The sequence below is a fragment of the Erpetoichthys calabaricus genome, chromosome 5 (assembly GCF_900747795.2).
Source record: "Erpetoichthys calabaricus chromosome 5, fErpCal1.3, whole genome shotgun sequence".
Classification (NCBI taxonomy): Eukaryota; Metazoa; Chordata; class Cladistia; order Polypteriformes; family Polypteridae; genus Erpetoichthys; species Erpetoichthys calabaricus.
This window is the reverse complement of record NC_041398.2, coordinates 250,744,090-250,888,268: the sequence shown is the minus strand read 5'-3', so window position 1 is coordinate 250,888,268 and position 144,179 is coordinate 250,744,090. Positions and strand designations below refer to the sequence as shown.

General features: G+C 45.8%; 4 protein-coding genes across 9 annotated transcripts in view; 2 read left to right on the top strand and 2 right to left on the bottom strand.

Annotated features, from left to right (window-relative positions):
• LOC114642177 (uncharacterized) overlaps positions 1 to 2,774 on the bottom strand; it is a 15,672-nt gene extending 12,898 nt beyond the window's left edge. The window contains exons 1-3 of the mRNA XM_028791161.2: positions 2,660 to 2,774; positions 1,495 to 1,536; positions 52 to 99 (exon numbers count right to left, since the gene is read on the bottom strand). Coding sequence (XP_028646994.2) covers positions 52 to 99; positions 1,495 to 1,536; positions 2,660 to 2,713 — 144 coding nt within the window. The 5' untranslated portion in view covers positions 2,714 to 2,774. The remainder of the gene's footprint in view (positions 1 to 51; positions 100 to 1,494; positions 1,537 to 2,659) is intronic.
• A 16,474-nt stretch (positions 2,775 to 19,248) lies between these two features.
• LOC114642155 (filaggrin-like) lies at positions 19,249 to 26,041 on the bottom strand. Of its 2 annotated transcripts, XM_051928620.1 has the most exons (5): positions 25,775 to 26,041; positions 21,059 to 21,818; positions 20,671 to 21,022; positions 20,389 to 20,634; positions 19,249 to 20,130 (listed from the first exon to the last, which is right to left on the bottom strand). In XM_051928620.1, the coding sequence occupies exons 1-5, from the start codon at positions 26,006 to 26,008 to the stop codon at positions 19,632 to 19,634; spliced, it is 2,091 nt and encodes a 696-aa protein (XP_051784580.1). In that variant the 5' UTR covers positions 26,009 to 26,041; the 3' UTR covers positions 19,249 to 19,631. The 2 variants fall into 2 exon arrangements, with proteins under 2 accessions (XP_051784580.1, XP_051784579.1); XM_051928619.1 differs by having other exon boundaries at positions 20,671 to 21,818.
• Positions 26,042 to 63,630: 37,589 nt separating this feature from the next.
• sparcl1 (SPARC-like 1) lies at positions 63,631 to 96,262 on the top strand. 5 transcript variants are annotated; one of them, XM_051928622.1, is made up of 12 exons: positions 63,631 to 63,757; positions 72,798 to 72,903; positions 75,444 to 75,508; positions 78,399 to 78,461; positions 82,605 to 83,348; positions 85,889 to 85,976; positions 87,834 to 87,955; positions 88,078 to 88,198; positions 91,908 to 92,044; positions 93,925 to 94,082; positions 95,726 to 95,874; positions 96,013 to 96,262. In XM_051928622.1, exons 3-12 carry the CDS (start codon positions 75,455 to 75,457, stop codon positions 96,039 to 96,041), a joined length of 1,665 nt encoding a protein of 554 aa, XP_051784582.1. In that variant the 5' UTR covers positions 63,631 to 63,757; positions 72,798 to 72,903; positions 75,444 to 75,454; the 3' UTR covers positions 96,042 to 96,262. The 5 variants fall into 5 exon arrangements, with proteins under 5 accessions (XP_051784582.1, XP_051784583.1, XP_051784581.1 ...); XM_051928623.1 differs by having other exon boundaries at positions 72,768 to 72,903; positions 75,447 to 75,508; XM_051928621.1 differs by having other exon boundaries at positions 72,768 to 72,903.
• Positions 96,263 to 99,176: 2,914 nt separating this feature from the next.
• Positions 99,177 to 114,437, top strand: LOC114642165 (claw keratin-like). The gene is made up of 9 exons (XM_028791150.2): positions 99,177 to 99,284; positions 101,265 to 101,360; positions 101,609 to 101,641; positions 104,241 to 104,282; positions 105,978 to 106,010; positions 108,013 to 108,180; positions 112,794 to 112,838; positions 114,108 to 114,152; positions 114,231 to 114,437. The coding sequence occupies exons 2-9, from the start codon at positions 101,295 to 101,297 to the stop codon at positions 114,243 to 114,245; spliced, it is 447 nt and encodes a 148-aa protein (XP_028646983.2). The 5' UTR covers positions 99,177 to 99,284; positions 101,265 to 101,294; the 3' UTR covers positions 114,246 to 114,437.
• The last annotated feature ends 29,742 nt before the right edge of the window (positions 114,438 to 144,179 follow it).

Sequence of the window (144,179 nt, the reverse complement as noted above, 5' to 3'; positions counted from 1 at the left end):
CGCATATGTTGGCACAGCAGTCCACCATCATACAATAAGGATTCACATTACCTTGTTCTCTACAGGGTTCACCATTTCTTCAGATGTACTGTTGACTTCCTACAATGTAAAGGGAGAAGCCGTTAGACACACTGGCACATGGGCACATGGGCACACTTGTTTTGGCATCTCTGGCTTTCCCTGCAGCAGCATCAGAGTACATGAAGTGTGTAAGTGGTGGGCAGGTGAGGCCTCGGCTGGCAGAGGGCATTCAGATGTTTACCTGATTTTTTAAATTGCATTGCAGGAGCCACCAGCATTGGGTGCTGACGTCAAGGACAAGTGGATCACGTGGGGGCACAGGACAGTGACATTTAAAATGGCTGTTGCTTGAACCCCCCCATCCACCCCACCCCACTGTGACCATGAACTGCATTAGTGCGTCTGAGCGGGTATTCCTGTCGTGCCACTTCACTTCTCATCTCTTCTCCCTACTCAGCCCCCTCTGGTCGGTTGTGTGCCTGCCATTCCCCTCCCCTTGCCCACTCAGCTGCCCACGCTGCTTATTACGGGCTTTCCTCTGCTGTTTTCGCCTTTCCTAATGACTGTTTATGTCACTCGAAGCTGAGAAGGCACTTTGTGCCGCCCTGCACTCCTGAAGTCAGTCATCTCAGACTTCTTTCGACATGTTTGGTACAAAGAGCTCAAGGGCCGATGCCTCCGAAATACCCGTAAGACCCTGGCACAGTCAGTACTAAACGGGTGGGCTGCTTGAAGTCTATTGTCCCCAATGTGCCTAACGCCCTAACACATCAAGCTGGTGCAGCAAAGGCACACATGAGCCTGGCACCACACCTTGGTGGTACTGCCCCCCGCCCCACAAATAGAAAAAGCAGGCTACTCAGCTTGGGGGGACTCAGTTGGGTGACCCCCTTTCAATTGAAGGCAATCTTGAGAAGGCCTTGACTGGAGTCACATGACCAGAGACCCTTCAAACTCTGTGTGATGCTCCCCCATAGTGAGCAAGCCTATAAAGCTGTGGACGAGTCCGACCATCGAGGAAGATGAGCCTTGAACCTGAGTCATCCTCAGTGCTTTGAGGTAAACTCTGAGGAATTGTAAAGTGGAATTAGCTGGAATCAGGGTGTGAAAGGCGCTATATACACAGAACAGATGGGCAGTGGGGGCAAATGACAAGCACTTAAGACAGGCAATGGAAGGATTGAGTGGAAGAGGGGGCTTCATGGCTGGGGGTCCGTGACTTGTAGACAGCATCCGTCTTCTGTACTCTCACATTAAAAAGGCTGAGGATAATAAGAGCAGCCTGGGAGCATCTGAGACGTGAGCAACAAACAAGATGTGGGGACAAAGCGGAGGAGGCAGGTGGTACACGATTGTAAAAAAGGACCCCCACACGGGCATCTCCATGGCACACAGAGATGGGCAGAAGCCACAGAGTTCACATTAACCCACCCTCAATAAGAAGAGGAAAGATGGCAGCCATTAAACACTTACCGTGTAGCTCTCGGGGCTGTGCATGTCGCCATTCTGGAAGAGCTGCAGGGAGAAGGAAGAGAAGATGAAGAGAAGGGCAGAGCAACATGGAAGGCGCTATATGGGGCAGAGTCAGAGAGATCTGAGAGGCGCTATATCAGAGATGGGGAGCTATCTAAAGAAAAGCAGTACATGATAGCTAAGAGTAAAATGCAATATATCAATGGATATGAAAGGCACTATATAATATTTTGATTAATAGATGAAAAGCACTATATGACAGAGTGAAAGAGATTAGATTTGAAAGGCACTATATGAAAGGAAAACCAAAAATACCACTACATGATAAATAATTTGCTAGGAAAGGCACTATATATAAAAGACAGAAAGGTAATAAATACACTATATTAAACAGATATGTCATTACACATATACAGTATATATATATATATATATATATATATACATACAGAAAAAAGAACTGCATGATAGATTTTTTTTAAAAAAGCACAATATCAAATAGATATGGAAGGCACTATAAAACACAGATATCAAAAGCACTTTATGATAGGTAAATGGCTGTGTTATACACAAAGCATATGAATGGTATTATACTGTACACTTGAGGGACAGATATTTTTAAAAGGCACTGTTTAAGCAAGGCATAGATACTGTGAATAGTGCTACTATATTACAAGTGAATTTCCCCTTGGGATTAATAAAGTATCTATCTATCTATCTATCTATCTATCTATCTATCTATCTATCTATCTATCTATCTATCTATCTATCTATCTATCTATCTATCTATCTATCTATCTATCTATCTACATGTGAAAGGCACTATATAACAGATCTGACAATAGACAAATAGGGACAACACATTATAATAGTTGCAATATTATGCATCGGTAGGCACTACTGTATAATAAAGAGATAGATAAGTCAATAGAAGCACTCCATGATCAATATAGTAAATAGCTGGAGAAGGCGCTATATTACAGACAGAAAGCTGAGAAATGCACCATGTAAGACTGGCACTTTATAATAAAGAGATGTGAAAGGCAGTAAGTAGTTTAAACTGATCAACGTGTAAGGCACTATAAGCATGATGAGCATTTAGAGAAGGAAATCACGAAACAAAGAAAGAGAGCTTGAGGTGTGAAAGGTCAGATGAGCTGCTCACCGGCACCGTGTAGACCGCACTCAGCAGGCACAAAGTAATCAGAGCCGCCTTCATGTTTTCTGCTTCGGTCTGAAAGAAAAGCAAAAGATGCGGTCAGCCATCCACAATGAAAGGCGCTATAAACAGTCGTGAGCAGGCAGAGGTCAAGTGCTGAAGACGCAGCCCCCTGTAGGTGATGCTTGGCAGTGCCTGCTGCGCCACGTCAGCTCAACCCAATTCTTTTCTATTCTTCTTTCTTTTCTTAATGTCACTCCACACTTCACGCACGTCTCACTTCTCATTTTCTGAAGCCCTGACTGAAGCTCAGGACTCGGTGGCCCTGCAGGCCTCTTCTGGACCCCCGTTATTCCAAATCTGATGGACAGCAGGGCCATTGGCTAACTAGGCAGGCCTGGTGGCTTGAGGGGACTCCCCTCGTCCGTTAAATTTCTTGTGATTAGAATTTGTGAGGGTGGCATGGTGGCGCAGTGGGTAGCGCTGCTGCCTCGCAGTTGGGAGACCTGGAGACCTGGGTTCGCTTCCCGGGTCCTCCCTGCATGGAGTTTGCATGTTCTCCCCGTGTCTGTGTGGGTTTCCTCCGGGCGCTCCGGTTTCCTCCCACAGTCCAAAGACATGCTGGTTAGGTGGATTGGCAATTCTAAATTGGCCCTAGTGTGTGTGTGTGTGTGTGTGTCCTGCGGTGGGTTGGCACCCTGCCCGGGATTAGTTCCTGCCTTGTGCCCTGTGTTGGCTGGGATTGGCTCCAGCAGACCCCCGTGACCCTGTGTTCGGATTCAGCGGGTTGGAAAATGGATGGATGGATAGAATTTGTGACAATTGGAGCCTAACCTGGCAGCACCAGGCTTAAGGCAGGATATCGTTACACACCCGGGCCACCATCTGTCACAGTGAAGCCAGCAATGAGCCTAACCTGACATGAACAAGGGGAACATGTGTCCTGCACATGGGCTCAGACTTGGACTTCAGTTTGAACCCAGGTCTGTGACAGAGCCAGCCGGTGTTCCACCTAAACATTAATTGGATTCATCTTTACTTTACACAGCACATTTCAAAGACCCTCTGGACTTAAACATCTCGCAGTGTCTTTCATGGACCCTCTGCTTTTTTAGTCTCCCCCTTTTGAAGGATGTGTCCCCGGGTGGAGTGACAGCCATTTGCTGGAGGTGCTGCACCGTCAGAGGTCCTGCTTCCAGACACCTCCTGGACTGTTGGGGATACCACTTTTGTCACCCTGATGGCAAGTGAGCTGCTTAAGGGCTAAAGGGGTCTCAGGGACACAACACTAAGGAGCACAACACCACCTAACATACCATGACATAAAGTGACATAAAATCACAACATGACAGCCAGCCATCCACTTTCAGAACTGCCAGTGTCCTGAGCAGCATCACAAAGAAGGTGGCATCAATGTCAGCCAGCATCGGGCACAGGACAGGAATAAAAAAGCTGGACAGGACGGGCACACAGACACACCTTAACATCATGAAACATTCTACACAAAATAACACGACAACATGACACATATGGATTAAGGGCAAGGTAGGGGAAATGCCCCGCTCCACAACTCCAGCAGATGGCGCTGATGTGCAAAATTAGCTAAGCAGTAAATTCAGGTCAGGAATTTAACATCATAAAAATGTTTACAGCAAATTCAGCTTATTGTCATAATCCAGTTATTTAAAATATAAATTTGTGAATTTCCCCTTGGGATTAATAAAGTATCTATCTATCTATCTATCTATCTATCTATCTATCTATCTATCTATCTATCTATCTATCAGTTCTCTCTGATATAGCGCCTTTCACTGGGCAGCAGTGCCCGTGTCCACTCCTGTAACACATTAAATGCTCAATCAATTTCCTTACATGGAAAAAATAGAAAGAACCTTAATGCTTAGCATCAATAATTCATAAAGTTTCATGAAAATGGAGATCTGACCAGACGATGACCAAAGAGAGCAAAAGAGAAAACTCCAGCTGAAAGTCACCCTGTGGGGGAGTCCAGATGAGCTCAGGGGTAATGCAGAAAAGTCACCGAGGGTGGGCGTCCCTCAGCAGTGTCTCTGGTTGCCTGTGGGGTCAGTGGACACCGGGAGGGTCTCAGAATTAAAGACAGCTGGGTCACTGCCCCCATCCCCCAGCAGGTGGCGCTATTTCTAAATTAAATCAGGTCAGTGGTAATCTCGGCGCACTTACGTAACGTGTTGTTAAAATGCTTTTAGAAAACTGAAGTGAGTCGTGGTTCCCTCAAACTGTGCCCACTGCCCACACATTTAAGCCACCCACTGTGCCTCACACCAGTCACTTGTGGTCCCCTCATCAACGTCACCAACTCTATAAGCTGAGCCGGGCCAGGTCAGCAGATTTAAATATCTGAGTGCGTATGTGAGCGCGGCGCTCTAAGCCCCCAATCATCTCTCTCTCACACACACACACACACACTGTGCAAGGCTTCACAAGGTGCCTCCACCTCCTCTGACAATGCACTGCCAGATGAGGCGCATTTGGAGCTCTAGGTGGATGGGGGGCTGGCGACACCCTTAGGGGGGGTAATCAGAATTAGACTTCAAGGACGGGACGCACGCAACTTCAGTTACATACCTGGCGACCTTTTGTGTACGTAACGTGGACATTACAGAATCACACACCTGGATCGCCATTCTGAAGTCTTTTGGTGCTCACACACCCCCCCCCCCCCCCCCTCCTTACCACCCACTTGCAAGATACCACCTTCGAGGGTTGCCCATGTCGCCCATACCAAAACCCACCACAGTGACTGCGTCTGTCTCTCCCAGCAGAGATTTCACACCAAAAGCACCGCTGAGTGTAACATATAATTCAAGATTCTCAAACCTGCGGTCGTGGTCGGCGGAGCTCATCCCGGCAGCATCAGGCGTAAAGCAGGAATCAGGCCGGTGGGCGCGCTACTTCTTGGCACAGTCCACTTACACAGAGCCGATGCGGCACATAATGAGACCGACACCCCATCTGAGTTGACGTCTCGTTCGTTACTGACATGACCGCGCACTTTCCTGCGCATGGGAAAGGCGCTATATAAATAAAACGCATTATTATTATTATTAATTTTATTATTAGACATTTTAACACTCCCAGACGGTGCAACCCTTTCGCTAAACGCCCCGTTCATTCTGATCAGTGACGTCCGCGCCACCTGTAAGTGTCGCAAGTGTCCCGAATTGGCGCTGCCATTCAGAAGAACGAGGCGGTCGCCTAGGGCGGCAGGATTTTTTGGAGGGGAGAGGCAGATGGTGGGGGGCGACAGTTTTTTAATAATACAGACTCACGAACACATGGATTCAGTACAACTGTCCGATTTTTTGTTTTCTATTATTTTCGCATACGAGGGTGTTTGGTCTTAACGTCTTGGAACTACCTAGACAGTCTAACAATAACACAAACAAAAATAATAATAATAATCCATCCATTATCAGCGCGTCCCACTGCGCCACCGTGCCGCCCTAATAATAATAATAATAATCCTGAAACTGTAGCGTAGGAGGCACAGACGTGGTAAAATAAAATCAAACAATCCAAACGGCACCAGGATTGCAAGCTCTTGAACGAAGGCATTTCTGAAGGCTGACGTAATTCAAATTACAGTCGTCTCCCAAATGGGCTTACAGTAAAACTTGTGTTAAAACTTGCCAGTTGTCGTTCTCTGTCTGTTCTCCATCATCTACTAAATTCGTTCTTGGCACGTTAAAGCAGATCTCCATAGTGCGTCTCTAACGGGGAAAACTCCGTAGAAGTCGTGCAGTGATTGGATAGTTCTGCTGCCTTATTTGCATAAACGAAGATGTAGGAAATCAAAATCGTAAACAAAGATTCCTATTTAAAGATTATTATTAGACTTCAGCTTTATTACATTTCTTAATTAGGGTATGTTTTTTAAGTTATTATATTAATTTAAATGATATGTATATGTTATAGAATAAAATTATAAAGAAAAAGATCACCATCATCATAAAGTGTGTGCTACTGTAGAGGTTTAAATAGAGAACTACAACTACACAGAAGGTGGGTGTTTTTGTAATATAGATGCCGAGCGTGTGTTTTTCTTTATAAAACCGTTAAATACAATCGAAGTAAGTAAACAGGTGAAGCCTGTCATCACCACAGCCTGCGTGTTTTCTTACACATCACCCCTCAAGAGCGGACTATAACACTCGAAACCAAAGATCTGGCGGGACGCCATTTACAACTTCGCCGAGAGCAACAAAACTTGCGCTTTCTCTACCGGCGTCATTCACATCGTGCCGTCTTTAGAGCCTACGGGTGTCTCCAAGTTGAACTTTTCCTCCGCTGCGGTCTGCTTCCTTCTTTCCCGGTCGTGTCACACTCTCTCTCTTCTCGTTCACTTCAAGCCGCCGGCGAGTGTTAAGAGTGAGACGCGGACGACCACCCAGCGGAGCCGAGCCTGTCCCAGCCACTTACCTATCAGTTCGCGTGTTGCTCCGCTCGGTTCACCGGTGGTTGCTTTGCTGCTCCTTGTCGCTGTCCGCTGTGCTCTTGAGTCCCGGCAGGTGCACGAGCGGCTTTTACTGTCGCTGACCTCCCACACGTCCTTCGCTCTGTTTATTCTCAGCTCGTCTTGCGGTTTTGCTGATGGTTCCTGTCCTTTCCTCTTCCACGACTCTTTTATCAAAGGTTTCTAAATTTGACCGATTATTATAGCGTCTGCTGTGAGGCAACAACCTCTTAGAGATTTCGCCCACAAGACATTCTGAGCTTCATAATGAGGAGCGCTTCCGGCAGCCAAATTGTTAGTTTGGAGTTTCTTTATTTTAAGCCTCGCTCAGTCCATTTTGTAATCGGATTGTTTTAAGCGCAAAGCTTTTGGGATATTCTGGGAGGAAGTGACAAGGCAGCCCGGGGTGAAGGGCGACACGACACTCTTGGCACACGGCCGCCTGGCGAGGGACTCCGAGATGGCACAGACGCACGCGCCGCTGGCACTCGGACGGGACACTAAAGAAAGAAGGAGAGCAACTGAAGTGACAGTCGGGCTAGCGTCACACAGGGGCTCAAACAGCTGAATGTGCAGACTGCCACACGATGCCTTCCATTTTATTGTCAGGCTCTGCCAAGTGAAGTGACCAACACAACACTGCGCAGAGAGTCCAGGGGCAAGGGTTCAAATCACCAGAGAGTGCCTGGCTTTGTGCAGTTGGCACATTCTTCCTCTGTTCAAGTGTTTTAACCTTCTTAGAGTTTTCCCTAAACACATGTGTGTGTGTCCAAACTGGCAAGGTGCTGCCCTGTCCAGGGCTGACTGGCACCTGTTTTAGGCCTCATGTTGGTCTTGGTTTACTGTCATCACTAGGGGGAGACACTCAAGTAAGAACTTCACTGAAGGGCACACACGTGACAAGCAGCTTGAACCCACAGAAAGTGAGGGCGCGTGGCACAGCAGTTAACTCTGACAGCTCAGGGGACCACCGTTCAGATGACAGCCCCTTCATAACCTCAGTCAGGTGTACATGTTCTCTGATGGCACTCTTGTGTTTTCTCCTGTCATTCTATTATATAGTGCCTTCATATTTACCTGCTTATTATAATGTTTGTCACACACGGTGAGGTGTGATTGGCATGACAGTAAGAATGTCACTCTATTCTGTGCCAATAACTACCACATACACCTATATAGTGCCTTTCACTTCTATCTATCGATAGACAGATAGATAGATAGATAGATAGATAGATAGATAGATAGATAGATAGATAGACTGAAAGGCACTATCTATCTATTATAGATAGATAGATCTATAGATAGATAGATAGATCGATCGATCGATCGATCGATCGATAGATAGATCTGCGGTGGGTTGGCACCCTGCCCAGGATTGGTTCCTGCCTTGTGCCCTGTGTTGGCTGGGATTGGCTCCAGCAGACCCCCGTGACCCTGTGTTCGGATTCAGCGGGTTGGAAAATGGATGGATGGATGGATGGATAGATAGATAGATAGATAGACACTTTATTAAAGTCCCATACTCCAGCAGCAGCATACTGATAATAACAATATTAAATTAAAGAGTAATAACAATGCAGGTATACAAACAGACAATAACTGAAGAGTCACATAGTGTGGTGGAGGAACAATCTCCTCAGTCTGTCAGAGAGCAGGACGGTGACAGCAGTCTGTCGCTGAAGCTGCTCCTCTGTCTGGAGATGATCCTGTTCAGTGGATTCTCCATGATTGACAGGAGTCTGCTCAGCGCCCGTCGCTCTGCCACAGATGTCAAACTGTCCAGCTCCGTGCCCACAATAGAGCCTGTTTTCCTCACCAGTTTGTCCAGGCGTGAAGCGTCCCTCTTCTTTATGCTGCCTCCCCAGCACACCACCGCATAGAAGAGGGCGCTCGTCACAACCATCTGATAGAACATCTGCAGCATCTTATTGCAGATGTTGAAGGACGCCAGCCTTCTAAGGAAGTATACTCGGCTCTGTCCTCTCTTGCACAGACCATCAGTATTGGCAGTCCAGTCTAGTTTATCATCCAGCTGCACTCCCAGGTATTTATAGGTCTGCACCCTCTGCACACAGTCACCTCTGATGATCACTGGGTCCATGAGGGGCCTGGTCCTCCTAAAATCCACCACCAGCTCCTTGGTTTTGCTGGTGTTCAGGTGTAGGTGGTTTGAGTCGCACCATTTAACAAAGTCCTTGATGAGGTCCCTATACTCCTCCTCCTGCCCACTCCTGATGCAGCCCACCATTGCAGTGTCATCAGTGAACTTTTGCACGTGGCAGGACTCTGAGTTGTATTGGAAGACCAATGGCTGAACAGGATCGGAGAAAGTCCAGTCCCCTGTGGCGCTCCTGTGTTGCTGACCACAATGTCAGACGTGCAGTTCCCAAGACGCACATACTGAGGTCTGTCTGTAAGATAGTCCACGATCCATGCCACTAGGTATGAGTCTACTCCCATCTCTGCCAGCTTATCACTAAGGACCAGAGGTTGGATGGTGTTGAAGGCGCTAGAGAAGCCCAGAAACATAATTCTTACAGCACCACTGCCTCTGTCCAAGTGAGAGAGGGATCGGTGTAGCATGTAGTTGATGGCCTCCTCCGCTCCCACCTTCTCCTGATATGCAACTGCAGAGGGTCGAGGGCGTGTTGAACCTGTGACCTCAGGTGGTGAAGCAGCAGCCTCTCCATGGTCTTCATCACATGTGATGTCAGAGCATCAGGCCGGAAGTCATTCAGCTCACTAGGACGTGATACCTTTGGGACTGGGGTGATGCAAGATGTTTTCCAAAGCCTCAGGACTCTCCCCTGTTCCAGGCTCAGGTTGAAGATGCGCTGTAGAGGACTCCCCGGCTCCAACGCACAGACCTTCAGCAGTCGTGGCGATACTCCATCTGGACCTGCTGCTTTGCTGGCACGAAGTCTCCTCAGCTCTCTGCTTACCTGGGCTGTTGTAATTATGGGTGGGGATGTCTCTCCTATGCTGGTATCAGCAGAAGGATGTGTGGAGAGTGCAGTACTCTGAGGTGAGAGTGGGTTAGGGTGGTCAAACCTGTTAAAGAAGTTGTTCATTTGGTTTGCTCTCTTCACGTCTCTCTCAATGGTGGTACCCCGCTTCGAGCTGCAGCCAGTGATGATCTTCATCCCATCCCACACTTCCTTCATGCTGTTATTCTGCAACTTCTGCTCCAGCTTTCTCCTGTACTGCTCCTTCGCTGCCCTGAGCTGGACTCGGAGTTCCTTCTGCACACTCTTGAGCTCATGCTGATCACCGTCTTTAAAAGCCCTTTTCTTCTGGTTCAGACGGCCCTTGATGTCACTTGTAATCCATGGCTTGTTGTCAGCATAGCAGCGTACAGTTCTTACTGGATCTACAATGTCCATACAGAAGTTGATGTAGTCAGTAGTGCAGTCAACAACCTCCTCAATGTTCTCACTATGAGATCCCTGCAGGATATCCCAGTCTGTAGTTCCAGTCTCTCAGAGCCTGCTGAGCCTCAGGGGACCACTTCCTGAATGAGCGTGTGGTTACAGGTAGGACCCTCACTTTTGGTTTGTAGTGAGGCTGAAGCAGAACCAGGTTATCATCTGCTTTCCCAAGCACAGGCAGAGGGGTGGCACTGTATGCGTCTTTAACGTTTGCATACAGTAAGTCAATAGTCTTATTTCACCAGGTGTTACAGTCCACATACTGGGATAATGCAGGTAATGTTTTGTCCAGCGTCACATGGTTAAAGTCTCCAGCGATTAGCACAAGCTCCTCAGGGTGCTGCGTTTGTAACTTAGCAACAGCGGAATGAATGATGTCACTTGCTGACTCCATGTCCACCCGAGGAGGAATATACACGATGACAACAATGACGTGTCCAAACTCTCTGGGCAAGTAATAGGGACACAGACTTATGGCCAACAGTTCAATGTCCCTGCAGCAAGTGGAGACTTTGACGTTAACATGTCCAGAGTTACACCACCGTGTATTAACATAGAGAGCGAGTCCTCCTCCTTTGTGCTTCCACAGGTACCTGCATCTCTGTCTGCTCTGACTGTGCTAAACCTGGGTAGCTCCACGTTAGCATTTATCTATCTATCTATCTATCTATCTATCTATCTATCTATCTATCTATCTATCTATCTATCTATCTATCTATCTATCTATCTATCTATCTATCTATCTATCTATCTATCTATCTATCTATCTAATAGATAAATACACATAGACAGAAAACAAACTATAACAGAAACATTAGAAAGGAATGACACTATGTGATATATACATTAACATGAAAGGCACTATATAGTAGACAGATACATAGACAAACAGATAGGAAAGACACTGATAGATAGTGATAGATGAAAGGCACTATATAATTACTAGATAGATAGATAGATAGATAGATAGATAGATAGATAGATAGATAGATAGATAGATAGATAGATAGATAGATGTGAAAGGCACTATAAAATACATAGATAAACATCAATACAATATCGTGTTAACTGAACACCAAGAAGCGCTCCAGGTCTATTGAAGTGAGGGATATGTCAGTGGGGGGGGGGGGGGGGGGGTCAGAGAACAGCTCTGTCGCACTTTGGAGACACAGAGAGCAGGAGGTGGCATTCTCCTACACTGAGTATTGTGTCTTCCATGTCAAGTCCTTTTCTTCCTGTGTGCCTTTCACACTTTCGAGGCACAAACCCACCCCCCACCTCCCCCCCCCCCCAAGGCCTGACGTCGTCTGATTGTTTCCTTCCTCAGACTCGTAGTCAGGTGATGGAGGCCGTGTCTCAACACGACAAGATGAATCACCTGGGACCTCCAGCCGGAGCTCAATGAGCGGCTGAGTAATTACTGAGGAGACATAATTACTGAAAAGGAAGACGAGTCGAGTAAAGTAGCTGAGAATAGACAGGAGGGGGAGTTTGTGGGGGGTGCATTGGTCATCAACAGGGCACAAAATGGTCAAAGTGTAAGGGAGTGGGTCACATGTTAGATGGACATGGCGCTCAGCATTTTCCAAAATCCATCCATCTCCAGGAAGAAGCCCACACTGGATGAGACACCAGTCACGCCCGACTCGCTCACTCACTCGTATTTCAATTCTATTTTTCTAACATTTTGTTCTTGTCAGGTGATGTCAGGTGAGTGACTGGCCTGCTAGCTTTATGGGGTTCAATTTCAAGGGGACACAAGAAGTGCATGTGATCTGAGCCAGTAGTGTGACCTGTCTGTCACAGTCACTGACCTGCAAGGAGACATGTGACCTCAACCTGACTCAGCACACTGGCACACACTGGCACATACTGGCACAGTCTTATAAAGGACCAGAAGGCTGCAGGGATCGCAGACACCTGAAATAATAAAGGTGCAGCTGGCAGCGGGTTTTCCCCTTTACAAATAAATGAGACCCCCCAGTTCTCCACCCTGTCCTGTGCTGCTTTCCTTTACAGAATTTGCTGCTTCTCAGACACAGACAAGTAGGTCTGAAAAATGGGTGGGCAGAAAGACTGGGGGTCTCTTTACCGGGTTAATTATTTAAAGAATATACACATTTGGACTCTTTTTTTTCAAATTCATGGGCACAGAGAATCAGAGCCTATCCCAGCAACACCAACTGAAAGGCAGGAAGCACAAATTAAAGAAGGATACCGAAGGAGCTGCACGGAAACTCAAAAAGAAACAAACCCACCGAGACAGCAAAGAGGCTGCCAGCTAGATAGATAGATAGATAGATAGATAGATAGATAGATAGATAGATAGATAGATAGATAGATAGATAGATAGATAAGGCACTATATAATCGATAGATAGATAGATAGATAGATAGATAGATAGATAGATAGATAGATAGATAGATAGATAGATAGATAGATAGATGTGAAAGGCGCTATATAATAGATAGGCGGGCGCTGGGCATCATCCTGAAGTGTGACAGGGTAAGCAGACAGTGTTATGGACAGTGTGTCCTCTCATCATGTGGTGGTACTGCTTACTTTGCCATTGCACAATGAAGACCCCCAGGTGGTCATGTATGACGCTGATTAACCCCCCAGACATCATATGTAGAAATGAAACAGACACTCTCAGGCACAGCACCAACGAGGGCTCTGTAACCAGGGGGTCTCTTCACCAACAGTGACCACAGGAGGGTCTTTACGTTGATGTTTTTATCGTTGATGTCTTTTCTCTTCTGTTTATAATTATGCACCATCTGTTGAAATGTGAATGTGTTCGTTGTTCTCTGTGGGTGGAGCCCCAGGAGGTGGGGCCACCTGTCAATCTGCGTTCAGGATCTGCCCACAGCCCTAAAAAGGTGGCGGAGGCGGGCACCTGAGTGGGTGTCATTCCTGTTTTTTAGTGGCGTCTGTGTGTGTTGTGCTTTTGTTTTTGGAGTTTTGGCTTTTCTCGATTATTTTCATTTTTAGTTACTTGTGATTTGGGGATTTGTTGGCTGTGGGTTGCCTTTTAAGTAACTCCTTGTGGCTTTGTTCCGTTCTTCAGAGCTTTTCCATTTATTTTTGATTGTTTTTCTTTTTATAAAGATCTTTGCTTATCCTTCTTATGTAAGCTGAGGTTTACGGTTATCCTTCTCTTGTGAGGCCAACATCCCTTTTAGGCCTGTGAAGCCTCAGGCAGGCTGGCAGGCGGGCCACTGGAGTGAGAAGTATGCCCATCAGAGTGAGGCTCATTTCAGGCTGGCATAGGAGGCCCGCTCTGGCCAGTGAACCCTCTTGGAGGCCTCAGGCCCTGTGTGTGTTCAAGGAGGCTCCACATCATGACAGCTGGATAAGCAGGACGTGTGTGATGGTGACCTTTACACTTTGACCTGGTGATGTCATGCACACCTCAGCTCTGGTTAACATCGCCAAGCAACAGAATGGAAACTGTCAATGACAAAGTCCCAAAATGGCGGTGACCATTAAAAAAAAAAAAAGCCGCCTGTCATGTGTCATCCAGCCTTCCTCCCCAAGCTGGGGTTCAAACCCATGTTTTCAGTTTCTTTTCTTCGTTTTTCATTCTTTGACCAATTTTAATTATGTGCCTTATTCTTTGATTTGATGTCCTTTACGTATCTAAGCTGCCTGAGTTATGTTCCAGGTGTTTTGTGGGTGGTCCCCCAGGAGGCGGGGTCACCTGCTCATCACTACCAGGGACCGCCCTCCTTCCAGAAGAATCAGAGGGTCCCCCACCATTCCTGGGAGTGACGAGTTTACCAGCGTGTTCTGTGCTCCACTTGTGCCTTTGGATGTTTGCCTCGTGACTCCCTTTCTGGATCGTTTGTCTTAAATTTGGACAATTCCTTGGCTTCTTGTTATTAAAGTGAATTTTGAGAATAAACGTTTTATTTTATGAAGATTCAGTGCTTGTCCGTATTACTAGCCAGGGTTTGACGGTGACATCCCCCTCTAGTGGGCATTCTTCAGAAGAGCTTTTGGAACTTATTGGAACCAATGGGACGCAGAGTCCATGAGAGCACTGCAGGAAAACGCAAGAAAACGATGAAGACGCAGGTAACATAAACACATTGAAACAAAAAAAAATGAATGGACGATACTGGGGGTCTCAATCCCCCCCCCTCCCCAAAAAATGACTGTCAAATCACGACATCGGTTTGTGGTCTGCACTCTGAGGCTATTGAGTCTCCATCTACGACCATGTGAACCTCTAAAGAGTGTGTGGCTGCCAGTCACGGCCTCCAAATCCTGAGGGTCTCCCACAGCTCCTGGCTGTTCCTCGTGAATGTGCTCCGGAGTTGGTGAGTTCTCTTGTGTTTTGCTGTACGCCAGCTGTGCGATTTACTGGATTTTTGGACCCCCACTGGGGACCCTATTTGCTCTGCATTGCCATTTTTGTTCCTTTTGTGCAACACGGCAGTCGGAGAGAAACAATCTCTGAATTTGTAAGGGTGATGTGTGTGCTCTCACTCTGCTCCCTCTAGTGGTCATTTTGGGAAGTGTCTTTGGGACTCCTAGTCCATGACGTTTAGGCTCCGCCCCCAGGACTTTTTAAGGACAGGTCCTCAGAGGGTTACCTCGCCGTTGCTGGTGTTGCTTTATCGACATTCTCTCTCTAGTTAAGGTGCTGCCTTTGGGGTTCTGGACTTTATTTTTGTTAGTTGCTTCCATTTTGTTGTACAGGTTTCTCTATTTTTGCTGATTAATTTTGACTTATTGAAGGATTATTGTTCGTACTTTTTTGGGTCAGAGGTCGTTCGTCTTTTAGTTTTTCCCTTTCTGAGTATTTTGACTTTAAAGCTTTGCAGCACCACTGGGCCCGTGAAGGCCATAAGCCTGCGTCTGGAGTTTGAGGCCAGGATGATTCAGATAGGAAAGGCCTGAAGTTGTAGCCTCTCTGTACCCAAACTGGCAGGCTCTTTCTAAACATATTAGTGCCCCCTGCAGGCCTCTGCTTACCCACAACTTGCTAAAAGGCTTACTGCCACCGGGGGGGGGGGGGGGGGGGGGGTCTCCCTTTACCCCTAATGGCCAGCCTGGCTCTTCATTGACATTGACATTGATTGGCTTAGCAGACCCTTTCATCCAAAGCAACTCCTAAAGGAGGTCCACATAACGGAGTAAACGTCAGTCCGGGAGGCCATTTAGGAACAAGTGTGACAGAACAATGGAGTCACCACAAGAGAAGAGCTCAGAAGAAGATGCCCACTCGTTACACAGGACAGAAATGTAGTAAGCCCGAGAGTCTTCAGACGCTTCCTAAACACACTGCAGGAGTCAGAAGATCAGATGAAGGTGGGCAACTCACCCCACCATCTAGGAAGACTAGGTACCATACAGAGGTGGCATCACCACACATCATTCATTAGTGGGCTCCAGTGGGCGCAGAACTTCACAAGTGTCTCCATATGCACAGCAGGGATCTGAGCTTAACCAAGAGTGCCCACCTCGACTTACTGAACCTCATTCTGGGTGACACAAGATGGTCCTCCTGCCAGCCGAGAGCTGCCATGACAAGAGGAAATGCTAGTCCAGTAGGCGCGGACTCCATCAGATGTGGCAGGGAAGAAATCTGCAAGGCTGGTAGACCCTTACAGACTGGACAGCTGGCCCTTAGTCACCACCCCAAGGCTGGCGGGTATTAGAAAGTGTGAGCTGAGCTGAATGGAGATGGGGCGCTGTACAGACAGACAAGAAGGCTGAGCTGGAACATTACTGCCCCCTGGTGGTCTCTACCCACCTATAGTGGCCAGTCTGGCTATCCAGTCAATGATTACTGCTCTTGGGTGGCATCTCTGTACCCAAAGTGGCCAACTCTTCCTAAAAAGATAACTGGCCAGCTCCTTGTAAACGAGTGAATGCCCCCTGGTGGTCTGTTTAGCCACAACTTATTGAAAGTTTTACTGCCCCCTGGTGGTCTCTTTTTACCCCTAATGGCTCGTCTCAGGTTAACTCTAATTTACCCACAATAACAAGCTCTTTAATCCAGGGATCACTGCCTGTCACACTCAGTGACAACTATTGTACCCACGACAGGCAACAGTTTGTAAAAAGATTACTGCCCACTGGTGGCCTCTTTATTACCCATAATTACTAATTCTACAATTTAAGAATTACAGCCCCCCCACCCACCAGTGGCAGGCTCCCTGTAAATGGGTGAGAGCCCCCTGGTGACTCTCTGTTTGCCCACAACTTGCTAAAAGGACTCCTGCCCCTGGTTGGTCTCTACCCACCTATGGTGGCCAGTCTGGCTATTCAGTCAACGATTACTGCTCTTGGGTGGCATCTCTGTACCCAAAGAGGCCAACTCTTCCTAAAAAGACAACCAGCTGGCTCCTTCTAAATGGATGAGTCCCCTCTGGTTGTCTGTTTATTCGCAACTTCTTGAAAGGATTACTGCCCCCTGGTGGTCTCTTTTTACCCACAACGGCTGGCCTGGCTCTTCAGTAAAGGATTGCTGCCCCCTGGTGGCCTCTCTGTCTTTCCCCACAATGGCAGGCTCTTCATATAAAGTTCCCATCAAGCTCTTTCCCATCTTGGTGCCCCTTTATGGCTTTGGTACTCCAAGTCCCTCACAAGAACTGATAAAATTTTTTTCCATATATGACCTCACAGATGAAAAGACAAAATATTTCCCTTAAAAGCGCAAAGAATAAACCTTAAACGGTAAATAATAAAACCTGCAGGAATGAACTGCCCACATTTCCCAGAGCATCAATCATTGGCAGTACATCATTTTATTCGTATTCAATTAGTTAAAATGGATTAAACACACACATCATAAAGCCCAGAAGCACTGGCACAGCTGGCAGCCGTCCCTCCCTTGAAGACAAATCGGCTAACGCTGGGGGTCTTCAGGTCACGGCAGTCGAGGGGGACCCGCTCATCAGAGGACCACGGCGGTGTGCAAATTACTGAATGACATCCACTCACACCTATGAAGTCTCGCACCGTCTTAATGATCTCCATGTGGTCGAGTTACGGCCATGTGAATAAGTAAGTGCACCCCTTTTGACAGACAATCATTAGATCTTCATGTAGACAGTGCCTACAGGCAAAGGTGATCTACTCAAACAAATGACATGTCAGATTGACATGGTGGATTCATCATCATCTTCATCATCATCATCTAAATGAACAAAAATGCAGATTGGTCACATTCAGATTGGCCCACGTCTCCATTTATTGCCACTTCAAGTCCATCCAATAAGAATCAGGTGTTAAAGATGAGGTGCCAATGATGAGAACCTCCTTAGGGAACCTGCAGGTGGGTCTGGTGTCAGGTGTCGAGGGTCTGGCACTCACTTTCCTATTGACGCGTGTGGTCTCATCATGTCGAGATCCACAGAGCACACCACGGCCCTTCAGAAAGAAGGCTGTGGATGCCTGGGATCCCGGAAAGGGTTTTCAAAAGTTCTCCAAATTCTTTGAAATCCATCATTCCACTGGCATAGATTTCAAATGACTGCTCATTAGTCCAGGATTGGCCAGCCCAGCAAAATTCAACCCAAGAAATGACCATCTGATACTTGAAGAAGTCCCCAGCAACCCGAAAATGTCATGGCAGGATCTGCACACACCTCTTGTAAAAAGTTGTTGCTAAACAGCAGGCATCACCAATCAGAAAGAAATGGCACAGATGTGACCTGAACGGGAGGTCTGCCAGAAGAAAGAATATCGGAGCAAGACTAGAGTTTGGCATTGAACATCAAAGCAAAGACCAGGCCTACTGGACCAATGGGCTCCGGAGTTGCTGGAATCGTTTGGCCACAGTAGCAGTAGACATGTCTGGTGGCACCTCAGGACAAGAACCTCACGCCAGCTGTGAAGCATGGAGGTGGTAAAGTTCTGATTTGGGGTTGCATTGCTTCTTCACAGCCTGGGCAGCTTGAAGCCATCGAGTCAGCTATGAATTCTGCGTTCTGTCAAAGTGGGCTTGAGGAGAGTGTGAGACCACCTGGGCAGAAGTTGAAGTTGATCCTGACACAGCAATGATTTAAAGCACACTAAGGAATGGCTCAAAAAGAAGACATTGAGGGGTACGGACTGATCGTGTCAAGGCCCTGATTTGAATCCCATTGAAATGCTGGGGGTGGGTGGGGGGGTCATTGAAGCTAGCAGAACACGCAAGAAAACGTTTGTCCACTGAAGAAATGCTGCATGGATAGGTGGTCCAAAATGTCAGAGATTGGTGGTCAGTTTTGCAAATCATTTACAAGACGTTATTTCTAGTGAAGGGGGCAACACCAGCTTCTGAGGCTAAGGGTGGTCTTCCTTCTTTCCCCAGTAGACCACTCCATCTATTGAGATTTTTCTCAAACAAATGATTGACAAGTTAAGTCTATGAACTTCATCTGTAGGTTCTGTTTGCACGAAGGTCTTCTGTTCCATGGGGTGCACTTACTTTTGCACACGACGGTATGGTGGCCTGCACTCCACAGTCGCTCCATGACTGCAGTTGTCAGTTTTATGAAGCACTTCGTGGACTCTGAATCAGTGCCCAGTGGCGCCCCCCACTGCTTTAAAGCGTCTCTGCTGGTTTCCTACACTTGGGGTCATCGACAGTGCTGCTGTCTCATAGCTCCACAGTTCAAATCTGCTCTCCACGGACCCCCTTTGTGTTTGACTTTCTCCAGGTACCTCCCCCCCCACACACACATTTCCTTCCATATCCCAGTGCCCTGCATTGTGGGTGAATGGACTGGCATCCCATCCAGAGCTGGCACTTGTCTTGCACCCATTGTTGCTGGCGTAGCTTCTCATTGGTAAGATGGATGACTGGCATTAGGTCTTTCTCTCCTGTCCACCCCTCTTGGGACTTTAGTCATTTGCTTGTTCTGCTCTGGCAGGATGTGATGGTCAGCTTCAGATGGTCAGTGCAACCGGACTTGTGCCTTTGGTCATTTCAGATAATAAAGTTAGAAAGTCAAGAAACTAAACAAAGAAAAGGGGGCCAGTCCTGTGGTCCAGCAGTGTGCCCCCCACTTTAGGCTACACGGATTCATAAGTGACCCCCGGACCCTTTGGCACCTCACTCTTGACCCTGGGATCCGTCACCTTTCTCTGGGCCTCTTTGTGCCGCTCTTGCACTTTGATCCTCTTCACTGCTGGAGCCTTCCTCTCGGCCATGGAGACCACTAGGACCCAACTTGTCTTTGTGACCACAACTGGTGACCCTCATCTGAGGCTCTTCACTACTCGAACTGCTGGAGCTGCTGTCGCCCAACACAGAATCTGCTTCTCCTTCAGATGTTTGGCGACTCAATGCTCTTGTCTTTGCTGCTATGTTGCTGGAGCTAAACCCAGACTTCTTGTTTGCTCCATCAAAAGGATGTGCTGGCCTTCTGGGCCTCGAGGTGCTCATGCTGTCCTCCTGATTGATGGACCTCCAGTCACTCTTCAGATCTTTCTCACTGAGGGATCTTGAAACACCATGTTGATCTTCTTCACTGCTGGACCTCAAATGGCTCTTCATGTGCTCTTCACTCCCGGATTTCGGATGCCCATTTTGGTCTTCTACACTGTTGGGCCTCAAACTACCGTTCTGATCATCACTGATGGATTTTGAGCCACCTCGTTTATCTTGTTCACTGCTGGATCTTGAGCTTCTCCTCCAAAGTTCTTCACTGCTAGATCTTGACCGATCGATTTTGGATCTTGAACCCATCTTCCTATCTTCATCACTGAGGGATATCGAACCACCTTGTTGATCTTCTTCACTGCTGGACCTCAAATGGCTCTTCATGTGCTCTTTGCTCATGGATCTTTGATCTTCAACACTGTTGGGCCTCAAACTACCCTTCTGATCATCACCACCTCTTTTGGATTTTGATCCTCTGTTGTACTCTTCACTGACGAGTCCTGAACTCCTCTTCTGATCTTCTCTGCCTGATCCTGAACCCCTGGCTTTATCTTCTTCACTGCTGGATTTTGAGCTTCTGTACTGATCTTCACTTTTGGATCTTGACCAACTCTTCCTCTTTTCATCACTGAGGGATCTTGAACCACTCTGCTGATCTTCTTCACTGCTGGAACTTGAGCTGCTCTTCCAGTCCTCTTCACTGATGGACCTCAAGCTGCTCTTCTCATCTTCTCCACGGTTAGGCCTTGAACTTTTTCTCCCATCTTCACTGTTTGATCTTAATTTGCTGTCCTCACTGCTGGAAATGGCGACTCTGTGCTGATCTCCTCCGTTGGACCCTGACCTGCTCTTCTTGTCTTCTCCACTGTTGGATACTTCACTGCTCTGATGCTCTTTCATACTGTGGGACCTCAAACTGCCCTTCCAGTGGTCTTCACTACTGGATCTTGAACCACCATTCTGACCCTTCCCACTGTGGGTTCTTGAACCTGTGCTCTTCCAGTCTTCACTGTCAAATCTTGAACCTGTGCTCTTGTCTTCCTCGCTCTTGGATCTTGAACCTCTGTGCTGATCTTCTTCATTGCTGGATGCTGAACCTCTGTACCGATCATCTCTCTTGGACCTTGAAGAACTCCTCTGATCTTCTTCACTGCTGACCAAGTCCCCGTGTTGATCTTCTCTGCCCCTCTGAACTTTCCTATTGGCCCTCCAGCCTCCATTCTGATCTTCTTCACTGCTGGAGCTGCTGCCACTTGATGCTGACGTCTTATCTTCCTGACTAACTGAATGGCTGGCCAGGGGCCAACTCCGGACCTCTGTGTCCTCCCTGCTCTGGTGATTTCCATTTGTTCCCAGGGTCTTCACTTGGGGTTTGCTGTCTTGTGTCTGACGTGTCCCATTTCTACTGCTGTCCCTCTTGTGCTGGCCTTCTGCTTGTCCGCTTTCAGGGTGTCTGCTTTTCTTTCCCTTGACTCCATTTCCCTGGTCTCCTCTGTCACCATTACCATCATCATCATCATCATCATCACTGTTGTCTCTGTTCCTCAGTTTTCTTTCTTGACATTCTGTATTACAGCCATGTTTTCTGTTCTTCTCAGCTCTGCCACCTTCCTGTTGAACACTTTGACCTCCTCCATTCTGAAGGGCGTCTTCATCTTCCTCCTCTTCATCATCGCTGTTGTCCCGATCTCCAGCTCCACCTGACTGGCTTGTGTCTTTGGATTTACCATTTTCATCACCAGACCTCGCACTCTGCCCACTGCTTCTGTTCTCCTCACCCCCAGCGTGGCACTCATGTTGATTTTCTGCATTACTTCTATTCAAAGTGCTGGCTGTGCCTTCATCGTCCCTGTCACCCTGTAATGACAAAGGCCTTGGTTGTCAGTCCGTTTTACTCATCGTGTGCCACCTTTGCTGTGTGGACAAGAGGGGGCGCTCCTGTAATGTCTGCCCATGTCAGAGCAACCCTAAGAGGTGACAGTAAATTAGACAGGAAGTGGGGGACCCAGGGTCACATGACATTGTTGGCATCAATGAACGGTAAAGCGGGGCCACCACCTCTGCACCTTCCTACCCTCAGAAAACATAATGATGGATACAGAGAGCTGAGCCCAGAGAAATGCAAAACTGGAACTGTGAAATTTACAATGGCAGCCACGCCGAGTCCATCCCAGTGGACATTTAGAAACAGGGTCTGTCACTTCAGAGTTTGTCACTTACTTCACTAGAGTGAAGGGCCATGGGGGCACAGAGATGGCACAGAGGGTCCTCCCCCCAAAAAAAAGTAAAGTTGGATGGTCAACCAATCCTGGATGAATTCCCACGAAAAGTCAGAATGTCAAAAGCGGGACCACGGTTACTACTGGCTACTAAGGATACGGTGACACCTCAGCCTAAGGTGACTCGATTCTGGTTCGTGTGTCATTTACGATTTCTTTCTTTGGCGGTTCACATTCATTTTGCCAGCCACTCAAACCCGATACGCCTGTTGACTGACAGACGACGACCACAAGCGACAGGACAAAAAGGTTCTTCCTGGCTTCAGTGTCAGATGCAGTTCCTCTGAGCCTCCACCAGGTGTCCTCGAGTAGCCGCAGTAGACTTACAGCGCAGGACGAATCTGAGGGCTCAGTGGGGCTTCAGGTGGAATCAGCATTGATGGACCAACACTTAGAAACACCAGAGAGGAGTCACTCGGCACGACAGGAAAATACGAGAGTTTCAGGGAATGCGTGGGAAGTTGGTCGTGTCGGCAGGCTCTCCTTCATTTTCACATTTCACTTTTTATAGAAATGAGTGATAAATGAGTTATTATTTAACAGCAACACAAAGTGGATTTACTGTTTAACCTGCCAGTCTCAAAGGTGTCAAAGCTTAAGGTGATGGTGACAATGCAATCACAAGGACATAAGAAATCAGTCCGTGCGTCACCTGTTGGTTTAGCTGTCCTGATATCTCATCGAGGGGCTTCTCGAAGGTCGTCAACGTTTCTGCTTCCCCTCCACGTCTCCCACAGCCCTTTGTCTAAAGAAGGTCCTTCCTGGCCTCAGTTTCAGATGCACTTCCTCTGAGCCTCCACCAGGTGTCCTCGACTAGCTGCGTCACCAGGCACTCCAGAGAGTTGATCTTCGGTGACGCCTCTGAGGATTCGGAAGCTCTGGATGAGGTCTCTGCTCAGACAAAGCAGTCCCATGATGCACCTGGTGGCGCTCCTCTGCACAGCTTCAGGTGTTGCTGTGTCGTTCTTGAAGTGTGGCGACCAGAACTGCACACGGGACTCCAGGTGAGGGCTCACAGGGGGGTCTTCCTTGATTTCCATTCAATACTCTTTATGGTGTCATCTACCATTTTATTGGTATTTTTAATCGCTTCTGCATTTTACTTAGATGATGTAAACGCGGTGTCACCGCAAACCCCTAAATCCTTGTCAGAGACCCCTTGATAGAACTCATTGTCACCCATTTTGTATTTCTAACTGACATTCCAGTTGCCCTCACGCAGCACTTTGCACTTTTTTGACATTAAATTCCGTTGTCCGAGTGGCCTGTCCAGCAATTCTGGAATTCTGTCTGCTGCCACCTCAGTGTCTGCCATCCCTCCGACTTTAGTGTCGTCTGAAAACGTCACATGTTGACCAACTGCAGTGGCCTCCGTGTCATTGAAATAAATCAGAAAAAGTGACGGAGGGTCCGAGGACAGACCCCCTGAGGGGCTCCACTGAAGCCCTCCAGTGTTCCTCTTCTCCGCGCTCTTAGCCACCCTGAGCTCTGCGTTTTAGGGCTCATCCTCGGAGTGGGACGACGTTGTCTTTGTGGAAGTCCAGGGGTGTCCTGCCGTATACTTTGTGCTTTTCAGCCGCTCTGGTCGCCAATTCAAATTCAATTCAATTCTTGTCCTAAACCCGCGCCAGCTGGGATTTTCATACTCGTCCTTTTCTAATTCATTATAGTTTCCATAACTCATGGCACAGAAGTAAATGTTATCTTACGATGTAGCCCCTTAATAATAATAATAATAATACATTTTATTATTAAATGATTTGATTGAATTTGACTCCTCTGTGTGTCTGTTTGTCTCGGTCAAATCTGGCAGCTGATTTTAAACCCACTTTTGGCGAAGCGAATTTCTTCAAATTTTGCATACGTGCTCAGCATCGATGGCAATACAATAATCTGTCAAACCGACACAGTCACGTAACAGAATTCGCCGTAATGAATGGTTATGCGATTCCGATGAACGCACACACAACAATAATGACGGAGAGAGAATCGAGTGAGAGACGTCGCGGATTGTCCCCCACGGGCCTCTTGCAGTGACTGCAGTTCTACGCGCGCCGACAGGTTTACTCGTGCGACGGAGTAGCCGCGATGATCACCTTGAGGACGAAATGCCGTAAGCTCGCCAAACAAGCCAAACCGTAATTAAAAAAAAAACTCAAGTCCATTAAAACGAATTCAAAAGAAGTGAATTAGCAGCAAAAACAGGTCACTAATTAAGAAAAGGCTTAGAATGAAAACCTGCCGCCACTGCGGCCCTCCAGAACTGGAGCTGGGGACCACCTAGTCTAGAGCGCCTCCTTCTCTCGCACGATTTGGCTCAAAAACTAAACAGCACATCGCCATCTCATAACAGGCTGAAGTTTCAGGTTTGGGATTTTACATACAGCCATTTTAGCTCAAGACCGTCCTCAAGAAACGGTGACACACAGACGGACACACACCTGTCACCGAGATATCAAGGGACCCGAAAACGTCGAAAAGCGGAGATCGGAATATTTGACAAATCTAAAGTTGTTGCTCCTCCCCCATAGATAATAGGGGGGGGAGTGAAAGGCACTATATAATGGATAGATAGATAGATAGATAGATAGATAGATAGATAGATAGATAGATAGATAGATAGATAGATAGAGTGAAAGGCACTATATAATAGATAGATAGATAGATAGATAGATAGATAGATAGATAGATAGATAGATAGATAGATAGATAGATAGATAGAAAGGCACTATATAAGATAGATAGATAGATAGATAGATAGATAGATAGATAGATAGATAGATAGATAGATAGATAGATAGATAGATAGAAAGGCACTATATAATAGATAGATAGATAGATAGATAGATAGATAGATAGATAGATAGATAGATAGAGTGAAAGGCACTATATAATAGATAGATAGATAGATAGATAGATAGATAGATAGATAGATAGATAGATAGATAGAAAGGCACTATATAATAGATAGATAGATAGATAGATAGATAGATAGATAGATAGATAGATAGATAGATAGATAGATAGATAGATAGATAGATAGAGTGAAAGGCACTATATAATAGATAGATAGATAGATAGATAGATAGATAGATAGATAGATAGATAGATAGATAGATAGATAGATAGAGTGAAAGGCACTATATAATAGATAGATAGATAGATAGAAATGAAAGGTGCTATATAATACATAGATGTGACTTGACTGAGTGAAGCTGATGACTTTTTCTTTTTTTTTTTTGCACAGTCACTGGTGGTCTTTGCCCCCCCACCTGGCCCTCCACAATGTCATGCAGCTGGTTGGCCTCCCCCGTCCACGTACTAAATGTCCACCCTTGGGTTGTGTCACCAAACTGGAATATCCGCAGACAGTGAACCCCCCATCCACATCTTGTACCTGTCAGGTTACTCCAGGGGTCCATCATGTCAAGTGACTCTCGACTGTTTTTTGTAACCGTGAGTGACACGAAGCACCATTGTGCGGTTGGCCTCACCGTCTTCACACACAGAACGGTTAAATGGCTCTTGACGTACCTGCATGTCGTCTTCTCTTGGTTCGCCCATCTTGTGTTTCCCTTTAATGTCACCCGCTATCTTTCTCTTTCTTCCTCTCCTGTCCTCTATGTCGTCTGGTGGGATGTCACCTTCTGCCTCCTCTTCCATTGTATAATCTCCTCTGGTGCCCCCCATTGTTTCCTGGATGCCATTTGTACCCCTGCCCCCCTCACCACTTCTTCTGTCATCCTCATCGACTCTTCCTCTTGTCATTTCTTCACCAGGGGGCTGCCAGCTTTTGCCATCTTTGCTGCCATCTCCTCTTTTGCTTTTGGTGATTGCTCTGCCGTGTCCTTCTTCGCCGTCTCTGTTGTCTCGCCGATTGTCTTTTGAGATTTTATTGAAATTCTTCACCACTAAAGACTCGACCTGTTGAGTCAAAAAGAACGTCAGGTTTTATCAGACATCCAGAAAAGTCCCATTGATTCTATAAAGGATTCAGGGAGTTTGATGAATGGTTGGAGATGAAATGAGGAGGAGGATACCTGAACTGAATCGCCTCCATTTTCATTGGAAGAGTCGTTCACGTCCTGTGATAAAAACACAAAGTGACATTTCTACGGTAAATGAGTTTCAAAATTCCTTGAAGGATAAATAAAATTTATTTTGATGTAATTATTTGAAACATCGGCAGTGCAAGCAGTCATCAGTCTCGTAGGTCACTGGGGAGCTGCGCCTTATGTATCATCATTGGCGTAGTCCCAAATTTGTGGACCTCAGTTTTTTCCCTCGAGACCCCAATTTCTTGGCTACGCCACTAAGCAGCTTCTTACTGTTTTATAAAACGCACAAATATTTCGTCTGTTTCGTGATGGTTTGACAAGCTTGCTCCTGGGGGTCCAGAGGCCCCCTGGTGGTGGCGTCACTGTATGTCACGCCATCCTCACGAGGTTAATTTCTGACAGAATGCAACAGCACATGCGCAGTACTGCTTCATTCGCGAACTCTCGAGCTGCGCGGTGATGTCACAAATCCGCAGGAGGTGGGATCGCCCTGTTAATAAAGGGCGTGTCTATGACATTTCTCAATTGGCGCCTCGTATCTCACAGCCAATGAGCGCTGCGCAAATCATCCTGCCGCGCTGCATCTGCCGCGAGTGACGCCTTAATGGTTGTATGAGAGGCGCCATTGATTATCAATTATTAATGAAAAAAATGAAGGGGCCTTAGCTGCCTCGAAAGTTTGCATTTGTAATCTATTTAGTTAGCCAATAAAAGGTGTCATTTCACCCTACTTGTTCCTGTTGAATAAAAAAACAGAAACCAGACCTAACTTAACAACTCTTGAAAGAAAAGCGTCAGAATGGTGGGGTGGAAATAAAGTTCATGTTCAAGTTTACTTGATGAGCGGTCAGTTCGCCGATTTAACAAACCGCACCCCCCTAACCCGACTCACCGTGTGCCCCCAAGAAATGAGTGGCAACAGTCGGGCAGCACAGAGCGGCTACAAAAACGATAAAACTGTTGGATTTTATAAAAGGTGGAGCTCAGCAATACGCGAGAACCTCAAACTAAAACGTCTGCCCCTCCGGATCGAGAGCGGCCCGTTAACGCTCATTAAATCACTGACGATGAACCTCCCAGAACTCCCAGTGAGCCCATTGGGTACCTGTTATGGGAATGATGGAAAAAGGGAAGGAGTGAACAGCAGAGCGGGCACAAGCTGATCGGAAGAGTTTTAAGAGCGCTGAGGTCAATTAAAGCAGAATTTAGGAAAAGGCAAAGAGCCGCCAACTCACCGCGTCCTCCTCGGAGCTGCTGGTCTCGATTTGGAGTTTGATTTGGAATTTCTGGTAAAAGTAGACAAGTGACATTAACATTAAAAATGAAACACGACATCAAAACGGCATCCATTGTACTGTAGCACCGTCAGTAAATGAACAGAAGGGAGAACGTTAGCTCTGAATTAGCGGGGGGGGGGGGGAGGGGGGGGGCTGGATAGGAAAAGAGTGGGACAATAAATAGACAGACAGACGAGGAAGAGTTAGTGAAAGACAGACAGAAACCAAAGGCATTCGGGACAGACACATATGAAAGGCGCTATATAATAAGTAGGATGAAAAAGGCTATGTAACACATTGGCAGAAGGAGATATAAATGTGAAAGGCACTATATGATTGATAGATAGATAGATAGATAGATAGATAGATAGATAGATAGATAGATAGATAGTGTGAAAGGCACTACATAAATGATAGATAGATAGATAGATAGATAGATAGATAGATAGATAGATAGATAGATAGATAGATAGATAGATGTGAAAGGCACTATATATTAGATAGATAGATAGATAGATAGATAGATAGATAGATAGATAGATAGATAGATAGATGTGAAAGGCACTATATATTAGATAGATAGATAGATAGATAGATAGATAGATAGATAGATAGATAGATAGATAGATAGATGTGAAAGGCACTATATATTAGATAGATAGATAGATAGATATGTGAAAGGCACTATATAAATGATAGATAGATAGTTAGACAGATAGATAGATAGATATGTGAAAGGCACTATATAAATGATAGATAGATAGATAGATAGATAGATAGATAGATAGATAGATAGATAGATAGATATGTGAAAGGCACTATATAAATGATAGATAGATAGATAGATAGATTTAATCCAGAAATAGATATGAATATCCCTATACATTCTAAAAGGTATTTTCTTTCTTTCTTTCTTTCTTTCTTTCTTTCTTTCTTTCTTTCTTTCTTTCTTCCCAAAGCCCATCAGAGGTCATCACTTACTGGGAAGGCAGACGTCAGAGTGGCGATGCCCACCAGCAGGAGTGCCGTCCTCATGTTCTTCTCCGCTCTCCTTTAAATATTAATGCACAGTGTTATTTACACACATCTCTTTCTCTTTGTCTCCGTCGCACTCTGACTTCATCATTTATTTATTTATTTTTTTTTTCCATGTTTTGATGTGTTGGTGATGTCACTTTAACCCATTCGTGTCAGTTTATTTGTGCCCCCCCCGTCTCCCCCCGTGACCACTTGAACTAAACAGAGAAGTCAGACGACACAGTGTAAATAGCAATGGCAGTTCATTGTGAGTGTGAAATTCTCGTTCTGCCAGCTGTTTGTTGTGCCCACTTATTTGTGCCAGTCTTAGCAGCAACAGGCCTAAGAAGAGAACGTGTCTGTCCTGGGGTGGTGGTCCATCACGTGGCATGCTGACTCCACCTGAGACTGGCCAGCTGTGTTAGCTGCAGTTGTCAGGACCATGGAAGGACACTCAATGTGCCACATTCAGGCCTGGGTTTGTGGGGTCCTCATTGTCCTGTGTATGCAGTGCAATGAAAGTCCACACATTGCCACCATCTGGTGCCATCATTAGTGAGTATTATTAACCTCAAAAGAGTCCACCTGGTGGTCCATATGTGCTGGTGGCTCTCCTGACCACACCCTTCAGTGTCCATTTGTTTTTACCGTTAATCGCAGACTCAAACTTCAGTGTCGCCACCTGGTGGACAAAGTATTAGAATGTAAAACACAGCACTGCAGGCTCAGAGCTCTACTGCCCCAATTATGCCCACCCTAAAGGGGTCACTTTGGCAGCTGATTGTCACACTGCCCACATATGGCTGTCATTGCTCTTTCTCTGTTAAGTTACCCTTTACATGCTGGGCACTGAAGCTGAGGGCAGTGAGCTCCATTTCCAGCCCTGACCTTCTGCATGACCATCTCGTAAAAGAATGACTGGAGCCCGACTTTCTGCCCGTCTGTTTTGTGATGTGATGTGTGCCTAATGCAGTTCAGTGGTGTGAAGGCGAGGCCAGTCCTGGAGGGCTCACTCATGCAGGGCTAGCTGAGAGTTGCCTGTAAACCCAAATCTGCACATCTTTAATATGTGGAAAAAAAATGTGAACATCTTAGTAAAGGAATCCACGTGGGTAGTGGGCACTCTGCTCTACAGACACGAGGAATGATGGTCTAGGAGATGATGTGATTATCAAGAACTGCAGGGGTCAAATCTGGGAATCAAACAATCAGAGGACCTTGTTGGCACAAACATTGTGAGAATGAGTGTGAGGCCCCCTAAAGTCCCACAGAGCAGGGCAGGACCCCCACCCAACTGCCCCGGCCAGCCAGCCCACTCCTGACCTCCACAGACGGCCGTCAGTCTCCTCAAGCCTAAAATGTTGCCCCGGCTTTTAAAGTTCAAAATATACCCTTAAAAAAAAAGTCCCAAGAGGGAGGGGAAGCATAAAACTCTGGCTTGAATACTGAAATCTTCATAAATAAAGAAAAAAAATTATTAGCAAAACAAAAATGGCAAACAAATCCTAAAAGAGACCCAAAACTTGAGACCCAAAGGCAGGGCCATCCAGAAACCCCAAAAGCAACGCACTCTGAGAGTCAGTAAATCACCGAAGGAGCAACTCGTGAGCCGGAGGATATCAAGGAGGAGGGCGGTCCTTCAGTGGTGACATCAGCGTGGCTCCGCCTCCTGTGGTGGTTCCACCCACAGACATTTAAAGAGACAGCAGACAAACACTAAACAAGAGAGGAGCCTTCAGAAAATACTTCACAAAGAGCAAAACCCAATGAAGTCTTCGGAGCCTTCGGTTTTCCACACCTTGATGTGTTGCAGACGTCTCCTGACATTTCAATTCATTTCTTTCTTCAAGCACCTCTATGCCCCCACATCCCATAATAACAAAGCAATGTGTAGACACAGTGGCACAGTTATTCAAAATTGAAGTAATGGAAGGTGACGTTGCCCCGAGTGGTCGGACCCTTTACTTTAGCTCAGGTGCATCCCGTTCTCTGGACCCTCATGGAGATGTCAGGAGTCCACTGGTGGTCATTTCAGTTGGCCGGACTGGTCAGGAAAGGCGCACACACATCTGTCTGTAGATGGTCCAGCCGTGAGGTCCACGGAGACGGGACAGTGTTGAGGCGCAGGGCACACTGACTGCCACTACTGCCAAGTGGGAGATGTTTAGAACAACCAAGACCCTCCTAGAGGTGCCCACCTGGTTAAAATGATCAGTCATGAGATGGGGGACTTTGGAAAGAGAAGAGACCATGAACCATGTGGTCACTCTGGCTGAGCTCTGCTGTGTGTGCAGATGGGAGAAACTTCCAGAAGAACGGCCATCACTTTACAAAAGAGCGGACAGAAAGAAGCCCCTCTATCAGTCAAAGCCCACTCGGAGTTTGATAAAAGGCACGTAGGGGACACTCGGAGTGTGACAAAGCAGATCCTCTAATCTGATAAAGCAAAGATTTAGGGTCACCTCCCCAATGTCATTCCAATGGTGAAGATGGGTGGTGGCAACATCAGGGACAGGGAGAGCGGACAGGGCTGAGGGACAGCAAAGTCCAGAGACCACCTCAGAGGGCTCAAACGGCTCAAAGACACAGGAGTGGCTGAATGTCCTGGAGCTGCCCAGACCTGAACATCTCACAGGAGACCTGAAAGGAGTGGTCCGCCATCCAACCTGACAGAACCTGAGATGATCTGCTGAGAAGAATGGCAGAAGACCCCCAAATGCAGGTGTGTGGAGTTTGACGCGTCAGACCCAAGAAGGCCCCCCAAAGCGGTGGCTCTGAGGCTAAGGGTCTGCTCTGGTATCCGGAAGGCTGCTGGTTCAAATGCCTGTTACTGCCAAAGGGGATCCTACTCTGTTGGGCCCTTGAGCAAGACCCTTAACACATCTGTAGGGGGGGGTATCTACCAAGTGATACATTCTTACTACCAGAAATTGTATAAGGTGAAATAAAGAACAAAAAAAGGAGGGGGGGCTTCAATGAAGTACGGAGTGAGGGGTCTTAACATTTGTGTCCATCTAAGATCTCAGTTTGTCATCCTGGGGTGTTGAGTGTTGCTTGATGAGCGACAAAAATGGATTGAAGTGATTGTCTGTAAATCAATGAAATATGACAACCGTGAAGACCCTCTGAAGAGCCCACCTGTAACACAACACAACCGAAAATCAGAGCCCTAAAACCGAAACAAGAGCTTTGATACCCAAAGACTTCAAACTGGGAAGGTTTAGAAAGCATCCGCAATCTCGGATGCTGATCCTTGTGTGACATCCCACCAGTGTGACTTTCCGGTGGCCGTGTTTTTGAAATGGAGACCCGTATGTTGGCAATGGGTCACCAAACGGGCATACAGAATAGCGCCATAAAATAAAGAGAAAATGAAGCACAAATGAGCAGCATTCAAAATCCCAGGAAAAAAAATGAAGAAAAATTCCAATGGCTCAGGAAAACTGAAACCCAATCTATTAGGTGACACAGGTAGCTGCCAAAGTGGGCACCTTCATCCATGAGAGGCTCCCCCTCCCTCTCCCACACTAACGGCTGCCATTTTGGTAACTCAAGGGACACGTGCTGCAGATGCTGAGGTGGGCACAACTGGTCCTCGAAGTTTAGTAATACTGAATGGGCACGGTGGGCACTAAGGGGCGCTGTTTATATAACTCAAGTGACGCACACTCATGAACTATGAGACTCCCACCAAAGTCCAAGTCCGTGCTATAGACACTGAGGGGTACCCCCCCCCCCCCCAAATGCCCTGAGCCTGGGGATTCATGTGGGCGACGACCACCAATTTACTAACCAAATCATAATACTGAGAGACAAAGATAGGCAGCTGAGCAAGGACATCGGAGGATCTGTGCCAGCCTCTGAGCCAGCATGCCGTCCCTTGGGTTAAACCAATGAAAATGAAGGTAGCTTTTAATTGTGTAGAATACAGCAGAGCTTAGTGACCTTAAGGTGCCAAGCAGCCAGCTGTGACGGTGCGGGTTGGTGCCACGCTCCCACTCTTGAACCCGAGACCGTCGATAACATCACTGTGCAGGAGCTTGGCAGATGAGGACGAAACACACACACAGCAAGGGGATGGTGAAAAGGAAATCAAAAGTCCAAAAGTGATGGAGGGCATCAAATGTCCAATAAAGAAATAAACCCTAAACACAGGTGAGATGTGGGTGTTAAAAATCAGTCAAATCAGGGAGCGGTCGTCAAAAACTGAAAACTGCCGTCTCCTTCACTTCACCCAGATGGGTTCTTGCAGCCAAGGAGGTGCCCACCCTTCAGTGCTGCCCCTAGGCCCTGTCTGGGTCCAGGCAGGGCACCCCATCGAGCCTCTGACTCCCGCTGCCAGGCTTTCGTCCCTGTGGCCCATGGTGACACCCATAGAACCCCTCTCTCCGGCGAGTCGCTATAACTAAGTAGAGCTTTGGCCAATCGTTTCGCGGACCCGCTATGCCATACCAGCTGGTACAGGTGCTATAGTGCCCACTGTGCAGGGTGCCACATAACTACAGCTAAATGGAGGGCAATGCTATTGCTGCCCTCTACTGGTCACTTCATTCATCCATCCTTCATTCTCTAACTCAGCTTCATCCAGTTCAGGGTGACAGGGTGGCACAGGGGCACCTATTGCTAGCTTTGAGTCCCTAAATAGCACCCGGTCACGGGAGAAACAGCCCCAGAGACTTGCGTAGGACATGCAAACTCCATGCCAGGCACTTTCTCCCCCTTTACTTAAACGGATCTCGTCACTAAAGACGTTCAGCGCTTACCTCAGTGGTGTCCGTCGACCTCTCCGTGTCTGCGTTTTCGACTCTCATTCCCTGAGCCATTTAAGTCGTGTCGTGCCCAAGGCAGCCAATGGGTGACGGCGTGAGGTGACACCTTGACTCTATTAGCCGCCTACACGTTTTCTGTCATCGAGATTTTTGTAAAAATAAACAAGCTGAGCACATGTGGCCTTTGCAAGAAGTGGCCGGCCGTTCCACATAATTGCTGCTCAATTGCGCTCTTCCTGTCCCGAGCCCATTCCCAGATTGGCCAGCCTGCCTGCCCACTTTCACCCCAGCAGGCCGTTTCCATCTTTTGCTGGAGCTGCACAATTGCTCTCCACAAAATCTGCTTGCCACACGTCACCTCCTACATGTTGGCAGGGGTCTGTGTGTTTCACATAACTAGTTGGCACGGTGGTAAGCGCTGCTGCCTCACAGCTCCAGGGCACTGGGTTCAAATAACGACCTGGTCGCTCTCTGTCTGAGATGCCCTTATCTTCAGAGGGGTCATTTGGAGATGATTAGCCTGGCATATGCTATGACAGACTGGCATCTTGTCCAGGCCTGCACTTATCCTGCCAGGGTGTTTGGGTGCCCCTCAGAGCCCAGCTGTCTGGAGGTCCAAGTTAACCACCCCACACCTGAAACTCTCGATTGAATCACAGAGAGCCCAATCTTGCCTTGGGATGGTATGTGTGCCCAGTGCCCAGGTAACCTGCCTAGCCTGGACAGACTCAACCAATAAAAACTGGGAGGAACATTACATTTGGTTCTGATGTTCCTGCATATGGCAGTGGAGCAGCTGAAGGAAGAACTCAGGAAACTCAGGAAAGGCAAAGCCAGCGGACCTGAGGGTGAGGGGCTTAAGGGCCTGAAAGAGCACACTGGGTGGTCCGAGTCTGTATGACAAATGTCTGGTGTGGTCCCCGTCCAGAGGCCCAAAGTCTACTGACCGGTGGACTCTCTGGACCATGGGAAGGCTGATATTGGCTCACATGTACCCCCTGGTCAGCGCAGCCCTGGACCCTCAGCAGTGTGCCTACCAGGAGCACTTAAGGGTCATCTCTGCGCTGAACAGAGCCCACTGCTGACATCCGGAGAAACAGGACCGCAGGGCGAGGGTCTTGTTTGCAGACTTCATCCTGAACTGCTGGGGGCAACACCAAGTGTCCTGGATCATGGACTCGTGGACCACAGTTTGTGCAGCTGAAGAGCAGAGTATTTAGCAGGCATCCACAAGGACATGAAGGTTTACACTGTAGACCCCTGGTTTCTACAGAAAGTTCCAGAAGACACGGCCACAGTGGGAAGGAGAACGAAAACTGGACACTTGTGGAGGACATTGATGAACGGTGCAAACTGAACCCCCGGCACCTCAACGCCAGTAAGACAAGACAGGGGAAGGTCAAGTGCCCAGGTCTCACTGGGGGGGTGAAGATGAGGAGGTGCTGAGGGCATAGCAGGACCTTGGGGTGCCACTGAACAACAAGCTTGAGTGACATGGCAACATGGAGACCGCCTGGGCACAAGAAAAGGTCCTGAGGAGGCCATTTGGGTATCAGTCTGTATTGGCCAGTGCCATCTTAAATGTGGTAGCATGCTGGGGAAGTGGCATTAGTGCAGGAGATGCCAACAGACTAAACATCCATCCATTATCCAACCCGTTATATCCTAACTACAGGGTCACGGGGGTCTGCTGGAGCCAATCCCAGGCAACACAGGGCGCAAGGCAGGAACAAACCCAGGGCAGGATGCCAGCCCTCCGCAGGGCACACACACATTAGGGACAATTTAGGATAACCAATGCACCTAATCTGCATGTCTTTGGACCGCGTGAGGAAACCCATGCAGACACGGCATTGGATATGAATAATAAAAGACTAAATTAAAAGTAAGTCCAAAATATGCAAAGCATTAAAATAGAATCAAAGACAATAAACCAGAAAAAAAAAATACATAAATACAATGAGAAAATCCTGAAGAAACAACTTCATTTGTTACACAAAATCAAATCACTCTGAGGAGCGGAACAGACGGACAGTCAGGCAGACAGACAGTTCATCGAATGAGCTTCAAGTTGTGGTTTTTCGAAGAGTCAATGGAGTCCTCTGATCTCTTTAAATTACGGAGGTTGTTCCAAAGTCAGGGCGCTATAAAGATGACAAACCAAATGAGAAGAAAAAAAGAAGTCACGAAGATGAGGCATTGAGAAGAAGACCGCAAACTGCACAGACAGAATGAAGAAATGCAAATCTCCACAAAGAGATCCACCTACGAGAAGGAACGAACTTTACAGAAGAGAAAACGAGGAGGCCAGCATCTCCTAAGGTAGACGGGGCCAAATCCAAACATGAGAGTCTTCTTGGGATACAAACCTGGTGAAGAAGAGCAAGCCGTTAAATCCAGTAAACATTCGCGACATTAACTGTGTATTCTCACAGTAAGAAAACTGGAACGTAACAGTTAGATGATGACATTAAATGGATTTACATTTAAGACGTGTTTTAGTTGTCAACGTCACTGCATTGTCTCAATGTGCAGGACTGTGTTACGAATATTTGCTGCATTGCCGGGCGGAGCACACTTTTTAATTTGCATAAAGTTAGCTTATTTGCATAAGTAACGCCCCTTTGCTGCACAGCCTCACGTTCTTCCACTTAACCCTTTTAGTTCTGCACCCGGAGAAACGACTTTAATTAGCGTTTGCAAATTTGCAATAATTTGGTCCGAGTGTTCTGAATGTTTCTTGCGGTTATGGACGATGATTTATGCGGAGTCCATTTAAACACGTTGCCGAATTGTGTATCGTCGGAATATGTGAAAAATGACATCACTGAACTATTTAGCTCGAGCTGTTTTGATTCGACATAATTGTGTGATGAAAATTGTGAAGTTGTGAAAAAAAATGTTTTTTTTTCAAAAAGAATGGTTTTGTTATACAGTGTATAGAAATATGCAATATCGGAAATTGTAATTCGTTTAATGGAATTGGTGTACGAGCAAGAAAATGGTGCTGCGTGAATTGTATTTTGTGCTCTATAAATAATATTTATTTTCATATTACTAAAAAGATACAATTTTAAAAGCAGAATAAACCCGTTCCATTTAATATTAATGATGATATTATATATAATATTAACTGTAATTGTCGACTGCATTCATTTAAGTGAAACGAACCGCACTCTGCCCTCTCTGCTCATGACGGGTTTTGACGTTTAAATGGTTAGCAGCTCGGCTTTTAAACAAGAAACTTAAAAAGTATAAGTGAACGGCCTAAATAGTTTAGGGCTGCAGAATTTAAAAAAAAAAAGGTTACAAAAACTCATAAAATATTAGGTTTTATTGTCATGACTTATACGATTTAACATAATAATTAACATGAAGAAAATTCCACTTATTTCCATAAAAATGTTATGTTGCTTCAGACTACATTGATGAGGTATATTAAGCAAAGTTTTTGATAAAAAACAAATTTTATTATTTATAACCAATGTGTATATTATATTATGTATGTATTTACTTCTTTATTTATGAACCTACTGTGCCATTTTTTCAGTGCTACATTTGCTGGCTTAACCTCACAAGTTACCGGCAGCAGCAGACATTCCGGGCCCGACTCTCTTTGGGTCCTTCAGTTAACACAAATAAATAAATAAATACGTTTAGTTCTTTATGTGCCGCGAAGTAAATGACATCCATTCCCAGCCTGAGCCCCGGCGTACGAACTTTATCAGCCGCACCACCAACGCATTTTGTTAATATCCTTACCAAATCCGAGATTAATTCAATTCAAACTTAACGGATCCTTTATCAGTAAACTTGGGTGGCGGCATTGAACGCAGCGCGCTCTTTTCTGATTGGCTGTGTGATTACCGGCGCACCGGCCACCGCGTTTGCTTCTCGCTTTGTACCCAATGCCGCTGCGATCATCCGTTGGACCCCCGTGAGACACTAAACTGGGCTGATTACGCGTAACCCTCAGCACAAGCAGGTATTAATCTGGACCTGCATGTGACTTTTGTTCGCTTCTTGTCACTTGAGAGCAGGTTGTGCACGTCCTTGATTTGCTCCTCGCAAGACATCAGAGGACGTTCAGGCCTTCGTGCACGATGATAACCGACAATGGCCGGCAAAGATCTTTCATGAAATCACGAACTTTTTTGAGGGAGGCAACGGTCACCGTCACTTCAGAACGTTACACTGAAATGCTAGAGAACGGGGAGAAATGGATGTGGTGGAGCAAAAGCTCATACGGCCTGCGCGGAGATCCATGCAAGTTTTGCGGGAGATGTTTCCTGCAGGGAAGCTGATCTCCCTGCACGGTGATGTTGGGTGGTCTTCACGTTCGCCTGGTCTCACTCTGTGCGACTTCTTCTCAAGCTGAAGGTATAAACACACCGATCTCAAAACCTTGAAGCCTTCAAGGACGCCTTTGAAGTGACCGAACGAGTCATTGGAGCGTTCAAAGATCGTCTCGAAGAGCGTATCGCTAATGATGACCACCACCGTGAAGACATCATTTTTAAAACACAGTGAAAACAAATCTGTTTTGTATACCCGTTCTTGTGTCGTAATGAAATTGTTTTCATCTTGTAGCGTTTTTGTAGAATAAACGTTTGAAATGTGGTACTTCTTTTTGGCTCACTCACAGTGTATTACTTTTACGGTTACGAGGAAAATCTTGCATATACATATCTATAAATGCATACATACGCATATATAGGGTGGTCCAGATCTAATTATGCAACTTTTAATAATGCAGCAAAACAATGCAAGACAAAAGAATTGTTCGAAATATCTTATCATTAACGAATGCAGGGCAGGTGCTGCCATCTATCGGCAACAAAAATATTTTTTGTGAATTCCATCCATCCATCCATTCTCCAACCCGCTGAACACAGGGTCACGGGGGTCTGCTGGAGCCAATCCCAGCCAACACAGGGCACAAGGCAGGAACCAATCCCGGGCAGGGTGCCAACCCACCGCAGGACACACACAAACACACCCACACACCAAGCACACACTAGGGCCAATTTAGAATCGTCAATCCACCTAACCTGCATGTCTTGGGACTGTGGGAGGAAACCGGAGCGCCCGGAGGAAACCCACGCAGACACGGGGAGAACATGCAAACTCCACGCAGGGAGGACCCGGGAAGCGTAGTTATAGCGTAATGATAATTGCATAATTCGATCTGGACCACCCTCTACTGTATATGCAAGACAGGAAAGCACGCAGGGACTTAATCTGGAAATGCAGGAAAAGGAAACGGGCGAGCTGAGGAGAAGCGGCGCTCAGCGTTTACACCAACAGCAGCATCACGTGCGGCTCCGGAGTTCTCGGTTTTTCAGTTTGGCCAAATCAGAAGCAGTGACGTGCGGTGAAGTTCATGGCTGGTGAGGCACTGACTCTTCAGAGTCACATTTACAAATATATGAACCCCAAGGAGTAGCTTATTCACTGTTCGGATAGCAGCATTCGCATTGACTACTGGTTATGTTTCATATCTCATTCTTTACACACACTGGCAGGTAAGGCGCATATTTGGCGGAGAGAGCGGACAGCGCGCCTTTGCTCCTCACCCTTCACGTGTTCTCAGTTTGCCGTTGCAATTCCACAATTCACACTCATTTAATACAAATGAAAGTATAGAAAGGTGTACAAAAAACGGATTTCAATGTAGACATTAATTGAAATATTTAGTTGTTTTATATAAAGGATTATAATGCTGATGTTTTAATCAATTTTAATACCAACGGTTCAACAAAAGGATAACAAGAAAAGCAAAAGAATATTTTATTTCAGGTCAAAGTTTAGTTTTTAAATCTTGGATTGTTTTTTTTTTTCTTAGTCTGATCAATTTTTTTTTTTGTAAGACTGAAAGTCCATGCGCCTATCCTTCTCCACGAAAATCTCAGACACTTTCTTGTAAAAGTCCTCCTTATTTTTCCTTTAGTTTTTAAAAGTCTTAATCTTCCATTTTGGCAGTCAATCGGAACAAAAAAATCAAAATAAACGGCCCGCTGCAGTGCACTTGACTTTCTGATGTCGCTAACTGATCGGCGCCTCTGCGCAGAAGAACAACAGCAACGAGCGCCTGTTGGGCTCGCATGCGCCCTCTTCAGGATGACACGGTACTGTCCGCCTCGCTCACCTTGTGCCATTTCACGGCGGTTTGATGTTTGATCAATAAGACTTGATATGTCACACACATTAATTAAAGATACTAGCCAGATTGTAGAAAGTCAGGGTGTGTAATAAACGTGTCTGCAAACTTTATATTGGTGACACACAGAGAGACAGCGACGGGCACGCGCATCAACCCCGTCAGTGTGAGAAGGAGAGCGCAGTCAGTCCGAGGGGAGGTGAGACTCGTCACTGCCGCACCTCGCGTTTCTCTGCTGTATTTGAACAGGAAATGCGCCAGTTCAGCGATTTTGACTATAAAAATGATCAAAATTATTGGAATCATACAGAAAACACATTTACAGCACAGACAGGTGGACACATTTATTTATGTTATTATTAGTTTTTTTTTTTTACTTTTCATGATGACAGATGAGGCTCTGCCCTAACCCTAATCCTGACCGCACATCCCTGGTCAGAAGGTTACTTGTTTCTTACATTTTAGTCATTCTGGTGTGTTGTATTCGTCTGACGTTCTTGTTTGCCCATGTGCTCAAACGAATTAACGCCAAAAATGTCGATCGGTTACACTGTAAATTGTTTAAATGCGTCTCAATAGACTCTGCTGAAACAGTTGGTGGTGATGGTGTGGAAGATGAAAACATCAACTTACAATGTCCCGTAGGATATCTACTGTAGACAGAAGGACGTATCCAAGAAAGGTAATGCAGCATCTCCGGCGGGCAACATGAGACACCAAAGTAGATCTTGAGATGCCATTCGTATTAAAACGTTAACAGTTTCCCGTTAGATTAGCTTTTGCTTTTGCTATGATAATTAACAAATCTCCGAGCCAAACAATCGAAAAAGTCGGTTTATTTAATAGGGAGAAAGAAATGAAATTCACTCTAGTTATATGTTGCCTTGATTCCAATGAAAATAAAAATCTGTTTAAATTGTACATCCACATCCCTATACGCGAGCGGCGGAACCGCAAAGAGGCTATAGGGCGTAGTGCAGGCACGGGGGCGAGCGAAGTGAGCAGGGGGCAAAGACCCCTATAGTTTAAACAGAGGTTTCTCGTTTGTGATAATAAAATATTTTATTTATGTATTTCTTTTGGGGGGCGGCACGGTGGCGCAGTGGGTAGCGCTGCTGCCTCGCAGTTGGGAGATCTGGGGACCTGGGTTCGCTTCTCGGGTCCTCCCTGCGTGGAGTTTGCATGTTCTCCCCGTGTCTGCGTGGGTTTCCTCCCACAGTCCAAAGACATGCAGGTTAGGTGGATTGGCGATTCTAAATTGGCCCTAGTGTGTGCTTGGTGTGTTTGTGTGTGTCCTGCCCGGGATTGGTTCCTGCCTTGTGCCCTGTGTTGGCTGAGATTGGTTCCAGCAGACCCCCGTGACCCTGTGTTCGGATTCAGCGGGTTGGAAAATGGATGGATGGATGGATTTCTGTTGGGTGGTACGGTGACGTAGTGACAGCGCTGATGCCTCCCAATAACGAGTCCTGGATTCTCCCCGCGTGTGCGTGCGGCTTTCCTCCCACAGTCCAAAGTCACGCAGGGCAGGTGGATTAGCGAAGCTAAATTGGCCCTGGTGTGTGTGTGTGTGTGGGTTTGTGTGTGTGTGTGGTGGACTGGCGCCCCTGTCCAGGGTTTCTTCCTGCCTTGTGTCCCTATGTTAGCTGGGATAGGCTCCAGCACCCCAACCTGTCACCCTACTCACGACATAACGAGTTATAAAGTGACTATTGCCAATACACCTCAGCGTTACAGGACAGCGCCATCCTTTGGCTCTGAGTGGAATTACGAGCTGCAGGTTTTGATCTCCATACATGACGTCTGTTAAATCCCATTGCCGCACTTCTTGTGTGATTTTGGGCTCTACAACAATAAATTGTATTGTATTGTATTGTAAGTACGCAGCGCCTTTAGATGGTGCCTGGCCCCTTCACTTGTCTCACGTTTTCTAAAATCGTTTCCGTTCATTTTTTTTCCCCACATCAAACAAAGCTCAGGAGCTCCGAATGACAAAGCGAGAAGAGGATTTTAGAAATGTCTGCAGATTTATTGGAAAATAAAAAACTTGAACTTTGGCTCAGGCGCATCCCATTGTGTTGCTCTCAGCCCCCCTGTGGCCCCCTCAGCTGATCAGACCGCTGACCGCAGAAGGTCCCACACACCAGGAGGTCAAAGGAATCCCCTGCAGAGCTTTGGGACAGGACTGTGGCGAGGGACACCACTGAGGAAGACTTCAATAAATAAACGTCTGGAAATGAAGGTCCCCAAAGGCACAGCGGCCTCCATGACTCTTAAAAAGTTCAGAAGAATTCCAGAAAAGCACCCATCAGTGCCACCCTCTGCCAATGTGGGCTTTGTGACTGAGTGGCCAGGGGTGGGGGGGTCTCTCCTCAGTCAATAAAAGACGCGTGGAAATACAATGGGGGCTCACAAAAAAGGCCCCTGAAGGACTCTGAGACTGTGAGAAATGAGATGAATCAAAGATTAGCGTCCTGTCTGTTGGAAACCAGCAAGTGTTTTTGTCACCCGTGTGCTGTCATTCCTGGGGTAACTAATGGTGGTGACAGCAGAAGCGCCAGGGACAGGGCTGAGGGAACGCTGAACAAGGCTGAGTACAGAGCCAAAATGAAGACCCCCCCCAAACTGGACCAGAGGTTCACAAAGAAACAAAGACAATGTGGCTCAAGGACCCCTGGGAATGTCCTTGAGTGGTCCAGCTGGAGCTCAGACTTGAAGCCAATCAAACAACGCTGGGCCAACTCGAAAAGAAGCCCACTGAGGGTTTCCATCCAACCCTGACAGAGCTGGAGATGAAGAAGGGCAGAACATCTTGCAGTCCAGGTGGGCATCGAACCCAGAAGACGTCCAGCTGGGCAAAGGGTCCACAAAGCTCTGCCAGTCTGATAACTCAGGTTTTAATTATTTTTAATAAATTGTCAAAAACTCTGTTTCACTTTGAGGGAGAACATCAATTTAAATGAATTTAACACAAGGGTGCAACGTAACGAAATGAGCAAAAATTGAAAGGGGCCGACTGAACCCACTGTGTGTGTGTGTCTATATAGTGTCACACACGGGCAGGTAGGTGGGAGCTAAAGGGCCTGAGTAGTTGTAATGCCACATCAGACCAGAGGGTGGCGCAGTGCGCTGACTGTCTCTCTCACTACCATGCAGACCTTTCCTGGGAAATCCCACCATCCCCCGGCACCTCTGAAGACGTCACTTTGCGATGATGTCACTTCCACTCCCGGCATCAATGATGTCACTTCCTCCACTGGCTCTTAAAGCTGCCATCTTACCTCCTCATGGTCAGTTCTGTCTTGGACTCAAATGAGTGAACATCTCTGTTCAATTTTACAACTTTGGAATATTATCTTTGTCGTTATCTCATCGTATCTCATCATTATCACAATCCATACACACCGTGCAACGCCGTTTTCAAAGCCCACTTGAACCCGAGCAGTGCTGCGGGGGGCTGGAGCCAATCCCAGCCAGCATCAAGTGCAAGGCAGGACCACCCTCTGGGCAGGGTTAACACACACAGACACACTCTGACATCAGGAGCCAATTTAGTGTCCCCAGTGCACCTAAGTGCGTGTCTTTGGTTTGGGGGAGGACACTGGAGCCCCCAGAGGAATCCCCCAGGAGAACATACAGAGTCCACACAGGAGGTCCCTGGGATGTAGACCTCGACCTCCTTACTGCACCACTGTATGTGTGTGTGTGTGTGTAATGTGACCACAGGGGGGCGCCGGTGAGCCCACGCAGCACCCACAGCCCAACTCCAGTTTCAAATCAGCTTTGTCACCAGACACGTTTCCGACTGAGTGCCAGCCAAATCGACCCAAGGGTAGACACAAATGACAAATTGTGTTCTCCTTCCTTCTTCCACGTGACTTCTGCCCACTGTCTCCCCACTCTGAGGTTTCTTTTAAGTTCTGGTGTCACAGCAGTGCTCATCCGGAGCACTTCCGGGTCCTACAGAAACCAGGACAATCCTCCCACCAGCACCCCCTTCTTGGGGCAACCAAGGACCCTGACAGGGCTGCTCTTTTACACTCCAACTCCCAGGGAACCCTGAGGTGGACCAGCCTGGAGGAACACTGCCAGCTGTCACACGTGCCTGGCATCCATGTTGGCCCAGTCCATCCATTAGTATTCTTCAAGGACTGCGGTGAAAAGATCACCAGCCAGCCATCCCAAGCCGGATGGCAGCTCCTTCCACTCTGTCCTTCCATTATGGCTTCCCAGCCAGGTCATGAGTAGCTCCCTGTCCTGCTCAGGATGTCAGTCAGATATTTATAACACACACTGACCGGCCACTTTATTAGGTACACCTTACTAGTACCCGGTTGGACCCCCTTTTGTAATTTTTCATGTTGCTGCCCACACTCTAAAGGGCATTTGGTCCACAGTGACAGTTGTTGGTGACTCTCCCATCCCACCACATCCCAAAGGTGCTCTCCTGGATTGAGATCTGCTGGACTGTGGAGTCCAGTGAGCTCATCGTCATGTTCAAGACACCAGTTTGAGATGATCTGAGCTTGGTGACATGGCGGGTTATCAGAAGATGGGGACACTGCGGTCATAAAGGGATGGACATGCGCTCAGTGACAATACTCATTTAAACAATGCTCAGATGGTACTGAGGTGTCCAAAGTGTGCCAAGGAAACATCAACATAACCAATCACACCAGCAGCAGCACCAGCCTGAAGTGGTGATATAAGGCAAGGTGGACCCCTGCTTTCATGTTGTTGACCCCACCATCTGAATGTCACAGCAGAAACTGAGACTTGTCAGACCAGGTGACATTTTTCTAATCTGTTTGGTGAGCCCGTGTGACTTGCAGCCTCAGTTGCCTGTTGTTAGCTGACAGGAGTGGCACCCAGGGTGGTCTCCTGCTTCTGTAGCCCCCCCACCTGCTTCAAGGTCTGACATGTTGTGTGTTCAGAGCTGCTCTTCTCGGTTGTCACGAGTGTTTATTTGAGTTCCTGTTGCCTTTCTGTCAGCTTGAACCTGTCTGGCCATTCTGACCTCGGGCACAGAATGGTCTCCCTTTTGTTCGGACCACCCTCTGCAAACCTTAGACATGACTGTGCATGAAAATCCCAGCAGATCACCAGTTTGTGAAATGCTCAGACACCAACAGCCATGCCACCTTCAAAGTCACTTCAGCCCCCCCCCCCCCTTCTTCTTCCCCATTCTGTTGCCCGATGGTCTTGACATGGTCTTCAGGCTGAAATGCTGCCATGCGATTGGCTGATTCGATTTTTGTGTTAAAGGGCAGTTGAACAGGTGTACCTAATAAAGTGGCCACTGAGTGTTCATATATATATATATATATATATAGTAATGAGCCATGCCTGCCTGATATCGTGTTGGTACCCCCTTATGTGCCATCTTGGCACGGACTCCACAAGACCTCTGAAGGTGACCCGTGGCATCAAGGACCTATAAGTTGTGAGTTGGGGGCTGCGGCTGCGTCTTCTCCAGGTAAACAACACACACAGACGCACATCTGGTTGTCCATGTGATGTACAAGAAAACGCGATTCATCAGCCCAGACCACCCTCTTCCTTTGCTCGGTGGTCCGGTCCTGACACTCATGTGCCCATCATTGGCACTTTTGACGGTCACTTTGTGGTGGGACGGTCTGCAGTGCGTTCTTTTCTTGTAACGCATTACTGTAACTGTTTGAGACGCACCATCTGTTGGAGTGCATTTTATAGTTACCTGCCATTACACAATACACCGCACTGCAGATGTTAACGCTCAGGTGTGCGTCGATTTTTTCGATTTCAACTCATCTTAAATGGGCAGCACAGCTGCTAAATAGTCCCGTGGGTCGTGCCATATATACTCTCTCAGTTATTTCTTTAAATTGTATTTATTTGAGGGACACCATGCACAGCATGACATAAGCCCTGTAATGAAAACTGTCACTTTCACTCATCAACGCTGAGAGGGCGGGCCCTAGTGAGTACCGGTTTTTGATTGGTGCCTGCGCTTTTCTTGACTTGCTCATTCGCCTGTTCAGAACTGTGACTGCGCGTGTCACATACGAGTGCGAGAAAAAGTAAAGAAGCGACTTGAAATCAGGAAACTCCAAATGCATCAGTAGGTGTCTGTATCTGAAGTGTGGCACTCGATGGCCAAAGGTGTGCTGAGCCCCCCACTGTGACCGTCTCTGTCATTAAATGGGCTGGTGATGTCACCGTCACGGGCCTGATCACCCACAGTGAGGTGACAGAGAAGAGACCAGTGGTGCCAGGACAACAATCAGAGCTGGGCATAGCAGTGAGGAAGCAGCAGGCATAGCACACTGGCATCTACACTGTGTCTTGGAGTGACCACCACTCTGATGGCCTGAATAGGGCACAACACGTCTCCGCTCTAGTCAGCACCTCCACTGTTCTCAATCAGCCAATCAATCCTTTCCTTATCTCGCGCACTTTAGAGTTGGCATCACTCAGCTCGAAACAGAATGCCACCCCATCTCAAGGGTCGCCCAAAGTGCCACTTCTGAGATTTGCCAAACCAGACTTTGAAGGGGGGAAGAGCAGAAACATCAAAGCTGAGTACACCAGCAGCACAACCTGCTGTGCCAGGTTGGCACTCACCAGTTATTGAACCAGTGACCAGTGGGCCACATCTGACACTTTGCTTGCTCCAGTTCCCACAGAGGGCCCTGCTCCTCATGCAAGGCACTATATCGCCTCATTCGCAGTGGCTAGTTGTGCTCAGTGCTTGATGCCCACTATCTTCCTGCAATGGGCTGCCCCGTTCTCTTTTCTTAAGCCATCCATATTGCGTGTATAGCGCCTTTCATGATCGACGCTGTCTCAAATCATTTCTCATGCCAGTGCAGCAAATCTGCACAACAACAGACATGTTTGTTTAGCAAAACGCAAAGCCACTGAGGCTGGTAAATATCGTCCCACCACTTCCAGACATCCTTGGGAATTGTAAATAGTCTGGTTGGCCATGTGGGCGGCTGTGGGACCACGAGGATTATTTTGGGAGTGACGTTTATGGCTTGAGGCCTAAGCTGAGCTGGGCCAACACCCTGAAATGTCAGCCCTCAGTCACACTTCAGACTGAGGAGTTATGTCTTGTCAATAATTCATCTTTCTTTATTTTATATAGCGCCTTTCCTTTAAGCGAGGCACTTAGCAAAGCAACAAAAAGGTGAAAAGACGAAGCAAGGTTCTTATTCTGAAGTGGTGACTTTCAGCCAAGCCAGAGGGCCTTTGTTTATCAGTCAGTCAGTCAGTTAGAACACACTGAATATAGCGCCTTACATACAGCGCCTTACTTGGGTGGTACAGAACAGGCCAAAGCATGGGGAGGGGGTCAGCTTCACCAGAGACAATTGTGCTCCTTCATTGTTACTTTTTAAATGCAACTTATACAATAAAAAAAATAATATTTAATCACCAGACATCTTTACCTGAAAAGAAGGAAGAAACGTGAGCCAGAAGTGACGTCACCTCTACACGTGTGATAACTGATCAGGGTGACACAGTGTGTCAGCAGAGGGGACAGACAGCACAGCTTTGGGATTTTATATTCAACAATGAACGTCGTCCCAGGGTGCTATTAAGGGACACTAAACTTGTCATCTAGTCACTGTGAGTTACAGCAGGTAAACAGTTAACTCAGGGTAACATGAGGAATCAGACCTGGCAATTCCATATAGCGCCCTTCCCAATGCACTGTACAGGTAAAATGCAGTTTTTATTATAGCGCTCCACCGTGAGTGATGGCACGTGATGTATTCTGTATAGTGCCTTTCAATGCCAGCTCAAGGCACTATACAGATGTGGCACATGTGGAGCATCTATCTATCTATCTATCTATCTATCAGTAGTGACAGCTGAACTTCATGAACTCAGGATTGCACTGGGAATCAATAGAGGAGAGTTGACCGTATGACTTTATATAGCGCCTTTCCTTACTGAGTGCCATTCCAACCCCCTCCGCCAGTCCAGTACCTTCTTCAGACACATGGCACACAGACACATGGCAGAGTGGCCATTAGAGGTCATATAGTGCCTTTCAGAAGGTTGCAGCATATTGTCATCAGAGCTTCCCAGTGTGTGTGGGGGGACTCAGGGTCAGTCAGGTGACTCATTGGGGACACACAGAGATGCCACAGTGAGGGCTGGACCTGTGATCTTCTGATTTTATATAGCATCTTTGCAGTAATGAAGACCATCCCAAGGCGCTATATAGGTACAGTACTTTGGTTTTTGTGTTTCCACAATGGGATCCCTGCAGGTGAGGTGAGTGAGGTGACTCACTTGTGACTTTGTGAATTCATATTGTGTCTTTCATTAATGGACACTGTGCCAAGGCGCCATACAGATACAGCCCTTCAATATCAATGATGGCAGGTGAAGTAAGTAACTCGGGGTCATTCAGGAGTTAGCATTGGGTTCTGGAGGTGAGATCCTCTAACTGTATATAGCGCCTTTAATTAATGTGTCAGGGTGCTGCATATGCACAGGACTTTCGTTTCTATATTTGTAAATCGAGACTCCTGGGAGCTGAGGTGAGGTGACTCTCAGGGTCATACAGGGACTCCACACAGAGGCTTTGGGATTTCATATAGTAATGAACACTGTGCCAAAGTGACACACCACACTCGTTGTCATACCTCTCTAATGTGAGTGATGGCAAGTAAAGTCGTCAGCTTCTGGAGGGGATTAGATCTGTGATGTCATATAGCGCCTTTTCATAATGATCGCCCTCTCAAGGCGCTATACAGATACATGACATCTGTTACAGCAGTCGAGTGTTATGAAGACTGGCAGGTGATGTGACTACCTCAGGGAGGGGACGTGTGATCGTATGATTGGATATAGCGCCTTTCACAACTGAGTACAGTCCCAAGGTGCTATACAGGTCCTACACTGGGACTGCTAGGTGATAAGGTGAAGTGACTCACTCAACAGAGGGGCTTGGACTTGTGTCCTTGTCATTTCATGTGGTGTCTTTCAACAAGTGGCGCCTGTGTCAAGGTGTTATTCCTCCGTACTGGGAATGATGATAGCTGAAGTGACTAACTCGAGGTCATATAGGAAAAAAAACAGAGGGGACTGGACCTGTGATTTTATATAGTGCCTTTCACTATCTCAGGACGCTATACAGGCACATTGCCTTTGTTTGTTAAGTCCTACATTGTGTTTCATGGCGGGGGTAAACTAAGTACCTCGGGGTCACACAGGTACTCCACAGAGAGGTTTAAAATTGAGGTTTCATATAGCGCCTTTCAATAACGTGCTATACAGTCACTTTGGTTTCTTCCCTGTTTCTCTAATGTCATCACTGTCCCCAAGTCAGGGTCACACAGAGACACGGTAGAGGAGTTTGAGCCGGTCAACTTGAATTTGAAATTTCTTAAGTAAATTGTCATGGATCTGCCAGAAGGTTTGGGCTGCCCTCAGTGCCACCATAAAGGAATATGGAGCTTTACCTTTACTCACTGCGGTGGGTTGGCACCCTGCCCAGGATTGTTTCCTGCCTTGTGCCCTGTGTTGGCTGGAATTGGCTCCAGCAGACCCCCGTGACCCTGTGTTAGGATTCAGCAGGTTAGAAAATGGATGGATGGATGGATGGATGGACCTTCACTCAGAGCATGGAGCATTTTATATAGCGCCTGTTGACTACGCTGGCTGTGACAGACGCTATATATAAGGACGTCTGCTCAGTGATGCTAATCACTTCATTTTACAATCACAGACTGAGTAGATGGCAGTTAAAGTTAAAACAGCTGATAGCCCCCCTCGTACTGGCCCATTAGGATGCAAAAAAAATCAAGTGCTTCTAGGAACAAGGAGTTAAACAATCAGTGTGTATTATATAGCGCCTTTCACAACAAGCACCAAGGCAGGGTGAGCCCCACGTTGTCACAATTCTACAATACCCAATGAATCAGGCCTTCCGTATGTCTTCTGAGCCTGTGGAGCTCATTGTGTTTGGGGGTTTGGTGGTGGAGCTCAACCTGTCAGCACCGGGTACAAAGCAGGAGGTGCCACCCGTGTAAGGCCAGGCAAGCATTTCAAATCAGTTTGAGACACAAAGAACAAGCAAGCACCCACAGGGGGACATTTGAACTCTGCTAGCCGCCTGCCCACCACGTCCCTCCACGAATTCATCAGCCCTCATTTTATAAAGCGCCTTTCAAAGCCCACAGGGGATAAATGTAACCGGCTTATAAGACACCAAGGAGCAGACATCTTCTAGGGCCTTGATAAAGTGATTTAGATTCCAATAAAAAGATAAATGAAGACAGACAATCAGTCAATCAGTCAACCAACCAATCAATCAATCAATCAATCAATCAATCAATTGATCAATCAATCAGTCAATCAATCCATCAATCAATTGCCTTTCATAGATGTGAAATTCTCACAATAGTAGGAAGCAAAGGACACAATGAATTATATAACTTTTTACAGTGCTGTGTAAAAGTATTTGCCCCCTCCCAGGTCCCCACTATTTTTGTGTGTTTATCACAATAAATAGCTTCAGGTCTTTCAACAAGATGTGAAATTAGAGAACAGGAATCAGAGACAACAGAGGACACCTTTTGTAAGTTTTTATTAATATGAAATGAAGTTAACTACTCAATGCCTGGAGTTGCCCCTCAGTTCCTTCCTCAGAGAAATTGATTTGATTGTTTGAGTTGGCTGCTGAACAAAGATGGCTTTAAAGCTCACTAGATGTTGACCACTAGACCAGGACAATGAAGTCAATGTCACAAGAATACGAGGCTTCAATCAAACGACATTCACAAACAGATAAGCTAAACCGAGTGAAGACTAACCAGCTAGTTTGGACAGGAGAGGGTGACAAGGCTCTGGGACTGCAGTGCCCTACAGAGAGGGCATCTGGAACAGGCCAGCCTGCCAAAAACTGACCCCAAGAGCACAGTGACAGCCCCTTCAAAAAGTCCCACTGCAGGCCTATTATGAAAACATGTGAGTCTGCTATTCAAGATGAAGATCAGTGCAGAAGACCACCAGGGTAACCCCCCAAGCCCTTTAGTACAGGACCGCTTGACCGGCAGGGAGCCCACTCTTTCTGGCATTCAACAGAAGGAACATCAGGCCTGTAATGAAACACAAAGGTGCTGAAATGATGGCGTGTGCTGCTTTGGAAGACACACAGTTGGCCGGAATGTTCTTAAGGAGAAGATCAGGTGGAGCTGAAACACCTTTGGGTTATGCAGGTGTAGGAAGAGGAGACCAAACACAAAAGCACATCAACAGTGGAATGGCTCAAGCATTTTGAGATGAACTTCCCAAAGTCCTGACTTGAAGCCCATGGAGATACTGAAATGAGCAGGTAACATTCAGAAAGTCTGAAAGGAAGAAACTCGGCAAAGAAGAGCGAAGAATGAAAAGCAAAGAGTGAAGAATGAAGAACGAAGAACGAAGAGCGGGCTACATCAGTGACATCAAAGACTGACACTGAATGATCAGAAGTGTTCAGTTGATTCTCAAGGTGCTCTGAACAACTAGTGACACTGAGAGCACAGGGGGCATTACTTTCACATTGGTGACACAGGTGTTGGATAACCTTGATTCATTAATAAATAAAATCCTAATTTAAAAACTGTCTCGTGTGTTCAATCGCTTCCCTTTCTGAAATACTGCATTGTATTTTTCCAAGAGTCTGAGACCATCCATTGTGTAAAATGTGCAACAACAGGAGATTCCAGGGAGGGGGCAAAGACTTTCGCACAGCACAGTAGATCACGTGTTTCACAGCAAAGTTCAGCTGTTGATACGACTCAGAGCACTAAGCATCTAACTGTCAATCTAATGTTTACCCTTCTATCTATCTATCTATCTATCTATCTATCTATCTATCTATCTATCTATCTATCTATCTATCTATCTATCTATCTATCTATCTATCTATCTATTATATAGTGCCTTTCACACTATCTATCTATCTATCTATCTATCTATCTATCTATCTATCTATCTATCTATCTATCTATCTATCTATCATATAGTGCCTTTCATCCATCCATCTATCTATCTATCTATCTATCTATCTATCTATCTATCTATCTATCTATCTATCTATCTATCTATTATATAGTGCCTTTCATGTCTATCTATCTATCTATCTATCTATCTAGACTGAAACTCGATTTCATGTACCATAAACTAATAAACAATTTAGAAATGTTTAGCCACATGTGGGGGACATGACAAGTACTGTGTGCTGTGGAGGGGGGTGAACTGGTGTTCAACTGGGACTAACAAAAAGTAATGGTGGGCATCAACATCATGTAGTTATTATTGTGCGGAGTAGGAGGAGTGGAAAGGGGGAGTAAAGGTGGTCTTTGTAGTATAATAATTATTACCTATTCAATTTTTATTAATGTGCGGAGTAGGAGGAGTGTAAAGGAGAGTAGTTGGGGTCAGATGTATGGCTCTCTTGTTTATTATGACGCTTGTTTTTTTTATGTAAATTGAATGTGTATATTGTTTTGTTAATGTTTTGTCACTGTTTAAAATAAAGGTCATTTTAAAAATTAAAAATTAAATGATCTATCTATCTATCTATCTATCTATCTATCTATCTATCTATCTATCTATCTATCTATCTATCTATCTATCTATCTATCTATCTTATATAGTGCCTTTCATGTCTATCTATCTATCTATTTATCTATCTATGTATCACCTGTTGTAACACGCGGTGGGACAATGGAAGGCCACCCAAGCGACACTACACCTGTTCTGGTAGACACTTTAAAGTGATGTCATTGGGCACAAGGCAGGAGGTGACCGTCTGAATGCCAGCCCAAAACAGGGCACTGTCACAGCCTGGCCACTTTAGGATTGTCCTTTTTAATTCGCCATTTCTGTTTTTAAACTTGTCACGAGGCAGCCGATCGATGCTGCAGAATTCATTGGACGGGGCAACTTTTGGCCGTCAGTTTGGGGGCCTTGTTTGGTGTTTATGGGGCACTGATGCCACCTCAGTGCCTCAGTGGGTCGCCCTTTACGCAGATGTTTTATGGAGCCACACAGAGGTAAAGTGTTCTCAGATGACCTGTAGGTGGCGCCGTGACGGCTTTTCTGTGCGAGTTGGGAAGCGCCGACTGTCCCCGGGCCTCCGTTGTCTCCCAGAGGTGGCCCTGAGCCCGATAGTCGTATCGATTATGAAGTGACACGAACGCTACCATAAGCAAGCGGCCCCTGAAGCCCCCGGCTGATTGTTCAGATCCTCTTCCCTCCTTCACGGGCCCCTCTGGGCTCGGCTCGCCGTGTAATTACGTGGGGGCGCTCATATAGCAGCAGCGCTTTTTTGGGACGCTGAGTCGGGTGGACATATTTTGGGAACTCAGCAGGAGAAAGTCAGACGTGGATTTGCTGCCGACGGCCGGATTTAGCCTGAAAGAAGCGGCCGAGATTGCGCCATGTCTGTCCCGGCCGGCGGGGGAGGGCTGGTCTGCGGCGGCTGATAATTACGTGTGCTGCGCCGCCGGACCCTGTCATTTGTCCTGATTTAGACACGAGTAGGGAAACGGAGGGGAGGATGTGCGCTGGACAGCTGCGACCTCGGAGGTGGCAACGGCTTCTGAGCGACAGCCTTTACGAGATGGTGGGGTCAGGAGCTGCGCTTTAGGGTAAGGGCACCGAATCGGGAGTCCTGTTGAAGACCAGGTAGTGGGCCACTGCCAAAGGTCACTTCACATTAGGACAGTCGAGCGTCCAGTCACATCAATCAAAAAAAGGAATGGTCGGCTCTGAGCTACACACCTCCACTCGCATCCACCCCCTCTCCTCTTCTGCCCCCTTTGTCCCCATGGTTGTAATTTGTGTCATCCTCTGGACACTAAGAGCTGCTGTCGATTGAAATGCAAGGCGGGGACACTGCAGGCTTTAATGTGACAAATGAACACATGGATGCAGTGGGGGCCAGCTGGGCAGATGACCCTGGCTTTGGAACTCAAGTTGGCTCAGTGTAGATGTGGGCACCATGAAGAGGTCAGCTGTGCCCACAGTCTCTTAGTCATCTGCAACGAGTACAGCTAGTGCCAACTCTGCATCTAATGATTTATAGGGTCGTGCCACCAATTAGTTTACCTTCACACTTCTGCCTTCTTCTTATTTCTCCAACCACCTTCATTTAAGGCGCTATGAAGATCTCTAGAGCTTCTTGGTCATTCATATCGACAGCCCAATGCCCTGAATATTTGTAGGGGCCAACATCAGGGCAGGACCCCACTGGAGTTTAATTGATCATTGCCAGGCCTGTCTGTCAAACCTGCTAGGAATGTCATGCCATGTACAGTACATGATGGGCACATGTCACCTGGCACAGCTGGCATCAATGTGCCCAAAGCAAAGTCCCGCTTGGCCAAAGTGTCAGTCACTGCAAGAAATTTTATAGTGCCTTTCATATCTATCTATCTATCTATCTATCTATCTATCTATCTATCTATCTATCTATCTATCTATCTATCTATCTATCGATTATATAGTGCCTTATCTATCTATCTATTATATAGTGCCTTTCATATCTACCTATATTGAGTATATTGGCATCTGCCAGTACCAACATGGCACAGAGAACAGGATATGGGGAGAAACATTTGTGGCCCAGAGACAAAGACACAAAGCAAGCAGAGAAGTTCTGTTCATGTGGAGGTCAATGGTCCAGAGTTGGACGTCTCGTTTCCAGTTCCTATGAAGTGTTTCACACCAGAGGTGATTTGAGTTTGGATGCAAGACCACCTTTGGCCTTCAGAGGGCGCCCTTTGAGCAGGTCCTTGTTTGGTGCCCATGAGTGGGAGAAGGAAGCTCAGCAGCCTGGCACTTCTTGAAGGCGGGAGGTCAGCTGCACTAAGGACAGGCAGCCCCCGTGGTGGTAAAGGAGGACAGACCACCTGAAAGCAAACTCGTTTAAAGAGGGGTGAAGGTTCAGGGCCCAGCTGGTTTAGGGTCCTTCAGGAGGTAGTATGAGCTACTGGGATAGGGGCAGGACAGACAGGCCACTAATGGCAGATGTGACTGTGGGAAAGAAGTGCACTGAAGGTCAGAGGCAGGAGAACTGAAGAGGAGGAGGAGATAAAGAGAGAGAAACATTCTGTGCACTCTGTACATGTAACAATTAAGGACCCCACAAAGCCATAATGGAGAAAGCAGGTTCAGGAAAAGGACAGAGTGGCAGATGGATGGGTGGATGGAGGTTTTGCGGTGACTCTAAATCAGCTCTGTTGTTCCTCCACACTGTAAGGACGCCCTGTTTTGGGCCCGTGTGTATAATTATGTCCTTGTGCCAGTCTGGTGACCCCTGCTGGGTCTGTTGCTGTTTGGCTCCTCTGTGACCACAGGTGAAGTTCGCAAGGAAACCCTGTGATGTGGTGGGGTATCTCACAGCAGGTTGCTCACCATGGCCGGCCTGCAGATGTTCACCAAGCTTTATAGGGTGTGCCAAGGTGAGGCTGGCACAGACTGAGTTTTCAAGTCACCAGGTGACCTCCTTGTAATGCTGCCACTTAGAGACTGAGCTTCATCTTGAGGTTTCATTTGGAAAACGGCGGCAGGTTACAGGAGGAGCACCCCCTACTGGCCACCAATGGCCTTCCAGGTGAGACCTGCTCTTCATCTTCTATGATCCTAAGATGTTAGGAGATGACGTCACTCACACCTTGTGGCGGAGATGAAGTCAAGACAGCTCTGCTTCGTTCATTTCATTTTATATAGCGCCTTACACCGGCTAATGGCTCAGAGCATTTGCTTATGTCCACAGCTGTTACACATTCAATTCCAAGGCACTTTATTTAGATGGATGAAGATGTTTGGAATTCAGAAGGCATCTCCATGACTGGTTTATTACAACTGACCCTGTGGTGTGGGGGATCACAGACAAAGCCTCAGATGTGTCACAGATTGCCTTTGGGGGTCAGTGGATGAGGCTGGGGGGGGGGGGGGGGGGGGGGTGGGCTGCAGCCTTGCTGTGCATGTGTGTGTGTGTGTGTGTGTGTGTGTGTGTGTGTGTGTGCACAGGTAGCTAAGAATAAAAAATGTGTGAAGTGAAAGAGATGATAAGGACGCAATAAAGCAGTGGGAGGACGAGTAGCACCTGTGGCACTGCCACTAGCACGAGTACCGTAGTCATAGTGGGATTATCGTTGTCCTGTACAGCTCTGGTGTCTGCCCCCCCCACTCCAAGTCCAGATGCCAACTGGCACTCATCACCCTCCCTCGGTCACCAAGCTGTCAACACCCTCTGGACCGAATGTCACTTTGTCACTTTGTCATTTATTCCTGAATTCTGTTATGTTTGTTCTGTTCCTCGGTCTCCTGAATTTCTTTTTCCATTTTTCTCCGGAATCAGCTGATCCAATTTGCTTTTCATCTCAGGTTGTTTATAACGATGTTATAAGTGAACAGCACTAGGTGGTCTGAAGGTCAGTGCCAGGCCCCTCCTGGTTGCCCCCGGCTGAGGACAAACCCTGGCAGTCGTGCTCTCCATCTGCTCAATTTGCTTTCCCTGGTTACTCCTCTTCCTTGCCGTCCGGTTTGGCTCCAGTCTTCAGGTGACTTTCCCGCTCATTGAATTTTCGCACATCATTTCCTGACGTAGAGTTTTGGTTCGGCCCACAAGCCCACACTCGCTGATGGGAAAGGCGCTATACCGCGATATCTGCAGGGTTCCAGGAGTTCCTCTCAGGGTTTCAGAAACGGGGAGCAGAGCTGAACCAGTGGTGTGGACACAGGGGGTCCACTTTCAGGACCCATTCCTGCACACATCTCGACTTTTTAGAACAGCTGAGGACCTGTGAGAAGACTCTGCTCCGCTGTGGGCACTCAGAGGCCCATCAGAGAGCCCAGTGTGGATGTCCACTCTGTGTCCATCTGTAGTGCTGAAAGCCAAGGACCTTCTTAACCCTTAATGAGGTAAACAGCAACGCAGAACAGAGTTAGCTGACACTCAGCCAATGAGTCGGTCTGTGTGTTATATAGCGCCTTTCACCGAGGACCCATAGCAAACAACACTGCAGATGAGCTTCGATGAGGTCAAGGACAGCAGCTGGCAGCACCTCAGAGTGGTCAAGCAGAGAAGAGTTTCACACAACCAACTTATTCAAACAGGTGGGAGCTCAGGTGGGGTCCACACTGGAGAGACAAACCTAACTGACATATTATAGAAGACACACCAGAAGGGGGCACACTGTGGGGCATTGCTGTGTGCCATGTCAGGACATCAGGAGGTGCTGGAGACATGTGAGGCAAGTGTGTCAGTTGTTTGGGTCCCGTCCCCTCGTCAGCCAGTGGCCATTTTACGAGAGCCCACCAACCTGCGGACAGGAGATGGACGCTCGAAACTGGGGTGACCCTACGGCTTACTGTGCAGTAAAGTGGACCCGTCCATTTGTAACGGGTGGATGCCCTTTAGACAGGGGATGTGGGCCAAGTCACCCAGGCCTCCTTTACAAGCTGGCATCTCAAGGTAGTGGGCCCCCTGCTGGCTGCCAATGGCCTCCTGGCCCTAACCTGAGGTGTCTGCCCCATCTTGTGTTTCTCTTCATCTCCCAACTCAGGGTCCCCACAGTGTGTGGCAGCTAAGGCCGGCCATTTTAAGGTCATGTTAAGAATTCCAACGGAGATAATTGCATCGGATTCCTTGGTTAACCAGTCATGGAGGGCTGCCAGTGAAGAGAGGCCTCCTGGCACTGATGTCAAGGGGCGCACTAAACAGCATCCTTCAGCTGCCAGGGTGAATACCGCGGCTTTGTCACCGATGTCAGGTTAACCGTACGACAAGTCGTCAAATCCGCCAATGAAAACTCTGCGGATAAGAAAAAAAAAATGCTGGAAATAACGAAGGGGAACACGGCAGTGAGGAGGAATGTGGGAATACGAGAGCAGAGACTGGCAGGGGAGGAAAGACACAAAGTGATGGAGGGCGACGTTCACCTGAGCTCATCCAGATCCTGGTGTGTGTGTGTGTGTGCTCAAGGCGCTATATTAAAGAAAACTGAACTGATTCTAACGACGGAACGTTCTAAAGTGTGAGCATGGAGAGGGATGAGCAAAGGGCCTCACGTTTCTTATCTTTTCTTTAAAAACATTGCCCAGTGGCACCAAAACCTGCGTCCATAGCAAACTGGGAAACTCACCCACCTGCCAGTCACCACCTGACATGTCCCAGGATGGCCACTTCCGGCCTTCTAAGTGATAGGATTGTGACTATTATGGGATGTTTCGGCTGAAAGTTAGGACCCCTCAGGGTGCCCCCCCTGCTGGCTGCCAGAAGCCCTTCCAGCTGTGCTTTCTGAATGGAGATGAAGCCGGGGCAATTCATTTCAATTCAGTTTTGGGTATATAGCGCCCCACACTGAGTCCTGGCCCAGAGTATATTCAGGGGCTGTAAATGGGACCTCGATACGTCACGGCTGTGGATGACTGACAGGTTAGGTGACTTGCTCAGGGTCACACAGATCAGCCGGCTAACCCCGACACCCTGATAAGCCGGAACGTTCAGAGAAGTCCAACAATTCCATGAGCTTATTCAAGGTGGGCTCCTTCCTGAGATTCCCCAGCATCTCCTTCCCAGATCCCTGTGCCCCCCAGGTGCACATCTCCTAAACCCCTCTGCAGAGTTTGGAGGTCTACTTTAAACACTTTTTCATTTTATAATCTGTTGCTGTCTGTTGGGTTTTCTGAATGTCTGTGCCCGGGTGCTTTTTTGGGTGCCATTTGACTGACACGGCCTGGCTGGTCACACTTGGACCCTGCAGTCGTGCAGGATGAAGTTCTGTTTGCTCCATTTGGTTGTGTAGGCACTTCCAGGACATGGTGGGCAGTGAGGGGCAATCAAAACCACCACTCACCTTCTTTGGAGTGTTTGCATGTCCCCCCGTTTAATACCCAATGAAATCTGACCCACATCAACCGTGGTGTCCATTACTGAGAGCAGGATCCATGGTGACAGTTCACTGTGTTGGGGTACTTGAGGAATCTTCTGATCCTGCCCTTCGGTCCGATCTTCATTTTGTGTGATTTCTACCCATCTTATGTCTTGTCAAAGGTCCCTCATGTGAGGTTTACTTCATGTCTCTTCTCTTATAGATCCAGAGGGCAAGGTGGGGTCCCAGCGTTGTTTCATTGTTCTTCCCCCAAACTCATCCTTTGCTATGAGGGAAACTGAACTGGGGGTCAGTGAAGGACAAGGTAACCATCACAGAGTTGGGCTTCCCAAGTTCCAGAAAGAACTCAAAACTGCCCACCAGAAGGGAAAAACCTTTAAAGTCCATTTAGTCACAAAAAAGGCAAATGACTCAGTGCCATCCTAACGTATGGGCACAATGGGCACTGGCCGGGGGTCCCAGGACATACGTTTCTGCTTTGCTGTCAAAAAAGGGGCCCAGTGCACTACTTTGCCCGGGGGGCTATGTTGCTGTTACTTTTAGAAAGAAAAGATTTAACACAGAAAACTGAAGCTCCACAGGACACAAAAAGCGAAGGCAGTCCAAGACCACCACGGCCCAGAATACAAAGTCCAAAGCAGAGCGGGTGGAAACTCACCAACACCAGCGTATTTAATGAACCACAAGGGACTTAGCATTTTATAGGGCTGAGGGTGGTCCCTTGATGGTGATGGGCAGGTGGACCCGCCTCTTGGGTGGCAGACCACGCACAAAACATATGGCACATGGAAAGAGAAACCCAAGAGAACCCAAACAATAGAAATGAGCCCTGCCTGAAACATAAACAGGGACCCTCATCTCTGTCCCCGTCACCCTCGTCACCCCCGCTTGTGTGAGTGTGACAGGGGGTTGCTGTCCTTACTTTTCTTATTCTCCCTCACCGGTGCCAGCGCGGATCAACAGGCGGACCCCATTAATTACATGACCCTCTTTGATTCTAAAAAGATACCCAACTTCACTGGGGTGGGGGTGGGGGGGGGGGTCAGTGTGCATGAGAGCCGATAACCAAGAAACGTTCCTCCAGATGTAGGTGGGCAGTGGGTGCGCCACTGCCTGGCAGTAAGGTGGGTTTGTGTCTGTGTGGAAAGTGAAACAGTTGTCATTATCACAAGGCACAGAATTCAGCCAACAGGAATGCCGTTATTCCGGACCCCGTCTGTCTGATTTCTTGTTTTATGTACCACGACAGAAAGGGAACAAGAACAACGGGATGAGACTGCAGTCGAACTTGGCATACCTGAGAACCCTTCATACGGCGCCGGCTCCGTCAGGCAGCACGTTAGCGGCTGTCACAGAAACAGGCGACAAGGTGACACTGCTAAATGTGACATTCCGAACAAGTGACAGTCGTGTTTAATTGATCAGCAGGTCCGACACACCCCACCAGTAGAAGTCAAACTATGACAGGTCAGGTAACAAATCAACAGCGACTCAACATTTCTCCAGAGAGTCCAACTGCAAATTCGCACAAAAGCCTTGCTGTGAGAAGGTGGAACGTCAGAAGTTGGAGGTCGGAAAACTCGGGCAGCGCGAGGGCACCGACGGTCATGCTCTTGTCGCCCTGAGATTGTGAGAGAGGGGTGTGGAGTTCGTCACATCCAGGCTACTTGGCACCAACAGACACGAGAATGTGGCTGCAGCTCTCGGACGATGTGGAGCTCCACGCTAGACAGGAAACACGTGACCTCAGTTTTTGCCGCGCGCTGCACACGTGATTTTTTTTTTCCGGGGAGTTTGGGGTGTTGTGGGCGCCGTGCATCCCGAATGATGAATTTAAAGTAAAGACTGGTTATGTGGGTGCCAGAATGATGGGATGAAAATAGTGGAACAGGTCATCCATCCATATATCTATCTATCAGGGCGCAAGGAATAAATATCGGAGGAGCTCACTCGCCCCTCCTTCACCACTTCTCCTTATTTTCACAAGCACAGCTCATCTTCCAGCAGCAGAGTCTCACTTCCTTAGCTGTGACAAATTTAGGTATGCGACACTGACCCAAAATTGTCACCTACTGACTTATAAGGGACAATCAGCGCGCTGAGCGAACGGACCGCAACGAGCACACCACCGTAGTATGAATGCGTTTTTGACCTCAGACCGCGCGTGCGCATTGCGTTGCGGTGTGCGCGCCCGCTTCACGCCATACGTATGAAGAAGTCCTTCTGTTTAGACTGCTGTAGTGTTCAGGTTAATCCATTAGATGGCAGCAAAGTCCGCGAGATAAACGCGCGCTCGTCGGCCGTCGCCCTTCTCCCCTCTACGGTGTTTTTGACGCCTCGGTCTCTGCCCGTCGTCACCGGAGATGTGAAGCTGACAGGAGAAAGCGACGACAATGACAATGAACAACCGCGTCAGAGCTGCCAAACGGCTTACAGACAGCTGGCGATGCCAGCAATGGTTTGCCCTTACTGGCCGCATACAGTGCGCTACCACGAGAGCTCGTATATTTTCCGCAATTTTAGAAATAAAAAGAATTTTTACATTCTACACAAAAGTGAGTTTATTTATTTATTTTTTTCTGAAAACATGTGGTTCTATAACCATGAGGAGCCATGAAGAGTTAATCCACTGCGAGATTCAGGGAAACACAGCTTAACCTGGCAATGTTGGGCACACAGTTATAATAAATCATAGACGAGGTAGGAGCCCACTGGAAAGCCCACTCACAGATCATTCGTACCCCCACTTTATCAAGTACTGGGTCATAGGGGGCTGGAGCCGATCCATGCATCAAGGCAGGAGCCAACCCTGGGCGGGATGCCAGTCCCTCACAGTGCCCACTCAAGTTCAGACGCACATGGGGCCAGCTGATTTAACATACGCCCATCTTGAATTGGGGAGTCAGAAGGATATCACACCAGAACACAAAGAGAACGTGCCAACTCAATACTGGCAGTGGCTGGCTGTGGCATTGAAACCCCAGACGTCTCCTCCATGGTGATGCCCGCTGGCTCACTCGCTCACACGTCATGTTTTTTAGTGCTGTTGTTGCAGAAATGGCAGTGCAGACACGAGGAGAACACAAAAACAACACCTGGAGTTGGATTAGTAAATGTCATGGGCTGAGCCCCCAGAGAGATAAGAGTCAAATATGAATGGCAGGTTGGGGGAGGGGGTGTGTGAGATAACAGGGGCTTAACCCCTGACACCCCCCCCCAAATGATGGCACTGATTTAAACTCTGGAGGTGTGCAGCGGGTTTTTACCACCCATGGGCCCCCTTTCTTTTCCTGTCCTCTTTTTTCCTGTGTTCTTGAAAGGCGCTATATTAGCTGGATTAGATAGATTGATTAGCTGGCAGGGCAGGGAGCTCAAACGAGTTTGAACCCGAGGCCGCCTGACCAGCTTCTTAGGCTTTGCTGTCTTGTGCTGTGGCTGCTGACTGACCGGCGGAAGTGGACAGCTGGACTTGGTGACCTTTAAACTTGGACTTTGTGAACACCTGAGGTCTGTCACTTTATGCCACCAGGATGCCAGTTCAGTCCTGATGTCAGTCACCTTGTATGACAACACCTGAATAATAATTCTCTATGCATGAAGTAAAAATATAAGGCAGACTTCAGAAAGGCGCTATATGAAGACAGATTGCCTCCATCCCTCTCATGGCTGACCACTTATTAGAGTCCATGATATTCTCATTCAGATATTTTGGGTCTCACCTTTCACTGCCAGCACCTTTTCAAAACGCTTTAAAGTGCAAACCCAGTTAGGCGTTTGGGGTGCCTTACTGGTCACTCCTCACAGATGACCGCTGGCTTCACATTTTGTGTTAACAGAAAGCTTGTAAAATATAAATATTCAAGCGTGAAAAGACCCATAAAAAAATTAAAGATTTGAACCACCATGGACACGGTGCCAGTCTGTCATGCCAATTAGTTGAACAAAGGAGGAAACTGGAATAGCTGGGAAAGGGACACAGGGATAACACACAAATGACAAATGACACCTGCCACCCCCTGTGTGTCACATCCTCACTCACCAGGGGGCGCTCTCATCTGATGTGCAGACCCCAAAGCTGAGGGCTGAGAGCTGCAGTAGGCCACCACGGCCCCTGATCTGGCTAAGCCCCCTCAGCTTCATCTGCTTGTTGTGGCTAAAAAAGTGAAAAGAAACCAAAAACAAAAGCAGAAGACCAAGGACAGGCAGCTGAAGGACAAAGATAAGCAGATGTGGGCCGAGGGAGGCGCCCACCCCCTCGGCGTCACAAAAGAATTTAGCCGTCTGAGAGCAGAACCTTCATTGTGAATTAGAGGCGGCACCCCTCTCTGGTTTTTATAGCACCTTTAATGATTAGCAGAATCTGCCAAAGCTTCAGCTGCACACCCCTGAGTGACAACAGACAAGCGAGGGGGCAACAGTGGGGCCTCATCTCAATCTTTGTGATGACATTTCAGGACACCCGTCTGGAGCCACTGGGTGAAGGCTGAGGACAGCAAAAGAGCAGCAGGAGGAGGACGAGGGGGAGGAAGAGCAAGAGGCAAGGTGACTGAGCCAAGTGACACACCTGGCACACCATCAAAGAGTGAGTGGGCACAAAACACATGTGTGGGCACACAACTCACCCTCAGGTACACAGTCAATCAGAATTGGGGGTTAAAGTGCCTCCTACTGAGCTTTAGGGGACCTGAATGTGACTTGTAGATGTGCCACCATCTGTCTGTGAGCAAGATGTGTTTTCACATAGGACGAGGAATATTCTGGAAAGCTTGGGAACTCCAGAGCCAGATGGATAGAAATGAAAGGCACTATATAATAGATAGATAGATAGATAGATAGATAGATAGATAGATAGATAGATAGATAGATAGATAGATAGATAGATAGATAGATAGATAGATAGATAGGACAATATACTGCAGAAAGCCATAAAAGGCCCTGTTTCATAATTAGATTTGAAAGGCGCTATATGATTGATAGATAGACAGGTAAGGCACTACTGTGTATAACAGACTGGCACAAAGTGCACTATTTAATCAATAAATGGGTAAGAAAGGCACTATATAATAAATAGCTTTTAATGGCACTATATAGTTATCTGGCCTGCTAATTCGTCCTTTTCAGGCCCTCACATTCCCACCCGCCCCCCTGTGCCCCCCCCGACGTGACGCTTTTCTGTTATTAATTTCTAATCTCCGCTCTCTTTTTCTAAGCCCACTCCGGCCCGCCGTTTGTCTTTCCAGTTGGTGAAGCAGGAGCAGCAGAGTGTGTGGCTGACGTCCTCGACTGTCCCTCTGCCTGTGCTGGCTGCTGACCCGCCGCTGTCCTGACTTGTGGCCCCCCGCTCAGGTACGTCTGCTCCGTGGGCTCCTGTGGACGGTGGTGTTGAAGCTGTGTGGAGGTTTGGTGTCGTCTCATTTGAAAACAGACATGAATACAGTGTTAATGAGGGCAATGGGTGGCACTTGGTGATTATTGTGCCAGGGTTCAGTTCTTTCTTGTCGTTTCCCCTCATATTGTTGTTTCTTTGTCACTTTCGATGGCTGTGGATGGTTCATTTTTGTGTTTTCCTGATTGCTGCACTGTGACTTTGTACACAGAGAAGAAAACCTTAGGGTGGCCTCCTTTAACATGCAACTCATCACCACACCGGGCTCATGTGTTTGTACTGTTGCCCCACTGACCCGGTGTGCTGGTGGGAATTTTGTGCCCAGTGGCCATCAGTGTGGATTGAACATTCTCAGCATGTGCCACATGGACCTTCCGCCACTGTGGTCCACCAGGAGCCCCCAGCCCCAGAGAGTTTTTCCCACCAGGGGCCCCCATCCTGCCTTTTTTACCCCTATTGCTCCACTGCCCATGATGCTGTGGGTGCCTCATTATATTCAACAGGCTGTGCTGCCCGTCTAAGATGTGGTGGAATTTAAATAGTCAATGTAAACCTCAGCGTATTCAGCATTATCATTTACAGTGCACCACCTGTGGGAATGTATTTGGTAAGGCATGTAGTAATAAAATGTATTGCATTTGTCATTCCAGCAGAAGGTGCATCACAAACATTTTGTAATGATTAAATGCAGTACTACAAATATTTGTGATGTGCCATCTGTTGGAATGACAAATGCAACACAAACATTCCTGGTATGTCTCATTTAATATGGGATTTGTAAATGCAGTGAACATGTTTGTGATGCACCCTCTGTTGGAATGGCAGAGACACCCAGATACACAGACAGTCAGCCACTTGTCTTTATTTTAGGTGGATAATGGGGGCCACGCTTTGGTACACCTGCACACATAGTGGATATTAAATGGGGGGGGGGGGTGCAGACATGACACAAAGCTGGACAGACGTCTTCAGGGAATGTCAGTCAAAACGAGAACTGTATACGTGTAATGGAGAACTTTTTAAAGGATTAAAGATCCTGAGATGCTAAATGATTTGCTCCATGAAGCAGACTAAAAATGTAATCGTTGTGTTCCTTCTGTTCTTACACGGTGGCACGGGGGTCGCGCTGCCATTTTGCAGTAAGGTTTGTGCTCCCAGCGTGGAGTTTGCATGCAGTGTTTGCGTGGGTTTCCGCTGGGTGGTCCGCTGTCCTACGACAGTCCAAAGACACAATGGTTAGGTGGGCTGATGGGTGACGTTAAATTGTCCCGTGTATGTGTGTGTGTGTGTGTGTGCGCACCCTGAGATGGACTGGTGCCTCGTTCAGGTGTTGCACCTGCCTTGTGCCCTGTGACTCTGCTCGGGGTTTTTGGGTTTGGTAGATGGACGTTTTTAAAGCCAATTGTGAAAATGGAGAACACGAATTGAATTGACGGTGGTCCAGTATCTCGGTGACAGCAGGCTCGATAGGGGGTGCTTTGCTCGCAAACTTCTTCTTTTCTACCTCACGCTGCAGTTCTCAGATGTCTCCAGCAGGTGTCCTCAGCAGCACAAAGCTGCCGTTTCGCATTCCGAGTGCCGTTCATACTGGCGGGAAAAAAAATGTGTTTTACTTTGTAATGCGTTAATGGAAAACGTCTGGAAAAAAAGGCAATGAAAGATGGCACCCTTAAAAACAGAAGACGCTTAAAGGAAATGAAACAGGAACGAGTAAATGCCGCCCGCTAAGAGGCACCCGGGGCTTCCGTGTTAATTTCGCCGGCCTGTCCCCGTCGTACTGTCGCATTGTCGCTCCCCGCCCGCCTACAACGTTCTAAGGTGCCCCGCAGAAGGGGTGCGAGTCGTCAAATAGCGGGATTTGTCTTCTTCAGAAGTGCGCATCTCACGAAACGCGCCGCAGTTCAACGTCACCTTTACGTCTTACGTCATCAGTACATCGAAAATCGGCGGGTCCGACACTCAGGAATCCACTAAAACACCCAGAAGTCCGAGGGCACCGGCAGACAAATCCACGATTCAGTGTGAGCTCTGCAGGTCTGTGGTCTCAAGATGGCCTCTCGTCCTCCAGACACCCGCTGGCCTGCAGGGCTGGGGTGACAGGCGGTGGGTGGCTTTGATTTCCAAGCCTGATGGCAGAACGGAGAGCGCTGACCGTCAGCATTGATGTCCTCGCTGCTGTGCCCTTTCGGAGTCTCCCTGATGGTCACTTTGTGGGTGGCCTGCGTCCTTAATGACGTTAAGGGCCCTACTGAGAGCTCGGCTGTTATGGACGTCCTCTGGTGATATCTGATGCCAATGTCACCACCTGCTGTAGAGCTCTGGGGTCCTGTGCTGTGCTGTTCCTCCACCAGACTGGGATGGCGTAGGTGAGTATACTCTCAATTGTAGAAGTTGATGAGGTCGGTGCTTGGCATGCCATACTTCCTCAGCCATCTCAGACAACACAAACTCTGCCAGGCTGTCCCCACCACGTCCGTGATGTGGAAATGTAAATGTGGCCACTCACTCCACCTCAGTCTCTCCAACGGACAACGATGGGCTGCTGACCTCTCTCCCTCCGTGTGTCAATTAATCATCTCCTTTGTTTGGCGGCTGTGCTGACCACACTTCACAAGGACGGCCACCTCCATCCTGTAGGCTGACTTGTCACCCCTGGGCATCAGTCCAGTGACGGTGGGAAGTGACACAGTCCTGAGTGAAGAGCGGGTATGCAGGGGGACTCGAGACACATTCTTTTTGGGGTTCCTGTGGTCTGCCTTTTAAAAACCGAGAGCAGGTGGCACACCCAGAGTGGAAGAGGGCATGTTGGTGAGCTTAGCTGGCATCACAGTGTTAAATAAAGAGCAGTCAGACATAGTGTTCTCCAGGTGTGTGAGAACTGTAATAACATGTGCTGCTGTGCCAACTGCGTCCACCTGCGAGGTCTTTGTCCATCGTGTCGGATGTAAATGTCTGAATGTGGCATCTCGAAGCGTGTCATCACTATAGAAGTCCGTGCAATGGGCCCATCGGCATTAAGTTAGCTTTGCTCCTTTTTGGCAGTGTTCATTTATTAAATGAAATATTAATTAATATATTTATTAATTTTTTTAAATGAATTGATATTAATATATTAATTAATATTTATTTATTTTATATATATATATATATATATATATATATATATATATATATATATATATATATATATATATATATATATATATATATATATTATTAATTCATATTAAATTAAATATTAATTAATGTTAAGTGAATGCTGGTTAATAATACCAATAATAATAATAATACATTTTATTTGTTTTGTAGCAGGTGGGGATTGTGGCTTGCGTAAGGCTTTTGGGGTCCTTATGTCACCCAGAACATCAGTCAGGGCTGAAGCACAAGCTTTGAGGGCCCGTCCAGTGATGTTATCAGGGTTGGCTGCCTTCCAGGCGTTTATCCTCCTCGGAGACTTTTCCACATCATGGATGATACTGTGAACGGGGGCACTGAGCCCCTCATTTGTCCTCTTCCTGCCCACTGACTCGGTGTTAGCATTCGTCGAACGCGTCCGGAGAGAAGTGGCTGTCAGTGGTCGACCCTCTGCTTCGGTCTCTGTGTTGTTTCCCTCCCCCTGCCACATCCTCTGAGCGTCAGGAGTAGTGCAGTGCCCATCCTATTTAAGTCTTGGCTTCTCTAATAGCTCTGTGTAGGTGGTCTCTGGATTTATTGAACTTGCATTTTCTTTTGTGCCCGCGTGACATTTTGCTATTCAGGATGTAACGGGACCACCGATTACCTCGGGGTACTTCACACACACACTCCTTGAAATCACATCATTATTATCAGGCATAATAAGAGTTTACATTGACAGGATGAGTGATGACACAGTGACGTGTAATGTCGGGCTCTTTTTAAATGACATCACAAAAAAACCCGCCAATGGGTCACTCGAAAGGGCTCACCTACCGCAGTGCACCTCACTCGCCGCTTCACACGCAGGACATCCTTTCATTTATTTTAGACACGTCGATTGGACTTGCACCCTGGGGACTTCATATAGCGCCACATCGGGTATCTTGTATGCAGGGGGTACGTTTTATATTTCCTGTATTTCTTCTGAGCCACACCACTGGGGAAAGTGAAACATTGAGAATCAGGGGTGGTGACTGAACCCGCACCCTGGGGATTTCATATAGCACCTTTGCCTATGCCCTCATATTACGACCAACCTCTGTATACACTGGGTACATCTGTTTGCTGTATTTGTGTGGCTGGAGAACCAACAGATGAAGTGGGAGACTGATTTGAGGAGAGGGTGATGTTATATAGCGCCTTTCCATAACCCTAACACCATGCCTGGACCCCAACATGTTATTGCATTTCAACAGCTGGAGCACGGGCAGGTAAAGTGACCTCACAGATGGCGATGAAATCAGCAGACTGGGAATTGTATATAGCGCCTTTTCATGTGACCTAACTCCCAGCCCTAGACCCCCAGGCTGCACCAGTTTGTGTTACATCTGCTGTTGTGACACCAGCATTGAACCTGAGGTTGAACCTGCACCTTCATACAGTGCCTTTCCGTGTGTCCCAATGCCACGTCCAATCCCCCGTATGCAGTGGGCACATTTATTTCCTGTATTTCAACAGTTGGAGTGCCAACAGATGAAGTGATAAAGTGACTTCCACAGATGGAGCCTTTCCATATCCCCCAACACCACGCCTGGCCTCTAACTGGTCAGTTTCTAGAGTGGGAGCACTGGCAGACAAAGTGGCCCAGTGAGAGTCAGGGGAGCCAAATGAACTGGCACCGTATGAACTTTATATAGCGCCTTCTGCAAACACCCACACCCGCCACTACACTGTCAGAGTGCAGCAGTTTCTGTTGTTTCTACTGTGGCAACACCATGATGGCAACTGGACCAGCCCCCTCGGGACTTCATATGGTGCCCAGTCTATGAATGCCATCTTTACACTGCGGGTGCTTCTGTCTCCAAATATCTGCAGGTGGGAGAACAGCAGGTAAGGTGACTCCTCAGGGTCACACTGCCATTTCGGTGCTTTACAGTCCACTGGGGGTCCTTAACTAAGCCTGAATGTGACACAAGGCCCTGTCCGGCTCTAGAGGTCTGGCCAGCGGTCATCGCTGCGCCCCCTTAGCCACAAGCAGGACATTCGAGGCCCTGATGGCTTCATGGACCCCTCTTTGTTTTTTCCCAACTCAAATCCCAAAGCCGAGTCCTCAGGCTGCCTGTCAGTGCCGACTTCACCCACGGCTCTCTCAGGTGAGCTTAGGTGAGGCTGCGTGTTTGAGGGCTTCTCCAAGTCTCTGCCTGTCAGCCCTCACGTGTTTGGATGTCCTGAGGGGCCGACGGCGGTGAGGCTTACTAAATTCCTGCTCAGTGAGAGGCACTCGGGGGTCGTGTTGTGGGAATTCATCCGCCCGGGAGCGCCCGTCTGCGCCACATCAGTCACGCGGCCCGGCAGGGCTCCACCACTTACTCAATACAACCTTTGGGGCACAGCAATGGAATTGTTTATTGAGCCGACCTTGTCGCGGATTCGCCTTTCATTGATGAAAAAGTCAACGGGAGAAAAAAGCAAAGAGAAAAGTTGGAATTGTGAGCCGAGCACTCGGATCGGCCGGCGGGAATCGGATACACTTGAATTGGGGGCTGAGCACGGCCTGAAAAGATCAGGGTTCAAGTGTGACGATTACACAGCACTGCTGGGTATAACTGAGAAGGGGGTCACGGAGGAGACGGGGGGTGCCAGCCGGCTAGTAAGACCCCAGTGCTGGCCTGGTCAGGCAGCAGGGCCACGTGACAGTCAGGGGCACCCCCTAGTGGTTAAAGGGTTAAACTGTAAAGCACAGCGCAAGCCCACCACTGACTCAATTAAATGAGACACTTCACCGACTGGGAGCTTAAAATGCAGAAAGGCGCAAATGACTCCATTGTACCCCTAAAGTGAGTATCCTGAAAGGCGCTATATAAGAGCCCACTATTTCAAGCTGAATGGCTCCTGTGATCCCCTTGAGTCACTTTAATATTAGTGCACACATTGTGGAAATATAAAAATAAAACACTCCATCACACCTGAAGTTAGTCTTAAGGTGACAGTCACAAACTGAAAGGCGCTATATAACGTCACAAGGGTGGACCAAGTCGGGCATTTAGATGCCAGAGCTCATCGTGTATGAGGTGAAGCTTCACTCAACGGAAATCTAAAATGTCATTCATGCTGAAAGGCGCTATATGCCATCACCAGCTTTCTGAATTAGTCTTCACCACTAACTGCAGCCTAAGCTGAGTGAGGCACTTCAGTGAGGAATGTGAGAAATGTGAGTTTTATTATTATAATAACTCTCAAGGGCTTTAGGGTGGCACTCATCACAAAAGGTGCCCTATAACACCACACGCCTGCTGGGTTAGTCATCACCGCTAATGATCAGTATGAGCCGAGCGAAGCATTTTAATGGCAGCTCTCACCAATGAAGAATGTGAAAAATATATATAGTATACTGTATATTATATCTCTGAAGTGCTTATGGGAGGCATTCATTGGGAAAGGCGCTATATAACATCACACAATGTCAAGATTGATTGATGATTGATGATTTGTGAATTTCCCCTTGAGATTAATAAAGTATCTATCTATCTATCTATCTATCTATCTATAATATAGTGCCTTTCACCTATCTCTGTTATATAGTGCCTTTCTATCTATCTATCTATGATGGCACATTAGTCTGAGTGTGAACCAAATCACTCATTTAAACACCATGTAAGACATGACAAAAATGTCCATCATACCTTTAAAAGAGTGGCATTCACACTGAAAGTCGCTATATAACGTCCAAGCCCTTGTCATTTAGTCCTTGGCACTAATTCCTAGTATGATCCAACTCAGTCATCTCAATGCCAGAACTCATCATGTAAGGCGTGTTACTGGGTTCATCAACCATGATTGGCATTCACACTGAAAGGTGCTATCTAACATCAGAGGGTCACTGAATTAGTCTTCACCACTGATGTCCAGTGTAAACAGAGTGAGTTACTTCAGGGCCAGAGCTCGCCAATGAAGAATGTGAGAACAGATTTAATTGTACCACTGAAGTGCTTGAGGGTGGCATTCATTGTGGAAGGCGCTATATAACATCACAAGGATGCTCATTTATCCATCCATCTATCCATTATCCAACCCGCTATATCCTAACTACAGGGTCACGGGGGTCTGCTGGAGCCAATCCCAGCCAACACAGGGCACAAGGCAGGAAACAAACCCCAGGCAGGGCGCCAGCCCACCGCAGATGATGCTCATTTTGTCCTCGCCAATAACCCCTAGTGTTATGAATTGACGACTTTAGAATTGGGACCCTAAATGCACTTCCTCTACTGTCCACTAGGTGTCTCTGACCAGTAGTTGTACTGATACTGACCACTGAGCACAGGGCACGGAAAGTCAGGCTTGTGTGTCTGACCAGCAGAAGAAAACATCAGATAGATAGATAGATAGATAGATAGATAGATAGATAGATAGATAGATAGATAGATGAAAGGCTCTATATAATAGATAGATAGATAGATAGATAGATAGATAGATAGATAGATAGATAGATAGATAGATAGATAGATAGATAGATAGATAGATGTGAAAGGCTCTATATAATAGATAGATAGATAGATAGATAGATAGATAGATAGATAGATAGATAGATAGATAGATAGATAGATAGATAGATCGTGTGAAAGGCACTATATAATAGATAGATAGATAGATAGATAGATACATAGATAGATAGATAGATAGATAGATAGATAGATAGATAGATAGATAGATAGATAGATAGATAGATAGATCGTGTGAAAGGCACTATATAACAGATAGATAGATAGATAGATAGATAGATAGATAGATAGATAGATAGATAGATAGATAGATAGATAGATCATGTGAAATGCACTATATAATAGATAGATAGATAGATAGATAGATAGATAGATAGATAGATAGATAGATAGATAGATAGATAGATAGATAGATAGATGAAAGGCTCTATATAATAGATAGATAGATAGATAGATAGATAGATAGATAGATAGATAGATAGATAGATAGATAGATAGATGTGAAAGGCTCTATATAATAGATAGATAGATAGATAGATAGATAGATAGATAGATAGATAGATAGATCGTGTGAAAGGCACTATATAATAGATAGATAGATAGATAGATAGATAGATAGATAGATAGATAGATAGATAGATAGATAGATAGATAGATCGTGTGAAAGGCACTATATAACAGATAGATAGATAGATAGATAGATAGATAGATAGATAGATAGATAGATAGATAGATAGATAGATAGATAGATAGATCATGTGAAATGCACTATATAATAGATAGATAGATAGATAGATAGATAGATAGATAGATAGATAGATAGATAGATAGATCGTGTGAAAGGCACTATATAATAGATAGATAGATAGATAGATAGATAGATAGATAGATAGATAGATAGATAGATAGATAGATAGATAGATAGATAGATAGATAGATCGTGTGAAAGGCACTATATAATAGATAGATAGATAGATAGATAGATAGATAGATAGATAGATAGATAGATAGATAGATAGATAGATAGATAGATAGATAGATAGATAGGACAATATACTGCAGAAAGCCATAAACGGCCCTGTTTCATAATTAGATTTGAAAGGAGCTATATGATTGATAGATAGACAGGTAAGGCACTACTGTGTATAACAGACTGGCACAAAGTGCACTATTTAATCAATAAATGGGTAAGAAAGGCACTATATAATAAATAGCTTTTAATGGCACTATATAGTCATCTGGCCTGCTAATCCGTCCTTTTCTGGCCCTCACATTCCCACCCGCCCCCCTGTGCCCCCCCCCGACGTGACGCTTTTCTGTTATTAATTTCTAATCTCCGCTCTCTTTTTCTAAGCCCACTCCAGCCTGCCGTTTGTCTTTCCAGTTGGTGAAGCAGGAGCAGCAGAGTGTGTGGCTGACGTCCTCGACTGTCCCTCTGCCTGTGCTGGCTGCTGACCCGCCGCTGTCCTGACTTGTGGCCCCCCGCTCAGGTACGTCTGCTCCGTGGGCTCCTCTGGATGGTGGTGTTGAAGCTGTGTGGAGGTTTGGTGTCGTCTCATTTGAAAACAAACAGGAAGACAGTGTTAATGAGGGCAATGGGTGGCACTTGGTGATTATTGTGCCAGGATTCCCTTCTTTCTCGTTGTTTCCCCTCAGGCTGCCATTTCCTGGTCACTTTTGATGGTTAGTTTTGTGTTTTCCTGATTGCTGCACTGTGACTTTGTACACAATGGCTGAAGGGTCAAAAGAAAACATCAGGGTTGGCACCATTACCATGCAACCCAGGCTTTTGAGTGGCATCGCATCACATCACATCATCACCCTGGACCCACCTATTTGTACTGTGTGACAATGGGTGACAGTGTGTTGAGCTCAGCTGACCATCTCCTTCTGCGTGTTTTGTGTTCCTGAGCTGCAGTACTCGTTGTCCCACATATTTTCATGGATGCAGACTCCAGTGAAACTCTTACCTTCCTGTCTGACTAATGTGTAACATGTCATCTGTCCCCAATGTTGTGACAATTATTAGAACATGGACCTGTCTTTTGATTGACAAACAAATAGAAAAAGAAATATATTGATAGACAGAAAAGGCGCTATCTACGTCGACAGAGCTGAAAGGCACTATATAATAGGTGGCAGTGCTGGCCATAGGATTGTCAGGAGTCAACAACACAGTGAAAGTCAGATGACGGGCCACACGTTGCCTGATGAGCAGATCATTTTTAATTAATAAATTAATGCTTGCAGCTCCACCTTAGATTCCAAAAGGTGACACACTGCCTTTACGAGCCCCTTACCAAATAGCATACATCACAGACATATTTTTGTCATTCCAACAGGCGGCGCATCACAAACATTTGTATTAAGGCATTTTACCTGACAAATATTTGTGATGCGCCGTCTGTTGAAATGAAAAATGTACTGCATTTAATTAATGTATGGATGACTAAGTACATTCCAATAGATGGTGCCCTGCAAATGCTGGCACTGAGGTCCACATCGATTATTTCAGTTTCAACAGATCTTAGATGGGTAGCACATAAATAAATAAATAAAATATATAAATAAATAAATAGAATTTGCTTGAAGTGAGATCAGCAGCAGATGTCTATAAAGCTGAGGTCTTTCATTGTACCGCATGTTGTTGTGGTTGAATTTATTTTTTATGAGGGCAGCGGCCATTGTGGTCTCTATGTGTGGACACCTTTGGTCATGACTGTGACATCACCTGTCACACATTGTCATACGAATCCCTTAGTAACGGCAACAGGACAAACGGACAAAAACGTCAAACTGCTTGAAAAGGAAACCAAAACAAATTAAATATCCTTGGCAATGAAAATGAGCTGGAAGTTCAAAACAGGAGCTCACCATCCCATTACTGGCTGGGGGTCCTCTGCCTGGCACCCATAGCCAACTCCCCTGAGCCACTTCACAGAGCGGGTGGCTGCCTGGAGGACATCTTCTGTCCCTTAGTATGTGAAGGTGGGACAAGCCATTCTGGTACTAAGCGTGTGGCCCCCTAGTGGTGACAGCTCTGAGTCATCCCCTACACTGCAGGCCTTGCCGTCACTTTCATGGACTCCCCCAACTCCATCAGTCCTCCCATTTCTTTATTTCAAAGAAGTCCCAGCTCTGCTGCCCCCAGATGGCGCTCTTTCTTCAGTTTATCTTCATCACCACCACTGCTGCTGAGCCTCTTTGTAGAGGGCCAGGGCTAAACTCAGATGCTGTCTCTCTAGCGCCACCTAAAGTTTGAACCCACTCGTCACAGAAACACGTCATTGCCTGTTTGCACTCCTTCAGCAGGCTGGCTGCCGGCAGTGTGACAAGGACATGTCGCAGTAGAATAAGTTAGCAGGTGGTGTGGTAGGCAGTGGGAGTGCAGAGACCACCAGAACGTGACTTGATAGGACTGGTCAGCTCTGTTGTGCCGAGTGGCCTCTTCTCATCTCAATTCTTCTAATGTTTCTAATGTTGATGTGGACCTTGCAAGTGTGTTTGGAGTTTTCGTGGGTCAGCATTGCCCATCTTGTACCCTCCACTTGCGTCTTTGTCTTCCTTTACCAGCTTCTACCACCTGTTTGTCCACTTTGCATTTTTGTCATTGTCACTTGTTACCGCTGCCGTCGTTGTCTTCAGGTTGCACAAAACGCACACAACAGAGCTGACCTGACTTGACAAAAGGGTGACGGGCTGAGGACGGGTCACCCCACTGAAGACCCACTCAGGATGAGCACCTCCAGCTCCCTGAACCCGCAGATTTCCACACTTTAAACTGGTGGCTTTGGAAGGTGATGATGCCCTGGCATGGGACGTCCCAAAGCCTTGGAGCTTCTTTGGATTACACCCGTTAAAGGACCAGCAGAATTTGGCCCTTTCATTAGGGCAAGGCGTCATATAATAAAGAATGGTTTGGTAATATTTGTGGGTTGGCATATTGCTGATTGGTCACAGATGGTACCTCCTTTGGATTAGAAATAAAGCGACTTGACAAACGAATAACGAGCTTCTCTTTCAAACACAGCAGGAAAGAAAATGAAGGACAAGCTGTTGGCGCTTCTGATCATCTGGTCTGCTTTGTGTGTCCTGGTAAGCCCTTCAATCAGCTCTCTTCTACTCTGGCTGTCGTTGTTCTGCCTAATTTTTTAATTTAATTTTGTTAATCTCATAAGTTGGAGTTTGATAATTCACTTTATGAGGTAAAGCAGAGAAACACAGAGAAGCGCATAAAAGGCAGCGCGTGAGCCCCCTAGGCCACCCCCAGCAAATGGCGCCTCGTTGTACCCCTCGTCTTGAGTGGGATCGTCACCGGCAGACTGGCACTTAGCCACAGCTGGGCAGAGCACAACATGGGGTGGAGTGGTGGCTCTGAGGCTAAGGATCTGCGCTGGTATCCCGAATGTTGTCGGTTCAAATCCCAGTCACTGCCAAAAGAGATCCTACTCTGCTGGGCCCTTGAGCAAGACCCTTAATCTGTAATTGCTCCAGGGGCGCTCACTGTACAATGGCTGACCCTGCACTCTGACCCCAAGGGGTATGCGAAAACTAACAAGTTCCTAATACAAGAAATTGTATAAGACGAAATAAAGAACAAACAAAAAAAACATGGAGGGGGCAGACCTCAAACAGTGAAGTGACGATGTTGGGATGTCATATTAGCAGGCGTGATTTCATCGTTGGCTAATTTAGAACTTAACGTTTCTCTTTCAGTTAGCCAATAAAATGTGTCATTTTGTTTGACTTCTCATTACCTCCATAATGGCGAACACGACACCACACCTGATTACTACGTTTCTCTAAAGAAAAGTAAAAATCTCAACACTACTCTCTACATTGACATAATAGCACATTTATATACGATCCTATTTAAACCACTATACTTGCAGGTACCTCACCATGGTGGTGACAGCTTAGTTACAATTTTTACCAAAACAGCTCAGAGAGACATGTATATTTAATTTAAGTTCAAGATATTCTGTTATTTAAAAATCTCAACATAATCATAAAGTTCAATGAAATTGAAGTATAATATATTTTTAAACGTTTACTCTGATTTCAAGGCTACTCCAGCCTTCAATATGCAAATAATCCAATCTCTATCCAATCAATTCACGGTTTAAGAGGGCAACCGCGCGGAAGAGAGAGGCGGGATGGAAAGACGGACGGACGATGGAGGAATGTATGTATTGATTTATTTTTAGGTCGCAAAGAGTGAATATCACAGACGGCGGTGAACGATATTTGCGGAGTTTGATTATATTTGGGTTTAAATCAACCTTTAGCAATACATTCAAGCGCTGCAGTCCTGCTGTATTTTGATCGTTTAATTTTATGTTGCTGCGTGTGTGTCCCACTAGTTAGAGGGATATTATTATTACTATTACTGTTCATTTTATTGTTGGATTATTAGCAGTACCGTTGTCTATGATTTTTAAGACTAAACTGCGCATGAAAACAAAACTAAAACTAGGGAAATGCACCCGACGAAAATAAAAAAAAACGAGACCTTCCCTCGTAAAGAGACCCCCCTGAAGGTGGGCGCGGTGCTCCTGCACTTTGGAAGTCCGGGACGTGGAGCTCATCAGACGTTAAGGCCAAACCTCGCTAGTACGCGACTATAATCGGACAGTCGCATCGAGCCCGTAGCCACGCCCACATCGCCTAAATGGACAGAGCCGACCACGCGCGTACCTGTGAAGTGGACTGGAGTCTCAGGAGCTAAGCAGGGCCTCGCACACTCCTATTGTTTTATATAATCTGTGGGAGGTTCTTGTTAATTTGTCTCGTGGTAATCCGTTTGGTTTTTACTACCTTTGAAATAAGGAGAAGTCCGGTAAAATGGCCCCTATCATCGGCAGCTTAGGCCCCGTCATCACGATAAATGCAAATGAGTTGTGTCGCCATGTCAAGGTGTTAACTACAAGGTAGGCGTGTCTATTTCGGAATATAAATGTGGGCGTGTATTTGAATGTAAATAGGACGTGTCTGATGTTAATTACAATGTAGGCGTGTCTATACACTAATATAAATAAAGGGTGTGTCTGTGTTAACTACAAAGTGGGCGTGTCTGTTGTCATATAAACGAGGTTTCTCTCTCTCTTACCTACAGAGTGTGTGTCTGTACTTTAATGAAAATGAGGGGTGCTGCTTTGTTAATTACAAAGTGGGTGTGTCTATATTGAGCTATGCATTAGGGGCGTGTCCAGTGGTCTACTGCTCCTCATTGGCCCCTCTCGTGGCTTCTATGCATGAATCAGATCATTCTATGAGGGGACTCATCATATTAATTGGTCCAGCTGATCACTAAATCAATGGATCAATACACCTTAATCCTTTATGCCACCCGCTGTCCGATCAGCTCTGCCATCCTTTTGTGATAACAGATGAGCATTAGGTGGACACACAGTGGTAGCACCAGAGCCGAATGACCTGCTCAGTGAGTCTCCTGCTGCATAGCTGCAGTTTCTGGCCTTTAGAAGTCTGGGTGAAGTGACTCGTGGGGACATCAAAGGATGACAGGCAGACAATGGGCCGACTGAACAGCCACACAATACAAGGCTTAAAGACAAAAGGCTTCGGCCCTGGCCTGGCATTCCTCTGGCCTGCTCTGTTTGCTTAGTTCACTCCATCAAAAGACCTACTGAACCACTAAAATGAATATTTGTGTGACATGTGAAGAAATTATAATGAAAACGATTTCAAAGATGTCATCACTAAATCCAGGATCAGTCTTAGCCCCTCTGACCACTGAGAGCCCCCTACACCCTACCCCTTACTGAATCCAGCCTCTTGCTCACTGTTCTTCTATGTGTAAAGTACCTGATGGGAGACTGGGGGGGGGGGGGGGGGGGGGGGGCAGTTTAACTGGGGACACCCCAGTCCATGTAGTCAATGGGACACATGGGGCACCTCAGACTCAGACGTTCAAAGTTGACCTGACCATCTCTGGCACTGCTGATTTATTTCCATCTCTCTTTAGGGGAAACAAATCCACCAAAGACCCCATCAAGTCAGAGCGATGGTTCAGAATCCACCACTGAAGGTAACCCTTATAAAAAAACATTTCATTCACATTATGACATCTGTTCATTTTTATTTGCTGGTTAAACTTCAAAACTTCTTTATACCATTAAAAAACACCAGTTTATCCTCTTATGGAAAAATAGACAGATGTGAAAGGTGCTATATCATAGTATTATAATGATAGATAGATAGATAGATAGATAGATAGATAGATAGATAGATAGATAGATAGATAGATAGATAGTGTGAAAGGCACTATATAATACTATTATAATGATAGATAGATAGACAGTGTGAAAGGCACTATATAATACTATTATAATGATAGATAGATAGTGTGAAAGGCACTATATAATACTATTATAATGATAGATACATAGTGTGAAAGGCACTATATAATACTATTATAATGATAGATACATAGTGTGAAAGGCACTATATAATACTACTATAATGATAGATAGATAGATAGATAGATAGATAGATAGTGTGAAAGGCACTATATAATACTATTATAATGATAGATAGATAGACAGTGTGAAAGGCACTATATAATACTATTATAATGATAGATAGATAGATAGATAGATAGATAGATAGATAGATAGACAGTGTGAAAGGCACTATATAATACTATTATAATGATAGATAGATAGTGTGAAAGGCACTATATAATACTATTATAATGATAGATAGATAGTGTGAAAGGCACTATATAATACTATTATAATGATAGATACATAGTGTGAAAGGCACTATATAATACTATTATAATGATAGATAGTGTGAAAGGCACTATATAATACTATTATAATGATAGATAGATAGATAGATAGTGTGAAAGGCACTATATAATACTATTATAATAATAGATAGATAGTGTGAAAGGCACTATATAATACTATTATAATGATAGATAGATAGACAGATAGATAGATAGATCAATAGATAGATAGATACATAGATAGTGTGAAAGGCACTATATAATACTATTAAAATGATAGATAGATAGATAGATAGATAGTGTGAAAGGCACTATATAATAATGATAGATAGATAGTGTGAAAGGCACTATATAATACTATTATAATGATAGATAGACAGATAGATAGATAGATGAATAGATAGATAGATACATCGATAGTGTGAAAGGCACTATATAATACTATTATAATGATAGATAGATAGTGTGAAAGGCACTATATAATACTATTATAATGATAGATAGATAGTGTGAAAGGCACTATATAATACTATTATAATGATAGATAGATAGACAGATAGATAGATAGATCAATAGATAGATAGATACATAGATAGTGTGAAAGGCACTATATAATACTATTATAATGATAGATAGATAGATAGATAGATAGTGTGAAAGGCACTATATAATACTATTATAATGATAGATAGATAGTGTGAAAGGCACTATATAATACTATTATAATGATAGATAGACAGATAGATAGATAGATAGATAGACAGTGTGAAAGGCACTATATAATACTATTATAATGATAGATAGTGTGAAAGGCACTATATAATACTATTATAGTGATAGATAGATAGTGTGAAAGGCACTATATAAAACTATTATAATGATAGATAGATAGATAGTGTGAAAGGCACTATATAATACTATTATAATGATAGATACATAGTGTGAAAGGCACTATATAATACTATTATAATGATAGATACATAGTGTGAAAGGCACTATATAATACTATTATAATGATAGATACATAGTGTGAAAGGCACTATATAATACTATTATAATGATAGATAGATAGATAGTGTGAAAGGCACTATATAATACTATTATAATGATAGATACATAGTGTGAAAGGCACTATATAATACTATTATAATGATAGATAGTGTGAAAGGCACTATATAATACTATTATAATGATAGATAGATAGATAGATAGATAGATAGATAGATAGTGTGAAAGGCACTATATAATACTATTATAATAATAGATAGATAGTGTGAAAGGCACTATATAATACTATTATAATGATAGATAGATAGACAGATAGATAGATAGATCAATAGATAGATAGATACATAGATAGTGTGAAAGGCACTATATAATACTATTATAATGATAGATAGATAGATAGATAGATAGTGTGAAAGGCACTATATAATACTATTATAATGATAGATAGATAGTGTGAAAGGCACTATATAATACTATTATAATGATAGATAGACAGATAGATAGATAGATCAATAGATAGATAGATACATAGATAGTGTGAAATGCACTATATAATACTATTATAATGATAGATAGATAGTGTGAAAGGCACTATATAATACTATTATAATGATAGATAGATAGTGTGAAAGGCACTATATAATACTATTATAATGATAGATAGATAGACAGATAGATAGATAGATCAATAGATAGATAGATACATAGATAGTGTGAAAGGCACTATATAATACTATTATAATGATAGATAGATGGATAGATAGTGTGAAAGGCACTATATAATACTATTATAATGATAGATAGATAGTGTGAAAGGCACTATATAATACTATTATAATGATAGATAGACAGATAGATAGATAGATAGATAGACAGTGTGAAAGGCACTATATAATACTATTATAATGATAGATAGATAGTGTGAAAGGCACTATATAATACTATTATAGTGATAGATAGATAGTGTGAAAGGCACTATATAATACTATTATAATGATAGATAGATAGATAGATAGTGTGAAAGGCACTATATAATACTATTATAATGATAGATAGATAGTGTGAAAGGCACTATATAATACTATTATAATGATAGATAGATAGATAGTGTGAAAGGCACTATATAATACTATTATAATGATAGATAGATAGACAGATAGATAGATCAATAGATAGATAGATAGATAGATAGTGTGAAAGGCACTATATAATACTATTATAATGATAGATAGATAGTGTGAAAGGCACTATATAATACTATTATAATGATAGATAGACAGATAGATAGATAGATCAATAGATACATAGATACATAGATAGTGTGAAAGGCACTATATAATACTATTATAATGATAGATAGTGTGAAAGGCACTATATAATACTATTATAATGATAGATAGATAGATAGTGTGAAAGGCACTATATAATACTATTATAATGATAGATAGATAGATAGATAGATAGATAGATAGTGTGAAAGGCACTATATAATACTATTATAATGATAGATAGATAGATAGATAGATAGTGTGAAAGGCACTATATAATACTATTATAATGATAGATAGATAGACAGATAGATAGATGGATAGATAGTGTGAAAGGCACTATATAATACTATTATAATGATAGATAGATAGATACATAGATAGTGTGAAAGGCACTATTTAATACTATTATAATGATAGATAGTGTGAAAGGCACTATATAATACTATTATAATGATAGATAGATAGACAGATAGATAGATAGATCAATAGATAGATAGATACATAGATAGTGTGAAAGGCACTATATAATACTATTATAATGATAGATAGATAGTGTGAAAGGCACTATTTAATATTATTATAATGATAGATAGATAGATATGAAAGGCACTATATAAGAAATAAATAGATAGATGTGATAGGCACTATATATAATAGATAGATAGTGCGAAAGGCACTACATAATACTATTATAATAATAGATAGATAGATAGATATGAAAGGCACTATATAACAGATAACTAGATAGATGTGAAAAGCACTATATATAATAGATAGATAGCTAGATAGTGTGAAAGGCGCTATATAATACTATTATAATGATAGACAGATAGATGTTAAAGGTGCTATGTAATAAGTAGATAGACACACACACACACGAGCGCACGCGCACACACACAATGGTCTGAACACACTCCAGAATGAATATAAAGGAAGGCGTTGAAGGTGTTGAGCCTCCCTGTGACCTCATGACAGGTCACCTGTTGCTAGTAGATCAGTGTTGCCTAGCAACAATAATTGGTGCACCCTGAGACGTGGGCGTGTCTGAGGGGGTGACTGGCCAATCAGAGCAGAGTAGCCCGGCCTGCATTAAATATGGACGTCTCTGGACTGACCACCTTGTGCCTAAACTCTTCTTCTTTGTAATTTGAACCTTAAGGTGCTGGACACTGAAGAGCCCCCCGGACAGACACAGGTAAATGAAGAGAAAATGGATGACGTGAAGACAGAAGATGCTCCCCGTGTGTTAGAAACGGGACTCCAATGGCCACAGAACTGGACAAACGATGACCTGCTGTCTGTCCTAAAGGAGGAGTTGATCCTTGAGAGCCAATCAGAGGAGGCGGTTGAGTCAGATGAACGTGACCTGGCGTTTGAAGGCAGCGCCGAGCAGGTGGACATCAGTGACACAGATGTTTATCAGAGAAGAGGTGATTCTGTGCAACAAGGGGGCATTGAGCCCCTGTTAGAAACAGAAGATGAACCAGAAAAGATTGAAAGAGTAGAAAACACATCCAGGAATCTCCAAGAACTTGAAGAGGGCCGTGGGGCAACTTTGGAAGAAAATGACGAGAATGCCAAAGAGGCTGTGAGGAGTGGAGGTGAAGAGGCCGCGAAACGTCTTGACACTGTTGAGGAAGAAAAGAAGAAAAATGGAGAAAGTGAAGAAGGCAACGGACATCAAGAACAAGGGGATAATCAGCTGACTGTGACACCCGAGAGAGCGGAGGAGGTCATTGAAAGTAAGCTTCAGGAAGGAATGGACACCACGCATGGAGTGGCTGAGAGTAGCGAGAGGCCTGGGACAAGTAGACTGCCATCGCTCAGAAGGAGGTGGGCTGACAGAAAACTTAAGAGCTCAGTCTATGAAGTCCAGAAAAACAGAACGAAGCTTGGAAGGAAGGTAAGATGGCGGCGTGGTTAGGTCAGCTAGGAGCTGGCAGCCGTGATGTATCCATAAGATTACTTATTGTATGCCAACCAAAAATCATGAGGGACACAAAGTCAGTCTCTGGGTGTTCATGTGGGGGTCCATCCCTGTGCGCTGATTTCCCTCCCACATCTCCAAAGGGTCCACAGGTTACTGGCGCTGTGATAACTGGTGAGTGTGTGAGTCTCATGATGGACTTGCCCCCCTCCAGAGTAACCAGCACTGCCCACATCTCCACCCAGGTCAGCACTTGTGGTGGTCCGCAAGTGAGTGCTGCTGCTGACTGGACTCAAACCCAGCAGGCTTTCAGTTTCTGTTACATCCGACTCTGGGAGTTCTGGGAGTTCTGTTAGGAAGACACAAAAGGACAATCGGATTTCATTGTTGTAAAATAGCAGCTCCTCTCACACATCTCATTTATGATACCTCTAGCTGAGCTACCCGTCTAAGTAATCAACGCAGACCTCAGAGGTGCACCATCTGTTGGAATGCATTCCTGTTTATCTATATGGTTGTGAGACATGGGTGCTATCCAGTGACCTGAGATGAAGACTGGACTCCTGTGTCTCTTCAGAGAATCCTTGGGTGCCACGTGTCTCCCTGGGGGGATGCCAACCAGGGTCTCAAACTGTTTCATTGTGTGGTAGGTGCGACAACGCACTGTACCAGTGACCTGACCTGTAGTAATGAAAGGCATTGCATGTGTCATTCCAACAGATGGTGCATCACAAAATGCACTACTAGAAATGTTTCCGATGCACCTTCTGTTGGAATGACAAATGTGATGCACGTATGTCTGTTTGGTTTTGGATTTGTAAAAGCACTGTTCCCCCCCCCCAGTGGGCATTTTTGGAAGGGCTTTTGGAACTCTTTAGTGCAGGGGCACTCAGCTCTGGTCCTGGAGGTCCACAGTGGCCGCAGGTGTTCATTGCAACCAATCTGGTAATTAGAAGGCAGACCAGGCAGATCGTGGCCGTCGATGTTTTGTTTTTGTTTATCTCGTTTTCTGAGGTTGTTATCCACATGTGTTGTGACTTTGCACCTCATTGGTCCTTCATGTCATTGTATTAACAACACAGAACTTCATGATGGATACGCAGGTTTAAATGGCGCCCTTTGTCACCTTTGTAGGTAAAGTTCCTTTCCTTAGTGACCTTTGCCACCCTTTGGCACCTCGTTCTGAGCCAATGGCTGGGGAAGAAAACACAAAACATATAAAATTAAAATCGGCCATTAAGGGATTTTAATCATAACAAACTCAGATTAAGACCCCCCCAAAAATGTACATTGCTGTCGTAGTAAAAATGAGGTGCTAAAGTAAAAACCTGCAGCGACTGTGGACCTCCAGGACCAGAACTGAGTAGACCCCCCACCTTCGTGTTTCATAAGTGCAGTCCCCCTCATCCCCAAACTCCTAGATTGTGTGACAGAAGTTCAAATAAATGACACCTGGCACAGCATCGTCACCACAGTAAGGCTCAGGTAAGCCCAGCGGTGACAACTCTGACTGACGTGTCAAAAGTGGCCAAGATGGGCTGGCATGCCGGCTGAGATGACTGGTGCCCTCTTACTCTACCAGGACGTCCATATCATAGAAGGATAGCGGGAGGTCATCTCCCAGGGCCACGTGCTCCTCCAGTCCACCAGGTGGCAGCACCCTTCTAAGCGTAGCTCCCATACGGACACCCAAATGGCTACATGGAAGCTGAAGTTCCAGCAGGCAACTGTTCTTGGAGGGTCCACTGGAGAGAGTCGTCCAGAACCTTAGAAGTACTCGGGTTGGGGGGGCTAAAAAAGAAGCCCCTCATCCATAGCCGGGTGGTTTGGAGTGAGGAGTGCAGTGGTGGCAAAGCTCGCCAGGAGTGGAGGAGGAGGAATCACGTTGCATTTCTTTGCATTGAGTTGTGGAGAAAAACCCTGTGAGATGGTTAGGAGAGAAAATCAGAGGGTCTTTTGAACCCAGGACTTGTATAGTCTGGGGTTGGAGCTGCTGAACGCAACTTGCAGGTTTCACAAACCGCTGTTTCACTGGGATGAGGAGCACAAGTCAGGAGGGTGGTGCTGTTGATGGTGGTGCTGTAACGAGGGGCTGCACTTTTAAGGTTTGACTGCCACTGGACATCTGAACACCACCACTGACCAGTCGTATCCTTGCCTGGCAGCAGCCCACCCAACTTTCAATGGGTTAACACAGCCAGATACTCTGGAAGAGTTGTAGAAAGATGGCAGAATGTGGTGGTCCTGCCAGGTGGTGCAAGTCTTTGAGATGAGAAGGTGGACCAGTATGTGGACTGGAGATGATCTGAGGAAGCTCTCTGGCGCAGTGACGTTGACGTGGACTGCAGTGCCCATCTCTGGGGTCCTCTGTGGTCCATTGGTGGTCATCTCACTCTAAGGTCTCGGACCCTTGCTGTTTTATTTGTATCCACAGTGGGAGGGTGGTAGGATTTTAGATGTGATGCAATCCCACCGCTGACACCACTTTTTGCCTTTTTTTTGGTTCTCCCACACAGACATCCCTGAGAACCCCCGTGCTGATCAAAGCTGCAGATGAGCGTCCATCCCACTCTGAGAAAATAAATTCTTTGGAGGCAAATGTCGGTGAGCATCACATCAAGCGGTGGGACGACAACTGCAAAGGGGGGCCGGGCTTGGTGGTGGGGATCAGCAAATCTGCCGATGTGACAGAAATCTGCTTCTGTGCATTCCGCTTTGCTTCGTTAGCCTTCATCACTTTGGCAGCGGGTACCGTCGCCCGGAGCTGAACATGCTGACGGTGGAAAAATCCGGAAAGCAGGCGGGGATGGCAGACTGGAGCTATCAAATGTCTGCACTTGTCCACTGGGAGTTCTGGTTCTCCTTGTCATCTGTCTTCATGTCGGCCCCTCATGGGAAGTCCCCTATGAAAGTCGCTATATGCAGAAAAACAAGTGACTGACGGCCCACCGTCCTCTTAAACTAACGAGTGCACTTGTGTCTCAGACGAGTGCTGTGTCTCAGACCCGGGTTCAAATTTGTACTCACTTATTGTGTTCAGCTTATCCCCCAGATACACACCAGTTAGGCTGACTGGTATCTTTAAGTTGGCAGTTTAGTGCACGTGCCCAATGAAGTGGCACCGAGTCCAGGGTCAGGTGCTGCTTTACTTGTCAGGGTTCATTGGGGGCGCTTTACATTCTCAAAGTGAAAGGTGCTATATAGAAATCAAAGTGACTGAGTTTGAGGGTATGCTCTCTGCGAAAGGCGCTATCTATGGTAAATCAGATCTCTCTCCCTTTATGCCCATCCACAAAGTCAGGTAAAGTGCCCAGTCCAGATGCCTCTGCTTGAGATGGCAGTGGTGGGACATGAACTCTGTTATTACTCAGCCCCCTTCTCATCCAGCTGTGCTACAGGAAGACCCCATCAGCCCAATGGCCACTAACTCACATGGCAGCAGGCGCTCGTCTCTCCTGCAGCTTCCTGCCTTGTACCCAATGCCGCCAGGACAGGCTCCAGCCCGGCCACTCTGAACTGGATTACACAGGCCTGACAAAAATCTGCTCTCTAAGGGTATGTGAAGTTCTTCGCAGTGACCCATCCATCCATTTTTTAACAATCCCCCCCCCCCCCCCCCCGAAGGTCATGGTGATCCAAGCCAGTCCTGGTGTCCCCTCTGAGGCTCTGCTGGCCTACTGGTGCGTCCACAAAACATCACGGATGAAGTCACTTTGTAAAAGTGATGGGAGACGACACAAAGTGAAAGGCGCTTGATGGTCTGTGAGCTTCATGATAGGCAGACGGACTGGGGCATCAGTCAACAGGTAGGGGGCACCACAAGAACTGCCATCTGCTCTGGGAAGCACTTTATTGTGGTGGTGCTTGTGAAAGGCGCTATAAAATGGAGATTGGCTGAGTGATTCTTGTGAAGGGCAATGTTATATAGATATTGGTTATTTAATGTTTGTAAAAGGCGCTATAAAATGGAGGTTAGGTGACATGCTTGTGAAAGAGGCTATATAATGGAGACTAGCTGATCGATGCTTCTGAAGGTGCTATATATTGCAGATTGGTTGAATAATTCTTGTGAAGAGAAATAAAAACACTGGATACTGGTTGATTAATACTTGTGAAAGAAACTTTAAGAATGGAGATTTGGTGATTGGTAGTTGTGAAAGGCGCTATAAACAAGACTTTGATTGATTGGTGCTTTTCAAAAGTGCTGCTTAGCAGAGAGTGTTTGTTTGTCAGTAAGGCGCTATAAAACAGAGCGTGGATGATTGACGCCTGTAAAATGTGCAGCAAACCGTAGTTTAATAGACTGATGTTTGTGAAAGGTGCTATAAACACGCAGATGAGCTGAATGTCCTGAGCTCTCTGTTTGGAGCTGTCAGGTGAGGCCTCCTGCCGCTCTCTGTGTCACTGTCACTTATTCAGTGGCTCTTCTACCCCACAGTAATGAGACATGTCATTTTTCAGCCCCATGTGAACATTTCCGCTGCAAACGAGGCAAGACATGTGACATCACGGAGAGCGGCGAGCCGCGGTGTGTGTGCCAGGATGTCACGCTGTGCCCGCCGGCAATGAATGCGTTTGACCAGGTGAGAACATCCAGGAGGATGCATGCCAGCCAACCTGATGTCACCAAAGTTAAGCTTGTTGATGTCAGTGGCCATGTTGTGCAATTTTAATGACCGACCTCTTCTCATTCCTCTTGTTTTAGGTTTGTGGCACTGACAACAAAACCTATGACACTTCATGCCACCTGTTTGCCACCAAGTGCCAGCTCGAAGGGACTAAAAAGGGCCACCGACTCCACCTTGACTACATTGGATCCTGTAAATGTAAATATGGCCTTCCATAACTACTTGCTGTACTAGGTCATGAAGGGGGGGGGGACTTTTAAACTCTGCCCCCCTTGTGTACCACCTGTTCTACAGAATGAAGGTGGACCTGGGGGACAGAGTATGGGATTTGACCCCAAGTCCCTTCAGTTTATCTTTATATAGCAGATATCCCACCAGGCAACTGACAAACCTTCACCGCCACTGTGCTCAAGTGTCGCCCCCTAGTGGCCAAGACAGCAAAGCTGCCATCTGCAGGTTTAATCTGCACTTCTGATTTCCTGGATTTTGATTCCCACACTCAGCCACAGTCTTTCAAGTCCTACTTTCAATGTCTCCAGAATGTCATTGAGTCCCAACTTATTCCAGTAAAGCCCCCCCATATTGACCCTGTTAGGGGGCTGAACAGCCCAATGCCCTCCTGTGTTATCCTTACTTACCCATTTATTTTATCTTTACTGGTCACCATCTTTTCTATGGTTTAGGCTGAAGTGTTGAAAGGTGAGCAGGTGGCCGCTGCTCTCTTGGTAGAAAGGTGGAAGCAACCTGTGATGCTCCAACATGGATGTGGGGGTCACTAAGGAAAGGAACTTTATTAAAGATTTCAAGCATCCCTTCACTAAAATCACATCCTCAAGACTTTTCAGATCAAGTCTTGTGCAGAGTTTTGGTCTTCATATTAAAAATAAAAGACACAGAAGAACATCCAGAAGAGAACAACAGGGCATAACTGAGGAGGAACGTGTGAAGGAGATGAAGGAAATGGAGATTAAGAGGCGACCCGAGTGAAGAGGGCTAAGAGTGTGTTAGGTTATATATGGAGTGTAAGGTCAAACTACAGGGGGCTCGTCTAGGACGCGGTGAGCAGTTTGGTGTCCCCAAAGCTTTAGGAAGTGCAGAGGGGAGCAACCAGGCTGATTCAGGACCACGGAGAGCGGAGAAGACAGAAGTACTGAAGGAGCTGAGCCTTTGCAGTTTAGGGTGAGGGAGATTAAAGGGTGACCTGACCAAAGTGGACTTATCGGCTGTTAGAGTATATAGCGCCCTGTAGGTGTGGCGTACAAGTTATGTTGGTTATATTTAAGATACAGAAAGCATTAATGAGCTGTAATCTGCAGTGAGGTGCACACTTTGGGTCTCCATATTACAAAAAAGACAGAACACCACCAGAGAAAGTCCAGGGGGGTCTGCAACCAGGCTGATTCAGGACCACGGAGAGCGGAGAAGACAGAAGTACTGAAGGAGCTGAGCCTTTGCAGTTTAGGGTGAGGGAGATTAAAGGGTGACCTGACCAAAGTGGACTTATCGGCTGTTAGAGTATATAGCGCCCTGTAGGTGTGGCGTACAAGTTATGTTGGTTATATTTAAGATACAGAAAGCATTAATGAGCTGTAATCTGCAGTGAGGTGCACACTTTGGGTCTCCATATTACAAAAAAGACAGAACACCACCAGAGAAAGTCCAGGGGGGTCTGCAACCAGGCTGATTCAGGACCACGGAGAGCGGAGAAGACAGAAGGACTGAAGGAGCTGAGCCTTTGTAGTATGGAAATATGTCCCAAAAAAGAAGAAACTCCACAAAGATAAAGTTTTGGGGACCGTCCCTGTATATTGTCCTGTGGACAATTAAAGCAAAAATGCAAAAATAAATGATCAAAAGTCATGAGAGGTAGCAAATGAGAAACTGTATGGTCCAAAATGGTGTTTAAATACAGAAATGAATTATGGGAACAGGAAATGGTTGGCAGAAAGTGACGCTGAATGCAGGAGTCGGAAACAGCGTCATTTTGGTGGAACCGTAAGTGAAGTCCGTTGTGACATCATATTGAGTCGCCGGATGTCATGGCAGCAATTTTGGAACCTGGAAGTGGAGGTAATTATTTTTCCTCGGTTTTTCTGTAGAGAGAAGAGATTCAGGTAAGTACCATGTGACAATCCTTTATCTCGCGATATTTCACTGACCTTTAGGCTTTTTGACTGCCTCCTAATCGCACGTGTGTGACAGCAGTTTAGGGTGAGGGAGATTAAGGGGTGACCTGACCGAAGTGGACTTATAGGTTGTTAGGGTATATAGCGCCCTGTAGTTGTGGCGTACAAGTCACGTTGGTTATATTTAAGATACAGAAAGCATTAATGAGCTGTAATCTGGAGTGAGGTACACACTTTGGGTCTCCATATTACAAAAAAGACAGAACAGCACCAGAGAAAGTCCAGGGGGTCTACAATCAGGCTGATTATGTCCCCCACAAGAGCTGACTTACCTTGTTAAACACTGTGCCATTAAATAGTATTTCTTAAAAGAGAACAAAAATATCAACTGATATGCTAGGTAAGACTCTCCATTACACCTGCAGCACTGTGTGCAGTTTAGGTCTCCATATTGCAAAGGTGACACAACACCTCCAGAGAAAGTCCAGAGAAGAGCAACTGGGCTGATTCAGGGCCATGGAGAGCAAATGAGGAGGAATAACTGAGGGAGATGAGCCAAATGGAGATGAAGAGGTGACATGGCTGGAGTGTTTGAATGGGATGGGAAGTTATATAGGGACCCTGATGTGTGTGGCACATGTCAAGAGAGACCTTCTTAACTTATATAACAGACTGGTGAGGCTTTGTCTGCAATATGATGTGCAGGGTGGTCTCCAGTTTACATAAAAGACACAGTAGCACTAGAGAAAGTCCTGAAAAGAACAATAAAGGAGGATTCAGGACCACGGAGAGCAGCCCGTGAGAATCGATTGAAGGAGCTGCACCTTTACAGTTAATGCAAATGGTGATTAAGAGGTGACAGGACTGAAGTGGTTCAATGAGATGGGAGGTTACATACGGGTTTGCCAGGTTCTGAAAACAAATTTCCAGCTGAAGGAGGTCTAAAAAACCACGTAGTAGTGGAAGAAACTACACAAAGTGACAACACCAGAAAACAGAGATTCAAAACAACAGATTAGGTGCAAAGTATCGAAGAATGAGGGGGATCTCCCTTGGAGACGTTGAGAGTAATAGATTGGGTATTACCATCGAAAAGTGTGTGCGTGTGTGTGTTTGGGAGGGTGTTGTCCCATCAGAGATCAACAAAGTGCATATCAAAGTCTGAATAGCAAGGCAGAGGGACCCCTATGTTTGAACCAGAAACTGCAAAATTCTATTTTTTTTCTCTGTGGAAGGAAAACCGTGGACTTGGCAACACTACTGGCGCGTGTAGCACTGTGTGCACGATGGTCTCTATATTACAAAAAAAAGACACAGTAGCCCAAGAGAAAGTCCCGAGGAGAGCGCTAGTGGATGATTCAGGACCATGGAGAGCAACCAATGTTAAGCATAGACGGACTGTGCTGATTCAGCACCACGGAGAGCGAGCAAGTAGGAAAGACGGAAGGAGCTGAGCTTTTAGTTAATGCAAATGGAGTCTGACTGGTGTGACAGGACTGAAGCGTTTAATGTTATGAAGGCGATCAATGCAGTGGATCCCAAGTGTCTTTGCAAAATGAAATTTTTCAACTAGAAATCTTCGGATGGAAAATTATGAAGAGGAAATTTTGCAATGGACAAGTGGAGACAAGTCTAGGCAGTGTGGAACCCCTACTGGCCAAGGACTATACAGCATCTTTGTAACTTAAGTGGGTCACCATGTTAAAGCTCCTCGGGTTCCTGGGTGAAAGCCTTCCCTTCTTTCCTCCATCTGATGTTTCTTGTCGTTTTTTACTCTGCAGACATCGCTCCCTGCCTGGACGACGAGTTTGTTCAGTTCCCCCTGCGCATGCGCGACTGGCTCAAGAATGTCCTGCTGCAGCTGTATGAGCAAACTATGAACGGCTCCACCGTGCTGAATGAGAAGCAGAGGGCCAGGGTGAGTAGTGAAGAGGAGCAACTCCTCAGCTTTACCTTCATGAACTATTAGTTTGGACTATTCAGGACACTTTATTCCAAAGAAATCACACTCAGCCATCTCTTTATCTGACATTTCCACTTTTCACAACCTGACAGCCATTTCTGGTGACGTGCATTTGACTCTGCAGAAAATAATTAGCCTCTTGACGGTATGTCCGCCATTTCTGAACCCATTTCATCCAGTTGTGGGTCATGCAAGACTGCAGAGCATCTGCCTGGAGGGCAGGAACTAATGCTGAATGGATCATCCAAGGACAGATTCCACCACAATCCATCAAAATGCACTGAAAATGAACTGCCTTGGACTATATTTCCCAGCATGCCTTCATACATCTGGGGGCGATCACTTAATGGTGACTGACAGATGCCCCGCCTCTTGGGGAACCACCAGCAAAATACAAATAGCATAAGAAAACCACAAAACACACACAGAGAAAAACTAAATAGGACAAAATGAGCAGATAAGGCATCTATCTATCTATTTATCTATCTATCTATCTATCTATCTATCTATCTATCTATCTATCTATCTATCTATCTATCTATCTATCTATCTATCTATTATATGGTGCCTTTCATATCTATCTATCTATCTATCTATCTATCTATCTATCTATCTATCTATCTATCTATCTATCTATCTATCTATCTATCTATTATATGGTGCCTTTCATATCTATCTATCTATCTATCTATCTATCTATCTATCTATCTATCTATCTATCTATCTATCTATCTATCTATCTATCTATCTATTATATGGTGCCTTTCATATCTATCTATCTATCTATCTATCTATCTATCTATCTATCTATCTATCTATCTATCTATCTATCTATCTATCTATTATATGGTGCCTTTCATATCTATCTATCTATCTATCTATCTATCTATCTATCTATCTATCTATCTATCTATCTATCTATCTATCTATCTATCTATCTATCTATTATATGGTGCCTTTCATATCTATCTATCTATCTATCTATCTATCTATCTATCTATCTATCTATCTATCTATCTATCTATCTATCTATTATATGGTGCCTTTCATATCTATCTATCTATCTATCTATCTATCTATCTATCTATCTATCTATCTATCTATCTATCTATCTATCTATCTATCTATCTATCTATTATATGGTGCCTTTCATATCTCTATCTATCTATCTATCTATCTATCTATCTATCTATCTATCTATCTATCTATCTATCTATTATATGGTGCCTTTCATATCTATCTATCTATCTATCTATCTATCTATCTATCTATCTATCTATCTATCTATCTATCTATCTATCTATCTATCTATCTATTATATGGTGCCTTTCATATCTATCTATCTATCTATCTATCTATCTATCTATCTATCTATCTATCTATCTATCTATCTATCTATCTATCTATCTATCTATCATTGCTTATTATTTGCCTGCCACTTTTATCCAAAGCGACTTCCAATGTTTGGTTCCATTTGTTTGGTTTCTTTCAGTTGACAGGTGAAGTGAATTGCTCGAGGTCACACAGTGTCAGTGGTGAGGTTTGAATCCGCAGTTCAAAGCCTTAACTAATATGCCACCCTGCCTATGAGGATGTGAAGGACTCAAGTGTTTATAGCGCCCCCTAGCTACTGATTCACAGCAAATAAAAAGGGTGCCACTTATCACAAAAAACGTTGTGTTCTAAAACTCGGCCTTCAAGCTGCCTGCCATATTTGGGTATTTGCCAACCATCTTAATATTAATAATAACAATAATAATACATTTTATTTCTAAACTGCAATTCCCATGCTCAAGGTGCTTTGACACGCTGGCACTCACCGGACTTTTTTACAGGTGCAGAAAATCTACGAAAGCCAGAGGGTCCTGCGGGCCGGCGAGGGGGACGAACACCCAGTCGAGGTCCTGGCCAAAGACTTTGAGAAAAACTACAACATGTACATCTACCCAGTGCACTGGCAGTTTGCACAGGTGGACCAGCACCCTGCTGACAGGTGGGCACTCTTAGGAAACAGTCAGGGGGTCCTCAGAGGGCTTCTAAATGTTATGATATAGATGTTTGTCTTGTGAATATGAATTGTTTGATGAGATATGATGTTATTATTATTATTGTGTCTTTTATATGTTGAGACCAGGGAGGCAGGGCCTCCTGACATAACTGTTGAGATCCCACCCCCAGCAGGCCCCACGATTAATGTGATTGGTCCTTCGACTGACGCTGCCTGAAGACCTCAGTTTGCTGCTGAGCTGTTAGCCATTTCAAGCCATCTGTAAAAGTTTCACATCAAGTGTGCATCTTCCCAGAAGTTTCATAACACAAAAAACTCATTTGGATGTTTGAGGTTTTGGCAGAAAGTTTCTTTCAGAAGTCATTAATGTTTTTGTGTTGTTCTTCTACATCATTTTATTTAACCATGGATGCCATCATTTGGTGTTTTTCTGCCAGCTCCATTGCTATGGCATTACTCACCAGTCGCTGTGCTGCCCGTCTAATGTGAACAATCAACGTGGGCCTCAACGTGTTCAGCATTAACGTTTGCACTGCCCCATTTATTGGAATGTATACTGTGATGCCTGCAGTAATTCAGTGCATTGAATTTGTCATTCCAACAGATGGTGCATCACAAACCTTTGCAGTAAGAAGATGTATTACTAAGAATGTTTGTGATGCACCATCTGTTGGAATGAAAATGCAATGCAATTTATTTTTGAGAAGAGCGACTGGGCTGATTCCAGAGCTACAGGGGGTGAGTTATGAGAGATGAAGAGGAGACCTGAGTGAAGCGTTTCAAATGATGAAGGGAATTAGTGCACTGGATTGAGACGGTGACTTTAAAATGAGGTCATCAAGAACACAGCAGGGGACACAGTTGGAGACTTAATGGTGAATTTCACAGAAACCTTAGGAAATTTTTCTTCATACAGAGGACTACAGACACGTGGAATAAGTGACCAGGTAGTGTGGTGGGCAGGAAGACTTTAGGGACCCTCAAAACTTGACTTGATGTTATTTTGGAGTTGAGTGGACAGGACTGGTCAGCTTTGGTGGGCCGAATGAGAGAGTGTAAGACTGAAGGGGGCCGAATGCTTTCTGAGTCCACTGCATTTCCTTTTTTTTTTGTCTGAGATATTCCTCCGTAGCACTTGTGTCATTTGTTTGTGTCATTTGCTTGTCACAGTTCCAAGGGGACACGCAGGTCAAACATCCCCAGTCGTCAGTCCTGTGAGCACACGGCAATAAACTTGAACCTGAACTTGCAGCTCAAACTGGAGGGCTAACCTGAAAAGACGTTAAACTAGCAATATTAGAAAAACACAAGAGGGCGCTGAAGAGCCAATGCAGGAGGGCTTTACAGAGCTCTTTAAAAAAAAATCTCATGTTGTGTCAAATATTTACACATGGGGGCTCCACCGGTGGTCCAGTCCCACTATAAGTGGTTCTGTCAGGTGTTGGCCAGTTCTAATCTTCACAATCTGCAGATTACTCTTCAAGTTCAAGCTTATTGTGATCTGATTGGGCGTCACTTTCTGGACAAGCAGGGAAAAGCCAAGCAAAAAAGGAATGGAAGGCGAATGTCACTGTTAGGGCGAGTCAGGCAGAAATCTGATGAGCTGCTGTCTGTCCCCCTCGCTGCAGGTCCTTGTCCCGCTCGGAGCTCGCCCCGCTGCGCCTCCCACTGGTGCCCATGGAGCACTGCATATCCCACTTCTTCACAGAGTGTGATGTGGACAAGGACAAGCTCGTCTCCTTCCAGGAGTGGTGCCGCTGCTTTGCCATCAAATACGGTGAGAACACCTTCAGTCACAAGGGGGGTCTGGGGCTCAAAGAAGTTCAAAGAGAGTGGTCTGTCAAAGGGTTAATGGAGGACGAGGACAGGGGGTCTCAGCAGCGCCTTAACGCTCTCCTTCTGTTTCTCATTACAGATGACATTGACGCTAGCCTGCTGTTCTAGACGAGGGAATGTGAGAGCCAACGAGTGATGGGGGGGCACTTCACCCATAAAGTAATCCACCGGTGGTCCGCTAGGGGACCACACACAGCCTGAGATGACCTGAGGCTGGCAGACGCCACCCTCATGTATTAGCTGAGATATGCTGGGCCTCACCCTGACAGGCAGCCACAAGCATCTGAAAGGCAGTCCGCGTGTGTGACTTTGTAGTCTCTAATAAAAGAACTCTGATGTCACTCTGTGGGGTGTGAGTGGTCTTTAAAGGTCCTGCTGCTGCCATAAGCAGGTGACCAGCCTTCCAGTGAACCACTGAGCCCAGGAGGAGATGAGCAGCCTGATCTGGAGAGAGAAACACAATGGGAGACACCTGAGCTGAGAGGAGTCAATGGCAGAAGAAGACCAGGAGAGTTATATAGCGCCTTTCACATATCTATCTATCTATCTATCTATCTATCTATCTATCTATCTATCTATCTATCTATCTATCTATCTATCTATCTATCATATAGTGCCTTTCACTCTATCTATTATATAGTGCCTTTCACTCTATCTATCTATCTATCTATCTATCTATCTATCTATCTATCTATCTATCTATCTATCTATCTATCTATCTATTATATAGTGCCGTTCACATATCTATCTATCTATCTATCTATCTATCTATCTATCTATCTATCTATCTATCTATCATATAGTGCCTTTCACTCTATCTATTATATAGTGCCTTTCACTCTATCTATCTATCTATCTATCTATCTATCTATCTATCTATCTATCTATCTATCTATCTATCTATCTATCTATTATATAGTGCCTTTCACATATCTATCTATCTATCTATCTTTCTATCTATCTATCTATCTATCTATCTATCTATCTATCTATCTATCTATCATATAGTGCCTTTCACTCTATCTATTATATAGTGCCTTTCACTCTATCTATCTATCTATCTATCTATCTATCTATCTATCTATCTATCTATCTATCTATCTATCTATCTATCTATCTATCTATCTATCTATTATATAGTGCCTTTCACATATCTATCTATCTATCTATCTATCTATCTATCTATCTATCTATCTATCTATCTATCTATCTATCTATCTATCTATCATATAGTGCCTTTCACTCCATCTATGATATAGTGCCTTTCACTCTATCTATCTATCTATCTATCTATCTATCTATCTATCTATCTATCTATCTATCTATCTATCTATCTATCTATCTATCTATCGGTTATATAGTGCCTTTCTTTTCTCTCTCTTTCTATCTCTCTATTTCAGTCCATTGTTGATCCTCTTGTCCCCGAGTGACTCCTTCATATGTGACACTGTTGCATTCATCGTAGTTGTAGATTTACGAGTTCCAAAGCATGAAATTCCCCAAAAGCCCTTCCAAAAATGTCCACTAGAAGGGGATATCACCGTGAAACCCCGGCTAGTAATAAAGGCAAATGCAGACTCATAAAAACTAAAAGTTTTATTTTTCACAACAGTTTCCTGTGACGTGTGAGGCTCCCATGGACTCAAACAGACATGAAGGATTTACCTGAAGCCAGACCACAATGCAAGCCAAAGTAAAAACACAGCAGAATGGCAAAAAAATCCCGTAATTCCCAAAATGTACAAAGTGTAGCGAATGCACTGAGACTCTCCCACAATCTCCAAAGCACATTTTTAATGAAGTGCCAGGCAGTGTGGGAGGCCCTCTGTTTTTTTTTGGGGGGGTGCTGTTCCTGGCAGTGATTGACAGGTGGCCCCGCCTCTTGGGGGACCACCCACAAAACACATGAGCCATAACTCAGTCAGCTTTCATACAAAAAAAAATTATAAACAAAGAGCAGTGCACATAATCAACAAAGTAACATTAATATAAATAAACGGCACAAACAAAATCTTGAAAGTTGATTTTGAAGCCCAGCCAAGGGGGGCACCCTGACCGGACCCCAACACCCTGATGTGGGCTCCTGCACTGACTCTCTAAGCAAGTCCACTTTGTCGCCACCCAGTGGCTAAACAATTGAATTCTAAAGCAGTGGGAATCTGTGGAAACCCCCCTTTAATGGTGGACTTTTAAAGTTGCAAAGGAAAAGCCACCCAAGGGTCCAAAATAAAAGGGACAAAGTCCCCAGTGAGGCAAACCTCCATCACACTCCGTCTTGGCTCTTCTTCCAGAGGCCTCTTGGTCTTTAAATGGCTCTCCTGGACATTTTGGGGGCTTTAATGGAGGACACAGAAGTGCAGTCAGTTGTCTTCCTCCGGCACCCATCTGAACTCAGGATGGAGTAGCCCACCTTGTTGGAGCTCAGAAGTCCTCGAAGTTACCCACCTGACATGTGTTATATGTTGGGCTCCCAAGTGAGACTCTTCTGTGGCAATCTGACTGCTAATACTGCTGGAGGGAGTGGGCAGTGCCAACCATCGTCCAGATGTGTGTGTGTGTGAAGACACTGCTGCCCCCTACAGGCTCATTCTGACTGCACTGTAGCTTTGAGCTCTCCAGACCACTAACATGCAAGTAAAGATAATGGAGGGCTGAGGGGTCCCCTTTCAGCCCACTCTGTGCCAGTTGTGATTTGTCCGATTTTTTTGGTGTTTTCCTGTGCCCTTTTGAGACTCCCGGTAAAGGGACCCACAAGACTCAACCTTCTCTTTACACAGAGACTTCTAGAATCTGAAGTGCTGCAGTGTCCCCTTGTGGTCACAACACATCAACGTGACATTCTGAGGAGCCCATAGACTGACCATGGAGTGATGGGATGGCGGTGGGCACACTTAACTTTGTGGATGGCTGACTTAAGGCTGTCAGCACACGGAGACTCCCGACAGCCTCCATGATGCCACCCATGTCAGCTGTCCACCTTTGTCTTGAAATCTCATCATAAACCCGTTCAGGACTCCAAACTACAAAGTCAGCCATCAAAGAGGCCAACGCTGAGAAGAGACGCTCGCCTGTTTTTCATTTGTCTTTCTTTATTTCCTTGAGATAAAAGCTGATTTGTGTCTGATGGGCCGTGATGTTTGTGTTCTGGAATCTGCCGTCACTCGCCTCGGGACACGGGAGCACCGCGGAATTTGGCAGCTCTGTGAATCGGCTGTTTGTACCGTAGACCAGAAGAATGCGCTGTCGACACCTGCGGCTATCGATTACCTGCCACGATGTTTACGGCGGGCTTTAAATACGCAAGGGGTGAAGCCGGCTGCTCATTTCTGAAACACGGAGCCTGCAGTGGAGGTAATGGGGCAGAGCGTGGATTAGGGTTTAGATATGAAAGGCGCTATATAATAGATAGATAGATAGATAGATAGATAGATAGATAGATAGATAGATAGATAGATAGATAGATAGATAGATAGATAGATAGATAGATAGCACTATATGATAGATAGATAGATAGATAGATAGATAGATAGATAGATAGATAGATAGATAGATAGATAGATAGAGGGCACTATATGATAGATAGATAGATAGATAGATAGATAGATAGATAGATAGATAGATAGATAGATAGATAGATAGATAGATAGATAGATAGATAGATAGAGGGCACTATATGATAGATAGATAGATAGATAGATAGATAGATAGATAGATAGATAGATAGATAGATAGATAGATAGATAGATAGATAGATAGATAGAGGGCACTATATGATAGATAGATAGATAGATAGATAGATAGATAGATAGATAGATAGATAGATAGATAGATAGAAAGGACACTGTATAACAGTTATAGTCCATTGGGTGAGCTGAAAGGCGCTATATAATGTTAAGATATTGGCAGATTAATCTTGGGGCTATAAATGAATGGCACTTTCTTTGGGTTGTGCTGGCATCTGAGTGCCCTCTGGGATTGCCAGGAGGTGCCATTTATATATAAATAGATGTAATGATGGACCTTTGAGCAGCGCTATATAATGTGACGTTTTAGTCGTTTCAGTCAGTCACACTGTGTAGCAGTGGGGACTGTGAATGTCACTTTTATGGAGTTGTGTTGAGCATTCGAGTGTTTTGTGAAGGTGGCATATTCAGTGAGAAGTGACCTGTCAAAGGCACTATACAAGGTGATGGTTAACTTGGTCATTCATGACATCATAGGAGTGTAATTGAGTGGGACGTTGCTTGGATTGTGTTCTGCATCAGAGTGTTTTTCTGTAAGGCGCTATATACATCCAGCTTTAGCCATTTTAGTCAGACATGGTGCTGCTAATAAACAAATCTGCATTGCTTGTTCAGCTGCGTGTTCTTCACAACTATATACAAAGTTACCTGTGAGTGGCGCTATATTGTGTAAAGGTTAATTCTAAGTCGCCTGTGGCATCATGGGACTCTGAATGGATGGATTTCAGTGGACTGTGCGGTGTATCTGGCTGTTTTGCTGTAAGGCGCTATATAAATTAAGGCGTGGCCTGTCAGCAGCACTAGATAAGGTAACATCGGAGTCAGTCATTGCGTCACTCTGATGTCAGTCATCTGTCTGCTGTTATACATCTGAGTGTTCTGTGCAGCCGCAGTGAGGCGCTATATAGGACTGGCCTCTCAAACGCACTATATAAAGTGGGATTATTCATTCGTCTGTTGCATTGTGGTACCCTAAATGAGGGGCAATTTCAATGGATTGTGTTGTGCACAATCTGAGTGTTCTGTGCAGGCGCTATATAAAATAAGAAGTGGCCTGTCAATAACACTATATAATGGCGTGAATGTAATGTCACCTTTACCTTTAATGTCATCAGTCATCTCTCTACTTTTATACAGCTGAGTGTTCTGTCCAGCCGCAGTGAGGCGCTATATACATCAAAGAATGACCCATCAGTCGAATGACATAATTTCAAATCTGAGTCAGTTTAATTTCCTGATATAATTTAAAATATAAGTCGGTCATTTATCTGCTGTGTTATGCAGCTCAGTGCTCTACGAAGCCAGAGTGAGGCGCTATATAAAATAAGGAGTGGACGGTCAAACGCCCCTCATAATAAATGTGGAGTTGATTCAGCGATCTGTTTCTCCTTGGGACTGCGCAAGTGCAGTCATCTCAGGGGACCGTGTGGTGAATGTGAGTGTATGTGCTGTAAGGCGCTATATCGATTCAGCCTCGACCTCCTGGCGGGCCTTTCCTTTCACGCCACGACTCCCCTGCGTGTCTACCTACCTATAAAAGTTTTCAGTCTTCTTCATTTTTAACGATCTGACGGCTTTCTTTGTTTAGGAACGTAAAAAGACGACGGCCGGCCTGAAGATGCAGCCCCCTCTTGTCCTTGTCTTGTGTGGCCTCCTGTCAGCGACCCTCGCCGTGCCTGTCCCGGTACGTGTCGCCGCCTACGTGTCGTCTGCAGATGTCGTACTGTCCTCTTTGTTGAAATCCAAAAGCGGATTAAAACTGGGATGTCATCTGCGGTGGCGGCGAGGAGCCTTGTAGGAGGTCCCAGCTTGCCATCCCAGTCATTGTGTGTTTTATTTAAATGTTTATTGATGAAAACTTCAGTTTGGAAGTAGCGGTCCGTCCCGCACTAATTCTTCTCTTTTCTGATTTCTTTTATTCCACACGCACAGCTGGCACAGATGAGTGGAAGCGACAGCTACGAGGTAAGAGTGACGACGTGCTGAAATGCGCTATATAACATACAAACGCGGCACTACACCGACCAGACCTTTTGAAACTCGGCACTTTGAACCTGCATACAATGAGGGGCGCTATATAAAAATAAATTGAAATTCAGAGACAAGACCCTTAGTGACAAGTGCGCATTTCTAACTTAGAGCTTCAATTTTCAGACTCCTTTTGTTTCGTTTTTAACTAAACCGGAATTCTGTGCTCACCGGACTTGTGCGGGGGCCGTCTGGGTTGATGAATCGATTCATTTTAGTGACGGACGGGAGAGCTCTTAGCAATTACTGTGCAGCTTTATTGATGACGACGGTGACGCGCCTCTCATGGGGCTGCCGGTGTCGCGCGCCTCCGCCGCACGCCGCTTGCGCACACCGGAACAGCCTGCGCGATGCGCGTGCACGAGGTGTGGCGCTAACAGGGTGCGTTTCGCGAATGAAGAAATGGAACTGAGCGGTGGGCCACAAGTTCAGATCCGCAACACCTCCTGAGGGCCAGCGGAGTCGTTTAGTATTCTTGTTATGATTTTAATGACTGACTCTTTAGAGAGGACTGCTATGAAATAAATAAATAAATAAATAAATAAATAAATAAGCGGAGCTCAGCACACGAACCCTTGTAATAATCGCAATGCGGGCTGTTTATAAAGCGCCTTTCACGTCTTCAATAGTTCATTTCAAGCAATGCTGAAGCTGAAGCCAAAGCAGGACCACTGAGTCAGAGGTGGTGACACAAATGCCCGACTTGTGCTTTAAGGTCCAGGGCTGTACCCACTGGGCTGGTGGCCTTCCACAAGTCAACTCTCTGTCAGTCAGTGAATTCGTCAATCAATCAATCGGTCATTAATCCAATTCATTAGTCAAGTAATTGATAAATGTATTGAGCCAGTCAGTTAGACGCTCAGTCAGTGGTTTACACACTTAGACAATCAATCAATCAACCAATCAATCGATCAGTCAGGCAGTGAATGAATGAGCTAATCAGTGAGCCAATTAGTCAATCATTTAGCCAATTAAGTCAGTCGATCAATTAATTAAACTACAATCAGTTGGTCATACATTCATTCATTCATTCAGTCAATCAATCAATTAATTAGTAATTAGTCCATCACTCAGTCACTTGCTCAGTCAATAAGTCAATTAAACAATTGATCATTCAACACAGCCAGTTAGCCAGTACTTTAATCAATCAATCAATCAATCAATCAATTTAATGAGCCAATCAGTTTGTCACTTCGTCAGCTACTTATACACCTAGACAATCGATCAGAAAAACTGTGACTGTGAATTAGTGAGGTAATTTTTTCAGCCAAACAATCAATTAGTAAGTCAGCAACCCATTTACTTAATAAATCGGTCAAATAATTAGTCAATCACTCAGTCACATTTTTAGTTAGTCAATCAATCAATTAATCGTTCGGCCAGTAAATTGGTCAGTCAATCAATCAATCAATCGGTCCTCCAATAAGTCAACCTTTCAATCAATTTCAGAATTAGTCAGTTACTCAGCCACTCGGTCAGTCGACCAATCAAATCAATCATTTAATGACTCATACAGTCAGTCTGTCAAGCACTCAATTATTTAGTCAATCATTGAAAAATAAAAAAAATAATAATAATAACAATAATAATAATAATAATAATAATAATAATAATAATAATAAGCCCCTCAGTCAGTCAATCGAGGATGTAATCAGACAACAGACGCGTGCAGATGCGACGCCGTTCCCCTCCTCGGCGCGCACGCGCTCTCACATCCTAATATGCAGTTCTTTTAATTCTCCACCAGATGTCGCAGTTTTCATGCTTTCACTCGGAGTCCCCGCCGGTATTCACTTTGATAATCCGCCAGTATTTTTTATATGGCGCCTTTCAGAAAACTTGTACTTGCCCCCCAACGCCACTTTGACCTTTGAAGCTCCTTGCAGATAAGGAGACTGCAGTTTTAGTGGGTCATATGCTTTCTTGCCACAGTCCGCTTCACTCATGTCTGTTGTTTGTGAGCTCCTTGCACCAGTTAGCACTGGGATGTAACTTTATACTTATAATGGGAGGCTGACTATGCAGTACGTTTTCTTCAGTGATTGACCGGTGCCTTGGCGGCCACCTGCTCATAGCTACAGGCACCTGGTTTTGAACCCCAGTGTGCTCTTCTCTTATCCAAGAGTTTCCTGCCACATCCACAGAGGCGCAGTTTGTGTTGATCAATGGGCAGCGGTGCCCCATAACAGACTGGCAGATTTAGCTTCCTTCTTGCACATGAAGACAAATGAAGGAAGACGCTTGGTTGAAGTGCTGGCAGACATGCAGCTTTCCCTCCTCCACATGTTTCTTCTCGTGCTGCTCCTCCCAGGCGTTTTTTTTTTGCGGACTGGCATGCTGCTGCCTGCCCACCCCAAGCTCTGGGTTGGATGCAAGTTTCTCTTTGTCTTTTCATGTCTCTTGGTATGCCAGCCTGTTTTGTGGGTGACTACCCAGCATTTGCCCTCTGGTGATCTCCTTTAATCTTTAGTTCAACAGACACTTGAACCCGATGTATGCCATCCTAATTAACACTTTCTTGTCATTCTTCTCACAGGGTATGGGCTACAGTGCCATGTATCAAATGCCAATCCCACAGGTAATGTTTGCTTTTGCTTCACTCTTATGGTTTGAAAGCTTAAAGTTGACTTGCATCAGATTTGGTGATGCCAGGCTTGAATTGCCCCTACTTAGTGTGCCACCCTAACCCTGTCCTCCTATGTGCTGTAAAAGGGGGGCACTCAGGGGCTGTGATTACCACCATACTGTCATAGTACAGGACTGATATCAAGCTGTAAGGTGCCTTGGTGACAGTAATAACAGGCCACTGTCAATAGAGGGCAGTATAACCAATGTTGTGTATGGAGTCCTGAAGTTAGAGACCCCTGGGGCATCAGACCAGTCAGGTGCCTGGCCTTTTATTAGAAAGCTGGGGTCAATGATTGCACAGATATTTGGGGCCACTGGGGGAGATTTGATAGCCATATCCGGACCCCAGGAGTGGCAGCTGGACTTCACCTATAAACAGTCACATGGAGGGACAAAATGCCTCACCTTGGTGGTCTTGTGACTATGAGAATACCAGGCAGAGATGCTAGCACCCTGTGTACTGACTGAAGTCTGGAGGTCAAGTGGTGCCAAGGGTCCCGCTGGCAGCAGGAAAGGCCAAGGGGAGGGAGTGAGCAGGAAGGGATAAGTAAAGGGAGGCCCAGTCATTGTAGCAGCTGGACATGCCATGGCCCCCCCATGAGGTTTGGTCCTGGGGTCTCGAGGGCTTCTTATCTTGTCCCTCAGATTTGGTACCCTCATCTCCAAAACACCATACCCTTCTGTTTTTAACATTTCATTATAATGAGCCCCCTTTGTTTTGGTGGGCATCTTGGCTTTAGTTTGAGTGAGACGTCTGCTCCTGACTAAGGCTTCCTAGATGGGGCATTGAGCCTGCCAGGCACTATATAGAGCAACCATTGAGCAATTTTAGAATGACAGAGTGGCATTGGATGGCACCGAATGTCTTACCCTGGCAGCCTTCTGACTCTAAGAATGCCAGGCAGAGATGCCAGCACTTTCTGGACTGCCTGGGCTTGCTTTATGAGAGCCCAGCTGCACCCCAGGAGGCTCTCTGTAAGTTCAAACCAAACCGTCTGCATCCCCAGTAGGTGCTGACCTTCAGGGTCCTCCTCACTCCCTGTGCTTACAAACCACTAGGCTTCACATCAAAGCCACCTCAGCCCGGCCCCGAGATCCAGAAGCGGGCATCACGGCCTACACGGGCCAATAAGACAGGACTGAGCTCAGAATTGTCCTCTCAGAGCTGTGCAGGTCAGTGGGGATTCAGCACTGGTCTAGAGAGAGTGGGCTGTGTGGTGAGCCCCTGTCTTGTGTCCAGTCACGCTGGGACTGGTTTTGCTGGTTTGAATGGGACAGAGGACGATGTCATGATAGGACTTCCATGTACTTAGACCTGTTACCCCTTCTGGGGCACAAACCACCAATAAGTGGCAGCTCTGAGATTGGTCCTTCTGGTCAATGGGGGGCTGCCAGTCTTGTGACTTCCAGATGAGTCTTCTATATAAAGGACCTGCCCATCCATGGACCAAAGCATCATGGACTTCTCGTGGTGTTTCCAAAGCTATCGATTTTGCAGAGTGGGGTAGCTAATCCCATACCCACCTCCCTGCTCCTTTCTCAACTGGGCTCAGAACGGGCCATGGTGGAGTTTTGAACGGCTGATGTTCTGTATTTTACATTCTGAACATCTTCTAAATGCTAACATCCTTCATTCTCTTTGCAGCCAATCCCAATCCCAGTGCCATATGACCCCATGGTATGTGTTTTTATTTAATTCTGCTGGGCGTCAAGCTCTGGGGTGGGCACCGAAGCTCAGGGATTGGTGTGTTGGGCTCATGGCAGCAGAGGTGTTGCTTCCTGACTTGGTCTGTGTGGAGTTTGCATGTTCTCTCCTACATGGGCAGCACATCCCACCCTTTGCATTTCCATTCATTTGCTTAGCAGGCACTTTTATCTGCAACATAATGGAGTAAACAGTTTGGGAACGAGTGTGACAGGACAAGGGGACAAAGTTGACTATCGCAGGTCAGATCAGGTCAGGTTGGGGAGTCTGCACTGCTACAGTGCATTGCTGATCCCACCATATGACGAAACGGCTCGGGATCCTGGTTGGCAGCCAGTGGTCCAGTGCCACCCTCTATCTGCCGCAGCCAGGTGTTTTGTTTGGCGTCCCCTTGGCCTGGTGAGGGTGAAGAACTCCAAACAAAATAGCAGCCAGTTACAGTTGCTTAGTTACAAGAACTTATCAAAGCCCCCCGTAAGTTAGACAGAAACTGACACACCAAGAGGGTCTTCAAATGCCTCTTAAACATACGGATGGTGTCAGTCATTCAGATGGAGGTGGGCAGCTCAATCACCAGCTAGGAGCCAAACGTGCAAACTGTAAGGACTGAGATGTCATGGCATGCAGAAGTGGCATCAACAGATCTGAATGATCGAGAGGGCACACAGAACGTCTCAAGGGTCTCCATATACATTGGCACTGACCCATCCATTGCCAACAAGGCAACCCCTGAGCAACTCCAAGAATCTAAGCGAGGAGGTGACATGAGCTCGTCTTGGCTGCTTGAACACCAGATGTATCTCTGGTGACACAGCTTGGTGACACATGCAGGTAGCTCCTGCCTGCCAGCTAAGAGTTGTGGTAGTCCAGATGTGACAGGACCCTGAGTGGTGCTGCATACACGGCCTGATCTGGTGGACGATGTACAGAGTGAATATTCAAGACCAGGAGTCCGGAGCACCATAGTCTGTCGAGGACAGCTGGTCATCGGTCGTCACCATGGTCTGTCATGGCAGCTGATAGCTGAGATGATGGAGGATGAGCTCGGATAATGAGAATGAGATGAGCTGGAGATTGTGCTTCTTCATCCGGGTTGAGATATCTGGGAGACGTGCAGAGATTCCAGCAGGTGGTCCTCTGGAGGGAATGACAGGCACAGATGTGCACCCTTGACAGGATGATAGGGCATATTGAAGAACAGAGGGCCCAGCACCAATCCTTGTGGCCCCCCGGTGTTTACCTGGTGTACACATGACATCTCTGCATGCCAGTTCTGCCCAAGAAAAAGCGCTCAGTCCCAGTGATGCCAAGGGTAGAGAGGGTGGCAAGGAGGATCTGGTGGTCAAGGACAGAGAGGAGATCTAGAAGGAGGAGGACAGACAACATGTTGGTAGTCTTAGCTATGTGTGAGTAGAGCCACCTTAGTGGAAAGGACCCTCCTGAAGCACAACTGATTTGGACCAAGCAGTGTGTCCTGCAGAAGGAAGGAAGGAAGGGACTTGTCTGGTGATGGAACAGTCGAGAGTTATGGGTAGACATGACTGACCTGTAATGACCGACTTGTGACGGGTCACATGAGAGGACCTGTTTGAACAATCTGTGAGGGTCAGGTGTCGGTGAAACTGCAGAAGTGAGTGAGGGAGGGACGATGTGAGGGGAGGGGGACCAAGTGGACAGGTGGTGGGACGATGAGAGAGGAGGTGGAGAGGAGAGTCAAAGAGGAGAAGAGGGAGGGACCTGTTTAGGAGGGAGCAGACCAGCCAGGGGCTTCGTGGGACAAGAGTGTGGACTCAAAGCGATGTCACATGGCTCACCGGACATCATTCATTAGCGGACCTGAGTGGGTAAAAGTGACCGAGTTCTGGCCGTCCCGTAACCTGAAATCTCGATATCCTCCTTCTGTGTGAGTTAATATGTTTGTACTTTTTTTGCTTTTGTCCACCCTAACTGACTCCTTCTTAAACTTTCAATTCAGGGCACGGCCCTCCTCGGTTATGGCAACGGACTTGGAGGCTATGGATATGGTGGAGGATTTACTGGATATACTGGATATAATGGATATAACGGATATAACGGATATAACGGATACGGAGGCCTTGGGGGTTATGGTGGATTCTTACCCTACGGCCTGCGAGCTCCACAGGTGAGCATTTCATGGGGGCACACGTGTTGTTGTTGTTCTGTTCATCTCAAATGTGGGCCACAAGAGCAAATGAAAAAGTGCAGACATCCGACTCTCAGGGGATCAGGGGAACCCAGTCTTTCCCAGAATTCCCTCACAATATGTCAGCTTTATATGTGAAGTTGTTGAAAAGAGCAGCAGTTAACCGGCCAGCTCTGGTATTGGTAGTTCTGTAGTGTGGCATGGTGGCATGGTGTGGCATGGCGTGAACACAGCAGTGCAGGGCTTAGGGCCACAGCATCACAGATCCAGCATTTTTGGAGCAAATCCCAAACCTGATAGCTGTCTGTATGGAGTTTGCCCGTCCTCCTCATGCCCACCTGGTGTTGTAGTTTTTCTCCCACATCTCTGAAGACAAGACATGCGGGTGAGGGTTAACACTGGCCTCTGTGTGTGTGGGTGTGCGTGTGTGTGTGTGTGTGTGTGACGGAACCCCAGCCATCGTAGCAGCTGAACATGCCGTGACCCCCATGAGGTTTGGTCCTGGGGTCTCGAGGGCTTCTTATCTTGTCCCTCAGATTTGGTACCCTCATCTCCAAAATGCTATACCCTTCTGTTTTTAACATTTCATTATAATGAGCCCCCTTTGTTTTGGTGGGCATCTTGGCTTTAGTTTGAGTGAGACGTCTGCTCTTGACTGCCCCCCACAGGTCGCAGTACTGATATTTTTGGTCCAAAAAATCTAAAGCTTCCTAGAGGGGACATTGAGCCTGCCAGGCACTATATAGAGCAACCATTGAACAATTTTAAAATGACAGAGTGGCATTGGATGGCACCGAATGTCTTACCCAGGCAACCGTCTGACTCTAAGAATGCCAGGCAGAGATGCCAGCAATTTCTGGACTGACTGGGCTTGCTGTCCTCAGTTCCATTAAAGCTGGTTACCATCTCTGGGACCCCTGCTGCCTTTTCTGTGCGACTCCTATAAATGAGATGCCAGGATACGTAACAGAATGGGGTCACTGGGATGGAGTGATGACTTAGTGGTGGTAAAAAATACTAGGACATGATCTGAGAGAACAGGCAGGGACAGTGGAAGGCCAGGGGCACTCCTACTGAGTTGTAGAAGGGGTGTCCCAGGTTCAAATCCTTTCATGTTCTCCCTGGGTTACTCATATTAGGGCCCACTCCAGGCTTGGCTCCTACCTGAACCTGATGCTGTCAGGATAAGCTCACCCAGCCAAACCCCAAACTGGGTTACATACTGACAGTACGTGTCATGAGATGCTGGGTATGGCGTTATTAGACACTGGACATTCTTTACAGCAGTTGAAGAAGCAGAAAGGTGGTCACCGTGTTTGTACCCTTTATTTTGGAAATCAGAGGTGAGCACAGATGGCCCACCTGTGTCAATCTCCAGCCAGGTAACCTGTGGCACATGAACCAAAGCCTAAGCAGAATGGTTTGGGATGCCTTTGTGATTGCCGATTTGTTAATTAACACCTCCTGAAGTTCAAATTAACAAAGAGTGCAACTCGACTGTTCAGTGGGTTGGGTGGGAGTTTTGAGGGCTTTGGTTTGGTGGTGGATGGTCTTAAATACCACACAGTGGAGATACGCATCAGAGTACTTGGAATGGGCCCAAATCAATAAAAACCAGCAGTCGCCACTAGGGGCACTGTAGCTGTGTGGAGGCAGCGGTTGGCACTCCTGTTGTAACTCCTGCCCTCCACTTTGGAATACCACCTGTGCCAAAGTGAAACAAACAGTTGCAGGAACAGTAGACACACACACGCACACACACACACACACACACTAGCTGCGTGTGGTCTTCGGGACAAAAAACAACCCCGAGACTCCCTAGCACTCAGGTTGACTTTACTCGTGAACTTGGAGAGGCGTCAGCTGACTCTTCTCTTAAGAATGACCGAGTGCAGAGGACGTGGGCCACCTTGTGCTTGCTGCCCCACTGGCTTTCGTAAGAAGACCCTGGCGATGCCATCTCTTAGCCGTATCGCTGGCATATGAGCCCTATTCGTCTTTGTCTCGAGACAAGTGAAAACTTCAAGCCTTGCCCTCCGTTGCCGAGGCGTTTCGCTTGCACATTCCTCAGCTGCAGTGATGGCTTTGTTTTGACGTTGCATCTCTTCGTTTGTGTCGTTAGCACCATGTCGTTGTTGTGTGGTGGCATTTGCAGCACGCGGGTCTTTTGTAGTAAGCAGCAAAAAAATGTAAAAGTGCATGCATGCGCCATCTAGTGGCTGTGGTTGAGCATGAGCAGAGCGGGCTGCTCCATACACACACACACACAGATCGTTCATTTACATATGTCTCATACATTCACTCTATCTACACATATATATATATATATATATATATATATATATATATATATATATATATATATATATATATATGTATATTTACAGTATATAGTGTGAGATTTTTGAGCTCTTTTGAGACCCTCACCTCTGTTGAGGGAGGGTTGCTTGTCCATCGCCATGGCAACTGCAAGTTTCCAGCCACCCCTATGCCTGTTGCCTGATGGGTGATTTGAGGAGCGTTCTCACCCAGCCACTGACCTGCCCCCGTCGGTGCTCGTTTGCTCTGTCCGCGTGTATCGATGTGGACCCCAGTTTGGATAAAGACCCTCACTGTCCCTGTTTTGATTGGAATGAAGTTGCTTTTCTTGACGCTTTTGGACTCAGGGTCAGCTCTTGGGGGCAAGACAGTGACTCACGTGTCACTACTACATATATATATATATATATATACTGTATTTATAAACTTCTGTACATCCATCCATTATCCAACCCGCTATATCCTAACTACAGGGTCACAGGGGTCTGCTGGAGCCAATCCCAGCCAACACAGGGCGCAAGGCAGGAAACAAACAAACCCCGGGCAGGGCGCCAACCCACCACAGGGCACACACACACACACACCCACAGCACACACTAGGGACAATTTAGAATCGCCAATGCACCTAATCTGCATGTCTTTAGACTGTGGGAGGAAACCCATGCAGACACGGGGAGAACATCCAAACCTGGGTCTCCTAACTGCGAGGCAGCAGCGCTACCCACTGCACCACCGTGCCACCCTCTGTACATATTGTACATATATAACAATTACAAGTTTTCAGACCCTTGAGTATTTTGTAGAAGCCCCTTTGGCAGTAATTCCAGCTCCAGCGCTTTTTGGTGAGTCTCTATAAGCCTGGCACAGCTGGATTTGGGCAGTTGATCCCAGCAGATCCTCCCAAGCTCTGTAAGACTGAGTTGACAGCGTATTTAAATGCCATCTTCAGGTTTCTCCACACGTGTTCTGTGATGGCCAGGACACTCAAGGACAGTCAGGCACTCATCGTGTTCCTCTTGTCATTAAACCTTCATCACAGGACCTTGAGGAGCACTCTGGAGTGTGGTGTTCATCAAGGACCCCTCTTCCTTTAATTCTGACCAGTCTCCCTGTCCGCACAGTGTGACTCTAACACCAGTGTGGGTCACAGTAGGGTTGGCATTGGGCAGGTGATGAGGTGATTTGCCAGACTTGGTGCTCAAAGTTCTACCTAAAGAGTTCAGTGTTTGTCTTGTCTGACCAGGGAATGTTTTTTCTTGTGCTCTCAGAGTCCAAGCAGGCCTTTGGCTCCCATCTGTCCACTCCGCCATAAACACCTGCTTGATGGAGTGCTGACGAGAGGGTCCTCCATTCTCACACATCCTGGTCTCCTCCCTGACCAAAGACCCTTATTGCTTGGTTGGTCCGTTTGGCCAACTCTGGTTGTTCCAAACTTCTTCCCAGTTCTTGAGGCCACTGGACCCTGGGGACACTGGAAGCTTCAGAACTGGTTTGACCCCCTCGGCCTGGTCTACACAGAGAGTTCCTTGTTGCTGTCCTGCCATGCAGTGTGAGCTGTCGGACCTTCTACACACAGTGTGCCTTTCTAATTGATGTCCAGTCAATTCAGTTTGTCACAGGTGGACCCCCACAAGTTCTAGAAACACCTCAAGGAGAATTCAAGCAAACAGAAGGCACTTGAAAACTTTTAGGAAGGAAGGATTTCAGTTTTGGACTTTGAATAAACTTGCTAACCTTTCTGGTCAAATATTGTCACTTTGTCATGATGGGCCATTGAGTGGAGATGGAGGGACCAAAATGCCCAGTTGGTCCATTTAAAATGACAAAACAATAAAATGTGCAGAAAGTGCAGGGGTCTGAAGACGTTCTGAGCCCACCATGTGTGCTTAGGGGACACCTTCAAGGCTCTGCCATGGTTAGCAGTTCCACCTCAGGCCATGAGAGGGCGCTGTCGCCAAGTGCCCCTGCCTGGCTGTTTATTGTGTATTTTAATGGCTCTGTTATGATGGATTCACAAAGCATTTCAAGGCGGCCATTCTGTGCATTTCATTTTGCTGTTACTCATATTCCATATGCAAAAGGAAACGGGAAAAATCAGGAAGTAAGCAAAGACCACAAGAGTTAGCGGAGAGTTGAACTTCAGCCACAGAGAAGCTCAGAATCAGCCAACACTATCAAAAATGGCCGATGCCCCTCATCGCAGGGGGCACCTGCCACTGGCATTCAGTACCAGTCCACATGTCGCTTACAGATTGTTAAACTTTTCATTGCAGCAAATGAGGCGCCCCTTCAGGATGAGAGCCCCTCGGGCATTAAAGGTAAGACCACCATTTTATTCTGTTTGTTTTAGTGAGACTCGATATGCAGAGCTGCAAGTAAAAAAGTACATGGGGGTGTGTGTGTGGGGGGGGTGGCATTGGTGTGGCACCACATCACTGCGCTCAACCCCAACCTCTCGAAGGGTCTCTCTATGTTCATGGGGGTCCAAAGTTAGGCTGACCACCCCAAACAGAGCACTCTGTATGTTGGGTAGTGATCTGGTGCCCCCTGCAGGGCAACCCAGGCCTGTTGCTAAATGATGGATGAACAGATGGCACTAAATGACAGGGGAGGGGGGGAGTCACATTTCTGTGCTAAGGGATTTTAATTGCACTTTAGTGCAAATTTATTGAAAAGTAAAACGTCAAACAAATCACACTGAATTTAAAAAGTGGGGACGGAGTTGCGTTATGACGCATTATTGATCCTGCTGGAGAAACCGTGAAGACCCCTTTGGGAAAAATTCAAATAACATCAACGTGACTGAATTTGGGAAGAATTGGGTGTGGGGACATGACAAGTGGCAATGAGTGGTAGTGGAGTGCAGGCCGAGGCTAACGTGACGACGGCGGTGGCACATCCAGTTAATATAGCGCCCTCCACAGGGGGCCTCCTCACTGAGCCATCAAGAATAAAGAAAAATCCAATTGGCCAATCATTCAATCAATTAATATTCATTGGGGGAGAAGGGTGGGAGGAGCCTAATTCTGTCATAAAATATATTGGGGGGTTCAAACACAAACACCTGCCCACCCCTCATCCCTGGGCTCTGGCTTGGCACCCAATCAATTGTTTACTCTGCCAGCCTCTTGGCAGATGTGACACGGATTACGGGGTCACTGCTCAGAATTGTGGCACTACGGTTCACATTCAGATCAGTAGGTGGACATGGAGCCTTGCAGATGAAGTGACTGAGCAGCAGCACTTTGAAGGTCTTCACATTGCCACTTGATGACGTCCTCCATGTTTTAGATGAGCAGAGACCGAGGGGCTGCTTTGGCCTGAGTGACCTGTACCTCTTCAAACTGCCCAGCTGTGCCACTTGGCACCACGACTGCCCTGGCTGGCGTAATCCTCAAAGCCATCAACGTGGAGGTCTCTTCAGTGTCCTTATCATTACGAGTAGGAAGGCCAGGAGGAGGTGGGCAGCCGTTTGGGTGGGGTCAGCCAGGAGACTTGACTGCATTCGCTCGTCCAGTTCCGTCTCCATGTCTGCGACTGTTCCCCACTTGTGTTTCTAATGGAGGCTTTGTGTTTTGCGCCAACAGGAGCCAAATGGCACACAGAAGACATCAAACATCAAGAAGCAGCTGGTGGGTATTCAGGACTCTGGCGCCAGCAACAGGCATCCTTAGGGTCTTCATTTCTCTGAACTGCTCTTCTCTGTTTAGTCTCAACACTCCTAAAGACAGAAGTGGCGGACGCTGATCTGTGCTGGGACACGGACCACTTTAAAAACCAAAAAGAAGATTGGAGTGAGGAGGAGGAGGAGGAGGAGGAAGAGCAGCTGAAAAGAGTTCAGTGAAGACCCCCTTAGCTTCATTGTGACATGGGATGACAATGGAGAAAACAAGGGCGAGTGACAAGTGACAAGTGGGGGAGGGGGAGGGGACATTGTCATAGGGATATGAAATATAATCATATAAATAAATAAATACAGAAATAAAAAGCACTTGATCAATTTGTGTCATTGAAAAACAAAAGGCACCGAGGCATTGGAGGAAACATCTGGAGAGCCAAAGGGGGATTCACAAAGGAGCCCCCTGACCACTGATTGGCCGACACAAGAACAACTCAAACTGGGGGAGCAAATCCTACGCTGCCTACCTGGACAGCCCTTCAGATGTAGTGGTGTCAAGATGTTAGTAGAAAACGAACCACCTGGGCTGTTTATATAGTGCCTTACACGTGACTATCAGTGTGATATGCCAACTTGACAACTGATCTGATCTACCACTGGCAAAAACAATAAAACCTGTCTGTCAATCTGTCTCATTTATATAGCGCCTTTCATATCTGTCTATCAATTAAGAACAGTGCAGTTCATATCTGTCTGTTCCATAGTGCCTTTCACATCCGGCACACACTATATCTATTATATAGTGCCATTCATATCAATCTTTCAAGCATAGTGCATTTCAATATATTTGTTATATAGCCCCTTCATATCTATTGTAAGTGCTGCATCCCCACTGGAAGAGGGCAAGGTTCCTTACCTGGATGGGAGGCCACAAAGGGAATGGAAAGGCTTTCCAACCGAGAGAGAAAAAGGGGGTCTTACCCAAACAAGATAAACCAAGGTGATGGACGGACATCTCAGTCAAAGGAAGAGTTCTCTTACTCGGGTAGGGACGCCCAGGGGGAAGGACATGCGTCCTGAATAGTTACATTTACAGCACCTATCCTGCCCGGGATAAATAAAGAGGGACAGGAAAAGATGACTTCTGAGGTCCCTTTAATACCTCAAGACGTTTGATGGCAGCAGCCTTGGAAATTGGTGCCTGTTCAGACACCAGTGGGGTATGCTGGGTATTGTAGTCCAGGAAAGCGGCCCTACTGCTATCTATCTATCTATCTATCTATCTATCTATCTATCTATCTATCTATCTATCTATCTATCTATCTATCTATCTATCTATCTATCTGTTATATAGTGCCTTTCATCTATCTATCTATCTATCTATCTATCTATCTATCTATCTATCTATCTATCTATCTATCTATCTATCTATCTATCTATCTATCTATCTATTATATAGTGCCTTTCATGTCTATCTATCTATCTATCTATCTATCTATCTATCTATCTATCTATCTATCTATCTATCTATCTATCTATCTATCTATCTATCTATCTATCTATCTATCTATCTGCTTGCCCAGGCAAGCCCCCACGTTGCCCAATCCTCGCATTTCTCCAGCTCCACTAATCCTTTAATTTCTGTGATGCTTTCCTAATCTTTGTCTTTTCCCACTCGCGGTTCTCATGCCCCTCATTATTTATTTTTTTTAGCTCTTTATCTTTTGTCGGCCCTCCTTTTGTTTCGTGGGTCGACCGCCCCTGTCTGTAGTATTGTTGGTCTCGTTCATGCCAGTCTGGTGAAGGTTTATTGATCCCTGGAGCTCACTGAAGTAAAAGCCCGTTGTACTCTGTGGTTGTGTGAGGCCCCTCCATTTGGACGTTGGTTTTATTTTTTAGCCCCCTTTAATGTCACTTGAACACTGTCTCTGTCATATATTTATCTGCAGTTAGTCCTCCAGACCAGTTGGGGTCAGTAGCTCCTGTCTTATTTTCTTGTGGATTTTTTTCTGGTTTGTTCTGCTTCTTTTTTTTGTGTTTTCTTCATCAGATGTTTCATGCGCTCCACAGAGTGGACTGTAAAGTGTTTCAGTCATCACTGGGATGGCATAACAGATGTCCCCCATGCCAACAATGTCACTTCACTAGGCTCTGCTGGTGTGCTGTCACCCTCTTCAGACTTGAACCTGTGACCAACTCATTGCATTAACAGCAGGGATGCTGACGTCACTCCTCTTCATTTCAAATTGTAAAGGACGAGTACAATTCTGTGTCATTGACCAACTGGAGATGAGTTGACTGATTAGATGATGGTCCCTCAGAAAGGCGCTATATAGCGTGGCAAGTAGCAACTTGAGTGCATTTCTTTCATTTTTTTTGTATTGCACTTATTAGGCTTCCACAAATGAACCGCTGCAATACAAATCACTCAGTGAGATTAAACATGCAACAAAATTCCAATTCCTGAACAGGCCCTCTGACAAAAGCCCCTTGATATTGGACTTGACCCCTGGCCGGTTGACAATGGAGACAAGGGTCAGCCCCTGCCAAATAAGCCTCATGTGACCCTGAAGGGTCTGCCAGCTCAAACAAGGGTGACAATGGCTATACTGAATGTGCAAGGTGTGAGGAGGGTATTCAACAGGAAAGGCGCTATATACAACATCAAGGTAATTCCCTCCAGTGACCCAAGGGAGTCAGTCCATCCACTGGACAAAGACAGAATTAATATACAGCAGGAATGAAGTGCTTCATGGCAGCACTGGGTAGGAAAGGCACTATATAAGTCATCAATTACGTCACAAATACTGACACCCTGGTAGGGTCACTTTAGCTTCTCATCCTAACCAGCTCAATGATCAGGTTTGACGCCTCTAGATGGCGCTGTAGAACATCAGGAGTTTTCACCTCTCTTCATTTACTGGACGACCCTGAAGGATTTCATTCACTCACCAGATCTGATATTGCAGGATTACAGAAACAGTCCCTCCATACATCTAAAGTGTTGATAACAACTAGTAAGGCGCTATATAGTAGGTCACACTTACTGTTTCATTCCACATGAGTCTCTGAAAATGGGGCTGACAGATCAAGCCGGCCACTCACCTCACTTATGAAAAATGGACGGGACTTCAGTTTAAAGTTGGGGTCTAAGTGGGTTTCTGAATTTCTGATTTTTACACTTTTGTGTCAAAACTCAAACATAAAGGACTGAACGGTCACCCCGAGGCTGTCAAGCACCTTATGTTCATAAATAAAGTGAAAGGCGCTATATATAACACAGAAGATGCTGTATTGAAAGATTCTTAGGAGACATCGCAATGTCCAAATCAGAGAAATGAAGTTGGGGTTGGAGCTTCTCCTGGTTGCCTCAGGTCCATGGTAGGAACCAACTGGGGCGAGGACACCAGCCAGTCACAGGGCCAACTGGCCTCCCCAATGCATCGAGGAAATCCACACAGACAATGCACTTTCATTGGGGGAAAGGCGCTATATAAACATATTCATGGACTTGCACCTTCTCCAGGTCTTCTTCTTGCCTTCTGCCCTATGCTTGTTGGGACTGGCATGAGATGCCCAGTGGCTGTGCCCTGGATAAGCAGGTCAGGAAGACAGACTGATGATGATGATAATGATGATGATGATGATGAAGATTATTATTATTACAGTATGGGGTAAGAACATTGGGTAAGAACAGCGTGCGAGATTATAAAGGACAATCTGTGTGTCACCTGCAATGCCCAGTGGTGGCACCGATCTGCAGGTCAGTACTTGAAATGTATTTATAGGTCATTTTGGTGAGGAATTAACACCTCCAATTAATACAGAAAATGAGTGAGTGGGTAACCACATGCCTGGGGGGACATGATACTCAGGTGGCCGAGACCTGTGCGAGGGAGAGGATATACCTGGTGATTCAGATCAAAACGCAGACCTTAAAAACTAATTGAATTAAAAGAGGTCATTAGTCCAGAACAAGAAAAATGTACAACGGCAGTTCTGCTGAGTAAGTCGCTTTGGATCAAAGTATCTCACATGTCCCCCAATAACCAAGACAGGATCCAACTCTGGAGGGGACGCCCACACGGGGCCAAGTGAACCTAACAGGCTGAAAACGGAGAGCACACGAACTCCATGCTGCTGACTTGAGGCGCCAGAGGAGACATCTTGGCCTGGCATTCCAGCAAACACGATCGGGAAGGGAAAGAGGAAAAGATAAAGAGTGAGATTAATCGGCTGGAAATCCCTCCAGTGATGAAAGAGCGTTGATGACGAAAAGAAACAAATCCACCATTAATGCCCACAATTAGCGAAATTAGTGAGCCTCATGGGAGGGCACAGCAGACACCTGTGTGGAAATTCGGACTCGTCACGGACGGATTGGGAAAGTGAGCAGCATCGACAATGAAGGAGCCGAAGCATAAATACGAGAAGGTGCGCGGAGCCCACAGTTTGGACAGACGAGGACACGCAAAGGTGAGCATCTGACACAACACGAAGAGCGGCCGGCACATCCAGATGTGCATGGAGGGGCGTCACCGAACGATCAGATGTGACTTCCTTCACATGTCTGATTCTCCTGCAGAACACGGCAGCAACATCCGTCCATTGTCTTATACCTCTTAGCCAGGGCTCGGGCGCAATTAGGCAGAAACAACATCGTGGACGTGGCGGCAGCGCACCGCAGGGTAAACGCGCACGCGCGCGCACTCGCACCTTACACTTAACTCGCGTGTCTTTATGCTGGGCAAGGAACTGCAAGTGGGCACATGAAACACGCGAGACAAGAGCCCCGGTCTCCATACTGCTGGGCAGCAGCACTATCACTGCGCCACCGTGTGCCCACTGCGGTGTGCCCCTAACATCGATTATATGCTTCCCTTCCATATCACCGCTCGGGTGGGTTGTATTATTATTATTATTATTATTATTATTATTATTATTATTATTATTATTATTATTGTTGTTGGGCGGCATGGTGGCGCAGTGGGTAGCGCTGCTGTCTCGCAGTTAGGAAACCCGGATTCCGGGTCCTCCCTGCATGGAGTTTGCATGTTCTCCCCGTGGGTTTCCTCCGGGTACTCCGGTTTCCTCCCAAAGACATGCAGGTTAGATGCATTGGCAATCTTAAGTTGTCCCTACTGTGTGTTTGGTGTGTGTGTGTCCTGCGGTGGGCTGGCGCCATACCCAGGATTTGTTCCCTGCCTTGCGCCCTGTGTTGGCTGGGATTGGCTCCAGCAGAACCCCGTGACCCTGTAGTTAGGATATAGCGGGTTGGATAATGGATGAATGGATTATATATGTATATTTTTTCAAATATTATGCCGCAAACGAGTTTCTGCAAAGTGCTGTGGAGCGACACCTTGGCACGAGTACCCTGATCCGAGTGTGGCACTTCAGTCAGCTGCAGACAGAAAACGGGAATTGTTTGTGAATCAAGGAGGAACGTGCTCCTCAAGTGGCCGAGATCTGTCCGAGGAGGAGTCTACACCTCGAGAAGCCAGCAATAAAAAGAAGCCGTGGCATGGGAGGGGTGGTGCAGGGGTGCTGCTATAGGATTTGCACGTCTTAGTGTCTTGGCTCCCTCTAAGTTTCCTGTGCGGGGGTTTCGAGCGCTTTCCTAAATCGAGGAGTGGACTTGAGAGTCCCTAATGTAGGTTTCATGGGAGTTCTTTAAAGTATTTAAAATTGAGGCACTTGGGGTGGGTGTGGGTGTTCCCCTTGGGGTGTCATGCGCGCCTGCGCACTGAGATCAAATTAAGAGGGACTTCATCTTATCTGATAAAAAAAAAAAAAAAAAAAAAAAATCAACGGCTTAAACCTCCGAAGCCACGCCCTGCAGACGTCACTGGGGTGGAGCAGATACAGCACTTAGGGGACACATCGGAGCCCATCGGACCTTGGCCGGTGCTGGGGGGTCTTATGATGGGCTGGCACTCCGTTTTGCGCCCGATGATGTCAGGATAGGCTCCGCTTTGCCGTCTCACGCCTCCACGGGACATATTCTCACCGTCAGCTACGGTGGGCTTTCCTCCCACATCACCAAATATGCTGGAGAATCCGAATTGATCCTGAATGGATGTGTGCGAGTGGGCTGCCCAGACTGGGTTCTTGCCTTGAGCCCAAATGAGTTAAGTGGGTGGGTTAGGCGACGTTTTTGATTTTCACGTTTATACTTTTGTGTTCCAATTTGTCTAGAAAAATGCAACTGTTCGTGGTGGTGGCGGCTCTGCTCGCGGTCTCCTCCGCCTCTCCAGTTCCGGTGAGTATGGAGCGCTGAGGTTCAACCGAGCTGACGATCTAAGGGTTAACTGGCCGTTTTCTTTCTTTGAAACTAATAAAAGTATTTTGTATTATTATTATTATTATTATTATTATTATTATTATTATTATTATTATTATTGGGCGACACGGTGGCGCAGTGGGTAGCGCTGCTGCCTTGCAGTTGGGGGACCTGGGTTCACTTCCCAGGTCCTCCTTGTGTGGAGTTTGCATGTACTCCCCGTGTCTGCGTGGGTTTCCTCCCACTGTCTAAAGACATGCAGGTTAGGTGGATTGGCGATTCTAAATTGGCCCTAGTGTGCGCTTGGTGTGTTTGTGTGTCCTGCGGTGGGCTGGCACCCTGCCTGGGATTGGTTCCTGCCTTGTGCCCTGTGTTGGCTGGGATTGGCTCCAGCAGACCCCCGTGACCCTGTGTTTGGATTCAGTGGGTTGGAAAATGGATGGATTATTATTATTATGCTAATGAGCTGTTGGACATCCCACCAAGGAGCAATGGCTCTGTACCTGGCCCGGTCACCTTTTCAGTGGATGGTCCTAGTGGAAGGAAGAGCATCCTGCACAGAGCGGATAATTTCTTACCTGGCAAAAAGGCTACAATAATAAATGGATTTGGGGGCTTCTTCCTGGGGTCATTTACACCCCCAACAAGAAGGGTGGCAGTATCCCTCTGGCGGCTCTCCCTGTTACACCCCAGCAAGGCCTCATGGGAGTTGTAGCCTATTATTCTGTGCCTTTCCCAGTTCTCTACCCATCTGTACGTTTGCTTACCCAGACAGGCTGTCATTCTGCACAATCCTCTGATTTCTCCACCTCTGCTAATCTTTTAATTTCTGAGATGCTTGCCTAATTTTCATATTTCCCATTGATGGTTCTCACACCCCTTTTTATTTGATTAAGCCTTTTGTTTCTCATGTAGTCTCTTGTTTTGTGGGTTTGCCACTCATTAAGTGGATTGTGTCAGTCCAGCAGGATGAACCTCAGGAATCCCTGGAGCTCAGGTCGGGCTGTGCAGTAAGAGCGCGTTTTTACACCCTTTGTGTGCCGTGGGCTCCTCCTTTAGTACTTTGGCTTTATTTGTTAGGCCCCTTCAATGTCACTTGAGCCTCTTCTCTCTTACTCTCATACTTGATTTGTGATGAAGGCTCTGGTTATTCACATCTGCACTTAGATAGATAGATAGATAGATAGATAGATAGATAGATAGATAGATAGATAGATAGATAGATAGATAGATAGATAGATAAAAAGGCACTATATGATATCTATCTATCTATCTATCTATCTATCTATCTATCTATCTATCTATCTATCTATCTATCTATCATATAGTGCCTTTCACTCTATCTATCTATCTATCCTATCTATCTATCTATCTATCTATCTATCTATCTATCTATCTATCTATCTATCTATCTATCTATCTATCAACAGTACAGTGTTATTAATGTCTTTAGTTTATTTTTTATTGTGTATTTTTCATCTTTTACTGTTATTGCTTACTGCTCCTTTTCTTTCTTCTAGGGGGATTATAAAGTTGGAAGTTCCACTGAGGAGGTGAGTATCGGATTCTGTCCAATGGTTGTTGTCATTGTCCCCTCCACGTCTCGCCCACTTACCACAAGTAGCCCCCTGAAGTCTCTGGAGGCTCACTTGTGCTGTTAAAGTCCCAAATTTACCAAATGTGAATGTAACTTTCCCAAACTTCCATTGGAACTGTAGGCTCTAACACAATGGGTTCAGTTTTTAGAAAGTGTGTGAAGTGCCAGCCCATCTTTAAATGACGAAATGCAGTGATTCAGCTTTTGGATTTTTTGCACCTCCAGGCTTTTCTTTGTTGCTGCCCCGGCGAAGTTGCAAATGGCCCCCAAAACCACCATCCTGCCTTAACCCCCTCACCACCGTTTGTTTAGAATATTCACTATAGGGCTCTACGTAGAAACCTGCAGACATAAGAGAGGAACCTGTGAAGTTTGGAGGTTTTGGAATCAACAGAGCGAATTTACAATCTGAGAATGCCGAAAGGACATCTCACTCCGAAGTTATTTTCGAGATGCCTTTGTCGCTGCCTGTCCGGTTTTATACTTTCTGTTTTTGAAGGCGACCCTCACAGCGTGCTCCTTGATTCCTGAGACTTTTTTCTTTGAAATTAAACTTGTCGTTGCTTTAACTGTTGCGGGACCACAGATTCTCATAGCGTATGGTCCATTATTGTGTAAGTCAATTATTCAATTACACCTGGTCCTGATGATTAATTTCCTTTTGTTTGCACTATAATGCGATCTTTTAGTCGTCGATGTTTCATTTATAACGTATTGTCCTTTATACGCTTTACATGCACTGAGACCCCTGTATCTGTGTATGCTGCGTGCCTTTACACTACTGATTTTTTTTTGCAGGCCGTCCTCTGATATTGCTTGTAAGTAGGGCGTGTCTTACAAGAATCTCATGTTCTATATCCCCGCGAGACGAAAGAGAATGGCCACGGAGCCTCTCGCGGGTCTTTTATTTGTCTTCCGTGATCTTAACGTGAAAATCACGTATCGTCTCCTAGTCATTCCCTCATACAGGATTTTTTTTTATAATAGAGAGATGATTATTATTATTATTATTATTATTGTTGTTGGATTGTGTACGTCATCAGATGTCCAGACCAGACTAAAAAATGCCGCCCCTCCCCGAATTTTGCCGCCGTAGTCCACCGCCTAGTTTGCCTAAATGGCAGAGCCGGTCCTGCTCACAGGTAAAGCTTTCCGCTCTTCTTTAAGTCATTGGAAGTCTCAGTTGTGTTACTTTTTATGTTTCAGTCGTATAAAAAGTGAAAAACGCCCCCACCGTGTCCGCCTGCCTGCAGAGCACGAAGCGCCTCGTCTTCCAGCGGAGCGTTTCTGTTGAAGGCATTGTCATTTTGACAGCCACCAGCAGATGGCGCTCGGATGTCAGCGCAGTCCCAATTCGCCGCCTGTTTGTCTCTTTATTTTCTAAGCCGATTAACTGCGATCCGGGGTCACGCCCGTGGTGGGGGTTGGGCTCGGGTGCCGGAGCCTATCCCAGCATGCTTAGGGAGCAAGGCAGGAGGAAACCCTGCACAAGGCGCCAGGCCTCAGATTTTTATTTTATTAAGGAGTTTACGAATATTAGCTAATTTGGCTCCAGCTTCCTCGCAGTCCTGATATGCACAAGCGGGTTTACAAGATGTGGGTTTGGGGTTGAGGTTGGGTCGGATGGATAATTAAAATGGAATTCCAATGGTGCCGCGGCTCTGCACGGGTTCAAATAATAAAGTGTGCTGAACTCCCAATGAGTGGACGGTAATCAGGCCAATTCATCTTTGAGATTAGAACTCTTTGTGTTTCATTATAAATTGATAACACTACCTTATTATTATTATTATTATTATTATTATTATTATTATTATTATATTTTATTCATTTTTGACAGTTATCAGTTTCTATTTCTTATAGTTCCTTACAAAGTTCTCCACATGTAATCAATGACTAAATTTCTCCTCCATCAGACTGAGCAGAGGACATTTGTTAACAACGGGCCACCAGTACTCCCATTAAGCTTATTGCTTCTTCTTTCTTTGTTGTTTTCCCCACAGATTTATGAGATGCCCCCAGCCTTTCCATTTCCTGTGAGTTCAGCTCTTCTATTTATTTATTTATTTATTTATGTTTTCTCAATGTAGAAGACCACCATTGATAGCCCCCTTAAACATCTTAATAATACAAATGCAGGCCCACCTCTTCATTCTGATGGGTGTTGCTAGGACTTGACTTTCAACTCACAGATAGGAAGAAGTCCAGGCATTGCCCACCAGTGCCACTGGATTTAGAAAGCCCTCTGTGTCCCCCCTTGATGTCCCCCTAATCCTTAATGTGCAGGTCGACGAGACTGGCCTTTCTGTCCCTTTCTGGTGGGCGATGCTCCTCCAAACTCCAGTCCACCATCTGCACTTCCTCCCACTGGCCTGTGGAGAGCGTCGCCCTCTACTGGTGAGGCCTTTGGTTTGTAAGCACCAGGATGCAGACTGAGGTGTCACCACTGATGCCCGTTCTAATGCTGAGAAGATGCACCTGTCACTGCTGGCATCGAGGAATAACAGGAATGGGCCTACAGTGACTGTAATGCTCCTTTACGGTGTGCATATTAAGGAAAGGCGCTATATACACACACACTTTGTGGCCAAAGCTTTGACCATCATGCCTATCTGAGCTTGTTGGACATCCAACTCCAAAAGCCTGGGCATTAATGTGGGGTTGGCCCCCCTCCATTACATTCTCCACTGGTGGGGACTGGTGGCCATTGAGCCCAAGGAGCCTTTGGGAGGTCAGGCACTGATGTCGGATGAGAAGCTCTGACTCACCATCACCACTCCAGTTCATCCTGAAGGTGTTCAGTCAGGTTGAGGTCAGGGGGTTTGTGCAGGCCCTCCATGTTGCGATGGACCACACAAGGACCTTCACCCAACTGGAAGGGCACCATTGTCTAAGACGTCATTAACAGTACCCTTCACTGGAATGCAGGTGCCTCATATAAACCCTGCCATGATCTCCTCCTCCAGCAAACGTTACAGTGTTCTGCTGACATCCACCAAGCCCAGAGTGGTCCATCAGACCACCGGATAGTGCTGTGGGATTCCTCACTCCAGAGAACACGTCCGATAGCGGGTGGTGGGCTTTATGCCACTCCAGCTGGCACTGGTGATCTTCGGTGCATGAGGATACTGACACTCAGCTCTTGTGCTGCCATCTGACCCTCTGGGGTGAGTGATACCAAGCAGGAGGTGCCATTTTTATGCACTTCAACACTTGGCGCTCCCACCTTGTGAGTTTGTGTGGTCTGCCACTTCATGACTGACCTCCTGCTGCCCCTCAAAGCCCCCACTTCACCACAATAACAGGGCAGATCTGGCAGAGCACGAAACATCATGTACTGGCTGCTGGCAAAGTTGGCATCCTATGACAGTGCCACGCTTGAAGTCACTGAGCTCCAGTCAGTATGTTTGTCAATGGAGATTGGTGGCCACGTGTTGATTTGATGAATGACAAAAATTTGTTTATGAAGCCCAAAATCTCACAAAGAGAATCCCAATGGGCTTTAATTGGCGGCCCCCCAGCCTCGACTCTTGTAATAAAAAGACAGATTGGGGCATCAGCTGGTGACCCCCCATTACTGGAAAACAACAAAGCAGCTGAACACCTTCAATGAGAGGGAGGGTCTTCACAGATGCGGACTGAGGCAAAAATGGAAGAGGAGTCGGAAAAGGTGGGCTCGGGGTGCCAGGACCTGGAAGTGACGTCACTTGTCATCCCGTCATCACTGGGCGACAGTGCCAACCCTCAACTTGGGGTGGAATTGCCATCAGACGAGTCCTGAAGTTATCTGCCAAGCACGTGTGTGTGTCACACCTGTCAACACTGGAGGGCCGTCCTCATACCTTTTGTGACACAATTGATGGGGGTGTCATTTGTCACTGGTGGAGTCACACACAGCCTTCAGTTAACTGGTAACCCGCAAGGCCTTACACTTCAGCACAATGTCGCCCCCTAGTGTCAACAGGTGTTGGGAATGTTAAAGAGGAGCATTGGGTTTGTTTGACGACAGAGCAGCACATCATGACGCCTTCGAGGAGAACTCATCGCCCGTCTCCCACCAGAATAAGCAAACACATTCAGCAGCATTTCTTTGTCATAAAGTGGTGCAGGTGGGCGGCGCGGCCCCCTCATGAATCCCACATCCTAACTTTGACTCTCCGGGTTAAGTCGGCTTTTCCTTCAAGATCCCTGAAGACGTGCAGGTTAAGCTAAACCTTGGTGTGCTGGTGTGTGTTGGGGGTCCCGTGGTGGACGCTGTCCGTAGTAATTTACTGCCTTGAGCACAGAGCTGCCAGGACAGGCTTTGGTGCCAAACACCCATCAGACCGGGGGGGCACTTGCATTATGAAATGTTATGAATATTCAGAAGGAGAAGAGCTGGTCTCAGTCTGTGGTGCGTCTCACATTTGGGGACACTCTCTGGGACTCTAATGTGGGTTTTTTTGTGCCTCAGGGTCCCACCAATGTAATGGCGTATGAAGGAGCTGACGACGGGGGCTTTGGGCAGATGAGTCCTTATCTCCAGGTAGGTGAAAGCATTCGGCAGACCTCTGTAGCTGGGACGCCATACTTGTCACTCGAGATCTTCCTGCTGTTTATTGTTATCTGCTGCTCTGTAAGTTTCTATCCTCGATGTCGACGTCTTGTTCACCTGAGGGCAGGTGAGGCCACACGTGCTTACTACATTCATCATCGATGGTCAATTTTACACCCTGCTAATATTTTACAAGTTCTGTTTCAACCTTCATGTCTCATGTTGAGTCTCTCTCATCGTCAAGGTCTCCACTTCTCAATCATTGGGCCGGTGGGTCACGACTTGCTGTTGTTTATTAGGGGGTCGCGTTTTGATCTCGATTCATCGAGGTGGGACCCCCCTGGCTCTGATTCTCAAGTTCAGTCTTGGAGGACCACTGCACCTGCAGGTTTTCATCCCAACAGATTCAAATTTTAATTGGACTTCTAACTGTCATGGTTTTGGATTCGCACTTCCAAAAGTGTCCACTAGAGGGGGATAACATCACCAAACCCCGGCTAGTAGTAATAAGGGCAACCAGAGTCTTTAAGGAGAAAACATTTACTACCACAAAAATCCTCTGCATTTATATCTTAGACAGTTTTCATCAACTGCTGCATTTAATAGTTGTTTGGTTTATTTTTAATGTACAGTGTCATGAAAAGTACTTTTAAAGAAGATTCATTATTATTATTATTGACTAGCAAAATACCCGCACTTCGCAGAGGAGAAGTAGTGTGTTAAAGGGGTTATGTAAACATATATATATACATATACATATATATACATATCTACATATATACATATATATATACATATACACATCCACATATATACTGTATATATACATATATCAACATATATATACACATACATATACACACATACATACAGACACATATATATACATATACATATTTACATATCTACATACATACACATCTATCTATCTATCTATCTATCTATCTATCTATCTATCTATCTATCTATCTATCTATCTATCTATCTATCTATCTATCTATCTATCTATCTATATACATCCCCGTGCTTTGCAGCGGCGAAGTACTGCTTTTAAATTTTTATTAAGAAGAAAACCTTTTTAAATTGAGTGAAAATATACCAATAACAATTTGTTAAGGATCTGTTTTTTTGTGTAGCTGACTTCACACAGCCTCTCCGCTGTTTTATAAACGAACGTCATATAAGGTCTCCCTTTTTCATTGCTTTGCCAACGGAAGCAGCCTTTTTATTTAATCCTGTTTTTACGATTGTTCTGTTTGTATACCAGTTTCTCAGTTCAGCACTCCGGTTGTAATATGACCAAGCCGTGCAAGCACACTCTTGAGAATGCAACGTATACTTGTACAGGACAAAAGCAATCTTGCCTCAAATCAATGGCAACCTTTTGTAGGTCTATGAACTTAATTTAAACTTTAGGTTTACACGGTGCTTTCTTTCCGAAGTACCTGCACTCATGAATATGTCTGTATGCGTCAGTCGCTCAAATCCCCGCGGTTCGCACCGGCGAAGTTCTGCTTTTAAATTTTTATTAAGAAAAAAAGAAAACCTTTTAAAATTGAGGGAAAATATACCAATAACAGTTTGTTAAGGATCTGTTTTTTTTGTGAAGCTGCCTTCACGCGAGTGATCACTTCGAGCTTTAAGCCTGAGAAATCACCCCGTAAATGCACACGTTTAATTGCACATGTGTTAATATGTATGCTTACAAAGTATTAAAAGACACTCAACAATTAACGTCATTTACCTTCGTTCCCGCGTTTGACTCGTGCTGTAAATCTCTTCCTTGTTTTCACTTCACGCGATTACGTAGGAGGCGTTATACGTGATGATGTGATACGTGACTCCGCCTTCTCCATTAGAGTATATGGACAAAAAACAGGTTCCAGTTATGACCATTACGCGTAGAATTTCGAAATGAAACCTGCCTAACTTTTGTAAGTAAGCTGTAAGGAATGAGCCTGCCAAATTTCAGCCTTCTACCTACACGGGAAGTTGGAGAATTAGTGATGAGTGAATCAGTCAGTCAGTGAGTCAGTCAGTGAGGCCTTTGCCTTTTATTAGTATAGATTATTACTAATGTAACTGTGTGACCTGTTTAAGATGAGTTCAAATCTTATTAATTAACGTAGACCTCAGCAATAACACTTGCAGTGCACCATTAATTAGAATGTGAGTCATAATGCATGTAGTAATAAAATGCATTCCAACAGATGGCGCATCACAGACACCTCTACTAATAAAATGCATTACTACAAATGCTTCTGATGCACCATCTGTTGAAAAGAGAAATGCAATGCATATCTCACTGTTATAAGTCTTTTAGTAATAAAAGCAGTGTTAATGTTTCTGATGCGCCATGTGTTGGAAAGACAAATGCATATGCCATTTGGTGTGGAAATCGTTAAAGCAGTGTTAATGTTTGTGATGCAACATCTGTAGAAATGACAAATGCAATGCATTGTCTCTGTTATATGTCACATGGTGTGGGATTCATAAACGCAGTGTGAATGTTTGTGATGTGCCATCTGTTGGAATGACAAATGCAATACATAGGTTTCTGTTATATGTCATTTGGTGTGGGATTTGTAAACGCAGTGTTAACGTTTGTGATGCACCATCTGTTGGAAAGACAAATGCATATGCCATTTGGTGTGGGAATCGTTAAAGCAGTGTTAATGTTTCTGATGCGCCATCTGTTGGAAAGATAAATGCATATGTCATTTGGTGTGGAAATCGTTAAAGCAGTGTTAATGTTTGTGATGCAGCATCTGTAGAAATGACAAATGCAATGCATTGTCTCTGTTATATGTCACATGGTGTGGGATTCATAAACGCAGTGTGAATGTTTGTGATTTGCCATCTGTTGGAATGACAAATGCAATACATTGGTTTCTGTTATATGTCAATTGGTGTGGGATTTGTAAATGCAGTGTTAATGTTTGTGATGCACCATCTGTTGGAAAGACAAATGCATATGCCATTTGGTGTGGGAATTGTTAAAGCAGTGTTAATGTTTGTGATGCAGCATCTGTAGAAATGACAAATACAATGCATTGTCTCTGTTATATGTGATATAGTATGGAATTCATAAACGCAGTGTTAATGTTTGTGATGTGCCACCTGTTGGAATGACAAATTCAATACATAGGTTTCTGTTATATGTCATTTGGTGTGGGATTTGTAAATGCAGTGTTAACGTCTGTGATGCACCATCTGTTGGAATGACAAATGCAATATATATATCTCTATTATATGCCATTTGGTTTGGGAACTTTTAAAGCAGTGTTAATTTTTGTGGGACACCATTTTTCTTGGGACACCAAGTCCCAAGTCACCTGTTGGACCCAAACCCCCACCCCCCAGTCTTTTGCATCGGCAGTTCAAGAAATTCTCACATATTTAAACCCAGTTAGGGCTGTAGAAAGGCTGGCAAGAAGCATGAAGGAATGTAAAGCGAGGAACATGAAACGAGCAACACGATGACGCCATTCTGTTCTAGTCTACCACCTCAACATCAGTGGTCCGTACACATTGGAAAGCATTTTAGATAGTTTGTTTATTTATTTTGGATCACTTTTGTTATTTATTTAATATAACTTGTGATGCTACGTCATCAGAGGCTCCAGCTTTCCATGACTGTCCTCAGGAATGAGTGGGTTTTTAAAACAGATGGCTGGATGATTGAAATGTCACAGTGTGACGTCAAAGGAAACAGACGACAGAACAACAAACATGACACATCGACATACAGCAGCAGAACGTCTTCAGACCCCTCGCATCTTACGCTTTTTGTTCTTTTTTTTTTTCTTTCAGCTAAAGTCACCCCATCCATCCATCCATCCATTTTCAGGTCCAGGTGACAGGGACAGCAGTGTCAGCCCTGATGGCCCGTTTTCCCTGCCACCTCCTTCACCATCTCCAGAGGGTCCCCAGGCCAGTCCAGACATGTGCTCCTACCGCAGTGTGGTCTCCTCTCTTTCTCTCTCTCATGTCCCCAAGGAGGCCACCAGGAGGCGCCCACCTCTGAGCTTCTCCTCTCCCGTCTCCAAGGCCGGTTGAGCCTGATATTTTATGTGACGTCCCCTCATTGCATTTTCTAGTTTTTTGGAATTGATGACCCAAACTTTTCCAGCTCATTCATTGGTCAAGAGTCCTCTCCTCAGTCCCCATGTGACATGTGCTTTCTTTTTATGTCTGCGTAGATTTTTCCGGAAGCCTTTGTTTAACGATATTTTAGCATGCTTTTGGGCGTGTTGTGAGCATGTGTCACAATCAGTGACATGCGGATTATGTCACCCGAGTGATGTGACGTTTTGTTGATCACCGCTGGCCTGCATTCCCTCATAAACGTTTTCATCTCCACTCTCCTGAGTCACGTGACATTATACATTTTTTGTAAGTCCAAACTCTTGCCCGGGGTAAGAAACGCATTAAAGAGGACCACTTCTGGGTGTGGCCTTCATCCCAGCCTCCTCCTCCTCCTTTAAACCTTCCAGAAATGAGACCCACGCTTGACCAGCTTCATCCTCTGTGAGCTGTGACATGTTGGAGGGAAGTCCTTGAATGGACAAAAGTCACTTGGGGACGCGATGGGCCCTGGTCAGCTCCTCTGATGACATCATATTCCATGTGTCGTCCATCGTCCCTTAGCTGTACATCTCATTGGCGTTGAGGTTCGATATGCAAATTAGAAGATAAAACCTTAAAATGTTTCACGTTTTTTCTTAATTTAGTTTCATTTTATTGAAAGTTAGAATGCGTTTAACTAGCGGGGTCTGCCCACTTTTCATCTCCCACCCTTCCGATGAGGGACATCAGAGGAGCCGTCATGGCAGTTTGGAGTGACCGGCCAGCCATGTGGGCAGCCGCTTTGTGTCTTCTGCTTTTTTTTCACGCCGTCTGTGATCTCCTTTGACGCTAACGCAGGTGTGTCTTTGGCTTTTGTCTCAGGGTCCCCCCAGCCTGCTTGGATACCCAGCTGATGCCGATGGTGGTCTTGGAGGGATGGCTCCTTATCTTCAAGTAGGTGAAAGACGTGCATGTGAGTTTAACAAACGTCTGGAATGGGCTGACCATGGATGGGTTTGGGGGGCCGAGGGTCACACCAGGTGGTCTCCTGGCATTCAGTAACGTTATTGAAATGACTCAAAGGGGATTCCTTCAAAGTTAAACTCTACACTCAGATCTCCTTCATCATGAAATCGATTTGTGCCACCCTGAAACAACAAAAGTGCCCCTCTGCCTGCCCCTTTACTCGCTCAAACTCGGCGTCCTCAGTCGTCCTCCTTCTGAAGCAAAGTGACTCGACATGGAACTTCATTCAGTTTTATTCTAACTGGGCTCTGTCGCATTTCTCGACTTGGTTTCCTCACTGAGTGCCCATTGGCAGTGCCAACTTGCATTACAGCTGTACAACTTCCCAGGGTTTTTAAAAATGGAAGGCATTGCTTTAATAAAAATATATTTCAAATTTATCATCTCGTGTGCACAGCACAATGGCATTCCTGTTTGCCTGCAAGACCAATGGGCACCACCACGATGCCAGCTTCCTTATCTGGCACCCACTAAATCTCCTCCCATTTTCTGAGAATACTTCTGCTGGTGAGGCTGGCGGTGCATTTAAAAAAGAACATCACAAGATTTAAGGGGAAAGGAGCCGAGTTTCTCTCGGTGCACAGCTTGGCAAAACCGATGCCACGAGTCGGCTCAGGTGCCAATTCAGAGATGAGGAGAGCAAAGAAAGAAACACACATGTGGGCTCATCAGTTCTGTACGCCCACTTTAGACCCGTTGAGTTCTCAGGAAAGGCACATCAAAATAAACGGGTAGAAGAGAAAAGATCAAAGGCATTAGAAGACCCCCAGTGAGACCCCTAGCGCTATGGCACCGTCGCTGCCCATTCTTGATCCTTTCGTATCTGTTCATTTCATTTGTCAGTTGATTGTGTGTGTGTTTCGATGGGTTCCCCTAAGAGGCGGGGCCTCCTGTCAATCACCAGCAGGACTATAAATCTGGTTCTTGGCGGTTCATCGTGAATGCGCCCTGCAGTCGGTGGGCCCACTGGTGTTTGTCTGTCCTTCTTGGAGTTTCGACCCTCCTGCTGCTCTCCGGGTCGGGACGTTCTTCACCTTGGCGCTCATTTCACTCCTTTATGCCCTTTGTGCTCTTGCCAGAACAGCAGAGCAGTTTGTCAGAATCAAACGTTGTGTTTTATAACAGCCCTGCGTCTGCCTTTAGTCAAGATGGGGGTCACTCCCTCTAGTGGACATTTTCAGAAGTGCTTTTGGAACTTAAAGCTGAGGACGACTGGAGAAAAAGCTGCAAAGAGTGAGAAAACAGAACGGACATAAAGCGTAGTGTCGAGGACAACAGAAAGAACATCTGCTGTGGTCCAAGAGTGCCTCCCACTCTATGTCACCATTGTCACTTTGAGGAAATGACAAATCCAGAAATGAGGCCTGCACTTGACCCGGCACTGTCTGACGTGTGGACAGACATCAGGCGTTTGCTCTCACGGCTGTGCGGTGGCACACTCTCTGATGGCGTCAGATTCTTCCTTTAGGGTCCATCCTTTATGACTCATGTCACTGGCTTCAAGGTTTTATGTGCACATTAAAGACTTGAACGGCCGAGACATTTCACTGGAGAGCCCCCCGCTTTCATTCCCCCATCCTCAAAGTGAGGGATGGCAGAGCAGCTGACATGGAGGTGACAGTGACCTGGTGGCCACATGGCAGGTGACGTGTGAAGAAGCCCAAGTTCTTCAGTTCTTTCTAAAGGGCACAGCGTTGCTTTCCTTCTGTGGTCTTCATGGGCACTAATGCAAGTTTTGGTTTTATTTCTGTCTCAGGATCCCTCCAACCTGGCAGCTGTTGACGACGGTGGCCTCGCAGAGGTGATTCCTTACCTTCAGGTAGGTGACTTCAGCAGATGTCACACACAGTGGGCCTCTCCTCAGGCGTCCCCTGCTGAGACACTTTTATGTCCTGAGCTTTTGCTCATTTCAGGTCACCCAGTTGTGACGTCCTGAGTTTTTAACGTGTAGAGTAACAACTTCCTGAGCGCACGTTCATAGAAGACCCCTCACCTCGTCTCACCTCACCTCACCTCCTGAGCACAGGCCAAGCAGGTCCCCCCGCCGACATCTCCGTCCCAAGCCACACATTCCATTGCGGCCCTTCAATGGCAATTCCCAGACCTTCCTCAGCCAGCCGGGAGGTGGGATCCCCCGAGTGTCTGGGGGTCTGCCGCAGGAAAAAGACAAATAGAAATAAATACGTTAATACATAAACACATTCTTACATGCAAAATAACGAGTTAGAAAATAACACTGTAGCCCCCCCAGTGGACTGCGCTCAGTAGGGCAGCTTCTGGAACCTTCTCAGTTCATTTCAGAGTTTCTGGGGCAGGAGGCTGAAAGCAGGCCTGGAAAGACCCCCAGCCCGTCACAGGGACCACTCTGACTCCCACATGTCAGCGGTGACATTCAGATCTCTGGTGACTCTTCCTATGAAGTTAGTTAATGGAGTGGGAGTGCATGGGTTCATGAGGTCACTGGAGAGGGGTGTGTGGCACAAAAGGTCTTTAGGGTCCTGGTGCTTCCTGTTTGTGAGACATGGGCGCTCTCCAGTGACCTGAGACCAAGACTGGACTCCTTCATGTGGGTCTCTGCAGAGGGTACCTTGGGCACCACTGGTTTGACTTTGTGTTGCTCATGGGGTCCTGAGGGAGGCACATGACCTGCTTTGTCAGTTACTGCACTGTGGCCATGTGGCAGCATTACCCGAGGGTGATCCGTCTGGCAGCATCCTCATTGTTGAGGACCTGAGTGGCTGGACCAGGCCAAGGGGACGCCAATGATGGAACACCTGGTTGTGGCAGATAGAGGGCTCATTTCATGGGGTGGGACTGGACCCTGAGGGACTGCCAATCAGAATCCCGAGGTGTTTCATCATGTGGTACCAGTGCCTGCTCACCAACCTGACAATTTATAATTGGCACTTGACATAACCCTAAATGAAACAACTAAAGACAGTCCTTCAGCGTCTGGCCGTAGTAATATTCACAGAATGGCACTTTCAAAGCTGTTCAGTAATGGCGAATGTTAAAGGCCAACTCCATTACAGTGACATCAGGTGACAGTGGCATTCTGACAGTAAATTCTGGGGTGACCAGATTGTCAAAGTCCCCAACTGGGACACTTGTGTAGCAGGTCTGTGCCCTCACACGCCTAAGGGGCCCACGCAGTGGAAACAAATAAATGGCAGTGCTGTCTGATTTTGTCTTCTTCTTGGCCGAAGACGTGTTCTTAATGAAGCCCACCCTCGTCGTAGTTTTGACCACACTGTTATATGTCCATTCCTTTAAACTGGGATCTGGGGTTTGGGGTACACTTTGGAGTTTTGTACATGCTGTTTTAAATCTGTTGTGAGGATGTTTGTTTTGGGCACCTTGTTAAAATATTTTCAGTTATTGATTGGGACACAAAGATTAAATTCGTGACTGTCTTTGTCACCTGAACACCTGGCCACGTATTTAAATTACATTGAAAGTGAACTACTGAATCATTTCAATACACTTTAATAAAAGCATAAAGGTCTGTGTGGTTTCTATGTCATTGTCATTCCAACAGATGGCACATCACAAACATTTACAGTAATGAAATGCATTGCATTTGTCATTCCAACAGATGGCACATCACAGTAATATACTTAATTAGTTCAAATATTTATGATGCGCCATCTGTTGGAATGTCAAATGCAATGGATAAATCTGTTATATACAATTTGGCATGGGTTTCCTAAAAGCAGTGTTAATGTTTGATGCTGTGTGGTAAATACAATGCATATGTCTCTCTTATATGCCATTTGGTGTGATATTCATATAAGCAGTTTTAATGTCTGTAATGCACCATCTGTTGGAATGACAAATACAATGCATATGTCTCTGTTACATTCCATTTCTAATAGGATTTGCAAAAAGCAGCATTCATGTTTATGATGTGCCATCTGTTGGAATGACAAATACAATGCATGTTTTTACTACAAATGTTTGTGATGCACCATCTGTTAGAATGGAAAATACAATGCATATGTCTCTGTCACATTCCATTTCTAATGGGATTTGTAAAAACAGCATTCATGTTTATGATGTGTCCTCTGTTGGAAGGACAAATGCAAAGCATTTTTTATTACTACAAATTTTTGGGCAGCACCATCTGTTGAAATGACAAATACAATGCATTTGATTACTCCAAATGATTCTTGTGCAGAATCTGTTGAAGAGATAAACACCATACATACTGTATGTCTCTGTTATTTGCTATTTGGTTTGTGACTCATATAAGCTGTGTTAATGTTTGTGATGCACCATCTGTTGGAATGACAATGACATAGCAGCTAGGTGGACACACAGATACACAGACAGTTATCCTTTTATTAAGGTGGAATATATATTTACTAACTAATACATAGACATATCAATTTAAGCAGAACTTACATAGAAACCAGAGAAAATAATTCAAAAATCAACAATTAAACGGAAATACATACAAAACTTGTCTGTAACATACCAGTCCAGCACTCAGCCTGTCCAGTCCAGCCTCATTTCCCAGGGTCTGCACTGACAGTGGTGTCCCGTTCACAGATAGTTCCTGCCTGTGCTCAGTGCTGCCCCCTGTGACATGAATTGGATGTAAACCATTTACTGTTACGCTATGCATTTCTAACTAGTGACATCATTAAAGTGGATTCTTTCAACTTAAAAGGTGAATTGTGCACTTGAGGACACCTAGTGGAGACTAAGGGGAAGTGCAATTTAGGACTGAAGCCAGGAAATAAAGAACAAACTACAGAGCCCTGAAGCTGAAGCAGGAATGTCGAGAACCTTTGAGAAGGATGTGGCTGAGATGTTGGTAGAGCCCGGCCACGAGCTAAACAAGTGCGCCTGATGGACTGAGTGGTCTCCTCCCACTTGTCAAATATCTCGTGTTCTTCTAAGTACAAACATAAACACTCAAAGTCACCCTAAACGATTCTTCTTTTTGTTGCATTTCAGAGACTCTCGGCCGCTGTTAACTCAAATGTGCCTGACCAGCAAAACCCACAGGTAAGAAGTGAGATTTCTGAGAGAATTGAAATGTTTTTGGAGCCTCTGTCCACCCTTTCTTTCTTTCTTTCTTTCTTTCTTTCTTTCTTTCTTTCTTGACATGACAGAGTAAACACACAGGTGACACACCAAGAGCACGTGCTGTGGATTTTTGATTGTGTTGTTTCATTTTGGCGCAATCCAAGCGCCTCAGGCCTCAAAAAACCAGGAAAACAATCCATTTAGAAAAACAATAAAGACGTTAATTAAGCAAAGAAAGAAATCAGCAATTAGTGACTGGGAGGTGACGAGCACATCGGAGCTTTGAAGTGCCGACGCCTGCTGATGGAGGAGTTCTGGTTCAGACTTTCTTGTTTACAACTCATAGCTAAGTGGTGAGAGGAGAGCGAGGCCAATAACAGAGGACGCTTGTGTTACATTCTGATGTGAAAGGCGCTATATCACTACTAGGGTGACAACTTCATCCAAGGAATCTTACAACCTATGAGACACAGCTGGTTACAGTTCACTTGGAGCTCAACTGACTTGCTCAGGTCACAGAGTGTCAGTGGTGGGATCTGAACCCTCAACCTCAGGGTCTGCAGTCCAAAGTCTTAACCGCCAAATCACAATAACTGTTCCATATAAAGTAAAGACAGACTAACACTCTCCCTGTCTCACTCAATTCTCTCTCCTGCACAGATTTTCTTTTCTTCTGAAGAAGCGGAGGATGCAGAACCACAGGTGAGTGTCTCATTCTGTTAATGCTGTGCTTTACTCACCACAGGGATACTGTTACTGCCAGATTTCCATGATGCCAGTGCAGATGGGCTCCACAATTCACTTAATGTGATACAGGAAATCAGTGGTGAGGTCAGAAACTGTGGGCTTCAGATCACTACACACCTGAGGCCTCCTGGCATCCATTCATTTTCTTCATCATTCGTGGGGACTTGAGGTTGTCCTGGAGCAGCTTGGTCTTTTATTTCTGACAAGAAAACAGTCATGTGAAAAAGAAAGTGCACCCTATAGACAGATAAATAGATACTGTAAATAGATGAAAGCCACTATATTAACAATAGATAGTGTAGTTGGCAGGATTAGATAGATAGATAGATAGATAGATAGATAGATAGATAGATAGATAGATAGATAGATAGATAGAAAGGTAAAAGCCACTGTATGAACAATAGTGTAGTTGGCAGGATTAGATAGATAGATAGATAGATAGATAGATAGATAGATAGATAGATAGATAGATAGATAGATAGATAGATAGATAGATTATTTATTTAATATAAAATGAACAGATCCACCATTTCCAATTCTAGACACCCCCCCTCCCCGGCCCTTTTATCTGGCATTGCCCCCTCAAGTTGGTGTTTCCTTGAGCTGATAAGCCATCTCTGACATCGACTGGGTGATCAGCTTCTCCCACTCCTCCATGTAGAACTCTTTCAGCTTTCTGATGTTTGAGGGGCGTTTTGTGTGCACAGCCCCCAGTCCCCCCACACACAGCATGTCTGAGCTTTGACTTGACCATTTCAGGACCCTTCATGTCTTTCCTTTCAGCCGCTCCTTGGTGGAGGTGCTCATACGTTTCGGTTGATGGTCATGTTGCCAAGTCCACCTTTGGCTGAGTTACTGTCTTCTGTCAGATGGTTGCCCCTCTGGTCCAGTGGAGAGTTCCCGGTGGGTTCTCTGATGCTGAGCTGCCCAGGTCCTGATGTACTAAAACTGCCCACACTTTTCCATCAGTGTATTTTGCCATCACTCTCAGCTTCTTCTGGCCACACTTTGTCTCTGGTTTGTCTTCTGGGACTGTGGCCACAGGACTCTGTCTTTGCCTCGCCTGTCCAGAGCTTGTTGTTCTAGAAGTTCTCGTCTTTGCCTGGATGTTCCTGGGCAGACTTTAATTTGCCCTGATGCCCTTTCTTTGCCCTCTGGCAAACCTCCCTTGTAGATCTCACTTGTGCCCCCATCTAGTGGTAGATCTGTGCAGTTTGGCATCAGAAGTGACAGGAGTGACCTGGAGGTCCAGTGCTGAGACTCTGAGGGACTTCTTTTCAGCATCTTATGCTCTTCTCTCAGACTGAAATTGCTGGGGGGTCCTGGCCTGGACACGTTGGCAGTTGTTTGAAGCCACTTGTAGGCAGTGGAATGGCTGATTTCCAATTGTTTTAAATTCCTTCCAGGACTTGCAGACATCTCAAAGCTTCTTTCTGAAGGTCCCTCTTTTGATCTTGGTGTGGTGATGTGACACACACACACACACACACGCACACACACTTCCAACCAAACTAAATGAGTTCTTTTAAATAAGATGGCAGGTTCAGACGAGGTCCTCTCTCATGATGTTCTCAGAATCTGCACTTGATTCTAATTTGAGGTATCTGAGGTTCTGACAAATGAAGGGGTGGACTTTTTTTTACTTTTCCCACATATTATAATTTTCATTTATGTTTATTTAAATTGCACAAGGGCCTGCAGAATGTAAATGTGGCTTGATGTCTGTTGTATTACGTCACCTTTATCCACAGATGAAGATCAAATCTTTATATGTCCATGGGAAAAAACTTGCCAATGGGGTGCACTTACTTTTCACACGGCTCTACTTGCACCCTCACTGGCGATGAAGACTCGGATGCTTGAAGACAGCAGGATGGTTTCCATCTTCCTCCTTTCATCACACTCACCAGCACCCTATGGCGCCCTCATTTGTTGAAGTGAATGAGTCCTGGTGCCATCTAGTGGTGATGCTACCCCTTCATGTCCCTGTCTGCTTGTTTTGGAGAGCGCCATCTAGTGGTGTTATTATTTGCCTTGCTGATTCATGCGTCTTGTAACCACCGGTCCCCAGACAGGCAATGGTCCACAGAAATTTGAATTCACTGAGACCCCGCAATTTAGCGTAGCGCAGTCCCCCGCTACCGCCGATATGTGATAATCATGGAGGGCATGTCGTATGTTCTCTGCTGCTAGCAAATCCAGAAGCTCAAAACACTGATAGGGGGCTGTTCATGTTAATAAATGCAGACATTTGAAAGGAGGACCACCCCCCCACCATGATCCACGAATAGCTTCTCAAACTGACAGCAGTCCAGAAGTTGAAAAGCCACGCAGTGGATCACCTCGGGGGTCGATGTTTTCTTCATCTCAGTTTTACCCTGACGAAGAGGTGATGAAGTACACCAGCATTCATTTCACAAAACGTTTGGAAAGAATTGTCTGTCTGGGTGAAGAACGGGGGACGCGTGTGTGTTCTTAGAGTCGAACCCGGGCTTTAAATCAGAGGACCAACCTTAAAGCAGATTGTTTGAAGACAAGTGATGGTCCTGGGAAAAGAGAAGCTCAATGACACCCCAACTTTAACTAAAGGACGTCATTCTCCAGTCACTCTGTGACATCTGCTACCAGGTTTTCAATAAAGTGTTTTGGCGCTTGGTCTGACAGGCGCTATATCATACCAAACACCTCACACTGGAGTCCATACTATTACTGTGTTGTTCAAATTGAAAAAGAATTGGGACATTTAAAAAAGGTGTGCTGGGCTCTGCCACGTGTGGGACTTCAACTTGTCACCTTTGTCATTTTAGGATTACATGAAGTAAAGAACGACCAGCCGGCCTTGTAAGTACAATTCATTTAATGTGGGATGTGTGACGTCTCATCAGTTCTTAGTGATCAGATCTGTGTGCTGTCATTTTACAGGTCACAGTGTCACAGCGTGTCACCACAAAGCAGGGAGCCGAGGTCAGTTCTTCCCACTTTAGATAATAGTCAGGTGTTCAGAGTGCAGTGAGACTGTGACACGTAGGTAGGACCAACACGCAGCACGGCATCACCCGCTGGTGCCAGCATAAGCAACAATGCATTAAAATAGAGAAGCCCACCTCTAGAAGATACATGTCATAGGAAACAGACAGGAAAATACACGGACATGGAGTACTGGCACTGGCATAGGAGACCTGGCATCAGAGTGTCAGAAACTGGACATCCTCTGAGTGACCACAGACAGACGGCCATCACTGGCAGAGCTGAGCTTTCATATAAAGATCTGTCAAGTATATAGAATCTATCTATCTATTATATAGTGCCTTTCATTCTATCTATCTATCTATCTATCTATCTATCTATCTATCTATCTATCTATCTATCTATCTATCTATCTATTATACAGGGCCTTCATATCTATCTATAGAGTGTTATTCAGACCCCTATATATATATATATTTAGTATAGCGCCTTTTTTTGTATTATAGAGTAGCTTTTCATATACTGTATAGTGCCTTTCTAATATAACTATCTATTGACGTATTGACTTTCTAATTGATTAATTGGCTGCAGTTCCTGAAAGATTTTCTTTCCTTTTTCGCAGATGAGAGCCGTCGACTGACTTGTCTTCTTCTGCACAGAATCAGCGACTTCACCTGCTCCCATTTTCTTAATCACAGTTTTGAACCCAAGTCTATAATAATACTAATAATAATAGTAATAATAATGATGATGATGATGATGAATATCACTTTGTTTATGTAGCACCTTTCCTGTTCTCCTTCATTTTGCTCTCTAAATGCTTAACGTCAGAACATCTGAATCACATAAACCCTGCAATAAAAGCTGTGACCTGACCACTCTTGACGTTGTGCTCATTTGGTGTGATGTCCTTTACCATAAGATGCCATGAAGAGCATTGACAAACTCCACTTGGTGACTTATGTAACATTAAACAATCACTGTGCTCTATTCATGTACAGAAGGCACTTGAGAGAATGGAGAAGACCAAAGCTTCGGGGCTCCCTTGCTGTTATTGTTCCCATAAGCGTCCATCCTCCTATTAATTCCAGAGATACCCTGTGGTCCATCTCGTCACTTTTGTTTAGGTGGCTTTGCCTCCTCACTTTGTTGAGCCTTCATTCAGCTTCCTATTCTCTTCTGCCCCAGACAGCCTGGTGTCATTTTATGCCCTCCTAACACCCTCACTTGTCATTAACTCTCCCATAATATTCACTCGGCCATTGATTGCATTGCCTTCTTTGTGCTATCCAGGGTCACTGGGTCTGGGAACCTACCCTGGCATCCTTGAGAAAAATGCAGGACTTGCACCTGAAAGGGAGGACAGGATAATCCATGGACCCCTCACAACAACAACAGGCGGTCATTGAACTGTGGAAAAAAAGCCGTAGTCTGCCCAAAAGGCACCACATCTGGGCATTAAATGGAGACTAAGGAGACCGGGCATCTTGCTGTGCTGTCAGCCAGCCCTCTACTTACACATTTTATGCATTTTCTTTAGGGTCATGGAGGGAGTCTATCTTAGTAGCAGGTGGAACTGGAGGGGCTGACAATCCATCTGAGAAAAAAAAAACACCTGCAAAGGATAATTAAGGGGAGACCCACAAAAATTAAGAAAGAACACTGGAACAGCAGCCAGAGGCATTGGGGTGGCAGTGCCACCTACTGGATAGATAGATAGATAGATAGATAGATAGATAGATAGATAGATAGATAGAATATGAAAGGCACTATATGATTGATAGATAGATAGATAGATAGATAGATAGATTATGAAAGGCACTATATGATAGATAGATAGATAGATAGATAGATAGATAGATAGATAGATTATGAAAGGCACTATATGATAGATAGATAGATAGATAGATTATGAAAGGCACTATATGATAGATAGATAGATAGATAGATAGATAGATAGATAGATAGATAGATAGATAGATAGTGAAGACACTCCCACATATTTCTATATGTATCTGAACTGAAGACTTTATTGGATTAACATGGTGGGACAGCACCTCTGTTGACATCAGGATGACCCCACCTTATCTAAGGCCACCATTGTGACTTTGGTCCACAGGATGTCCCATCAGTTGCCATGGCAGGGGTGGCTGCCCCCCAGACCGCACTCTTTGTCCCAATGTGTCTCTTTCTCTTTCTTCCAGTTTCCCCGAGGTTGTCCTCCCTGCCAGCAGCTGTCATCTTGCACGTCCTTAGTGGTGACATTTTCACCCCTTGGTGGCTCATGCCAGGCTGTTTGCCCCGAGGTGTTCCCACTTTTCAGACTGAAGTGGCTGCAGCTTAGCATTGCCCCCTAGTGACCATTGGATTATTGGCACCTCGATCTCCAAATGCTCATACAGACCCCAATGCCACAGTCCAGACCCCATCCACACATAACAGGCTTCAGTCCTTTAGTACCCCAACTTAATTCAGCTATTTGGTGTCTTTGCTCTTCTTCACTTCTGCTTCCACTCCTCCTTCTCCTCCTCCTCCTCAGCTGCCCGTGCCAGTCCCTGAGTATTACGCCTCTCAGATGGAATGTTTGTGTCAGGCATTTACCGTCTGGCTTGACTGCTCCTGGCACGTCTGCCTTGTGTTGTTGCCAGGCTTTAATGGCTCTCATGTGGCATCACGTCGAAAGACTAAACCACCGGAGTTTCTTGTATTGTTATTTTCTCCTTTGATCTCCATTCCTTGACTCAGTTGCTCCTTCACGTGTTGACTTTGTGTGAAGTGGCAAATGACTGACTGACTATGCCATGATGTGTGCCAGTCTACTTCACCGAGCCCTGAAAAGGAAAGGGCACATCCAACACTTGGCACCCATATACTGTAGATACAGAGGGGAAGGATGAGCAAAGGGACTGCACTTTAAGTTCTGAGGACAGTCTTTCACCCATCACTGAAACTACTAGAATGAGTCTGAAGTTCATTTATTTTTCTGGTCCTGTAGCCCACCTGCTTGCTGCCCAGTCTACGCACATAACTGGACTACAGTACTTATCCTCCAATGCCCTCCAAACACAAGAGAGTCCTTCATGCCAATTCAAGTTCTGGTTAGCATGTTGGTCGTCATGGGGCTCAGTGCTCTATGAGGTCACCACGGTCTCCCAATTGTCCTTTAATACTCTTCAGAAGGGTGGCGCCCTCTACAGGCACAGCAGAGTCATTCATGAAGCCAGAAAAGAAAATGAAAAGCTAAAGAAGATTGATAGCCACTCATACAGTTCAGTATTACAGGGGGTCCATCGGTGTTTGTCATGGCAGCACTGGGCACAGAGCAGGAACCAACTCTGGATGAGGTACCAGTCTGTCTCAGAACACATCACCCAACACACACACACCTGGTCAATTTAGAGACTCCCATCTACCTGTGCCAAACCTACACTGAGAGGACATGGAAACCACACTAAGAAAGCAGTTAGAAAATGAGCACACAGATGGACCACCTGAGCGAGAAAGTCACCTGAACAAAATCACAAGTGTGTGCCAGCCTGCCATCCTGCTCTTGTCGATCAAGAGTCCTGTCAGGGAGGGTGACATCAGCAGGTCTCTCCAGAGGTCACAACGGAGGCAATGCTGCAGTTATCGCTGAGCCAGGGGGGTCATTGTCATAGCCCTGGTGTCACCAGACATCACTACCATGTGACAGTGCACCTCTGGCACCAAGTCTTCTTAAAGACAAAAGGCCTGCTGTGCCCGCTATAGTGCCCATTTGTGGTCTACCCAGTCAGTGCGGCAT

Bases quoted from the DNA above. Each gene is read 5' to 3' on its own strand.
- LOC114642155 (XM_051928619.1), bottom strand. From the start codon at position 26,008: ATGACAAGAGGAAGAGTCGATGAGGATGACAGAAGAAGTGGTGAGGGG. The intron at 20,635-20,670 runs GTCCATCAGTGA...GAGCAGCTCAAG, and splicing joins GATGAGAAGAGCAGCTTGAG to TTCCAGCAGTGAAGAAGATC. The intron at 20,131-20,388 runs GCCCAACAGTGT...CGGTAGTTTGAG, and splicing joins GATCAGAAGGGTAGTTTGAG to GCCCAACAGTGTAGAAGACC.
- sparcl1 (XM_051928625.1), top strand. From the start codon at position 75,455: ATGAAGGACAAGCTGTTGGCGCTTCTGATCATCTGGTCTGCTTTGTGT. The intron at 78,462-82,604 runs GTAACCCTTATA...TTGAACCTTAAG, and splicing joins TTCAGAATCCACCACTGAAG to GTGCTGGACACTGAAGAGCC. The intron at 94,083-95,725 runs GTGGGCACTCTT...CCCTCGCTGCAG, and splicing joins GACCAGCACCCTGCTGACAG to GTCCTTGTCCCGCTCGGAGC.
- LOC114642165 (XM_028791150.2), top strand. From the start codon at position 101,295: ATGCAGCCCCCTCTTGTCCTTGTCTTGTGTGGCCTCCTGTCAGCGACC. The intron at 101,642-104,240 runs GTAAGAGTGACG...TTCTTCTCACAG, and splicing joins GTGGAAGCGACAGCTACGAG to GGTATGGGCTACAGTGCCAT. The intron at 112,839-114,107 runs GTAAGACCACCA...TTGCGCCAACAG, and splicing joins GAGCCCCTCGGGCATTAAAG to GAGCCAAATGGCACACAGAA.